General features: G+C 42.4%; 2 protein-coding genes, 1 long non-coding RNA gene and 1 pseudogene across 4 annotated transcripts; 2 read left to right on the top strand and 2 right to left on the bottom strand.

Moving 5' to 3' along the window:
• Positions 1-19260: 19260 nt before the first annotated feature.
• LOC114892772 lies at positions 19261-42371 on the bottom strand. The gene is made up of 4 exons (XR_003792776.1): positions 42194-42371; positions 25847-26075; positions 25313-25431; positions 19261-20822 (listed from the first exon to the last, which is right to left on the bottom strand). It is a non-coding gene; the product is annotated as an uncharacterized LOC114892772 (long non-coding RNA).
• A 26713-nt stretch (positions 42372-69084) lies between these two features.
• On the bottom strand, positions 69085-87089 carry MFAP3 (microfibril associated protein 3). Its single transcript, XM_029218041.1, has 3 exons — positions 87051-87089; positions 76689-77152; positions 69085-73792 (listed from the first exon to the last, which is right to left on the bottom strand). Exons 2-3 carry the CDS (start codon positions 76981-76983, stop codon positions 72999-73001), a joined length of 1089 nt encoding a protein of 362 aa, XP_029073874.1. The 5' UTR covers positions 76984-77152; positions 87051-87089; the 3' UTR covers positions 69085-72998.
• Positions 79479-80225, top strand: LOC114892771 (annotated as a pseudogene).
• A 63-nt stretch (positions 87090-87152) lies between the features above and the next one.
• On the top strand, positions 87153-125291 carry FAM114A2 (family with sequence similarity 114 member A2). Of its 2 annotated transcripts, none has more exons than XM_029218516.1 (14): positions 87153-87206; positions 90680-90924; positions 91269-91368; positions 91780-91872; positions 94484-94575; positions 95981-96115; positions 96611-96769; positions 97602-97725; positions 101259-101338; positions 108764-108886; positions 109374-109513; positions 112433-112505; positions 121607-121660; positions 123963-125291. In XM_029218516.1, the coding sequence occupies exons 2-14, from the start codon at positions 90694-90696 to the stop codon at positions 124062-124064; spliced, it is 1506 nt and encodes a 501-aa protein (XP_029074349.1). In that variant the 5' UTR covers positions 87153-87206; positions 90680-90693; the 3' UTR covers positions 124065-125291. The 2 variants fall into 2 exon arrangements, with proteins under 2 accessions (XP_029074349.1, XP_029074350.1); XM_029218517.1 differs by lacking the exon at positions 87153-87206 and adding an exon at positions 87335-87626.
• Positions 125292-144179: the final 18888 nt, after the last annotated feature.

Genomic DNA, 144179 nt, shown 5'->3' with positions numbered 1-144179 from the left:
ACCATGGATGCTCCATAAATTACTTATCAGATCCCCTCTTGGGAAGACACACAAATTCCCCGTCAAGGTCCCCAGAACTTCTCTGGACCCAGAACGCACGATCCCACACCTGGACACTGGGGCAGCCTCCTCTTTAGTATTCTGTTTCCAGGCCTTCCGGTGACAATGTGTCCCCACACAGCAGCCGGGGCTGGCTTGTAATCATGCCCAACAGATTATGTCACTCCTCCGCTTACGACCCTTGAATCTCTTCCCTTCACTCTTAGAATAAATTCCAGCCCCCTTACCATAGCCTAAGAAGAATGGTATTTCCATGATGGGGCCCTACCTCTGTCTTTCTCTGGCTTCCTCTGCTGCCAGTCCAAGATCATTCACTCTTACTTCAGAACCTCTGCACTCATAGTTCTCCCAGATCTTTGCTAACTAGCTTTTCCACCACTTCGGTTTCAGCTCAGAGATCTCCTTCCTAATCCCCGCCCCCACCCCCAATAAATGCTTATCCCTTTGCCCCTGCCAGTTGTTGTCCTAGTACTCTGCTTTTTATTTTCTTTGCAAAAGTTATCACTATGTGAAATTGTCTCACTGACTTGTTTCCATGGTTATTTGCCCACAAGGGCAGGGACCTAGACTGGGGACCCAGTGATGCTGAGTCATCCTTTGTTGAATAAACAAGCCTACCACCCAGCCTGTGCAAAACACCAACACTCTTTTTATTATTACTTTTTATTGGAGTATAGTTGCTTTACAATGTTGTGTTAGTTTCTACTGTACAGCAAAGTGAATCAGCTATACATATACATATATCCCCTCTTTTTTGGATTTCCTTTCCATTTAGGTCACCACAGAGCACTGAGTAGAGTTCCCTGTGCTATAGAGTAGGTTTTCATTAATTATCTATTTTATACATAGTGTCAATTGTGTATACAAGTCAATCCCAATCTCCCAATTCATCCCACCCCAGCCCCCAACACCAACACTCTTAAAATCCCTATGCCCCAGTTCCAGGGGTTTTCCTGCATCTCTCCCTTAAAATATCTCTGGTTTTCAAAGTGAGCTTGAGTGTGTCTCTCTGCTCCTTGGCCCCAAAAGAGCCCAACCCAGAGTTCCAGCCCCTTCCCATCTTTATCTCCCCCACGTCTCATCACAAAACTTACTCTTCAGCCAAATGTGGTTCTTGACATCTTCATACACACCTCCCTCTGCCAGGCCTCCTCCGGCTCCTGGTCTCGCTCTCCTGCTCTTGCCATCTGGCCTCTGCTGCCCAAACTTTATCCACCCTTAGTCCAGCTAAAATATATCACTACCCCCCGGGGAACGTGTCCTGTCTTTGGCCACAAGAATGATTGCTTCTCTCTTCTGTATTCACGTTGACACTTTATCTTTCCCATCCTCGAGACATTAGCACTTTATGCCTCCAATGTTGCCATTTCTATCCCTAGCTTGATCTTTCCTACTAGATTATGAATTCCTTGCCAGCAGAGACTATGGCTTGTTTACCTTTTCATAACAGTTAACATCACGAAAGTGCTTTATGTAGGTTAGCTCTTTTAAGCTTCACTCAGAGTTGGGAACTGTAAGTAACCTTGTTTAACAGATAAGGAGGTGCTGAAACTTGCTAAAGGTTACACATTGAGGGCTTCCCTGGTGGCGCAGTGGTTGAGAGTCCGCCTGCCGATGCAGGGGACACGGGTTCGTGCCCCGGTCCGGGAAGATCCCACATGCCGCGGAGCGGCTGGGCCCGTGAGCCATGGCCACTGAGCCTGCGCGTCTGGAGCCTGTGCTCCGCAACGGGAGAGGCCACAACAGTGAAAGGCCCGCGTACCGCAAAAAAAAAAGGCTTGGCCGTGGAGCCAAAGTTCACCTTGGCACCTGGGGGCAAAAACCCCTTTCAGCTGTTTTCCTTCTCTCTGTGTAGTAGCTGCCCGCCTGCACTCAGCTGCCAAACCCCCAGGTCTTTGAAGTGGAGGATCTGCAGAGATACTGTTAGCCTTGACAAAAACAAATCACAGGACTGACTGCTCAAATCGAAATCTGAGTGTCAGCCTGCAGGGCTCCACATCATTACTCGCTGATGATTCAAGAGTCAGGCTCCGGGAGCCAGGAGGGGCTGGGGTGATTTCTATTACATTGTTGCACTGAAGTGTTTCTCTAAATTATGCCCATGCCTCCATCTCTCCCTCCTTATCCAGCTGGGAACACACTGGGCAACTTCTCTGTTTGTTTCTGTGAACCCCTGCACTGCTTCCCTCCCTATTCCTTTTCTCTCCCATAAGCTCTCTCCTCTTTCCCAAAGCTTACTGATCTCTCAATGAAAAACATTCCTGATAAAATGTGTGACCCGAGCAAGCCCTTTGCCCTGCACCCTGAGTAGCTATTTCTGCAGCTTCTATAAATGAGCTTAGAACACTAGTAAGGAGGTGGTGGCCCAGAGAGGGCATGGAATCTGCCTAAAGTCACACAGCAAGTGGATGGCTGGTATTGAACCTATACAAAAGGACAGAGTATCAGTGAACCCTGAGTACCCAACACCCAGCCTCAATAAGTAGCAACTCATGGCCAATCGCATTTCATTACTCTGACCTACTTCTCCACTCCCAGATTACTTAGAAGGAATAGTTTCCTATGGTGCCCTTGCCTGGGTTTGTGGTTGAACAGAATAATGAAAGAAAAGTTGGTTTTGGTGTGTGTGTGGGGGGGGGGTGGTCTTTCACCTTCCTGGGCCTCCTTCCTTTCCTTCACCCCTCTGGCTACCTAAATCCCACATCCTATTTGGTCCTCTGCTTGTTGCTACCCTTTTCATTCTCTCCTGGTGGCCAGCTGAATCCCTGCCGAGGGACTAGGGGCTCAAAATGCTCTTTTAGATCATTGAAATTTAGGAGAGGTCTCCAGAAAAGCAACTCTTTCAAGCCCCAGAAGAAAACCAAGCCTCTTGGGGAGGATTTTCAGACCTAGATTGTGTTGAGAGAGAGACATCTGTTCCTTCTTTCCTGGGTCACAAAAAACCATGGAGTATTTAACCTTTTATCGAGAAAATTTCAAACCCATACAAACGTATAGTGAATATTAACGAACCCTCATGCGCTCATCACCCAGCCTCAACAATTAGCGACTCATAGCCAGTCTTCTTTCATTACTCTTAGCCACTTCCCCTCTCCCAGATTACTTTGAAGGAAAACTCAGAAATCATACCTTTTTTGTTTGTTTGTTTTTGCGGTACGCGGGCCTCTCACTGCTGTGGTGTCTCCCCTTGCGGAGCACAGGCTCCAGACACGCAGGCTCAGCGGCCATGGCTCACGGGCCCAGCCGCTCCGCGGCATGTGAGATCTTCCTGGACCGGGGCACGAACCCGTGTCCCCTGCATCGGCAGGCGGACTCTCAACCACTGCGCCACCAGGGAAGCCCCAGAAATCATACCTTTTTATATATTGTTATAAATGAGCCAAAGATGGCCTCTGTGTATTGATTCCTAGGTTTATTTCTTCACTGACGGTTCAGACCCATTAACTTAAAAGCCAAACCCTGGAGGGGTGGGATAGGGAGGGTGGAGGGAGGGAGACGCAAGAGGGAAGAGATATGGGAACGTATGTGTATATATAACTGATTCATTTTGTTGTAAAGCAGAAACTAACACACCATTGTAAGGCAATTATACTCCAATAAAGATGTTAAAAAATAATAAAATAAAACTGTTAAAAAAAAAAAAGCCAAACCCAAATTTTTACACATCCAATTGTTTTCAAAACATCGCAAACAAGCAGATTTTTAGGCACTTAGAGACTGCTTTGCACACCCTGGAAACCTCACCCAGCACCTCCTGACCATTGATAAGATGGGGCCTTGTAGTTATGAGACCCCAAGCTGCCCTCCAAGTTCCCTGACCCAGAGACTCCCCACCACAACGAAGAGCGACAGACATCATCTAGACACCTACACCCTCTCTCTGATCCCCGTCTCCCCTGAGTGTACCCTTGTCGCCTCCCTGCCCTAAGCTCTGGATGGTCTCATGTTATGATGGACTTCCCCTCTCATGCAACTGTCCAAGCATCATGCAGTAAAGCCTGTTGCACATTAATGCTTCATATGGTCCTATGTTTTTCCTTGATCATTACCCCAATCCCTCGAACCCCCTACAATTATTTCATCTGTAAAAATTTCAGTATGTATTTCTAAAAATAAGAACTCTGAAAAACTACAAGTGCCCATCAATACATGATTGGATTAAGAAGATGTGATATGGGAGCTATATATCTATATACACATACAAATGGAATATTACTCAGCCATAAAAAAGAATGAAATACTGCCATTTGCAGCAACGTGGATGAACATAGAGAATATTATGCTTAATAGAAATAAGTCAGACAGAGAAAGACAAATACTATATCACTTAAATGTGGAATCTAAAAAATAATACAAATGAACGTATACACAAAACAGAAACAGATTCACCTATATAGAAAACAAGCTTGTGGTTACCAAAGGGGAGAGGGAAGAGGGGAGGGACAAATTTAGGGTATGGGATTAACAGATATAAAGTACTGTATATAAAACAGATAAACAACAAAGATATACCACATAGCACAGGGAATTATACCGATTATCTTATAAAATTATAATGGAATATAGTTTGCAAAAACACTGAATCACTATGCCGTACACCTGAAACTAACACAATATTGTAAATCAACTATACTTCAATAAAAAGTAAAATAAAATTACAATATCTTACCATGTCTAAAATTTAATAACATTTCCTTAATATTATTAAATTTTCAGTCAGTGTTCCTGTTTCCAATTGCCTCATAATGGTTTTTTTTTTCTTTGTTTATTTGGATTTGGATCCAAATAAACTCTACATATTTGGTTTGGTTGAAATGTCACTTAGGCCTCTTTAATCTATTGCTACTCACTCTCTCTCTGCCTTGCAATTTGTTTGAGGAAGAAACCAAATTGTCTTGTAGAGTAGCTCACAGAGAAGTGAACTTTAAGATTGCATCCTCATTGTGTTGTTTAACATGCTCTCCTATTCTCTGTAGTTAGATCTAGAGGCTTGATCTGATTCAGTTTCAATTTTTTTCAGCAAAACTGTTTCCTAGGTGGTGCTGTGTTCTTCCACTGGGAGGTTCATAATGTCTGATTGACTTGCTTGTGATGTTAGCTGTTGCTGCCCATTGCCAGATTCATTAGCTCATTAGGGATTTCAAAGCAGTAATATTCTTCTTCATTTATTAGGTGGAACATTTCTAGAGAGAGAAATGTCTCCCCATTTATTATTAGGTTTCCAGTGATATATTTTGAAAAGAGAATGCAGAATAAATGCTTGATTCTTTCCATTTCTTCACGAATTTTCAATTTGCAAAAGTTGATTATCTTGCATTTTCTGTGCCATTCAATTAGTCTTATTTTGTTTTAATATCATAATGAATTCATGAATTTAAACATACTGAATGTTTCAATCCTTTGCAGTTATTGTCCTTACTGATGCTCAAATTATCCCATATTTGACTAGTGGGAACATCTTCTTCAAGTTGATTATGGAGTTCTTTTGACATGTCCTTGTAGTTGTCAATAGTCTCCTTGTTATCGAGAATAAGATGTTCTAGGCTCATCTTGTACATTTTCTTTTTATTACACCTGACCTGAATCAGCCACTTCTCCAAGAACCCCTAGTTCCTATTGGTGGGAAATGATATTTCAAGACAGTAATATAGTTATTAAGGGAGCTCACTGACACTGGTTATTATTTTTAGGTCTTTTTAGTAGACAGGGCTTGATAATTATTTTAAGGGTAAAGTATGTCATGTGTTCAATAGCAACTCTTTCTATTTAAGTTCAGTACTTTAGGAATTTTTTATTTAACTTTTAAAAATCTTCTATCTGTATCTCCTTTCTCCTAAGATGAGAATCCAGGTTCTCAATGACAATGACAATGATAGCATCAGAGTATCACTGAATTATTCATTTTCTTTATCACACAATACAGTCTGAAAATAACAACACCACAGTACCATCACCAATGTGATGTGATTACTGAAAAGACTTATGATCTTTTCTTGCAAATATTTTTGTCCTTAGAGTACATGCTTTTTAGGATGTACAGTCAAATTATTGTGTTTTGAAGTCACTTGGAATATTTCTGTATGTGTGATTATGCCAACAAATACATACATAATTAAGTCCATTTAATTGTTTTATTTCTGTTTTTTGAGGTATAATTTTCACAGTGACATTCTCAGATCTTAAAGTTTTTACATTATAAATGATTTTACAGTTTGATGACCTTTGACAAACGCATATACCCATGTAACTCACAGCCCAATCAGGATATAGATTGTCCACAGCCCAGAAAGCTCCTTGTGAAATAATAAATATATATATTTGTCTCTGCCTCCAAGTTCTGATTAAGAACTCCTAAATCTCTTCTGAAAAGGGATGTTAGGAACATCTTTTGTTCTAATATTTGGTCTTTGACCCCAGTTCCTGACACAAAGATTCTAAATCCCTTGGAATTTTCTGGACAATAGGAGCATTCTTTGTTCTAATGAGGTGACTCTTGGTGGGATCCTGGGTGGCGGCTGGTCACCAGAAAGAACTAGTAATGATTAGAAGCTTGGTAATTTCAGCCCCAGGCCCCATTCTCCGGAGAGGGGAGAGGGGCTGGAAATTCAGTCAGTAATTGATTACACCTACGTCATGAAGCCTCCATAAAAATTCCAAAAGTATGGGATTCAGAAAGCTTCCAGGTTGATGAACACATCCTGCGCCAGGGGGGTGGCACACCCCAGCTCCACAGGGACAGAAGCTCCTGTGCTTCTGAATCTCACACTTTGTGTCTCTTCATTTGGCTATTCATCTTGTATTACATCCTTTATAATAAACTGGTAAACATAAGTGAGTGTTTCCCTGAGTTCTGTGAGCCATTCTAACAAATTATTAAACCCAAGGAGGGGTCATGGGAACTCCATTTATAGCCATTCTGTCAGAAGTACAGGTGACAACATAGGACTTGAACTTGGCATCTGAAATGGAGGCAGCCTTGCGGGACTGAGCCCTTAACTTGTGGGATCATCTGATACTAACTCTAGGTAGGTAGTATCAGAAATGAATGGAATTGTAGGACATCCCGCTCGTGTTGGAGAATTAGTCCATGTGGGGAAAACCCCACACATCTTGTTTCAGAAGTACTGTGAGTGGGAGAATAAAAGAAAACAGTGCATTTTTCCTAGTCACTATCAGCCTTTACCCCACCTGATACCCCACCCCAAAGTAGCCACCCCTCTGATATCTTTCACCATAGATCAGTTTGCCTGTGGAATTGTATATAAATGGATTTATAGTATGAACTCTTTTGTGTTTGACTCCTTTCACTCAGCATAATGTTTTTGAGATTCATTCATGTTGTGTGTATCAGTAGTTTGTTCTGTTGTATTGCTGAATAGTATTCCATTGACAAATACTCATCATTTGTTTATCCAAGCTCCTATTGATGGACAGTTAAACTGCTTCCCATTTTGGTTATTATAAATAAAGCTGCATCCAGGACATTCTTGCACATAGTCTTTTTCTGAGCAGTCTTATGTAAATTCCCAAGAGTGGAATTGCTGGGAGGTATATATTTACCCTTATAAGAAGCTGCCAGACCATTTTCCCAAGTGGTTGACCAGTTTTACAGTGTTGTCAGCAATACACATCCTTGCCAACATTTGAAGTTGTCCATCTTTTCAATTTTACCTTTTTGAAGGATTTGTACTTGTATCTCATTATGGTTTTAATTTGCATTTCCCTAACGACTAATAACATAAAGCACTTTTTCAGTTGTTTATTTGTCATTTGTATATCTTCTTTTGGAAAGTGTCTGTCCAATTGTTTTGCCATTAAAAAAATGGAATTGTCTTGGTTATTGTTATATGAGTTCTTTATATATTCTAGATGAAAATCCTTTGTCAGACTTACGTAATTGTGAATAGTTTTTCCTAGTTGTGGCTTACATTTTCATTCTCTTAATTGATGTCTTTTGATAAGCAAAGTTTTTGATTTTGGGGAAGATAAATTTATCAATATTTTATGGTTAGTACTTTCTGTGTCCTAGCCAAGGAATCTTTGCCTATCCCAGCCTTCTTATGCTTAATAATGCATGCCATATCCTTTCACATTTATTTACTTTCAATCTTACCTGTGCTTTTATATTTAAAGAGCATTTCTTGATGACAGCCTGTACTTGGGTCTTGCCTTTTTATACAGTCTGAAAATGTCTGCCTTTGAACTGGAGTGTTCAGTCTATTTAATGTGAAGTCATATAATTATTGATATGGTGAGCTTTATGTCTACAATCTTGCTATTTGCTTTATATTTGTTCATATGTTCTTTCTTCCTTTTTGCCTTCTTTCCTGCCTTCTTTTTTGTATTCTATTTTTTGTATTCCATTTTATCTCCTCTGTTGGCTTTTTAGACTTCCCTGTTTTATATCTAATGGCTGATTTATGGAAACAGTATGCATCCTTAACCTATCATAGTCTACTTAGAGTTAATATTGTATTAACTCACATGTAGTATAAAAAATTTACAACAGTACATTTCCATTTACTCCCTACCCATCCTTTCTGTTACTATGATACATTTTACTTCCACATGTTATAAACGCCACAATACATTACTGCTTTTGCTTTAAAACACCCATTATATTTTCAAAAATTAAGAAACAAGGAGGGAAAAACCTTTTATATCTCCCTACATATTTACTATTTTCATCTCTCCATTTCTTCAGCTAGATTCATGTTTCACCTGAAGAACTTTACTATATCTTGCAGTGCAGATCTTCTGATGACAAATCCTTCCAGCTTTTGTTCTGAAAATGTCTTTATTTTGCTTTTATTTTTGAAGGTTATTTCCCTGAATATAAAATTCTAGTTTGTCAGGGTGGTTTTTCCCCCTTTATCTCAGCACTTTGAATATGTCTTTATATTTTTTCCTGCCTCACATTATTTGTAATAAAAAGTGGGTGGTTTTCCATTTTTCTCTACCATATACTTGTCTTTTGGCCTTAGCTACTTTTAAGGTGTTCTTTGGTTTAAGCAATTTGTCTATAACGTAGCTTATCTATTCCGTGTTTATCCCGCTTGAGGTTCATTGAGTTCTTTGAAGGAAACTGGAATTTTTCAACAAATTTGGGGAAAATAAATTGACCAGTATATCTTCAAATATTTTTTCTTTTCCATTCTCAATCTCCTCTACTTCTGGAATCCCAATTACACATGTGGTAGACTGCTTGATATTATGCCAGCAGTCAGTGAGGCTCTGTTCATTTTTTTAAAAACCTTTTCCTCTCTGTGCTTCATTTTGAATTGATTCTCTTGTCATATATATTCAAGTGCATTGACCTTTTCTCCTGCAGTGCTAAATCTTCTGTTTTGTCCCACTGAAATTTTCATTTCCTATATTATACTTTTCAGTTCTAGAATTTCCAGTTTTATAGTTGCCATTTGTCTACTGATATTCCTCTATAGGTTCACCCATTATATTTATATTTTCCTTGAAATCTTTAAAATGTATTCATAATAGACATTTTAAAGATATTGTCTACTAATTACAATATCTGTGTCACCTATGGATCTGTTTCTCTTGATTACTATTAATTATTTTTCCTGGTTATGGTCTCCTTTTCTTTTCTTGTTTCTTCACAGGTTTCATAATTTTTGATTGTACGATAGGTATTGTGGATGATATGTTGTTGAGTCTGGGATTTGGTGGTGTCTTCTTTAAAGAGTTTTGAATTTTTTTTCTGGCAGGCACTTAATTTACTAGTGGGCCAGCTCTATCATTTGAAGTCTTGTTTTTAAGCTTCATTAAGGTATGTCTAGAGTAGTCTTTACTCTGGAGCTATAACAGCCCTACACTGTAAGGCGTGGCTTTTCCAGTATCACGGCTGAATGTTTAGAGTGTTCAGCAGGTCCCTCTGCTCTGGATGATCAGATCTCATATGTATCCCAGAGCTGTGACTTTTGGAATCTGCATTCAGCTCACAGTTCCTCTGTAGCTGTTCTCTGCCAGGCTTTCCAGAATCTAGTCTTGTGTGCCTACTCTTTACATTTGGCTAAAGACTTAAGGTGACTTAAGGGCACCCTATGCAGATTTCACAACTCTTTCTATACACAAGTCCTTCGTATCTGGTACCCAGTCTTGCAGTTCCAACTGCCTCAGTAGCCTTGAACTCTAATATCTGACCCCTCATCTCAAGCAAAACTTCTGTGCTCTGCTTGCAATCCACCTCCCTGTGTTGCATGGTCTGGAGCAGGACCTCCAAGCAGAGAGCCAGGGAAATTTCTCTTATGGATTACAGTCCTCTACTGCCTGCTGTGAAACATCTAAAAACAGTAGTTACTGTATATGCTTTCCCATGGTGGAAGGGCTGGTCCAGTCCTAGTTACTCTGTCGTCTGAAACAGAGGTCATATATTTTTATTTTTTGGAGTTTCTTTTTATAATTTTATTTTATAATTATATAGAATATTTGCAAGATTCCAAATCGAATCTACAAAATAAGATTTATTCATAGAAGTCTAGCTCGTATTCCTATACCTTCCACCTTACTCACCCCATTTCCTTATATATAACAGTTAAAAATAATATTAAGGGTTTATTTTCTATTCTTTCTTTTGTTAACATAAGCTGTGTGTGTGTGTGTGTGTGTGTGTGTGTGTGTGTGTGTATGTGTTGTATTCACCCCTTATTTAAATAAGTAGTAGCAGTATACTCTACATATTGATACTTTCCTCCATTTTGCTTTTTTTCATGTAACTATGTATCCTGATGATCACTCCATACTAGTATAAAGAGATACTGCTCATTTCTTCATTACAGTTGCATAGTTCTCAATTGTAAGAGTGACTAACGTGTCCTGGTTTGCCTAGGACTCTCCTGGTGTTAGCACTGAAAGTTCCATGTGTCCCAAACCAGGTTGGTTGGTTGCCCTGTCATTGTATGAGTGTACTGTAATTTATGTAATCATTGTTGTTGTTTCCAATCTTTCACTGCTACAAGCAGTTCTCAGTGAATAGCCTTGTGTATATATCTTTTCATGTTTTGCCAGTGTATATTTGAGTTATATTTTTAGAAATGGGATTGCTGGTTCAAAGGTAAATGTGTAAGTTTTCCAGATATTGTCAAATTCTCCTCCATAGGGATTGTACAATATGCATTTCCACCAGCAAAGCTTGAGATCCTGTTTCTCCAGAGATGCACCCACAGAGAATGTCAAACTTTTATTTTTTCCAGTTGAATATCAGGTGAGAAATTATACCTCAGTATAGTTTTAATTTACATTTCTCTTATGAGCAAATTTGAGCATCTTTCAAAATAAGAGCCACTTGCACTTCTTTCTCTGTGGACCGTTGGTACAATCCTCTAGCCTATTTTTCTATAGGCTTATAGGTTTTTTCTTCTCTAATTTTAGAAGTTCTTTTATATAATAGATACATGAACTCTTTGCAATGTAAGTTGCAAATATTATTCCCAGTTTGTTGTTTATCTTTTCACTTTGCATATAACAACTTTTGCCGTGCCCAAAATTTTTTGGAATGTAATCAATTTAGCTATATTTTCCCTGTTAAGTCATAGGAATGATTTCCCCATTCCCAGACTACAGAAGAATTCAACAATGTTTTTTCTTCTTTAGTGCTTGTATGGTTTGCTTTATTACCTTTACATTTCTGATCTATTTGGGATTTATCCTGATGTGTGACAGGAACGGATGCAATTTTATCTTTTCCTATATGGCTCTCCAATGATCTGAATATAATTTAAAAGTCTATCATTTTTCCTCTGATTTGAGCTGTTGTCTTTATCGCATATTAAATTTGCATACGAATGGGTCTTTCTCTGACTTTCCTGTTCTGTTTCATTTTAATTATAGAGGCTTCATAGCATGTTTTAGTATTTAGTAGGGTTAAGCCCCTGCTCTTTGTTCTTCTTTTTCAGGGTTTTCTATTATTTGTTGTTCTTCCAAATGAACTTTATAATCAACTTGTTTAGCTGCAGGAATAATCTGAAGATATTTTTATTGGGACTACCAAGTTTTTATACATTAACTTTAGGGAGAATTGTCATCTTTATGACACTGAGTCTTCCTAGTCAAAAACACAGTATCAAGTGACATTTCTGATTACATTTCAGATTAAGGAGTTGATGAAATTCTCTGTATGATCACGTGGCTGGGGACCACTGGGTTTCACAAGTCTTCCTGAGCCCAGCCCATGCCACCTCTTCCAAGAAGCCTGTCTTCTTTTCTAGGGAAATGATCTCTCCATTCTCTACAGATATCTTGTGATTCACATGAACATTTTCGACTATAGCTCCTACCTTTACATATGTATACCCCATTTCCCCTTCTGGGCTAAGAGCTCTCTGGGAACTGGGTATGTATTATATATTTATTTGTTTTTTTGGCTGTCTTGGGTCTTCGTTTCTGTGCGAGGGCTTTCTCTAGTTGCCGCAAGCGGGGGCCACTCTTCATCACGGTGTGCGGGCCTCTCACTATCGCGGCCTCCCTTGTTGCAGAGCACAGGCTCCAGACGTGCAGGCTCAGTAGTTGTGGCTCATGGGCCTAGTTGCCCCGCGGCATGTGGGATCTTCCCAGACCAGGGCTTGAACCCATGTCCCCTGCATTGGCAGGCAGATTCTCAACCACTGCGCCACCAGGGAAGCCCTGGGTATGTATTATAAATCACAGGTATACTGATAAAAGCTAAGCTAAGGCAAGAGACTCTGAGCTGGGTGTATCACATCAGTTACTTCATAGCCTTTCCCGGGGGTCACCAGCTAGCATCTAGCAAGACAAATCTAGCCCATGTGTTTGACCTGCTTGGAAATTTTTAAAATTTTGAATTAGTTGCCAACATTGAAAAATTGTAAGATTTTCACATAAAAATACAGGTTTTCAGATTTTCTAAAAGTAATGGAAGTTCCTGGCAACAACCATCTGGAGCTGAGTATCTGCTGTCCCTTTAGACCAGGCAGGCACACCACAGTTTTCCCCCTACCTCTTCATTTCCATTATCTGTCTAGGCCCTGGAAGCATTTGAGTCAGTAGTTCGTCTCCTTAAAACCACTGGAAAATGGAAAGAGTGAAATCTCTGTCTGGCCCTGGCACACAGTGGGTGCTCAGCAGATATCTGTGGAATGAATGAATCCCTGTTTGCTGATCAGGTTCTGAGAGCTTCCCTGACTTAGCAAAGGTCACATGACCAGAGGGTGGCCAAGGAAGAGATTTAAAAGGAGGATCTACTTTGCTGCACGGCCCAGCGGTGTCTGACAGCCATCCAAGTGCTGGCCCACACGTTCTTTCTCACCTATTAGCTGGTTAATGGCCGCAGACTTGGTCCCAAGCCCTTAACCAACTTGGTTGTTCTCAGATGGAACATTAGTTAGTAACTGCCTCATTAACACAGACAGGAGGGAGGGAGGCCTGAAACCTTAGAGGAGAAATGGGCCCTGGTGACCTTTTAGCTTCATAGAGTTAGGTTTGAGTCTCTTTCTTTTTCTTTCTCTTTCCACATAGCTCCCCTAGGCCTCATCAAATCTGCTGACAGCGAGCACCCTGGGGGAGAGTTGCAGAAAGGCAGGGCGAGGGGGAGCCTGTCTCCTCTGCTCAGGGGTTTCCTTGCCTCTTTAAAGGGAAGAGCAGAGGGCTTCAAGTTGTCCAGGCCTTAGGCCTCCCAACCCCCCAGGACATGGGAGCTTTACCAGTAAATTGCCTTAAAAAAGAACAGCTAATTATTATTTTTTCCATTCAACAAACAGGTATTGAGCAGTTTTCTGTACCAGCCACTGTGCTAGCAGTAAAGGCCTTGGAGAACTCAGTAGACATGTTCCTCATTCTAGTAGCAGAAACTGAAAAATAAGCCTGTGAGAAAAATGCATTTTTTTTAACTTTTTATCTTATACTGGAGTATAGTTGATTAACAATGTTGTGATAGTTTCAGGTGTGCCACAAAGTATTTCAGTTACACATATACATGTGTCTATTCTTTTTCAGATTCTTTTCCCATTTAGGTTGTCACATAATATTGAGCAGAGCTCCCTGTGCTATACGGTAGGTCCTTGTTGGTTATCCATTTTAAATAGAGCAGTGTGTACATGTCAATCCCACACTCTCTAACTATCCCTTCTCCCCATCCTCGCCCCTGCGCCCCACCCCCCAACCATAAATTTGTTCTCCAAGTCTGTGAGTCTGTTTCTGTTTTGCAGATAAGTTCGTTTGTACCATTTCTTCTTAGATTCCTCATATAAGCTCTCTTTCTCTTGGAAAAATGCATTCTAACAGGACAGGATGGGTACGGGAATACCTAGTAGGAGTGCCTCATGCAGGGATGGTCAGGAAGGGCTTCCGTGAGGGTGCCACCCTCCAGCTGAGTCCTAAATGACGAGAAGGAGTGAGCTAGGGGAGGAGGGAGAGGGGATGGAATGTGGGAGGACCCAGAGGCGGGTCTGAAGAGCAGGAGGAAGCTCGGTAGACTGGGGCATGTGGACAAGGGGCCCAGCAGAAGGCAGTCAGAGGAGGGTCGAGCAGCTAACACTGGAATTGAGGTGAGCACTTGCTATCTGCTGCGGTAAACACTTCTCCGCGTAACAGGATGTTGAGGGAACTTGTCCTTTCCCCTTGAACTGACGCCTAGAGTTCAGAGTAGAGAATCCAGAAGTGCTGCTTTCTCCCTGTTCTGATGAGGGCTGCCAGCAGCAGTGTCCAGACTCCCGCCCCCCAGGGCCCGCTGGAAGGCAGCAGACTAGTCCAGCCACCCCCCACCAGCCCCGCATTCCCCTTCTGGTGTGTAATCGAAAACCAAGGAGAGGGGCAGAATTGCGGCCTCGGCCTCGTGGGGAGCAGTGCTCCCCTGAGAGCTCCCCCAGCTCCCCCTCCCTTGTACCACACACCCCAGAGGCCAGTCAAAGGGTGGAGGGTGGGGGGACTCCCAGGGAATCCCTCCTGCAGTATGGGGCGGTCCTGCAAGAAGGCGAGACTTACAGGTCACTCTGGTGGACAGAGTTTCACAGGCGGACATTTGCTGAGCGGCAGAGTCTACGCCATCGTGAACGTGGTGAGCCAGTGTGGGTGCACTCAGCCCGGGTCCCCGGATTCTGGGGGCGGTCATGAACGTGGACACTGGTGCTGAGGAAGGCAGGGAAGACAGCTGGAGCAGCCTGGCCCAACTGAGTGATGAGGGGGGTTCAGGACACCTACCCCCATAGAGAGCACCTTGGTATGCTAAACATTTTAGGCCGAAGGAGTTTGAGAAGACAGCAGAAGCAGGAAGGTCACTCTGACCCCATCCTCCCTCCCCTGAGATGGGTCACAAGGCACTCATATGAGAGCCCTTCTCCTCTCAGGGCGCCCCGAGTCCCTCACCTGCTGGCTGCAGCCCCTCGCGGAAGCGCTGCTACAGTTTACAACGGACAAGGTGCTGAGTGCTCGTGGCAATTTAGCTGTTTGCCACTGACCTGGCCTCTGCCTGCCTGCACCCTGAGGAAAGGGGCATCCTCATCTCTGAAGACAAAGGATCATGGAGAAGAATCCAAACGCACTGGCCTTGCTAAGTTTCCTCCAGTTCCCTACACTGGCTTCGTACTACTTGACCTGCCATATCCCTCCAGGATGTCCACTCTTTATCAAACCTAGCATGAAAAGATGCGGGTTTAGGTCTTCCCTGGTGGCGCAGTGGTTGAGAGTCCACCTGCCGATGCAGGGGACACGGGTTTGTGCCCCGGTCTGGGAGGATCCCACATGCCGCGGAGCGGCTGGGCCCGTGAGCCATGGCCGCTGAGCCTGCGCGTCCGGAGCCTGTGCTCCGCAACGGGACAGGCCACAACAATGAGAGGCCTGCGTACCGTAAAAAATAAATAAATATATAAAATTTTAAAAATTTTAAAAAGATGCGGGTTTAATCATTTCCTCAGGTCTTCATTTCCTTTGGAAGGCTTGCGTGTAAAACTTACTTAGATATATATGTATGCTTTTCTCCTCTTAATTTGGCTGTCAGTTTAATTTTCAGACCCAGTCGGGGACCTTAAAAGGGTTGAGGAAAAATCTTCCCTCCCCTACAGTGAGTAGGGAGCTGGTGTGTAGTAGGTGCTTAAGGACCCAAAGGCCTGGGTCCTGCAGCTCCATGTGAAGGAGCCTGGAGGCTTCCTTCGCATGGCAGGGCCTGAGGCTGGCAAGAGAGGAGAAGGGCCATCATGGCCCTGGCAGGGCTGAGGAAGAGTAGGCTGTTGCTCTCTGGGGGGTCTGCAGAGCTGCCGTTGAGTGAAGTTAAATACCACCCTAAGAAACGAAGACGCACCACCACAACAAGGACCACCACATCCGCAGAGGCCACCAGCACCTCGTGGAAAGTCGCTGACCCTCTGGGAGGCCAGGGACACTTCCCCCCACCCCCAGGAGGTCAGATGGGTGACACATCAGCTACCCACCTTGGACACTAGATGTCAGAGGAGGAAGGAAAGACCCAGACTCAGACAGGGAGGGAGGTGCAGGGAGGAGGGGGCATGAATGAGCAGGCCAAGCCCCTGCCCACTTCTGGTCCTGTTTCTTGAGCCATCGGTCCAACCCACACTAGGAGGAGGGAAGAAATGGGCTTTAAATGACCAGAATGTTTGGCATCTGCTGAAGTGATCATCATCAAGTGGGTAAGATGATGGAGCTGACTGGGTACAACTAGAGGCAGAAATAGAAGGAAAAAAAGCCATTTCATGTTAATGGCCCAATATGTCAGTTACTTGTCCGTTGTATCAAGGAATTTTCCAAACAATCATGTAAGGCAGTTACTGTTATTATTGCAGTTTTTGAGGAGAGGGAACCAAGGATCCGGGAGAGGAAGGAACTTAAAACCACACAGCTAACAGGTAGCTGGGCTGGGAGTTGAACTCTCACTGTTGGGCTCTAAAGCCAATTCTCTAAATAGCACTGTCCCCAGAGGGGAGCCCCAGCCGGCACTCCATGCCAGCGTCTCCCCTCCCAGCTGCTCTCGGAGTGAACCCAGTGAGGGGACCTCAGCAACTGCCCAGACATCTTATCGTATTTTCAGATGGCTGTTGAAATAACAACTTAGGTTTTTAAAGGTTTTTACGGTTAACACGCACTATAGTCATTCCATAAGCATTTATGAGGCTGCTACCACTCACTGTGCTGAGCACCCCTTAGCTTCTCTGAGAGGAGGGCCCAGCAGGCAATTCTTTTCAACTGTCTTCTGCATATGAGGGAAGGGGAACACAGAAAGACTATGACTTGCCTAAGGTCACAGAGACCTGGGACCACCACCACCACCCAGCATTTCCTGAGCGCTCAGTACGTGTCAGGCACTGCGCTAAGTGCTCGACATGGTCCTATGGGGCTTGAGGATTCCTCCTGTCCAGTACTCTTTTCACTGCCCCAGCTGGCTTCCCCCATTCCCACTCCTGATCCCCGCTTTCCTGCATGGAGCCAATGCTTCTCTGGCCAAAGGACTGATTTCCTGGCTTGGGGAAGGCCCTGTAACAGGGAGTCTGCGAGTCTCAGAGAAAAGCAGAGAATTTGGCTTCCTTCCCCGGTGCCAGCTAATCATACCAACTGACCTGCTGCAGGAGAAGAGAAGGCGCTGGTAGTTCAAAGCATGGGCCCTTGATTAATTTCTCATCCTCTATAAATAAGTGAATAAAGGCACATTCTGCACGCACTGCTTCGATGCCTCCTATGGGCCTTTTATTGCTCTCTACACCTTGTTACTCACTGGCCTTGGGACGTCAGACTTACTTCCAGCCAGACTGTCAAACTCCTTAGCTTGGCAGGTGTGCCCCTTATTCACCCCCTACACCCAACCTAGGCTCCTGCTCACCTGACTTCTCTCTGGACTCACCAGTTGCCTACACTGCCCTGCTTTTCTGGCAGTCCATCATGACAGAGCAGCTAAGCATGTCGGCTTGTATGGGTTCAAATCCCAGCTCTGTCACTTCTTGGCTTTGTGACCATATGGGTAAATTATTTAACTTCTGCAGTCCTCGGTTTCTTGATATATAGAATAGGGATGATGAAAATAGTGCGTATCCTGGAATTAACATCCTAGTTGGGAATCAGACACTAAATAGGCAGACAGTCACACATACAAGAATTTCAGTCAGTGATGAGTAGCGTGATGGAGAGTGAGAGAGTGAGGCCAAGGAGGGCTTCTCTGAAGAGGTGACCTTTGAGCTAAGACATTAAGGATGAGAAAGAGCTGATTCAAAGAGGATCTGAGGGCAGTTGGTTCCAGGCAGAGAAGGAACAGGGAGTGTGACTCTGGGCAGTTCTCTGAGGGCTGGGGAGGGGTTGGCTGGAGGGGTCCCTGGTGCTAGGGGATGGGTGGGAAGGTGGGCCAGGCCTCTCACAAGGCACATATTAAGGGGAGATGGGGTCTGAAAGGCTGGGTTAAGTGGCTAAAGCCCAGGGGTGAGAGAAGAGAAAAGAGACATTGGTGGGGGACTCTGATGCCATCACGAGGCCCATACTCAAGTCTCTAGAGCCTGGCTCTTTGAGCGTCTTCCAGCCTCCTGGGCCAGTGAGGAGTGGAGAGGAGGTGGCAGGTCCTGCTTTCGTCACCACAGGTCCCCCATCTTCTCTTCCCCTTTCCTAAAGTGAAACACTGTCCAGAGAGGGTCTGGTGTCAGCCATGTACACAGCACTATGTGGGCTCTCCAAACAAGGCAACACAAAAGGCACTGACTTGCCGCTTTGGCCAGTAGTGAGGGTGTAAATACTCCCACCACGGCTGATTTTTTTTGTGCTTCCAGCATAATGTGTGATTGTGGAGTTGGGAGGTGAGACACAAGATCGGCTCCCATGTGCAGGTGGGCACTGGCTCCAGCTCACCCCTGCATTCACACCCAAGGAACAATGAGCAGGGTTTAGGAAGCACTTACCATGTGTCAGGCCCAGTGGTAAGCACTTTATATATACTAACCCACAGCAACTCTATGAGGCAGGAGCTGTTAATATTCCCATTACACAGATGAGAAATGCAGTCACAGATGAGCTTGGTAACCTGCCCAAAGTCACACAGGCAATGCTGGAGCTGAGATTAAACTGCAGTATAACTTACAGGGAAGTGAGCGAATCCCAAGCACACTGCTCAGTGGAGTTTTAGGTATGTATACCATATGTAAGCAGATCATGACAGGGAACATCTCCAGTCCCAGCTGGCTCTTTTTATCACTGTTGTCTTTGATACTCTCCCTCCAGGATAACCACCATTTTTTATTTTTATCACCATAGATTTGCTTTGTCTGTGCTTGAATTTTTTTTTCTTTTTTTTTTTTCTGGCTGTGCCATGCAGCAGGTGGGATCTTAGTACCCCAACCAGGGATCGAACCCGTGTCCCCTGCAGTGGAAGAGCAGAATCCTAACCACTGGACCGCCAGGGAAGTCCCCAGTCTGTGCTTGAATTTTATGCAACTGGAATCATTCATTACATAATCTTTTTGTGTCTTGGCTTCTTTCTCTCCAATGTCATTGCTTCATCCATGTCGTTGCGTGTTTCAGAAGTTTGTTCTTTTGAACTGTCGTATGCTTTTCTGCAGTGTGTGAGTATGTACAATGTATCTATCCATTCTCCTGTGGATGGTCTTTGGGCTTGTTTCTGCAGTGTGTGCTCATAATCACTATGACATAGTGCCACTCAAGTATGGATGCACTCCCTGACTCTTCCTGTCTCTGGGGGATTTGCAGGATTAGCATGTGGGCTGAGTGGTATCACAGGATGTATTACTTTCTGATTGCAGCTATAACAAATCACCACAAACTTAGTGTCTTAATGCAACACAGAGTTATTACTTTACAGTTCTGGAGGTCAGGAGTCTAAAATAGGCTGGCAGCTATGGTTCTTCTGGAGACTGTAGGGGGACAATCCCTTGCTTTGCCTTTTCCAACCTCTGGAGGCTGCCTGGGTCCATCTCTGCTTCTGTCATCACATCTCCTCTTACTCTGACCCTCCTGCCTCCCTCTCATAAGGACCCTTGTGATTACATTGGACCTATCCAGATAACCCAGGATAATCTCCCCATCTCAAGATCCTAACTTAATCACATCTGCAAAGTCTTGCCATGTCAGGTAGCATATTCACAGGTTCTGGGGTTAGGACATGGACATATTTGGGGGGCCATTACTGTGCCTCACACATTGGACTCTCCTGATGTAACGGTAAGACCCTGGTGTGGGAATCAGGAACCCAGGGTCCTGGTCTGGCCCCTGGGTTGACTTACTGTGGGTAGTAAGTCTGACTTACTGGGCTTTTGACAGACATATTGAATAAAACAAAGGGCTAGGATTTGATCCATTTCACAGGCGCCTCCCAGCCTCCACGTTCTAGGACTCAATACATAAGCTTTAGGCTTGGGGCTCTATCTAGCCATTCCTTCCCACCCCCAGGGCAAAGGGAGCACACCTTCTGAGAAGACCTGGGAGGCCTCCAGCAGATTCCCCACTGTCCCTCCCTTCCCCTTCCTTTCTATCATGTGACCCCTGGGCCTTTTATCCAGAATGACTCTGAAAGCCTGCTATTGATTTTCCTGTCACTTCAGGTCATACACTCCCACCCGTCATCTTCCTTTAAGTGAAAGTTTGAAAACGCAATTTGGAAAAAAAAAAAAAAAAAGATCACCCACGTGATTTCAGGGGCTGGGCTGATGGAGCAGCCCTTCCAGGAGGCTGGGTGTGAAGTGCTTGGAGGAAGTAATAGAGACGCCCTTAAAGACTCCGTTCTGACATGAGCTGAGCTGTTCCTTCATTTGCAGTTGACGGCTGTTCTAGACGTGGGCTCCCAGCAGTTACTGAAAAGAGAAAGTGGGAGAGCAAATCATTTTCATGATTGCCATACAGGAAGCCTACTTTGCTGAAAGTGAACCAGCCGCCTGTTGGGTCTTCATATTTTCTACTAGCCAAGTATTTGATCTTTCCTAGCTGGCACCTTGTGGCTGATCATCTCCTCCATCTCTTCTCTCATTGATACAGTCATTAGTGAGCATCTACTTTTTCTGCTTTGCATGGTAACTAGGGCATATGCTTTAAAGTCAGATGGTCATTCCTTCAATAAATGTTTACTGGATGCCTACTTTATGCTGGGCACTTAACCAGGCACTGGGGACAAAATGACAAGCAAAACGGATATGGGGCCTGTCACCAAGGAGCTTATACTGATGGAGGAGACAGAAGGGAACTGCATAATCCCACAATATATTGAATTACAAAATGTGGCAAATGCCACGAACCAAAAGTCAGGGAAGCTATGAGAGCAAATTCCAAGAGGGCATGAACTAGTTTAAGGGTTAGGAGAGGCTGCACTGGGTGGAAAATGGGGGCATAATGGAGACAAAGGAATCTGTTCAGATGAAGCCCTGAGGCAGAAGGAAGCTGGGTAAGTTTGAGGACTTTGGAGGAGTGTAGACAGTGAAGGGTGAGGGAAGGAGAGCAACACATAATGGGGAGTTTTGAATTTATTAATGCTGTAATAAAGTCTGTAAACTGGTTGACTTTCAGTGTCCTAATCCATAAAATGAGTATAGAAATACCTTCCTTGCAGAGTGGCTTTGAGGATTCACTGGGATAAAATATGCCATTTTAAGATAAAGTGCTTAGCCCAGAACTTGGTCTATTGCAATCCTGGAATAAATGGCAGCAACTAGTTTTATGACTGGGCAAGGTGCACCGCTGCTGGGAGCTGGGGACAGAAATGAATCAGCTTTGGTCCTTGCCTTCAAGCAGCTTCTAACATCGCTGAGGGGATCAGCAATATCTAGTCTGCAAGTGTGCCATAGCTTCTCCGCCGACAGGGCTCAGAGGAGGGAAGGCTGACTCCAGTGGGGAGTAAGGGAAGGCTGCTTGAGAGGGAGGCATCTAGATGCCCAAAACATAATTCTGGTCAGGCGGGAAAGCAAAGGAAAGAGAGGACCATCTTCACCTCCCTGGGAGCATCTGGGATGTGGAGAGGGAAACAGCTGCATTTCCTTCCCTCCTGCCGAAGTGAAGGAACTCAGAGGTGCTGCTTCTCTTATTAATCCAGCTGTGAGCATTTTTTAGACCATCGTGAGCCCCTGAGGAATGAGGTGCAGAGCCTCTGAACAACATCATTAAAATGCTTCCCAAGATGAAACTCAAGCCGAGCAGGTGAGAATCTAACGGCAGAACCAGCACCAAGCGATGTAGCTCGGAATGCGAGGCAGGGAATGATTCCTGTCTAGCTCTGTGCCAACAGTCTTGGACAAGTCCCCTCACCTATGGGTCTTGGTTTTCTCACCTGTAAAATGAAATGATTGTTGTAGATGATGACATTTGTTCTTCTGACATTCTATGTCTCCAAAAGGCTACATTATTGCTTTGGTAAGATTCTGGGGACTATTTCTATCAAGAACAAAGGGGAAAATGGAGGCAGCTCCCCAGTAATTCTCACTGCCTCTCAACACATTTGTACTGGAAAATCCACACATTTGCAACCTAAGTGAGTTTGGGAGCCTAAAATATATCTGGCAAGCTAAATAATTTCCTCACTTCATTTTCCTAATCTAGTCCTAGCATTGATATTTCTAAGCAATATGTGACCACAAGCGAGTCACTTAACCTTTCCAAGTATCTGTTTCCCCTTCTTAAAATGCAGACCTCCGACTGAATCATCTCCTTGGGCCCCTTCAGCTCTCATTTTCTCTGTCTTTTTCATTCATGGCTTTGATCCTTGTGCAGGTCAGTTATCTCTAGCAACAAGTGAGATGTGGAAAAAGAAACTCAGGTGGTCTACCATCTCCCTGAACCTCAGTGTTGTGATCTGAATAAAGTTAACATGTTTAAGGGTGTCTTTTCTAGACCAGCAGGGTAGCAAAGTAGTTATAAGCATGGGCTTTCAGGCAGGCAGTCTGGAATCAAATCTGGTCTCTATCACTTACTACCTGTGTGGCCTTGAGCAAGTGCCAATCAACATGAAGCATGGATAGTTCTATTTAGGCAGAAAAGCAAGAAGTCTCAGTTTCCTTATCTGTAAAATGGGACTGAAGATAATGCCTGCTGCTTACAGTCATTGTGAGGAATAAATACACAGTGCTTTCCAAATTTCTATCATACAGTAAGATAAAACATAGTTTCTCTGATAAATGGGCAAATGACGCTTGGTCCTAAGATTAGGGACACGTGGAGCAGTGGGGATTGAGGCCAAATGGGTCAGTTTACTGCAGCTGACTGTTAACACTGTAGGTCTCAGTGTTGCCAGATCTGATTTTTTTCTTTTTCAAGAGAAACCAGAAATCTGGATTTTTATGTGAGATTGCCTAATCTTAAAATACTGGCTCACATTTATTTTTTTAAACATGCAAATAAGACATGGCTGCTGCCAGGATGTGGCCCACAGCTCTTCAGTTGGTAACCTCAGTTTGTAACCATTAAGTGCTCAATGAATGATGGGGAAAACCCCGGTCATCTTAGTTAGCACTCTCAAGCACTCTCAACCACCCAATTTTACAGATATGGAAACTGAGGCCAAGGCTAAGAAAAGTGAAATGACTTGCCCAATGTTGCATGGCTTTATTATGTTAAAGATGGGACTCTAACTCAGGTCTTTTGACACTTAGTTTGGTGCCCTTTTGCCAAGTCACAGGAATCCTTCTAGAAACTCACAGCCTGGATGGTGAGCTGCCCTGGAGCCACAATCCTTGCTTTCCCCCCATGTCTTTTCCTGCAGTGCTTACAGATAACTGTGTTTTGAGATGATACACATCATCTGTGCATAACACCCACAGTCCAACAGTGGCTCGGACCGGGGCAGGGGTGATTCCGAGTGTTCGCAGCTGTTCCCCTCACTCCATGCCTCCCGTCTCTGCTCACTTTCCCTGAGATCAGCTACAAAATGAGTTTTACTTGGAATGTATCTTTTTAAAAGGTTACAGGACAAAATAATCCTTGATGCAATATAATTATAAAATATAATCTCATTTGTGGTTAAATCCTCGAGCTTCAGGACATTTTAAGCTAAAAATGGATAGTTTTATTTTTAATAAAAACAAGATTAGCAAATGAAAATCTACTATAATTCCTATTAGAAAGCTCTAAAGCATTGCTGCCTCTGATTGAGCTTCCAGATGCCCTCCCCACCATCCACATCCCCTGATGCATCCTCCTCTCTGGGGAGCCTGATAGATGTACCCACATTGCCTTCTGAAACCTCCCTCTTGGGCCCCAGTTCTCAACCTTCATTTCCTTCACTTTAAATTCTAGTGCAAACCAGCTCAGCCCTCCATCAGCACCCCTCGGCTCTGACAGGCTCTCTGCCCATCGGGAAGTCCGCTCTGCTCCATTCTAAGAGTCTTGTTAGGGGTGCCTGGGATGTGTACCATTGGCAAATCGCTTCTGGAAACGAGTTTCTCACTTTGACGGGAGATGGAGCAGGGACAATTCCGCTGGGGGACTGGCATGGTTTATCAGCCTTCGTCCCAACTCTGTGTTCTTAACAGGGGTTTTCATAATCTCCTTTCCCTCAGTTGCTTCCTCTCAAAGGTATTTGCATTTAAACAAGAGTTTGCTCCCCTGCTGATTATTTTCCCCCTCTTTGATTCCATTGCAAAAGCAGCCAGAGTTGCCCGGGCGTGCTGGTGTCTGGATGGGCTGCATGGTAACAGCTGGGTGGAAACTTCGCCTCTTCCTTTTGCAGGTACGGTTGGCAGAGTAAGCACATTTAGGAGAAATTTCCAGGAAGTGAAAAGGGAACTATTTGTCACCTCTGAGTCTCCTGGGCCTGCTTCAAAAGCCTCTGGTAACATTTCTCAGAGAGAAATATTACCCTCTAGGTAATATTTTAAAACATTACCCTCTAGGTAACATTTTAAAGCCAAGAGCACATGATTCTACCCAGGGAGAATGGTGCAAAGAGCAGGAAAAAAGCGTTCCAGTGTCTCCTTGACACTGACCCATGGCATGACCTTGAGCAGACAGGTGATCTCTGGTTAACTTGGGTGCTCTTACACTGTGCTGGGTGGAGGAGAAGCCTCTGAGGCTGAACTCCAAGACCCTCTTCCCTGTGGGGCTTAGCTCACCTTGCATTTAGCAGAGTTCAGCATATTAAACACACAAGCTTTGGTGTCAGACATAGCTGGGTCCAAAACCCAGATGCATTCCACACACACTTGTGACTTTAGACAAATAGCTTAACTGTTTGAAGCCTCGGCTTCACCGTGGGGTAAAGTTGGGCTGTAGTAGATGGGACTGTTGTTCTTGATTCTTCACACCCTCGGTCTTCCATGTGACCTTGCAGGGCACACACGTGCACAGGAATATATTTTCTTACCTTATGGATGTTGGGCTTCGCCATATAACTTGCTTGGGCCAATGGAACGATAAGGACTTGGTGTGAGCAGAGGCCATAAATGTGCTTCCAAGGTTTGGCTTGGTTCTTGCATCTATGACCTACCATGGAAAGAACACGAACATTATAGTGTCTTGTCTAAGGAAAATGAGGACACAGGTGGAACAGACTAGAGACCATCAACAGCCTGGAGACTACCTATGGCTTGAAGCTGAGCCCCTCCCAAACTGGCCTGTAGACTCAGAGACTAGAACATGAAATGCTCTTTAATATAAACCGTTGGGTTTTGAGGGGTAGTTTGTTATGCACAAACTACCATGGTTGTGGCCATAGCTGACTGATACAGAGAAGTTACAATACTGAGGATTAACTGAGAATATGCATGTGTTACCTGGCTGCCGTATACCACTGCTTTGTTCAGTCTGCACTACTCCCAAAGAACTCAACTTCAAACACATGTGTAAGTGCATACAGACGTATAGATGATCTAAAGAGCAAGTCAATATTTTTTCTTACCGTCATAGTTTTTCCTCCTCTTAATGCAGTGCCAAGTAGACAGCGAGCTTTCAATAAATGGTGACCATGATGAAAATGATGATAACTCTGGCGAGGGCAATCTCTGTGCACTTTAGTTGGGGTGCACTTGGCATTGTACCCCAGGAATCTTCTTGGTAGACTCTTCTAGCTTGTTTCTTAAATACCCGAACTCATGGATATCTGTTTCATTTGCAGCTCTTGGTCTGACCTTAAGAGTAATAATAATCCATAACTTCTAAGGAGCATTTTAGAGCTTATGAAATGAGTTACAATTCATTCATTCAGCATTCATTTAATGAAATTTTATTTTTAAAATGCCCACTAGATGCAGGCATTGCCTAAAGTGCTGGGAAAACAGCAGTGACCAAGACTGGGGAAGCCTGTGCCCTCATGGGACTTGTGTTCCAAGCAGGAAGGACCACACAACTGAACAATTAATTAACTCAATATTCTAAACAAATATTTAAAAGTACATATTTTACGAGCAAATAATTAAATAAGAGCTTAATTAAACAGACTGTGGTAAGTACAACAGAGAAAATAGAACAGGATTGAGTGACAGGGAAGGATTGAGGGCACTTTTTAGATGGGTTATCAGGGCCAGTGACTGCAAAGAGAATAGGTACCCAGGAGTCCAGGTGTTTAGCTAGAGTATGGAGGTGACATATTTTATCTTGGAATCTTATAACAACCTTGCCAGGTACCTATTCTTATTTCTCTCACCCCTTCTCTCCTTTTTTCCAGTGAGGAACCCATGGCTCAGAGAAATCAGATACCATGCCTCACGTAGCAGAGGAAGGAACTGGGACTTAAAATCAGTTGTTTGGAGGTTACCCAGAAGGCACCGGGCAGCAGAAGACCTCAGATGAGGATGTCAGGAATCCAGGTGATTGCCTCGCCCACCCTAACCCCCAGCTCCCATGTTGGGGATATGACCATCTTTAAGGCAGTGTCATTGATGACCCCCGACCCACCTGCCCAGTGTTACCAGCCAATACACCCAGCAGGAGGAAGGCAATCCTCACCAGTCCTTCCCTAAGAGAGACAGCTGGGTGCCTGGAGCAGCGCACACTGCCTGGTCCACTGTGGCAGCCAAAGATGCCAGCTGTCACCTGGCAGCCTTTGGATGATGCAGTGATTCAGGGAAGCGCCATTGCTAACTCAATCACACCTCCCTGCCGCAGGTGGCAGCCACAGACCCACAGCATGAGCACTGAGGGAGGGCCTTCACTTCCAGATGCAGAACCAGTGATGCGCGGGGGCGCCAGGCAGTCTGGTTCCCACGTGCAGCCTAGCACACATGCTCTTCTCAGTCTTTGGCTTCTGAGCTCAGGATTCCATAGATATAATGTCTCTGAGTTTACCACCACTCGAAATTAATCAGTAGTACCTGCTGTCTAAAATTTTCCTTATGGAAAAATGGAGGCACAGACCAGGCAATGACTTACTCATAGTCATTTGCAATTCTGAGTTCTGGCTAGACTAGGGACCCTTCTAAATCTTGGTCTTCAACCAAGTGTTGAGAATCTGCTATGTGCCGGGTGCTGTACTAAATGCTGATGAGCTCACGTCTTCTGAGAAAGAAAGAAACATGAACAGTTATGGGTGTTATTTACCTTAGAAGTGATGTGATAGGAATAGGTGTGGGTGACCTCTGGGGGTCGCCAAAGTAGGGAATCTACACTTCTGCAGTGGTAGAGAGGGGAGGCCGGTGGGTGGGGTCTTGAAGGTCATGCTTGAGCTTTCTCCTGCTCTTTCCAGTAAAAGATATTCAGATTTTCCATTTGCATAAACTCATTTTATTAAAAGTAAAAAAATTCACTTATTTATTTTTAGCTTCAGTTTTGTTTAAGTTTGAATATGTAGTTATGAAGAAAGTGTTATCATCAAAGCTGTGTGAATTTTATCAGATCCTCAAGCCTCTCTGTGCCTCAGTTTCTTCAAAGGGGGCTTGGGAAGACTGAATGAGTTAAAATATACACAGTGGTTAGAACGAGGCCTTACACTATATGCTGTGATTCTTGCCTTCCTTCCCAGAGGACACCATTAGGTGGAAATTGGGTATGAATGAGCCACGGCAGCAATCCAGACGCCTGCAGTTTCCGAATCCTGCCCCTGAAAGCTGCAGGAGCCACGTCCAGCCTCAGTGAGCTGGGGTCTGTGGACGCAGCCTATGCCATGGTTAACCTGCAGCGCTGCTGTGAGGATTGCTGTGGGATATCGTTTGGGTATAGGAACGTGAGGCTTATTATTTCTCAAAAGACAACCACGTGGCCTGTGGGTTTGTTTTTGTTGGCCACAGGCCAACATTTATTTCGTTTGCTAAAACACGCAAACAAACAAAAGGTCCACACTGCAAAGCACTGAGAGGCGAGACGCATGTTTAGGCAAATCAGGAGACAGTAACAATCCATCACAGCCAGTTTCAAAGCCTGCTGCGCTTGTGACTGGGCTTGGGGAGGCTCTGCACAGAAACTCCATGCTTAATTGGGTCTCAGGTCTTTGGTATTTGCTGGCATCACATGGGAGGGACTGGCAAAGACAGGAACAAGTTAGCTGTGATTGGAAGTTTGGATTTCAGAACGGAGCAGTAGCTGGGAACTTAGAGCTGAAACCTCACTCCCAAGGAGGCTCTAGTGCACTAAAAACCCACCAAGAAACATCTGGGGTGGGAGGATCAACAGCCAGTTGATCCCAGGTATTGGGGGTGGCTGCATACAAGGTGATATGGGAAGCAACCCGTGTTTGGCACTCAGGATACAGAGCGTCTCCAAGTTCTCACAGCCTGAGGGAGGCAGGAGGAAGCTCACTATCTGGGATATGCCAAGGCGAAATGAGCTCGAAACTCAGTTGTAGTACCCACTGGAGCACAGTGGACGCTGCAGCTGCTCTGTCTCTGTGCCTTCAAGGATGTCACTGTTCCTCCCCCTTCCCCAGGATTTTGTCTGCCAGAGGAGTCCCCCACCTACAGCTACCCTTCAAAACCCTGCTTTGGACTTGCTAGATGAATCATGTCACTGCTCAAACACCTCCAACAACTGCCCCAAACATACAGAATAGAGTCCAAACCCTAAACTCAGCACCCAAGGCGGCTTACCCTGATATGGCCCATAAGCGCCACTGCTTCTTCTATTCCATGTTTTAACCACAGCATACATGCTCACTGCAAATGAACCCGTATTTACTATCTCTGGGCCTTTGCTGATGCTATTTCCTCTGCCTGAAGGCCTTCCTTGCTCTTTCCTCATCCTAATCACGTCACTTATTAGACAAGAGTTTATTTGCTTGGTGTGTCTATTATGTGGCAGAGACTATTCTGATGCTGTTTGAAATGGCCAGACTGCAAAAAAGGCCACAAATTCTTCCCCTCCTTGAATCCACGTCCCCTCACCTATAACCCTGTGTGCCCTCCCGTTCTGACTCTGGGTTCAGCCATGTGATTAGTTTTGGCCAATGGGATATTACCAAATGTGATGCAAGCAAAGGCCTGAAAAGTGCTTGTACTCTTTTTGTTTCTCTTGAAAACCTTCTGCTTCTGTGTGAATGAGCCGGGGCTAGCCCGCTGGAAGCTGAGAGACCTTGTGAATCAGAAATGATGGCTCAACCAAGGGCCCTAGACCAGTCAGCCCCAAGCAGACCATGTGTCTGTTCACAGATGCATGAGTGAGCCCAAACTGCCAACCACAAAATCCTGTACTAAATAAATAGTCGTTGTTTTAAGTAACACTTTTCAGGTGGTTTCTTAAACACAATAGATACCTAATGCAGCCATCGATGGGTCTTATCAGTCTAATCTCTTACCCTTCTGTTGGTGCTAGCAACCTGCTTTTATAGTGATAAACATCCTCCTCCATTCTAAGTTAGATGCTTCTGGTGAAGTTCGTCTACCTGCTCCTCTGACTGCAGGACTGTCGATCAGTGTATCTCTGGCCACCACGATGGGCACATGGCTCAAATGGTCTAATAAGCCTCAGATCTGGGATTTCTGTTGAAATTCCTGAAACAATAATGCTCTTTTTCCAGCAGGGTGGCTAAGCCAGGAGAAGGTCAGCCTCGAGTGCTCACACAGCTCCCACAGAAAAGAGAAGGACCAAGAGACGGAGAGCGAGTCCTGCCGACACGGGTCCCTGGATCAGCCTGTGCCTACAGTTCCATCTCTCCCTGGTTTTTTTTTTGGTTACATAAGACAGAAAAAAAAAAAAAATCCTCTACTTCTGTTTAAGCCAGTATGAGTGGGATCTCTGTCATTTATAGCCCCAAATTTCTGACTGATGCATTCCTCAAATGCTACCTTCTCCAAAAAAACTTTACTTCATCTCCTGGCAAGAACGGAGGTTCCTAAAGATTTTTGCACATAGTCAAGAACACTAACTTCAAGTCGGACAGACTTGACCTACAGTGATCACAGGGCTTGCATTAGAGACGGGCACGTGACCCATGACAGGCCAGTGGGTGTCATTTCTGGGACTTTTACTAGAACTGTTAAGGAAGAGAAGTTCTTTCTCTATTGACATTGCCAGACTAGAAGAATGAAGCCAGGAGTTTGTAGCCTCCATCTTGCAGCCAAGAGGAAAATCCTGTCTGGGGTGACGGCAACACAGGGGGAAAGGAAAAGCCAAGGCAGGAGATGGACAGTGTCATCTTTGAGCCCCTCTATCCAGCTGAACTTGAAGACCAACTTACCCCTAGACCTTTTAGTTACTTGAGCCAATATCTTCCCTTTTTTATTTAAGCTGGTCATAGTTGGGTTTCTGTCACCGAAAGAGTCCTAAAGAACCTCTCTCAGCCTCAGGTTTGTCCTCTGCTAAATAAGGTTTAACAGTACCTCTCCCACACATGTAAGATGTCTAGCACAGCACTGGCCCAGAGTGGGAGCTCCACACTGGTAATGGTCCTCCTTCCTCTGAGCTCTGGGAGTGAGGGTAGTATCCCCCTCTCTCTGCAAGCAGCAGCTTCTCCTCTGTTGGCCAGCTGATTGGAAATTGCCCAGAAGGCCAACAGCCTTCTTTCTTTGTTGCAAATGGTATCATTTCATCTGGGTGGATGCAGGAGCTCAGTGGAGTGTATATTTGTCCCTGATCTCTGGTTTTTGATTGCCACCCGGCATGTGCCCAGCAGGCAGCCTGCTGTGTTCTACGTACCACAGCCAGATGATAAATCTTAGATTTTTGCTCTTCTCTGCTTCTTGGGAATAATGGGTCCATAATGAATTGCATCCACAAGAATAGCTGTAATTGTAACAGTGCCACAGAGATGGAGCTGGCAGATCAGCCTGTCCCACGAAATGTGCCTACTTTGTTCCAATCACTTTCTTTGAAATGGCTACCAACTTTGTTTTTCCATCTCAAACTTTTAATAAGCAGTGGGTTTTCTGTGGAAAGAGGAGAATGAAAGCTATATATCTGGGAGGTTTTATTCTTGGTTTGTTTATTTTATTCCCTTGTCTGCACAATTTCCCTTAGAATTTGGTCTCGGGGGTAGGGGGGAAACCTTTGGCTCCCAAATATCTTAGCCACGCTGGCATTGTGTCAAAGAATTGACACCTCCCTGATATCTAGAGATGCGGAATCACTTGTACACTATCCGAGGTGTTGATAACTGGTATTCTTATGGAAATCTCAGAGGAGATCTCAAAGATTGCAATGTGCACAGATCTCAATCTCAAAGAGATGAGTGGTTGCGGGGTGGGGTGCAGGGCTGCAAAGATTGGTAAAGAGGGGACGCCCCTGTCTATCCTGGGCTGTTTCCTGACAGCATGTCTTCTTGGAAGTTCACAGTCATCTTGACTCTCTGAGATGCTGGGGTCCAAACGGAACCAAATGATGAGCAGTGAAGAGTCAGGATGGTAAATATGACTTTCTAACGTTCAACTGGAATTGTAGGTAAACATAAGAAGAATCAGTATTAATTATATTTAGCAGCTATTAGTACTGTATACTTGCTATATGCCAGGCCAAGTACTCAGTATCAATTTTATCATTTAATCCTTACAACAACCCAGTAAGTTAGGTACTATTATTGCCCTGATATTTTAGTCAAGAAAACTGGAAGTTGAAAAGAAAAATGGCTTGACCCAGGGCAGAGGCTGAGTTTTGACCTCATAACCCACCTTTAAGCTACTATGTTAGGCCTAGTGAACGTGCTCAAGACTGCATTCTAGGGGACTTCCCTGGCGGTCCAGCGGTTTAGACGCGGCACTTCCACTGTAGGGGGCACGGGTTCGATCCCTGGTCGGGGGGGGGGGGGAGAAAAAAAGACTGCATTCTAGAAGACCCAGGAAGGTCAGCCTCCAGCTCACTGGGTGACTTAGGGCAAGCAAAATTTCTCATCTGGGTTTTGAATTCTCCAGTTAAATTAGTGGATCGGCTCTAAATCCTCCAATGGGCCAGGTAGCCTTGGTTCAGGGGTCGGCCCCCTATCATTGGATGTAAGCTTGAGTCATAGCCAGGGAAGTCCACGGCAACAAAGTCACAGAGGGGATTCAATCACGGGACGGCGAGATGGGTCACCATGACCTTTACGGTTCTCTCTCCTATGAGAGTCTGATGCCAATATGTTTTTTCATCTATTTTTAAATCTAAGAGGCCAGCATTTGTGTTCCCTGAAGCTCGGCCATGCCGATTGCAAGGCAGTTCTATTTGCCTGCTGTATTTTGCTCTGGTGGCTCAGCAGGAGGCGGGGAGGAGGCGCCCATCCACTCAGCCCTCCTTCTGAAGCCTTTGCTTGGCTAAGCATGGGAGACTGGGTGGGAGGGCACCAAGATAATTGCTCAGAATACGTTTGCTGCTGGTGCTCCCGTTGTCTCTGCAGGCACCACATTTCCCCATCCCTAGCAGGGTTCTCACTGGGTTGAACGCTGAATGCCCATTAGGGAAGCTTGTCACTTTCTCATTTGCGGGAAATGACCGACACAGAAGGGCAGGTACCACTTAAAATGTCAAGGCAGCAGTGCAACTGGCAAGTAAATTTCTGCGTAAAAATCCTCTTTCTGCTTTAGAGCAAGGAGATTATGTAAGATTCTTTGACAGCCGTCAGACAGGAGGACTGCCTTCAGCCAGAGAGGAAGAGGTAAACAATCTCAGGAATCCAGCCAGTTCTTTCACCAGTTGAAGATTCCAGTGCGGGCTGCCTCCACACTCACACTTCCAGTCTTCGTACAAGGCACCCTGTTCCCCTCCCAAAGCCCCTTTCCATGTCCACCGTTGATCAACACCTCCACTATCACTACCTCTCTTCCACCTCCACTGCCATGTCCTTTTGGAATAATGTCCTAACTTATCTTCCTTCCTCTAACTTCTCTGTATGACAATCCATTCTGTAGGGAGCTGCCATTTGAAGACTACTGAAGGGGAATTCTGAGCAGCAGCTTCCCAGCATATGAAATTTCCAAGGCTTCTTGAGTGTTTACAGAAAACAAACAACACCTCTACTGCCCAATCTCCAAGCCTAACACTTTTTGTGTGCTTACTACATGATGCCAGGAACTATGCTAGGCACTTCATGCATTAATTTGTCTTTCACAACAGCCCTGTGAGGTGGGTATTAACAGCTTCATATTACAGCTGAGTAAACTGAGGCTGAGAATTAAACAACCTGCCTAAGATCTCCCAGTTTTTAAGTGCCTAACCCAGATCTAAACTGAAGTGGTCTGCATTTCCCCCCTCTTTTATTACTACTTTTAATAGACTTTACTTTTTCGAGTAGTTTTAGGCTTATAGAAAAATGGGAGTGCCAAGTATAGAGAGTTCCCATATGCCCCATTATCTTTGTCCCTCCCCCAACAGTTTCGCCTATTATTAGCATCTTGCATTGGTGTGGTACATTTGATGAGCTAATATTGATACATGGTTACTAACTATAGTCCATAGTTTACCTCAGGGTTCACTCTTGGTGTTGTACATTCTATGGGTTTTGACAAACACATAATGACATGTATCCACTATTACAGTATCAAAAGGATAGTTTCACTGCCCTAAGAATCCCCTGCACTCCACCCATTTATTCTCCCCCACCCAACTCTTGGCAATTACTGATATTTTTACTGTCTCCAACTGCAGACCCAGCTGCCCAGAGGCCCTCGGTAGTTTCTAGCTTCTTTCACTCCCTGGAACAATCATGCAGGGCAGGATTCAACAAAGCCAGACCCCACCATCGCCAGCATTGGTGGGAAGGGCTTCTTCCCCTGATTAGGCCTGGTTCTCATTGGGCTTGTGGGTAAAAACTCAGGATCTGTTTGCCTGTCTCCACAGACTCGGCAGGTGGCTCGGGGTGGAGAGATGGGACTGAGAGTTTCATCAGCAGAGTCAGAGAATTCAGCACATGGGGCAGGTGATGGAATGTGGCAGCAAAGGGGTGTTGGCTCATGGGCTCGCTCATGCTGTGATGGGGTAGCTAATGCTTATTGTACCTGCCTGTGGCAAACATACCTGTAGCCTGTCCTTCAGAAAAGTGCCCCCCCCAACCAATTATGTAGTGCAGCTTTTCGAATCTTTAGTATGCATGTGGATTTCCTGGGCATCTTGTTAAAATGCAGATTCTAATTCAGTAGGTCTCAGGCGAGGCCTGATAGTCTGCATTTCTAGCAAGTTCCCAGGTGATGCTGAGAGTAGCAAGGATGTAGGAAACAGAAAATGAATTTATATTGGGCTCATTGCCTGTTTTGTCATTGGGCTTTCTACCTAATTTCCTTAAGACTCTGATTATTTCTTATGCTTCAGAGAAACACTTGTACCTGGCTGAGTTCGATCCTAAGTTCCACCATTAAATAGGGACATTTACAATCTCAGTGTGCTCAGATGAAGGCACCTGGGATGGATAATGAGGCCAATTATTCAATAACCAATGTAGTCTTTCAGTAAATATCTTTCAAGCTCCTAGAATGTGCTAGACACTGTCCTCTTGGGACTTTGGGCTAGCAGCCAAAGGCACCAAAACTAAGCAAACAATCAAAGTAATTTCAAGTTGTGATAAATTCATGGAAGGACATTAACAAGGGCCTAAGCTGGAGACTAACGAAGGGGAAGGGAGTATCTTAGAATAAGTGGTTGTACAGGTTTCCTGTTGCTGATATAACAAATCAATGCAAACAGTGGCTGGAAACAACACAAATGTACTCTCTTACGGTTATGGATGTGAAGTTCTAAATCAGTCTCACAGAGCTAAGGTCAAGGTGTCTGGGGGCTGCTTTCCTTCTGGAGGTGCTAGGGGAGAATGTTTCCTTGCCTTACCAGCTTCTAGAGGTTACCCACCTTCCTTGGCTCAGGACCCTTTCCTGGAAACAGGCCAACCTCTGTGTGGGCCCACCAAAATAATCCAGGATAATCTCCCCATCTCAAGATCCTTAATCAGGGAATTCCCTAGTGCTCCAATGGTTAGGACCCTGCGCTTTCACTGTCGAGGGCCCAGGTTCAATCCCTGGTTGGGGAACTAAGACCCTGCAAGCCACTCAGCGTGGCCAAAAAAAAAAAAAGATCCTTAATCACACCTGCAAAGTCCCTTTTGTCGTGTCAGGTAACGTGTTGACGGGTTCCAGGGATTGGGATGTGGACATCTTGTGTGGGGTGGGGGGAGTAGGCATTATTCTGCCTACCACGGGGTCAAGAAAGCCTCCCTGGGGAAATAACATTCAAGCTAAAGACTGAGCACAAGTCAGAAATGAGAAGAGTAGAAGGAACAGCTTTCTGGATGGAGCCAACAGCGAGGGCAAAGACCCTGAGGAGAGAGCTTTTTAAGTCCAAGCACTGGAGAGAGCCCTGGGGTGTGGGAGCACAGGGAGTAGACAGGATGAGGGCGTAGCAGATGGCAGGGGTTGGGCCTGTGGGCCCCGCGGGCTATTATGAGGACTTTGGATTTTACTCCAAGTGTGGTCAGGAGCCACTGGAAAGTCGAAGCCTGCTGCTAACGTGATCTGATTCGTGTCCGAAGGAGTGATGGTTTCTCAGCTGCAGCCCACGCTTGCCTTGTAGAAATGTGCCACACAGCCCAGTGTGCCCAGCTCTTCTGACTTCTCAGGCAAAGTTGGAAATCTGGATACTTTTAATGTCAAACTCCCTATTTTATATTACTGACAATATACTGGAAAATTAAAAAAACACACCTACAAGTAAGGTTTGGCTGAGACCTGCCAGGCCACCATCTCTGAAGAAGTTCTGCTACCTACTCACTGCATGACCTGGAGTGAAATATGGAAACTTCGGGGCTTCAGGTTCCCAGTCTGTACAGTGGAGAGAATACTGGTGGCTATTACAGAGGGTTGAATGGATTCAAAGTCTATTAATGAGAGAATCCATATAAAATACTTAGTACCGTGCCTGGAAGCTTTCAGTATATCCGTACCCATGTATGTATGTTTTTTAATTTGAGGGGATTAGATGAAGGTTTGAAAGAGATGACCTTTAAAATTGCTTCTGGCTCTGAGATTCTAGGATGATAAAAGAGTCCTGAGTTGCCTTCCTTCACCTGGATTTAATTTCCTTACCCAGTATGCTTCACACAGAATGCATGGTTGATAAGATGACAGCAGGCTCCAAGACAACTATGCTTGACAGCAAAAACCACCGTGGTCAGGAAAAAGGCCCCTGCTGCTGACTACACACAGTACCAAGGAGTAAGAGCCCCAGCAATCAAGCCCCAGTATCTGCTCAATTTTCTCAAGAGTTTTGGAATTAACACTGCCTGAGCTTCTGAAACTCCAAATGTGGCTCCTTTTTTCTTTTTTTTTAAATTGAAGTATAGTTGATTTACACTATTGTGTTAGGTTTAGGTGTACAGCATAGTGATTCAGTATTTTTCAAATTATATTCCATTAAAATGTATTACAAGATAATGGGTATAATTCCCTGTGCTATATAGTATATCTCTGTTGCTTATCTATTTTCTATATAGTAGTTTGTACCTGTTAATCCCATACCCTTAATTTGTCCCTTCCTCCTTCTCTCTCCCCTTTGGTAACCACAAGTTTGTTTTCTATATAGTTGAGTCTGTTTTCTGTTTTGCATATACATTCATTTGTATTATTTTTTAGATTCCACATGGAAGTGATATCATACAGTATTTGTCTTTCTCTGTCTGACTTATTTCACTAAGCATAATATTCTCTAGGTCCATCCATGTGGCTGTAAATGGCAGCATTTCCTTTTCTATGGCTGAGTAACATTCTATTTTATATATATATATATATATATGCCATATCGTCTTAATCCAATTGTCTGTTGATGGGCACCTGGGAATCTGGGTGCCCTTCTTTCTACTCAGGGGAGTAAAATCTGGGGAGGGTATAGGCGAGTACAGGTCACTGTCTCTAGACAGGTGAACCTGAAGATTGAAGGCTTTTGCTCAGGAGGGCCTCCTCCCAGGACCACATCAAATATCTCCCCACCCTCAAGACTGTACCCAGAAAGGCACAGAGCAGAGTCAGGGCAAGCCTGATGCCAGGCAGAGCTCCAGGGAGGAGCGCTGGTCACCAGAGGATGTGGCAGGTTTGAATTTTATCAGTAAGATCAATGTTTGTAAATGGCAATGACAAATAAATTGCACAGCTTCTTGGAATACTATCCAAGGACACTTCAGCGTACATTTACACACTCACACAGAACTTTAATTTCTTTACCAAGTTTCACCAGCAGCTTGGAGTTGGGAAGATAAAGAGCCATGCCTGATCACCAACACATCTCTCGCTAATTGAACTTCCCCAACAGGAGGCTGCAGTCACAGTGGTAGGCTGGGAGGTCTACCTGAATCTCTGAATCACAACTTTTAGTGTCTCTAGGGTGGGTAAAATGCTCCAACTGTGCCACTTTAGGGGGACCATGTGAGGGAACTGCCCAGCACTGTACAGATGGAGGGCACAGATTCTGACACTACTCAGGTCCTGGGCTGCAGTTCTTTTGCCTCAGCCTGGTGTTCAAGCCTGTTTGTTAAGGCTCTTTGTTTGCAAGCCCAGACTGACTCAGGCTAACAGCTAACTCAGGCCCAAAGGGGGCCTAATGGAAGACTGTGGGGCTGACAGAGTAAAAAACAAAACAAAACAAAACAAAAAAGGGCTGAGACCTTGGACAGGGCCGGCAAAGGCAGCTCTGAGATCCAGGGCAGAAATGAACATGAACTCACTCCCTGGGGACACCATCTGGTGAGTTGGTGCAATGGTTTTCAGTCTCTGTGTCATTCTGCTCATGGATTGAAATCCCTGAGAGACTCTTATGGTGTAGGTCATCTCTCTCCTGCCCAGTGTGTGTCGGGACTGACAGGCCCGCCAGTCTGCATGCTATGGGGAAGCAGGTTTCCCCAAAGAAATATTGATGTACTGCTACCAGAAAAAAAAGGACGAAGGCAGGCAGAGACAGCAGCTGTCTGCACAAAGGCCCTGCATGAAGAGGTTCCAGCCACCCTACTGGCCTACTTCCCAAGACTCCCAGCACATGCTGTCCCCTCTTTTTTACCATATTCCCCATTTCTTCTGGTTTGTGTCCTGCTCACTCTGGGATGCCCTTCCTGCCTACCTCTGTATGTTCCCCAAGCCCATATCATGGAAAGGGAACCTCTTCCTGGTCTCTGCCTATTGTGCATCAGGGTTTGGGTTCAACTGGCTGTGGGTTAAGAAATAGGCTTTACTGGGGAAATGGAAAACTTACATAGCTAGTTCTTCCATACCCCACAGAGAGAAGCCACTGAGGGGCCCACAGCTAAGGTGTGATTTCCAGCAGGGAAAAATTGCCCCCTGCTCTTCTCCCATTTATAGGGCAAAAGTGAGAAAACAACCTTGGTAGAGGAACACACAGGCTACTTTGTGCCATTAGTCCAAACGTGGGGTGCCAACCACTTATAGGAATAGTCTGGGATACTAGCTACCCTGCACTTGAACTTGGGGTCCATAGAAAGTTAGAGTTCTCCTTACCAGATGAAGGAAACCATCAGTTCTGTGGGGAGCTGAGTTTGGGTGCAGCCCCTTTGGTTGTGCAAATGGGGAGTGATCCTGGTCCTAATTAGCTTGTTTCTAGGCAACACACGTACCCAACTCCAAAGCCACTCCTTTTATAGTTCTTTCACAGGTCCACACTCTTAACTTCCAAACCCCACAAACTAGACAGCTCTCATTTCTCTAAACCCTTTGATGAGGTTGCCTTGAGGATTTGTCCTCTTTTTCCTGTTTCCATCTTTACTCATCCCTGCCCAGGCTCACTCCCTTGATTTTAAATGTCCATATCCCTGTCTCCTCTACCAAACTGTCATCTCTTCAAGGGCCTCTGCCATATGTCTCTTATCTTTGCATTCCTGTCACTAATTGGAAGCTTGACCCAAAGAATCCCTCCATACAAATATAGGGTTGACAAACAAATGGTTTCAACTGCAAGATAGAAAACTACTCAGATATGAGATGAAGATGGATCATTCAGAGCAGCTCCCTAGAAACACAAGGCAGTGGCATGAATGACAACACCACCAGGAATGGACTAATGGGGAGAAAGCCCGTATGGCATTGTGGGGGGCGGGTGGTAGAGCTGGTGTTGGTAAAAATGTTGATTCCTTCGACAAATACTTTTTGAGCATCTACCACACCTCAGGCACCAGGAAAATCTGTGGAATACACCAGTGAATAAGGCATTTAGGGTCCCCACCATGATAGAGGTAAACGTACATTCTTCAACTTCCTCTAAACCCTGAGAGTGAATTTTCTTTGCTTCGCTAAATTCTTAATACTCCAAGATAAACTGGGCTCTACTTAGATCCATATTTACTGGTGCATGGCATTGAACCAGAGGGGAAACTGGACCAAAAATTCCCTGTATTTGTTAAGAATTTTAAAAAGAAAGAAAAGAAAAAAGAACTCCCTCCCCCTCTCTCCCTCTCTCTCTCTCCTTTTATCCCCATACGTTCAAATGGTCACAGGCAAGCTGAGTCAAGATTTGGCCTGCTCAGCCCTATTATTATGCCAGAGACACAGCAGGGGGTGGCATTGTTTTGACAAACTTAAATGGCTTCAAAACCCAAATGGCTTAAATGTAAAATGCTGTCTCTGTGAGCTGTCACTCAGAAATCGCTCCAAGCATTGATCTGGGGAGAGTGAGGATGAATCAATGGTTGGATAGGGAGAGGCCTGCCTTTCAAGTCCATGCTTCTCTTTCTTGCTATCTCTGGCCTTGGAGAGGGATGGGGGAGAGAAGGCATTGGGTTATTTTGAAAACCTTGCCTTAATCACAAGGAATAAACCTTAGAGATTTAAAAGTACAGGACCCTCATTCTACAGATACTATGAATGAGGAGCCTTACTACTGACTTTCCTGGTCAGTTCCCCACTCACCTCACCTTTTACGCTCACTGGGATTAAGGAGCCCAGAAGGAGAGGAAGCTCCTTTTCCTCCTGGGTCACTGACATATATAGAGGGAAAAACTGAGGGTTATACAAATGTCTGAAACAACTCAATTGGTTAGTTTAGGAATATGGTTCCTGTGTGACAGACAAATGCACATCTAAGTCACAGCTGTTTGAATGAAGACCAAGAACTGCAGTTGATTGAATGATTATACTGTTTAAAAGCCTAGACTTAGGGACTTCCCTGGCGGTCCAGTGGTTAAGACTTCGCCAGGGGGGTGTGGGTTCGATCCCGGGTTGGGGAGCTAAGGTTCCACATGGCTCGGGGCCAAAACACCAAAACATAAAACAGAAGCAATGTTGTAACAAATTCAATAAAGACTTTAAAAATGGACCACATCAAAAAATCTTAAAAAAAAAAAAAAGCCTAGACTTAGCCTTCATGTCTCAGGCTCAGGACCGGCTCCTCTAGAATAGCTTTCTGTGCCCCACTCAGCCAGAATTTGGCACTTCGTCTATACACCCACCCCACTTATGCTTCTGAAAAAGCACTTGCTGAAGCAACTGAGGTTGTTTGCAAGCACTGTCCATTGTTTGTTAGTCTATCTCCTTGTGGACAAAGAGACCATCTTATTCTTTTCTATATCCTTAGCACTTAGTAAGTATTCAGTAAATGTCTCAAGAATGAAGGAACAAACACCTGATTACATGCACCCCATATTATGGTAGTTATGAGAGAAAGAGATGGAAGGGGGTTGCCTAGTTCTGAGAGTTAGAAGGGAACAGGAAGATTGAAAACGGGAAAAAGAAAAAGGAGAAGATAATAAAAGAGAGGGACAGGGGCTTCCCTGGTGGCACAGCGGTTGAGAGTCCGCCTGCCGATGCAGGGGACACGGGTTCGTGCCCCGGTCCGGGAAGATCCCACATGCCGCGGAGCGGCTGGGCCCGTGAGCCATGGCCGCTGAGCCTGCGCGTCCGGAGCCTGTGCTCCGCAACGGGAGAGGTGAGGCCACAACAGTGAGAGGCCCGCGAACCGAAAAAAAAGAGAGGGACAGAAGGTAAGTTTCCAGGAGGGAGACACAAACTTAGAAGGCAGGAGCTCAGTGGCTTTGAGTCAGATTCCAGGAAAACATTGATCAGATCCTGCTGTTCCCTGGGGTTTATGGCTGAGAGTGGATTCCTGTTATCGCTTCTCTCTGAAGTGCTAATTAGAAGATTAGCCATTGTTCAGAGCTCTTTGGCCACTCTTTATCTTCCCCAGTTGCACTCTGAAGGGGACAGCTTCAGGAGAACTAATTTTCTGTACTGCAGCCTAAAAGCCAAAATACTATGGGAGCTGGATGAAACCAGATTTGAGCTGGCTCACGGGGGTCTTCTTTGTCTCTCTGGTTGAAAGCAATGTTTTTTGCATCTACTCTGATCATCCACAGAACTGGATTTCATAATCCCTACCCAACCACATCTGTCACAAAAACAAAAAAACAAAAAAGAACTGCAGAGAAAGGCAGAGGATGAGAAAGGGAGTTTTGGGGTCCCTATCTCGCATTTATTGAACTCTGACTGTGTGCCAGGCACCAGCCTCAGCAAGTTACATGAATCGTCTCACTTAATCCTCACCTGTGGGGTAGGGAATTTTATTATTCCCATTTACAGATGAGGGAACTGAAGCTGAGAATAAATAACTTGCCCAAGATCAGATATCTGGTCCCCATTACAGCCCAGATTTGAGACTAGGATGGTCTGACTCCAGAACCCACTCCCTTCACCATGATGTTGCTGAACTCCACCCACCAGGAGGCACACAATCACTGGTGGGTATGGCATGATGGTGGTGGTGGTGATGGTGATGACACATGGAAGCTAAGCTGTTATTACTGAGGGTTTATTTTCTGCCCATCATTGTTACTAAGTGATTGTACATACATGGTCCTATTGAAACCTCCTGACAACCCAGTGAGGTAGGTTTTATGATTTATTTGTAGATGAGAAACTTGAAGCCCATAGAGATTTAGACTCACCCACGGTTGCCCAGTGAACTGTGCAGCAGCAGAGCTCAGAATTGAGACCAGGGCTTCCCTGGTGGCGCAGTGGTTGGGAGTCCGCCTGCCGATGCAGGGGGCGCGGGTTCATGCCCCGGTCCGGGAGGATCCCGCGTGTCGCTGGGCCTGCGTGTCCGGGGCCTGTGCTCCGCGGCGGGGGAGGCCACAGCGGTGAGAGGCCCGCGTACCGCAAAAAAAAACCCACAAAAAAAACACAAAAAAGAATTGAGACCAAGTCTACCTGGCTCTAACAATGATGCTAAGGCTTGGAAGGATTAAACCAGAGGATTTCTTCACTGACTGGACTTCACTCTGACTCACAGAATCTTCCTGGAGAAAGGGATCTTTTAATTCGCCCCTCTGCCTTTGGGTAGATAAACCACTATTTTCTGCTTCTGATAGTTGCAATGGGGTCAGAGAGTTTTAAGGGGCTTGTTCAAGGTCACAGCTTGTTTGACATCATCTCAAGTCCCCCCCCCCCCACCGCCTCCACCCCACCAAGACCGTTAGGTGATTAAGGATTGTCTGCACCATCTCCCTATGTTCTCTTGGCCTCTCCATTTCATTCCCCCACCTGGTGGGGGAACAACAACAGTTTATTTCTTGCATATGCTACATGCTCATTTTGGGTTGGCAAAACCCAAAATGAGCATGTAGCATATGCAAGAAATAAACTGTTGGCTCTCTGCTATCAGAGAGCCTGTAATCTTGCAGGTACGCAGAATGATGGAGGAGCCACCATCTCAACTTGAAGCTTCAGGGTTCACCTTAGTGACAGAAGAGGGCATGGAGAACTGCACACAAGCTCTTAAATACACTGCTCACATTTCATTGACCCAATGTCCATTTGATGTTCCTGGGGTCCTGGGCACCTTACTACTCCTCTTGCCTTTGCTGCCTTTTTTGAATCCTTTTATCTCACTAGAATTTATCTTGCTGTGTCCCTCCTGACCCTGCCAGGTGGCTAAAGTCAATTTGATCAAACTCATTTGCACTAAAGCATTAATGGCTTATTATAGCAATCCTTCCGGATACGTGCTGCATTTTAAAACACCTCATTTAAATCTTGGACCAATTCTGTACACTGCAGCATAGTGGCAGGCATCTGAGAGATGTTTTGGTAAGGTTTTCTTTCTGGTTAGGCAAATCACTTGACCTGCACATGAAGGCAAGCCTCCCCAGCATTTACCACTTCAGACAGATCTTTCCTGGCAGAGCTTCAGTTGCCAAAATGGGGATGGGGATTTTTTTGCCTGCAAGGAGGCAGTTGGGCCTGTCTCAGCATGAAGATCAGCCTAATTTCAGAAATCTAATCCGGGGAGGCAGAGGCTGTCAGGCAGCCAGCAAAATTAATGAGAAAATTGGAGTAAACACGATGTGTGTCTCATCAACTTGGGTTAGGAGAAGGTGACTTGGTGCCAGTCTGCAGAGTCAGGCTCTCCGAGGTGTGTATATGTGGTCTACGTGCCTCTTTGGAAGTGCTATGCTCTCCGAGCTAATGAATTCAAAGGCACGGATAAGGGCTTAGAAGAGAATGCCTATACCTGGATAGCTTCTGGAGAACCTTTCATTTACTTGAATCACATCTTAGATCTGCCCTCTGTGATCAAATTAATGAGGAGTAGCACACACACAAAGCCTCTCAGTGTCAGATAAAAAAGGCATCATGCTCAATAGGAATGGCAAGAGGGAAAAAGCAATAAGAGATTGAAGAGCTTCTGTGATTCCCTGCCTGAGTACAAGCTTCACAAAGTGGGGTTTCTTCTTTTCTCTTCACTGGGAGATGCGAACATCAGGAATGAGAAAAAGTTGCCATTTGATTGAGTCCCTTGTAATGGGGTGATTCTTTTATAAAGGACGTACACAGGAGGAGCTGCCATTACCTGACAACCTGTTTGCTTTAATCGATCAAATATTTTTATTCCTGGCTCATTCCTTTGAGGGGAAATTTGCTTGGCAGAAAACAGGTACAAGAAGGGTAAGGGGACCTAGTCCATGGGTCTGTGCTCATGGGAGGAGAGAGTCAGGGACAAGGGGAGCTTAGGGTGAGAGTGGTTCAGATTGTCTTAATGACTCTAGGGTTTTTGGTGACCTGGAAGGTCATGTGTTATACTTTTAATATTTATTTTAGAGGAACTATAGCATAGTGCAAGGTTGCAAAAGCAATGCCCACAGGGAGAAAACAGGTAACATAAACAAATAAATTGATTCATGTAGGAAACTCAACAGGCCAAGCCCAAGACAAACAGTACTGACCCTCAATGTCTGGGATATAACAGGTACTGTGTTGAGTGGCAAAGCACTTGGACTGTCAGGGATCAACCTCTAGAGACTAGTTGAAAGTACACTCTATTGAATCAGAAAAACCTGTATTAGAATTCCAGTTTTCCCTCTTATTGGTTTTGTGACCTTGGGAAAATTATTTAGCCTCATAAATTGAAAACAGGAAGTTAAAAAGCAGCATGAGGACCTTCCCTGGTGGCACAGAGGTTAAGGATCCACCTGCCAATGCAGGGGACGCTGGTTCAATCCCTGGTCCAGGAAGATCCCACATGCCACGGAGCAACTAAGCCCGTGCACCACAGCTACTGAAGCCCGTGCTTTGCAACAAGAGAAGCCACCGCAATGAGAAGCCTGCGCACCGCAACGAAGAGTAGCCTCCGCAACTAGAGAAAGCCCGCATGCAGCAAAAAAAAAAAAAAAAAAAAAAAGCACAAGAAGGATGAGCTCTATATTGGTCAGTTTAGGCTAAGATACACTGTTGTAACAAACATCCACCGTTATGGGTTGAATTGTGTCTCCCTAAAAATCATATGTTAAAGTCCTACTCCCTAGTACTCAGAATGTAACCTTATAAGAAAGTAGGGTCATTACATATATAATTAGTTAAGATGAGGTCATTATGGTGGGCCCTAATCAAATATGACTGGTGTCCTTATTAAAAGGAAGACATTTGGACACAGATATGTACACTTGCAGGATGCCAGGTGAAGATGAAGGCAGTAATCAGGGAGATGCTTCTATAAGCCAAGGAATGCCCAAGATCAGTAGTAAACCACCAGAATCTAGCAGAGAGGCATGAAACAGATTCTCCTTCACAGGCCTCAGAAGGGACCAGGCCACATCAACAACTTGAACTTGAACCTCTAACCTCCAGAACTATGAGACAGTAAATTCTGGTGTTAAGCCACCCAGTTTGTGGTACTTTGTTACAGCAGTACTAGCAAACTAATATATCCACTGAGTTCCAATGGCTTGAAACAACCGTTTATTTCTTTCATATGCTACATGCCCATTTTGGGTTGGCAGGGGGCTCTGCTATCAGAGAGCCTGTAATCTTGCAGGTACCCAGAATGATGAAGGAGCCACCATCTCAACTTGAAGCTTCAGGGTTCACCTTAGTGATGGAAGAGGGCATGGAGAACGGCACACAAGCTCTTAAATACACTGCTCACATTTCATGGACCAAACCAAGTCATATGACCATGCCTAATATCAAGGGGGGAAGGAAGTATAATTGTCCCATGTATTTAGAAGGAGAAGAGAACCAGGTGATGGGCGTGAGTAATGTCTATCACAATTATTTAAGAATATCTGCATAGAAAAAAACAATTGGGTAGAAATTTACCAAAAAGCACTGATTGATGTTAGCATGCTTGAATTATAATATTTTTCTAAATTTAAAAAAAATTTTCACAAAGGATATATGTATATTACCTTAAGAATCAGGAGAAAAAAACCTTTTACTTTTAAAAATAAAATAAAGGTCATACCACTTACCAATGGTTAATAAATGAATGGACAAGTTAATAAGTGGATGGATCAAAAACAAAAACTCAACTCTAAATTTCTCACTTTTACACCTGAAACTAACACAACATTGTAAATCAACTATACTCCAATAAAATTTTTTTTAAAAAGAATATTCAACTTTTAAACAAAAGGTAAATTTCTCACTTTTCTTTTCTATAAAAGGAATGGGATGAGGTCACCATTATGTGTAGTGAAATTTCCTTATTGAAAAGGCTTTATATATAAGATGGACATGAACACCACCAAGTTGAGTTTATTGTTGCCTAGAAATCTGCTGATAGAGTAGATAACTTTAACAGTGACATTCCCATTTACCACGTTTACATTCATGAGACACATTTCCATAAGGAAGACTGAGGCAGATGATCATGGGGAGGGAATATTTATTCAAGGGAATATAGTCTGTGGGCCTGGAGGAAAGGAAGGTAGATGAAGGATGAAAGATGGTGTCTTAGGGCAGATGGTGTCTCAGGGCAGGTGATAGTGTGCTTGCATGTGATTTATTAAGGGAGCGCTCCAAGGAGAAACTGGTGAGGGAGTGTGGGCAGTAAAACATGATGAGGAAGAGGCCAGGCAAAGGTATGATTTCAGGCTCAATCCGAGCCTGATCCCAGGGGGATCTCTGGAATGTAATTGACACCTTAGAGTTGGCCCTGACTTGCGGCAAGAGAGCTGGGTTTTTAGGCTCCTGCCCTAGTTGGTCACTGGCTCTCAGGCACTTCTGGCTCTCTGAAAGTGAGGGCAGAGCAAATCCGACAGCCTGAGGCAGGCCTCTGCAGAAAGTAGCAGGTGTGATTCATCAGAAACAGAGCACACAGAAGCTGGCCGAGGGACCACAGAAATGGTGAAGGGGATCTGAGGACTCTGGGTGGAACACTGACATTGCCCGCTATGGATGGAGACTCCCTGCAGACAGAGGTCCTGGCACTTCAGATAACTTGGGCTTCACAGACTGTGTATGGATGGGGCTTAAGTAATAGCCCGTGGGAAAGAACTTTAGTCAAGACAGACAACATGGCTCTTAACCTGCTCCTTGCTGGCAGTTGGAGGAGGGACTCATGTGGCTTTTGGCCACAGATACCTCCGTCAGCTATCATTGGGAAGGATTGATAGATGGTTTCAAATCTGCATGAGTGGCTGGGGGGAAGTGTGCATTGTACTGACCGTGTAGGAATTTTTGACATACATGAGGAATGAAAAATGACAGTGTTGTTGGGTGGGGCCGGTGCCCTTATGAAGATGTGACGGAGGGGGAAACCCCCTTGCCCTCTCTTACTATCATCTCCACTGGAATCCAGCCTGCCTGCTTCTCCCTCTCCCTCCCTCTCTCCTGCTAAGGGCTAGAAGGCCATAATTCAAAGTTTCCCGAGGCCTGCATGAGAGGAAGCGCAGGGAAAAGACTTGAAGAGAATTGACCTGGGTTCAAAACCTGACTCTGTCACTTACCCTCAATCTCAAGTTCCTTAAATATAAAATAGGGAGTGATAACACCTATACCGATTAGGACTATACTGAAGTTAGAGGGGATTGCAACCTTTCTGAGTCTTAATTTCTCCATCTATACAAAATATACTGTAATAAAATGAATGATAAACGATGATGATGATGACGACACTGGTGATCACTCTTACCTCTCAGAACTGATGTTGCGGGAGGGAGGAGGGGTGTGTTAAAGTACTAAATATAGCAGTGTGCTGTAAATAGGTTATTGTCCCTGGCCCATCCCGGGTGCCCCTCCACCCCTAAGTCTCCTTAAAGGGAAGAAGAATGGGTCTTGCCACTCTTGCCACTACTGACCAGGATATTTTTCATATAGACTTGGAGCCCATTTGAAGTGCTGCATCTTGTATTTTCTAATAGAAATCCTACTCTTTTCCTTCCAGCCATTGTGAGCTTTGTGACCATGGCTGTCTCTGGGTAAGGAGACACAGGGCCCTCCAGAGGGTGAGAAAGCCCATCAGGCCAGGCCTGCTGGGCCCAGGTGGAATAACTATGAACGAGGTAATGTCGAGGGCTTTCTCTTTCTCCTGGTAAATGCCCTGGACGAACCTGGATCTGTTTAATTTCTAGGCCAGAAGCACAAATTGAATTCTGTACCATATGCATTTGTTGTCTCTCCCTTTTCTGCAAGAATCTAGATGGGGATTAACGGGCTCACTCTAACAGGGAGAGACGTAAGGAGTGCCATCGAGTCCTCTGTGTTTACAGCGCTTGAAAGGATGGAGCTCTAACAAGTCTAATTTAATCTTGGCTCAAGTGAAGGTATGGTGAATTCCAGGCCAGGAAGAATAAACTGGCATGCCATAGAACATTAGAGATAATTTAATTCAACTCCTTCTCTCAGAAGATAAGGAACCTGAGGCTCAGGGGGTGGAGAAGGAACACTGGTGTGTCCACAGCCACAAACCAAACTACTGCTGGCTGGGACAGGGGCCAGCGCTCTGGGCGCTGTCATTCATTTCTGTGCTGTTGTCATGATTTTTGTCATATCTACACACCATCTGTACATTTATTAACATTGTTTCTTTAATAATTGAACTGACTTTACTTTTTACTCCTAAATAAATTAATTTTGAAAGGAAACTGGTGCAAAGGGAAAGCAAGGATCGTTTGCCACAAATAAAAGGCAACCATAAAAATAAATGCTATGAAACAAAGCAATACAAATTTTAGCAAGTTACCGCTATATGTGAAGAGACCACTCATTCTTTCTTTTAAAAGGGAGAGTCACAATGTTAAAGAGAATTTAAAAGGGAATACCTTTTAAATAGGAGAGGACTCTTTTTTTTTTTTTTTGGTTGCGCCGCACCGTGGCTTGCAGGATCTTAGTTCCCTGACCAGGGATTAAACCCGGGGCCTTGGCAGTGAAAGCGCAGGGTCCTAACCACTGGACCGCCAGGGAATTCGCAGGACAGGATGTTTTTTAATGTGCTGTGGACCACTTAAAATCCTCTCTCATATGATGAGTGACTAAGTGTATCAGGAAAGAAAATGGGTGTGAAAGTTTCTAAGGAAGTCTAATACTTTACCTAGGTTAGAACTCCAATTGTCATTTGCCTTGAGCAAGTTACTTAATCTCTTTCTGCCTCAGTTTCCTCACTCATAAAACGGGAATAAAAGTATGTGTGTGCCATGGGATTGTTGCAAGTATTAAATTAGACAGTATATATAAAGCCTTAGAACACTACTTGGCACAGAGCAAGCACGTGATAGCAGCAGGTATTACTGTAATTATCATTATTAAAACTTAAGTGGTATTTACTGTCTAGCAGGATTACAAACTTTATTTGTAAAGGTTTACATAGTAAATACTTTGCCTCTACAGTCTGTGTGGTCTCTGTTGCAACCACTCATCTCTGGCACAGCAGAGAAAAAGCAGCCATAGGTAGTACATAAACAAATGGGCATGGCTGTGCTCCAATAGAACTCTATTTACAAAAATAGTCAGCAGGCTATACAGGTTCTGCTAGAGGCTCATAGGTATGGAAAACAAAAACAGGTCAACTTATTCCATGCAAATGGAAATCAAAAGAAAGCTGGAGTAGCAATTCTCACATCAGACAAAATAGACTTCAAAATAAAGACTATTATTACAAGAGACAAAGAAGGACACTACATAATGATCAAGGGATCAATCCAAGAAGAAGATATAACAATTGTAAATATTTATGCACCCAACATAGGAGCACCTCAATACATAAGGCAAATGCTAAGAGCCATAAAAGGGGAAACTGACAGTAACACAATCATAGTAGGGGACTTTAACACCCCACTTTCACCAATGGACAGATCATCCAAAATGAAAATAAATAAGGAAACACAAGCTTTAAATGATACATTAAACAAGAAGGACTTGATTGATATTTATAGGACATTCCATCCCAAAACCAACAGAATACACTTTCTTCTCAACTGCTCATGAAACATTCTCCAGGATAGATCGTATCTTGGGTCACAAATCTAGCCTTAGTAAATTTAAGAAAATTGAAATCGTATCAAGTATCTTTTCTGACCACAATGCTATGAGACTAGATATCAATTACAGGAAAAATCTGTAAAAAATACAAACACATGGAGGCTAAACAATACACTACTGAATAACCAAGAGATCACTGAAGAAATCAAGAGGAAATCAAAAAATACCTAGAAGTAAATGACAATGAAAACACGACAACCCAAATCTTATGGGATGCAGCAAAAGCAGTTCTAAGAGGGAAGTTTATAGAAATACAATCCTACCTCAAGAAACAAGAAACATCTTAAAAAATAAACAACCTAACCTTACACCTAAAGCAATTAGAGAAAGAAGAACACAAAACCCCCAAAGTTAGCAGAAGGAAAGAAATCATAAAGATCAGATGAGAAATAAATGAAAAATAAATGAAGGAAACAATAGCAAAGATCAATAAAACTAAAAGCTGGTTCTTTGAGAAGATAAACAAAATTGATAAACCATTAGCCAGATTCATCAAGAAAAAAGGGAGAGGACTCATATCAATAGAATTAGAAACGAAAACGGAGAAGTAACAACTGACACTGCAGAAATACAAAGGATCATGAGAGATTACTACAAGCAACTCTATGCCAATAAAATGGACAACCTGGAAGAAATGGACAAATTCTTACAAATGCACAACCTTCCGAGACTGAACCAGGAAGAAATAGAAAATATGAACAGTCCTATCACAAGCACTGAAATTGAAACTGTGATTAAAAATCTTTCAACAAACAAAAGCCCAGGACCAGATGGATTCACAGGTGAATTCTATCAAACATTCAGAGAAGAGCTAACACCTATCCTTCTCAAACTCTCCCAAAATATAGCAGAGGGAGGAATGCTCCCAAACTCCTTCTACAAGGCCACCATCACCCTGATACCAAAACCAGACAAAGATGTCACAAAGAAAACCACAGGCCAATATCATTGATGAACATAGATGCAAAAATCCTCAACAAAATACTAGCAAACAGAATCCAACAGCACATTAAAAGGATCATACACCATGATCAAGTGGGGTTTATCCCAGGAGCAAGGATTCTTCAATATACACAAATCAATCAATGTGATAAACCATATTAACAAATCGAAGTAGAAAATCTATAGGATCATCTCAATAGATGCAGAATAACATTCGACAAAATTCAACACCCATTTATGATAAAAAACCCTCCAGAAAGAAGGCATAGAGGGAACTTACCTCAACATAATAAAGGCCATATATGACAAACCCAGAGCCAACATCACTCTCAATGGTGAAAAACTGAAAGCATTTCCTCTAAGATCAGGAACAAGACAAGGTTGTCCACTCTCACCACTGTTATTCAACACAGTTTTGGAATTTTTAACCACAGCAATCAGAGAAGAAAAAGAAATAAAAGGAATCCAAATTAGAAAAGAAGAAGTGAAGTTGTCACTGTTTGCAGGTGACATGATACTGTACATAGAGAATCCTAAAGATGCTACCAGAAAACTACTAGATCTAATCAATGAATTTGGTAAAGTAGCAGGATACAAAATTAATGCACAGAAATCTCTTGCATTCCTATACACTAAAGATGAAAAATCTGAAAGAGAAATCAAGGAAACACTCCCTTTTACCAATGCAACAAAAAGAATAAAATACCTAGGAATGAACCTACCTAAGGAGACAAAAAGACCTGTATGCAGAAAACTATAAGACAATGATGAAAGAAATTAAAGATGATACAAACAGATGGAGTGATATACCATGTTCTTGGATTGGAAGAATCAACACTGTGAAAATGACTATACTACCCAAAGCAATCTACAGATGCAATGCAATCCCTATCAAACTATCACTGGCATTTTTCACAGAACTAGAACAAAAAATTTCACAATTCGTATGCAAACACAAAAGACCCCGAAGAGCCAAAGCAATCTTGAGAAAGAAAAACAGAGCTGGAGGAATCAGGCTCCTCGACTTCAGACTATACTACAAAGCTACAGTAATCAAGACAGTATGGTACTGGCACAAAAACAGAAATATAGATCAACGGAACAGGATAGAAAGCCCAAAGATAAACCCATACACATATGGTCACCTTATTTTTGATAAAGGAGGCAAGAATATACAATAGAGAAAAGACAGCCTCTTCAATAAGTGGTGCTGGGAAAACTGGAGAGCTACATGTAAAAGAATGAAATTAGAACATTCCCTAACACCATACACAAAAATAAACTCAAAATGGATTAAAGACCTAAATGTAAGGCCAGAAACTATAATACTCTTAGAGGAAAACATAGGCAGAATGCTGTATGACATAAATCACAGCAATATCCTTTTTGACCCACCTCCTAGAGAAATGGAAATAAAAGCAAAAATAAACAAATGGGACCTAATGAAACTTAAAATCTTTTGCACAGCAAAGGAAAACATAAACAAGACGAAAAGACAACCCTCAGAATGGGAGAAAGTATTTGCAAACGAAGCAACTGACAAAGGATTAATCTCCAAAACATACAAGCAGCTCATGCAGCTCAATATTAATAAAACAAACAACGCAATCCAAAAATGGGCAGAAGACCTAAACAGACATTTCTCCAAAGAAGATATACAGATTGCCAACAAACACATGAAAGGATGCTCAACATCACTAATCATTAGAGAAATGCAAATCAAAACTACAATGACGTATCACCTCACACCAGTCAGAATGGCCATCATCAAAACATCCACAAACAAAAAATGCTGGAGAGGGTGTGGCGAAAAGGGAACCCTCTTGCACTGCTGGTGGGAATGTAAATTGATACAGCCGCTATGGAGAACAGTATGGAGGTTCCTTACAAAACTAAAAATAGAACTACCATACGACCCAGCAATCCCACTACTGGGCATATACCTGGAGAAAAGCATAATTCAAAGAGTCATGTACCACAATGTTCATTGCAGCACTATTTACAATAGCCAGGACAATGGAAGCAACCTAAGTGTCCATCGACAGATGAATGGGTAAAGAAGATGTGGCACATATATACAATGGAATATTACTCAGCTGTAAAAAACAGAATTGAGTTATTTATAGTGAGGTGGATGGACCTAGAGTCTGTCATACAGAGTGAAGTAAGTCAGAAAGAGAAAAACAAATACCGTATGCTAACACATATATATGGAATCTAAAAAAAAAATGGTTCTGAAGAATCTAGGGGCAGGACAGGAATAAAGACGCAGACATAGAGAATGGACTTGAGGACACGGGGTGGGAGAAGGGTAAGCTGGGACGAAGTGAGAGAGTGGCAAGGACACATATACACTACCAAATGTAAAATATATAGCTAGTGGGAAGCAGCCGCATAGCACAGGGAGATCAGCTCGGTGCTTTGTGACTACCTAGAGGGGTGGGATAGGGAGGGTGGAAGGGAGACACAAGAGGGAGGAGATATGGGGATATATGTATATGTATAGCTGATTCACTTTGTTATAAAGCAGAAACTAACACAGCATTGTAAAGCAATTATACTCCAATAAAGATGTTAAAAACAAAAACCAAAAAACAGGCCAACTGCTTTTGGACGATTTTGAATAAAATATCTATCCACACAAGGTAGCATTCTATCTCATATCATAGCCCAAATCTCAATTTTTGAAGTCATCCTCATACACCTGAAATGTAGGTTTTTTCTTACTACCTGCCATCATCTTAACTGCTCCCCAAACGGCCAGGGGACTGGACAGCCACTGAACTTGAGCTAGGATCAAAGTTAAAAGCAGAGGTTTAGGGCTTTCCTGGTGGTGCAGTGGTTGAGAGTCCGCCTGCCGATGCGGGTTCGTGCCCCGGTCTGGGAGGATCCCACATGCCGCGGAGCGGCTAGGCCCGTGAGCCATGGCCGCTGAGCCTGCGCGTCTGGAGCCTGTGCTCCACAATGGGAGAGGCCACAGCAGTGAGAGGCCCGCGTACCGCAAAAAAAAAAAAAAAAGCAGAGATTTGGGAGTCAGAATGACTTTAGTTTGTCGCCTACCCTGCAAGGGGTGTCATTTTTTTTTACACAGGAGGAAATTGCAGCTCAGCGTGGTATAGTTATTTGCCCAATGTCACACAGCCAGCAGACTGACATCTATTCCACAAACATGAAATTTGGTTCTAATTCAGAAATCCCAGGGCCAGCTGCATGTCATCATGAGGCTTCCATTTCCTGTTTCGAACCTCCATGATAAGGGAGGGGAGAGCTTGTGAAGGATTAATACAGCATTGGAAATGATGCTGATGGCTTAGGGCATGATTGTAACCTGGGGAGGAGGGAGAATATAGTCCTCAGAGACCATAAGATAGAGTGGAAAGTGCACAGAGCCGGACACGCCCCCTCTCTCACAACCCTAGTTGTGTACGTGGGCAGTTCTTCCTACCTCTCTGTGCCTCATTTCCCCCAAATGTAATAATAAGCAGCAGCATTTACTAGTACACAGGGCACAGTGCTTTCCAATACCTTTATCTCATTTTCTCCTTTCAACAACCCTGAGATTTTTATCCCCATTGCACAGATGGGTAAGGTGAGGCTCAAAAAGTTTGTTTCAATTGCCCAGGGTCACAGAACTAGAAATAGTGCAGCTGGGATTTGAATGCTAGTCTGTCTGGTTGCAAGTTTTTCCAGTGCAAAATATTCCTCACTGGAGTCTACGTCCTCTCTGCGGTGAGTCTGCAAATGAGGAGGATGTACATGGATGCTCTATAATTCTAGAATCAGAGCTAACTCAGGTTGCACTCTTAGCATGTGCTCGGCACAGCGCAAAGCCAGTCCTGCCAAATGACCTTACCAACGGGGGGTGTGGTGGTGGGGGGTGGGGGCTAATAACATCCTCTTTCTGCAGATTTGGAAACTGAGGTTCATAGACTTTACGAAACTTGTCCAAGGTCACTCATCTACTAAGAGGCAAGGGTAGGCTTTGAATTCAGGTCAAACTCACTCCCAAGCCCATGATCTTAATAGAGTTTATCGTTCAACCCAGGACACTTTGGCCCTATTAATAATTACGCCAGGATAGCAGGCAGAAACAGGGATGTGTGGTCATCCCAGCTCCTGGCCACTGTGCTCTCTGCATCCCTCAGGACCACCATGAATCATGATGACATGGAGAGGAAATCTACTACAGCTGGCAGCACCACCATTCTAACCATTACAATGAGCACTTACATTGATCTTAGGAAGCATTTTGGGAAAGAGGTCGAGTCCTGTGGAAATAAGGCATTTGGGGTTTGGTGCTTGAGATTTTTGGAAAGGGGGGCCTCTAGAGCTGCTACAAGAAGTAGTCAAAGACCAGCTGGCACCCTCCCCTGACAGACCCCCGTTTCCCTTAACTCTCTGACTGCAGGCACTGGGTGAAAAAGAGAGGTTAAAAGAGTGCTCCAAGGAAATGGAGATGATAAACGACTTTAGATTTGCTATGATAAGAAGACCAAGGAATTTCTTAGATTCAGAAAAGAGACCAGACCATCATCAGGCTAATGCTTGAAACCACACATACCTCTAACTCAAGGCTAGTATCACATGGGGTCAGTGCTTGGAGCTGTCTCCACTGGACACTTGGAGGCATGCTGGGGAGAATTTTCTGCATCAGAATTCCCAGAATTCTACCCTAAAGGCCTTACCTCTTTGGGTAAACATTTCATTCCTCTAGGAGTCCAGTTTTAAAAATAAACAACCTTAGAACCATTTGAGTTCATTATCAGTCGTAAACATGGTGGAACTTATTACATACCAGATTTCCTTTTGAATTTGACTGTTGGCTGGGACGTAAGAAAGGTAAGTTGTGATAGAGAAATGGGCACAGGGGAAGCTTTAGGACATGGGATTTTGCCAAAGGAGTTTACCTTAGTGTGGGGTCCTGGGCAGCCAGGAGGCAGCAAAAAAGGTTTTGACTAAGTGGTGCTCAGCAAAGCAAGAGTGTTGGGGGAGAAGATGGCACTAGAGGGGTAAAGTCTATCACTGCAGCCTTGACCACGCAAAGCTCCAGGGCAATGAATCCACAGAGAATGGCGAGGTCATGGGAGTCAAAGTGGTAAAAGGCAAAGAGGCCAGGGAACTCGGACCCTGGGTGGCTGGGGAGACTGCTAATGTGGGACGCCAGGAAAGTTAGTCACCCTGTGATGGCTCATCTACCAGGCATGAAGCTTGGCTGAAAATGAAATAATCTCTGCGGTCTTTCAGCTTTAATACTAAATGCGATTCTAGATGGCGTGACTAAGTGAATCTTGCTGTGCCTAAGTGGGTGGCTTAGAGCTAAGAGGCTCTTGACTGGAGTGCGGGCATGACCCAAACCACGAATCTCTCCCCTCCACGTTATCCCTTCTCCTCACCTTAATTCTCTTGATGACCAAGGGAGCTTTTAACTTCTCCTTGTCCTAGTCTTCTTTTCAAGCTATGGGGAGAGGGCAGAAAAGAAGGGCCAGTAAGAGGGAAGGGTGGCTGGGCAAAGGCTTCTGATGGGCCCTATCTGCCAGGGTCCCACCTTGGCTAAGAGGGAACTGAGAAAAGTCAAGATCCTTGACTACTAACTGCAGCAAAGAGAAAACCTTACCTGGAGATGGCCCAGGGACTGACCACAAAGTCTGGGAAAACACACTGGAAAATGTCAGCTAAGCCATTTAGCTTCTCAGTGCTTTGCTTTTTCATCTTTAATGAGGAGTCAGGGGCGGAGTAATGTTTAATGGACATCTACTCTCACAGGGACTGGCTGGGTGCTTTACGTGTTATCCCATTTAATCCTCACAACGACCCTTCAAGGAAAATATTATCTTCATTTTACAGAGGAAGAAACAGCAGCTTAGGGCAGATAAATCATTTGCCCAAGTTTATACAGCTGAGAAGTAGCAGAGCTGGGATGCACACCAGGTCTAAGGTCCAAGGCTGGTCCACCAGGATGATTTCACTGTCCCTTCAGGTCACCGAACAGGCTCTGGTGTAGGAGGGGGAGGGGGCAGACAGCCTGAGCCCAAATCTCATTTACAAGCCTGTCATTTAGGGCAAGTTACTTAACCTCTCTGAGCCTTAGTTTCCTCATCTATATACTGGAGGATTAGGATAGTTCATACCTCTTAGATTTGTTGTAAGGATTAAATGAGATGAAGTGTGTAATGGGTTTACTGGCCTGAGGCAAATGCTACATAATTTTTAGCTATTATTATTATTAATATTGTCCTTAAATTGTATGCAAACCAACACATAAATAAATCTGTGGTTCACTCGGATTCTACGCTGGGTGGGATCTTCTGATAAATCCCTGCTGGATTCAAGTGCCATATGTGAAAGCAGCCCCATCCACACGCAAAAAAAACACAAACATTTTGATGTTTAGATGGTTCACAAGGAGCTTTCACAATATTTCAACTAACATTTCAGCACAACTAATCCATGAGGTAGGGAACACAGATAAGGTAAGACTTGAGTCACACAGCTGGAGGTGAAACTAAAGCTTTTTTTTTTTTAACTCCTAAGCCCAGAGCTTTTATATGCTATGTCATGGTGAATGCAAACGAATTCTCTTAGAGCCTTCAGGTATATGCATGCATGTACATCTGGACAGATAGATGGCTATATTGATGAGGAAGGAGGAAAGAGTGAGCCCTGGAACATCCCAGATCCAGGGAGGGATACATTCAAGCTAGGCTCACCTCTCCCCTCTGAGAATTTGGCTTCTGGATTTAAACTTGGAGTGACTACCCCACTCTGTGTAATTCTGCCTCTCAGCTGTGTCTACCTGGACCAGGCCAGGTTCACTCCTTCCCCTCAGCCTTTCCCCAGGACCTGGTATCCATCAAACCCCACTGGGGACTTGTTCAAATGTTTTCACCCTGATATGCCGCCTTCCAAAAGCTTACTGGATATGGGCTGCGGCGGATCTACAGGAGCAGCTTGGCTTGGTGTTGGGCACGAGGCTTTAGGAGGCAATAACAAACATGTTTCCATGTCCCAGCTGGGCCTGCTTGGCCACCCAGGTATTTCCCTCCCAGGGTCTGTGTTAAGCCCTTGGCTGTGGGAGGCAGAGCAGCAGCGAGCCTTCCTGTCCGTTCTGCAGCGCCACAGCGGCCCCTCGTGGCTATCAACAGAACTAAGGCACTCCTGTCTGGTCGGGTTTTCTGCCTTTTTTTCCGTTTAGATGTATTGAGACCTACTGCGTGTCAGCCACGGTTCTAGACACCCTGGACATATCAGTGAACAAAACAAAGTCCTCTCCCTCATAAGGTTTAAGCTTTCTTGTGTGAGTTGGGGGTGGGAGACAGAAAATATACGTGCATATATGTGTAAATGTATGTTGGATGTTCAGAAGAACTATACGAAAAATAAAGCAGGGAGGAGGGTTAGGGAGGGGGAGGAGGATAGCCCTTTTCAATAAGGTACAAAGCCTCAGTGATATGGTGACATCTAAGAGGGACTTGAGAGAGATGAGGGAGGGAATCCAGGTACATGCAACATCAAGGATTAAAGGCCTTGAAGTGAGAAAGCACCTGGCCGTTTTAGGAATAACAAGGTGGCCAGTTTGGCTGGAACAGACTGAGTGGGGGAAGAGCAGCAGGAGATGCTGTCTGAGAGGTGTGGGACCAGATCCCACAAGGTACTGGGCCTCCAAGTGTGGCCCCTCCCCATCCCCCCTCCCCCGCCCAGCAGCATCAGCGTCACCTGGGAACTTGCGAGAAATGCAAATCATAGGGCCCCGCCCCAGACCTACTGAGTCAGAAACTCTGCGCACGGGTTCCAGCAGTCTGTGTTTGAACAAGCCTTCCGGCTGAGCCAGATGCTGTCGCAGTGAGAGAACCACTGATGCGAGGCCAACTGGGCCATCTCAGGAACTCTTTTACTCTGAGATGAGAAGCCATTAGAAGTTTTGGGGCAGAGGAGTGACATGATCTGACATAAAAGAACAAAACCACACTTGTGCCCTCTGGTCCTGCCCCCAGAGGTTCTAATTTGATTAGAGTGATATGGGCTGGGCATTGACATTTCTGAAACTTTTCCAGGTGATTCTAATGTGCAGCCAAGACTGAGGTCCCTCTGGCTTCTGGGTCGAGAATAGGCTGCAGGGGGTCAAGGGAAGATGCAGGAAGCTAAGCTGGGAGGCTACTGATGTAATACGGCTGAGTTGGGAGGGTATTGCTGTAATACAGGCGAGGAATGAAGGGGGCTTAGACCAGAGCAGCAGCAGTGGAGGAAATAGATCCAGATTCTGGATCTATTCTGAAGGTAGAACTATCAAGACTTTCTCATAGATTTGATACAGGGTGTAAGAGAAAGTGAAAAGTCAGGATGACTCTCAGGTTTTTACCCTGAGCAACTGGAAGGACGCGGTTTCCATGTGCTGGAAGGACACGGTTTCCATTTGCTAAGGTGGGGCAGACGAAGTGAGGAAGAGGTTTCCCCGTGGAGGGGGATCAGGAATCTGATTTTGAACATGCTGACTTGGAAATGTCTATGTGAGATTCAAATGGAGATGCTGACTCGGTTCAGGGGAGATGTCCGGGCTGGACATCTAAGTGTGTGAGCTGTCGGTGATGGTGTTTAAGGTACAAAGGCTGGCTGAGATTACTTAGGGAGGGAGCGTAGATGGAAAAGAGAAGTTCAGAGGAGACCTAGGGGCGCTCCAATGTCAGAAGGAAGTAGGAAGAGAACCAAGAGCCAGTGGTGTCCCAAGAACCCAAGTGGTAAAGTGTTTCAAGAGAAAGGTGCTGCTCAACTGTCACAAACGGCTGACCAGGCAAGTAATGTGAGGATTGAGAATGACCTCCGGGTTTAGCAGCACTGAGGTCACGGGGGACCACACCGACTGAGAACAGTGTCAGTGGAGGGGTTGGGAGAAGGGCAGAGGCCTGTTTGTGGAATGGGAGGAGAGGAACTGGAGACACAGGACCAACAATTCCTTTATGAAATTTTGCTGTAAAGGGAAGGTGTTGGAGGAAGATACAGTATAGAAAGGTCTTTTTTTTTTTAATATGAGAGAAGTAACAACATGTTTCTATCTTTGTTGGGAAAGCTCCTCCAGCTCAGGGAAAGATTAGTAGATATTTTAATAGCAACAACATACATTAAGCACATTTTTATGCTCCTGGCACTGTTTAATGTTGCACATGAATTATTCTCCTCACAACATAACATTTTCTCCTCACCACAATCCTATGAGACGTTTCTATTATTATCCCCAATTTACAGCCAAGGAGTCTGAGCTCTGAGAAACGAACTAATGTTCCCAAAGACACACAGCCAGTAAGAGGGAAGAGCAGAGGTTCCATCCTGGAATTGCCTCCAGAGCTAGAGCCCTTGACCCCTGCTCTGCAAGGCCCAGCTGTTGACCTTCCTGCATGTGGGCCACCCTTTAAAATCCCTGCATTTTGGGTGCTCAACTAGAAGGGAAGAAATGACTCAAAACGGTACCAAAGAAACCAACAATTAATTAGAAGTAATCATGCCTACAGCTCTGTTATAAAGTCTCCCAGGTATAACTGGGAGGAAAGCTTTCAGTTATCGTTCCCTTTACACTGTCACGCCCAACACGATGTTGCTGTTTACTGCCTGGAACGTCCTGGGCGCACAAGCTGGCTTTGCTCGTCCTGTTGTACCTGTCTGCAAGGCACAGTCTCACAGGTTCCATTAAACACGTTTCCGTTCTTTGTGCCAGCCTTGATGCTCAGATGTACTGCCTACCTCTTCCTCATAGAGCACCCCTCTGCACTAGGCTGGGTGACCTCCCCAGCTCAGTGTCCACTGGTGGACACTGCTGTAACAGTCCATACCCTTGGTAGAAGCAAAAGGAAATAGTATCTGTACTGGGTTGAACAGTGTCCCCCCCACCAAAGTTTATGTCTACTTGGAACCTTAGGAACGTGAGTTTATTTGGAAATAGTTTTTGAAGGTGTAACTAGTTGAGTTCATGCTAGATTAGGCTGAGCCCTACTCCACTGACTGTTGAACTTATAAGAAGAGAAAACAGAGACACAGACCCTCAGGGAGAAGGCCATGTGATGACTGAGGCAGAGATTGCAGTGATGCAGCTACAAGCCCAGGAACACTGAGGATTGCTGGCAACACCAGAAGCTGGGGAGAAGCAAGGAAGGATTCTTCCATAGATCCTTCAGAGACAGCATGGCCCTGATGACCTTGATTTCAGACTTGAGTTTCCAGAACTGTGAGAGAATAAATTCCTGTTGTCTTAAGCCACCACATTTGTGGTAATTTGTCGTGGCAGCTTGAGGAAACTAATACAGTACCCATTGGTCAAAACTTGGCAGTACTCCTGTGAAGGATTATGTGGTGTCCCCACGTGCTATGCAATTAGTGCAGCACTGCATTGAGATCACCATTAAGAATGCATTAAGGAGAGGCACAGAATGATACATCTGGGAGGATCCTTGGAGACAATGTAGTTCAGCCAGCTTCTTTGAAAGGTGTGGAAGATAAAGTCCAAGAAGGGCAAGAGGATTGTCCAAGGTCACATGGCTATTTAATTGCTGGGCTCATATCTGTTTGGTTTACATTGCATCCCCTGTAACCTAGAACCCTGCCTTGTACCTAGCAGGTGCTCAATAAACATTTGTTGAATGAAGGAATGAATGAATGGAACCCAAATGCCTGATCATGTTCTCATGTTCTCAAGATCAAAATCAACACTACTTTGTTTAAATTGGCAATTCTTTTTCCCAAAATGCTAAGATTAATACCTACCAGCTATGAATTGATTTTTATTGTTGAAAATGTCAAGGCTTCTTGGAGATCCAGCCAGAGAAAATTTCTAAAACTGAAGCATAATGCCTCATAGGTTTTCCTTTACTACCTAAGAAGGACTTTCCTGTTCCATTGGACATTCATCTTCAGTAAATGGCTGTTTCATAAAAATAGTGCCACCTAAATTTGCTAATATCATACCAACCCATTGACTCTAGTTATGTTTAGCTTCGGGCCTTGGAGATAAATTCCTCACCGGTTGTTCACAAGCATAAAGGCAATATGACTAAGAGCCACCATTTACAGGTAACTACAGTATGTCAGATATTCGGATATTTGTTAGGCACTCTGCTACATTATCACCTGTCTTCACAGTAAAGATTGATAACATCTTTCAAAGTATTGATTGTACCTGTGTTGTCCAATAAGGCAGCCACCAGCCTGGGAAGGAGCTCTTTTTGGAGGTCTGACGTTAGCAGAGACAGGCTGATGGCTTGGTGAACTCACAGGAGGATGCTCTTCTGGGTTTTAAAACTTATAAGAACTTATCTTACAGATAAAGTTTATCAAGTGTGCAAAGAAGTATGTCCAGAGATATTTTTTAGGAAACTGTTCGTGAGAGAAAAAGATTGGAAACATCTAAAAAGTCCAACAACAGGGGTTGGTTAAAGGGTACATTCCATTAATAGGATGCCAGAAAGCCACTCAAAGGAAGGAGGCAGATCTATAGGTATTCCTATGGACAAACGTCTAAGACATAAGGTCTGAACAGTACAGTCCCATTTGTGTAAAATAAATACAATGATATAAAATACATAGAGACAGGAAGGTGGGATGTTATTGTCTTATTTGTGTAAGATAAAGACAATTATGTAGAGTATATATAGAAAGAGAGGAAGGGAGGGAAAAGATTTCTGGAAGAATGTATAAAATACTGTTCATATATGGGGAGTATAACTAGGGATCGGGGGCGGGAAGCAAAGGAAAGATTTTTGAACCTAAAACCTTTCTATACTGTTCATATTTTTAAACAATGTGCATATATTAAACTTATTTAAAACCCAGTTGTTTAAAAATAAGAAAAATGGAGGGTGTATGACTTGCTATTAATACCCTTGGGGTCTACAAAGAGACCACAAAGAAACCATGCAAGCTTATTTCCGCATGGATGCTCAGGAAGTAAGGAAATGTTGGCTCTTAGCAGAATTTATACTGATACATGCAAGCTCAGGTTAATAACATGCTCAGAATAGATAGGCTAGGGACAGTGTCACTGGACACATTCAAAACAGAGTCTGGCCAAGCTGTTAGAGGAAAGATATTCCAGAGCACAAATGTTGGACAGATGGATGGTGGAAGATGTTTCCCAAAATGTTGCTAAGTCTCAAAAGGATACAGAAAAATGAAATATGTGGAATGAGTTCTTAATTCATAAGGGGCCACTTTTTTCCTGAAGGAAACATTCATTTCCAAATTCTTTTGCCTGCTTTAGTGGGCTAATATGTGAGCCAGCAGATATTAAGCTGTAAAATTACAGAGTGATCCTAATATTTCCTGACTGCGTTGTCTGTGCCAGGCGTTTTAGCTCTCACAATCATCTGTGAGGTGGGCATTCACAAATAGGTAAACCAATATTCAAAGAAGTTAAGTAACCTGTCCAAGGTCACTTGGTGAGTAGGTGATGGAGCCCCCCTTTGAGCTTCCTGCCTGCTAAGCTATGTGCATCTCAGCCTTCCAGGCGGAGTGGCTTGCACAGGCATCACCTTATTCTGCAGGAGAGGAAGCTAAGGTCCATGGGGGAAGAGACTTGCTGAAGGCCAGGGTCCATCCTGGTAGTGGCCAAGGCAGGCCTGGAACTCAGGCATCTGCTCCCAGTGCATGTTCATCCACTTAAACTTTTCCTTTAGCTCTTGGGTATATGGCGGGTATTTCAGATAATGTCAAACCAAATTAAATCAGGCTCTTATATACACCATATTGTAAGAGGCCTCCAAGAATGAGGCTCCTTTCTGAAACCCACACTTTCCCAAACTTGAACATCCTCTTCTCGATTTTTGCACTGTCCCTATGGCCCTGAGCGTCACCTGTCAATTCCATACTTTGTGGAAGGTTGATAACTGTGGCATCACTTATCTTAACTTCATTTAAACCAAAAATATGTGTGAAAGCATAGGTTTAGTGGTTTTCTTCTAACACATATTTTGAAGGGTAATGCTGATCGTGTTACTCCCCTCTTTAAAAGAAGCATTTAATTTGTTTTTAGAATGAAGTCTCAGATTCCTAGCCTGGGCTTATGGGAGGAGGGGTCTGCAGTCTGGTTCCCTGACACTACAGCATCATCAGGAGACTTGCTGGTCTTAATTTTTCTGCTCAAATGCACCTTTGTCTCACCATTCACACCCTCTGAACATGCTTTTCCATCTGCCTGGAACATTCTTCCCCTGAGCAATTTGTAGGAATCAGCTTAAAGGCCATTTCCTTGGGGAGGTGCTTCCCAAGCCCCAGGGTAGGCCTTTGAGATTCTTGTCGCACTTGTACTTCCTTGGTCACTGTAATCTTTCCCAGCAGACTGTGGGCTCCAAGAGGGCAGGAATCACATTTCTCTTGTTTATCACTCTGGGCAGAGTTCTTAGTGGCCAGCCTGCAGGTACTGTGTGTCTTACTTGTTGATTAAATAAATGAAAGAAGAGAAAAAAAAAAAAAAACCTATGCAATATACATAAAAGATCTCAGGAAGTATAAAAGTTCTACACATCTGTGATTTCAGAGTTTATCACTATTTTATACCCAAGTATGTAATGTAAGCTTGTAATGATATTCCAAGTTATTGACAAAAGGCTCTGCTCAGTGTGCTGCCAGAGAAAGTGGCACTGAAATTCATTTGAAAACTATTTCCATTAAAACAGTCAAATTGAAAAAAATCTTCTTACAACGGGAACATTAACTATCTGAAAAAAACAAAACACTTAGCAAAATACCTATTGATGCCAGAAAAACAAAGCATTACTCTACTTTGAATTAACAAAAGCTGTATTTATGAATTTTTATATTACACATGGGTACATTTCATTTTCCTCCATCTTACTCAGTATCCAGGAGGTTCACGGGTAATAAAACAAATGAATTTCTTCTCCATTAGCCTGTCACCACCACTTTCAAATGGCTCCTTGCCCATACACTCCAATATTTTTCTCATAATAAGTGGTAAAGCCTTCAGCCTTCTCATTTATCTTAACCACATCCTTTGTGTTCCAGAAAAGATAAGTAGTATATTACCTTCCGTCTACATCAAGGAAGGAGGTAAATTGAGGCAAAGATTCTAAATTATTTCTTTAAGTTTACATAATTAACCAGTATTCACCCATCCATCTATATCAGTGATGCAACAAATATTTAGTGATTGTCAATTTAGAGGTGCCAAGCTCTGTTTAGTTGCTGATAATATAATAGGAAATAAAGTAATGTCCCTATTTTCATGTAGCTGATATTGTAGGTGGGGGAAATAATATAATAAACAAGTAAATAAATAATAAATAACCAATATCTAATAGAGTGATAGACTGAATTTGTGTTCCCCCAAATTCATATGCTGAAATCTAATCCCCAGTGTTACAGTATTAGGGGGTGGGGGTCTTTGGGAGGTGATTAGGTCATGGGGGTGGGCCCTCATGAATGAGATTAGTGCCCTTATAAAAGAGACCCTGGAGAGCTCTCTCACCCTTTTCCACCACGTGAGGACACAGCAAGAAGACAGCCATCTGCAAGCCAGGATGCTGGTTCTCACCATACACCAAATCTGCTGGCACCTTGATCTTGGACTTCCCAGCCTCTTGAACTGTGAGAGAGAAATTTCCGTTTTTTAATCCACCCAGTCGATGGTATTCTGTTACAGTAGCCCCAGTGGACTAAGACAAATAGTGACAAGTACTATGGTAAAATTAACAGTTATTATTAGAGTTATTTAGCCCTGACTCTAACCCCAACCCTGGGGGCACCTACTGTTGCATGGTCAGGGGGGCCCCTCTGAAATGGTGACAGCTTAGCTGAGATCTGAATGCCAAGAAGAAACCAGTGAAGGGAACATCTGGGGGAAGATATTCTAGGCAGAGGGAAGAACAAGACCAAAGGTTTTGAGGTGGGAGCAAGCTTGGTGTGTTTGGGGAACAGCAAGGAGGTCAGGGTGGCTGGGAGGTATAGTGAGGTGGGTGGTAGGTGATGAGTGTGGACACAGGAAGGAGCAGCTCATAGGGAGTCTTATAGGCTATGGTGGGGAGTATGGATTTTCTTCTAGAATTTTCTTCTAGTGACAGGAGACACTATAGAACATAAGCAGGAGATGACATGCTTTTGAAAGTTCACTCTGGTTGCACTGCTGAGAATGGATCACCTGGGGACAATAGTGGGGAACATCAAATAGTACAAGCAAGAGATGATGGTGTCTTGAAACAGGATGACATCAATGGAGGAAGAGAGTAGTGGATGGATTAGATATATGGTTTTTGAAGCAAAACAAGAGAACTTGCTGATCTATTGGACACTGAGAGTAAGGTAAATTGAGTCCAGGATGAAACTGATTTTTGTCTTGAGCAAATGACTAGATGGTGGTGCCATTTACTGAGAGAAGATGGTGGAGGTAGAAACTGATGTATGCTTTTGTTATCAGGTTAGGGAATCAAAAATTCTGTTTCAGATATATTAATTTTGAGATGCCTTTTAGAGGTGCCTGGCCAAATGGTGATGGCAAGTAGGGAGGTGTTAGATCCACAGGTCTGGAAGAGAGCATTTAGAGCTGGAAATATCAATTTGGAGTCACCAGTGTGAAGATGGTATTTAAAACTTTTTAAAAGTTTTAAATTTAAAAGTCAGTGATGTCTCCAAGGAAGAGAGTGCTGTTGGAAAAGGGGCAGCCACACCTCCTGAGCCCTCACCCCCAAGTCCCACATTAACCAATGTGGTCATATACTACAACACAACAGTTTTGTCCCCCCTCCCATCCCATTAAACAAACATTTACTGTCTCTTCTATACAAAAGGTGTTACCCTAAGGAATAAGGGGCTACAAATACAGGTGACTAGTACATGATGCCATCTCTCAAGTTGCTCATAAACTTGTAAGGAAGGAGTAACTATAATATAAAAGGTAGAATGTTACTGTATTTCCAAGAGAGTGGAGGGGTCTTAAAAGGTAAACTTGGGAAGATAGGCTGGGAGCAGATCATGGAGGGTCAAGAAATTGGATTTTTTTTTTTTTTTTTTACTGCTAAGACAGCAGGGCACCATTGAAGATTTCTGAGTTCCATGACCAGATTAACACCTTTCCTTCACTGTCCAAGGCTTATTCATCCTCCTGGCCTGGCTCAAATCTCACCCCATCCACAAGGTATTGCCCACCCTCTGCTACCACTCACTTTTCATCTTTAACTCCTTAAGCTTTTATTATCTAGTGCTAATCCATTTAGCACTTGATGCCACACTGTCTCTTTCAGATGGTTTATTTGTAGGAACATCTTACTTTTTCAACAGGTCTATAAATTCCTTCTAAGCAGCATTCGATTATGTTTCTGTCTCTGGCTCAGGACAGAAACATAATAAGCCCTCAAGCAATGCCTGCTGCTGCTAGTGTCACTTCTTCAGGGGATTCTTCTCTGACCTCTGATGAGATCGGATTCCTTTGTTCCAAGCTCTCAGAGAATCATTTTCTAGCACACTCCTCAGTTTTTAATTATCTACCCTGTGTGTGACTTTTTGAATAGGATCTGTCTTCCCATAGGCTGTCAGTTCCCAAAGAGCAGGGACCACCTCTGATTTTACTCATGATAGTGTCCCTAGTTTATGTGCAACGAACATCTGTTGAAAAATTGAATAGGCATAGCCTTAGGTGTTCAAAGGGTCAAGGGACTTGAGCAGAGTAGACTCAGGCATGGTCCAACTGCCTGTAGTTTCTGAAAGAGCAATGAAATTCACATGGCAAAACTACCCCTCAGTGGGAGTTCCTCCTGATAAACTTCCCTTCTGCTTAGGGACAAACTCTTTCCCAGGGCGTGGCTCTTCTATTGTAAGGAGGCCCCCTTGAAGGCTGTTTTATCATCACTCAGGACACTTGAGTCCTCCTTCTCACACGGCTAAGCAGGAGGCAAAGCGGAGTGTTTCCAGCTGTCAGGAAGAAGCAGCATGCTGGCAGCAGCCTCGATCATCCAGGCAGATGGAGCAACGTATGTATATTTACATATACATTTCCTAATCAACAGGTTCCAGTGAAAACATGAAAACTCAAGGACATGACTGGAATTTAAGGGGCTCTGAAGGAGTTTGATTCCTTAAAGAAAATTAGGACAATCGAGTTGTGTTTTGTTTTTTTTGGCTGCAGGTGATTTCAGGACAAAATGAATAGTACTACTGAATGATCAAACTTCCCTCCCTAAATTGGTAAATCTCTTCCAAATTAGGCACTGCTAGCATTTCTTCTAAGAAACACATTCCTGGGGACAGCCAAAAAGAGCTTTGAAATCTTTTAACCTTATTCCCGGCCCCTGCCTGCTTCTCTGACATTCTCCCCTCACAGCCACACAGGCTTATTTCTTCTCTTTCTCCAATAGGCCAACCTTGTTGTCCCCTAGGAACTTTGTTATTGCTTGCTCATAGCAGGTGGCCAGTACGTATCTGATAATGAATAAATAGGTTAAGATAAGCCAATTATGCCCCAGCAGAATCCCATAACTTGTCTGTCTGCTGTTTGAGCCACGTGTATTGGAGACTACATAAGTGATGGCTTGAAGATTTAACCTAAGATTTAATGCTTCTGATTCTTGCTTTGTTCATGCATGTGTGGACTGAAAAAAATGCACAACCTAAAAGCTGAGAATTATGTTTTATTCGGCAGACATACTGAGGACTTAAGCCTGGGAAGCGGCCTTTCAGATAGTTCTGAGGGACTCTTCTGAAGAGGTAAGGGAGTAGCCAGGATATACATGAATTTTTGCAACAAAAAACAGGTAGTCAGAACAGCAAAAGATTAGTTAATTAAAGAAAAACCAGACATCTCAAGTTAATGAACTTAATACTTCTCTATGTATGGGAAGATGTAAGAGCCTGGGCTCATCGAAACCATTCCTTTGATGTACACCTTAACTATCTAGGCCGGTATCCTGTTTTTCTCCATCCTGAATCCCCTCAGGGTGCACAGTCAGGGTGGCTGTAGTGGCTGATGGCTTGATGGCTGCAACATCCTTTGTTTACTGATATGGTACACAACATTCTTCATCCATACATGTGAGTATCTTCAAGGAACATGGTTTGCAACTATATCCACCACACAACCACATTTTGCTCCTGTAATTCAAGTGAAGTTGACCTTGTTGCACATTACCAGTTGCCTACAACTTCCATTCTTCACTTTCTTAATAATAAAACACTTTGCTACAATATGTCCAGTGAAAAAATATACAATTTCATCTTCCCAAGCTTTCTTACAGTTACTGCAGGTAGTCATGTAACCTAGTTCTGGAAGCTGTATAGTGGAAGTCAGGTGAGGCTTCTGGAAAGTTATTGCCTTCCTGATAAAAAGGTACAGACTTTGTCTACTGCAAAAAAAAAAAAAAAAAAGACTGTATCTCTATAGAAGACTTCAGACAAATGAAATACACTCCATTGAACATTTAATACATTACATTCAAGTACAACTTTTTTTAAAAAAAGGACAAAATTTTAATGTAAGTATTCATTAACATGGTAACCATTTAAACATCATCTGAACCATATTAAACAACTCATTTACTCTTATGAAATGTGTTGAGAATCTAGGAGTTTATGCATAAGGCTTAGCACTTTTTTTTGTGTGTGTGTGTGTGTGTGGTACGCGGGCCTCTCACTGTTGTGGCCTCTCCCGTTGCGGAGCACAGGCTCCGGACGCACAGGCTCAGCAGCCAGGGCTCACGGGTCCAGCCGCTCCGCGGCATGTGGGATCTTCCCGGACCGGGGCACGAACCCGTGTCCCCTGCATTGGCAGGCGGACTCTCAACCGCTGCGCACCAGGGAAGCCCAAGGCTTAGCACTTTTAACATTGCTGGCGTAGGGGACAAAAGACTGTGTTCTCTTAATAGTGATTCAGGAAATCTGGTATACTTGTGTTACCGTAGCTGATGTGAGGAGGCAAGGCTAGCACCCATGACTGGCCGGGCCCTGGAAAACAAGCATTCACGCTCCCATGCTGCTCTGTGACACAGAATACAAACTCTGATTTAGGTTGAAACTACATGCAGGGCGTGGAGAGGACTGTGCCAAGGGGTTCACTGTGGCTGGAGGACAAAAGGGAAGCTGGGTATTTCGACTTTAAAATACGTGGTAAGTGAGGTGAAGAAGCCGGGAGCCTCCTCACAACCATTCCAGGTCAGCGACTCCCAAGATATTTATATCAAGGTAGTTGGTAGGAAATATAAACACTCACTGGGCCAGACTCAAGAACTAAACTATCAGAACAGATGCGACTTTGAGGACAGGCTTATCAAACTGCCTATAAACTAATCGCGGTATCAGCTCAAAAGGTGCCTGTCTGTCTGATTTCAGCTGGTAAGGAATCTCTAAAAATGTTCACATGTCTATTTTTGGTAAATTTATTTCACAAAGCCACCATTTCATTTCATAAGGACAGTAAGGTTCATTAAATCACAATACAAGACAGAATTTGTAAATGAGATGACATAACTATTTCAAACACAGTTTGTTGAGTAAAGGCATTTTCACTAACCATAAAATCTAGCAAGACAGAAGGATAATTACACTACCACTATTGTCAAAAGACTGTTACTGGAGTTTAAGTTCAAAAGGTTAAGGATTTTACAAAAAGACAGCATGGGTATTAATAATATATGAAGAGTATTTGATTAGCTACAGAAAATGTTAGTGAGTGTGGTTTTCTTCCTCTGAACAACTAGATTTAGAAAGTAATACCAGCTCCACTTAAATTTTGACCTACTTTAATTCCTTATCAGTGGCACCTTAACCTGGAATACTCAAAGTAATCCAGTTACTTTGACCACCAAATTAAGTCACCGTTACATTTCTAAAGTGATTTATCTAGGATACACTGGAGTAGCCTATACTTGTTATATAGTATTGTGCAAACTTATTTTTTTCCCAATATTTCTTGTATTTTTCCAAAGCCCTGTTTCTCAGGACTTTGATCATTAAATATGTCTACATTAAGGTCCCAAATGCCCATGTCTGTTATGAGAACATGTGGGGTAAATCCATTCTCTTTAATGTGACAAGCTATATTCTAAAAATGACCCAAAACCTGCTATATTGGGACAGGTTGCAAGGTGCTATCTAAAGATCTGAGGGACATTCAGGGGACAGACCTCAGACAAGGGATTTAAAAATTTTTTACATTTTCAAGAGAAACATTCTGGGAAGGGAAAAAGTGTTCTATAATCTAGGGCATGTTCAAGAGCCCTTGCTCTCATAGCCAAATGTATGAAAACAGTGTTCTTTAAAGAAATACAGGTCTATGAGCCAAGACAAGCTTTGGCTAAATGACGGGTAGCTTTTGTTTGGCTCTGGAGGTTTCCATGGAAACAGCCTGAGAGACAGAAAAGGCAGCATTATCATTATCTGTAATGCCATCTGATAAAACTGCACATCGATTCATTCATGCTATCCAGAGCAGATATATTACTTCTGATAAGCCTTCACAAAGGAGAAAGGAGTTCTATCTGGTCACACTTCGAATTTCCTGCCTTCCTCCATTTGAAATTAAAATCCTGATAAAAACCTCCCCCAAACATTTCTCTCAGGAACCTCTGTTCAAGTAATGCTTCAGTAATCAGAAGCCAAATGAAGAAACGTGAAGCACACGGAGCTCCACTGCCAAGTTCTTAAAATTATATGACGCCAAGCTTACTGTAGCTGAAGAAATTATTTTGAAGAGTATGTACAATTCCATTATATCAGATCTCAGCCAGGCAAGAAATACTGTCCTAAGTGTTCATTATACACAGTTGAATCAGGTGGCATCCCTCGTAATTTTTCTCCCTCTTTATGTCTAGATCATCTGTATGTGTGTATATATATATCCATCTGTATTAGTATCTATATATTTAGTATAGTAACATACACCACACACCATTATCTAATCTTATTTCAGGTTAGTGCTTCTCAGAAAGGCCACAAAAGCAGCCCTAGCTCAAAATTCTACACCTGAAGTACACAAAAATAAAAACCTCAACAATAAAATATAAACAAGACAAACAAGATAAGGAGGCATGCAACCTTTAGCACCACATTAAAGACCACGGAGGGCAAGAGTGTTGACAGAGGTCTAAAGAGGAATTCAGCTGTGGGTTTTCTCCTGGAATGGGATCCCAAACACAGAACTATCTCATAGAGTCCAGTACTTTTAAACAGGGAAAGCCTGAGAAATTCTATGAACAGAAATGCCAAAATCCATTAATTTACCAGACACAGATGATTTGACATTGTTTCTTATTCTAAAAACAATGAAGACATTATTCTTTAGGAACGAACTGTTCACTTTTGGAGAACAGTTGGGAAATCACTGCCGGCTCAATGAGCTAAATGATGCCTCAGTAAGTTAAAAAGACATGATACACCCCCACAAGTTCCAATTTACTCATGGAAAGTAGCTTACTAATGAGCAGTTAGCTCCCCGGTATCTGTATAACGATACAGACATGGGCTACACTGGAGACATTCAACCTAGCATATACAACTGTATGCTCCACCAGCAAGACATCTGAAAAACACCCACACCTCTATGCATAGCATTGGTGTGGGAATCCAAATCACAAAGTTTCAGCTTGGTCCTTTCCATAAAAAGGGACTCAAAGTCTAGGGAAGCATTTATTCAGAAATGGGCTGAAGATTCTTTTGGTTTAAAGGTGGCAGGTAAGAAGTTAGAGGGCCAGAAATGTCTTTAGATATCATCCAGTGCAAATCCCTCATCTTGTTAGTGGGAAAACTGAGGCCTAAAGTGTCAGCCCTAACAATGGAAGAACCATGACCAGAAGAGAAGCCATGTAATTCTGCGTGTGGTACTTTCCCCATTAGGCTGATGTCTCAGGTCCCTTTAAATCTCAACATGTGTCATTTAATCAAGCTCACGGTAAATGACTGAGAAAAATCAGATAGGGAAAACACTGAATTTTTAGAAAGATTTTGGTAACAATTCATGTCCTGATGTGCTTAATATGAGCAAGGGGTTTAGTCCTACTTATCTTTTGGTAAAAATGTTATTTCCTGCATGAAACAGGTTCCTTTTCTGAGAGCCATTTTTGTAGGTACTGGGGTAGCTCACAGCTGGCAGCTTTCAAATGCCCCATCTTTGTAGTTAGAGTTCAATTCAGCAGATCCTGTATCATCAGGCGGGCTGAAATGATTGCTGTCTTGAGAATCTGTATCAATACTTTTGGTCTCTGACTGAAGGTGGACAGAAACCTGAACTGCTATCTCCTGACCTTGTTCACTCAGGGAACCATCATCCGAATCTCCTCCTGGTGAATTACTCCGGCCCATCTCTGGGTTAATGACAAAGATGCCATCCTGAGCATTCAAGGCAGGTCTCTCTTTAATTCTTTCTCCCATGTCATCAGGGTCATCCACTCGCACAGCCTCAAACATCTCCTCTACAAAGGCCCGACAGTTTAGAATAAGAGGTGGCAGAGGGACGCTTCTTGCCAGTTCTTCAATATAACGAGCAAACTCCATGGTTTTAAACTGTGTGACTTTGGCGAGCTCCAGAGTCTTGGCTGAGGTGATGATGGGGATGCGTTTTGCGATCTCAAAGGCCTTCTGAAGTTTCTCTGCCCCTTCAGTTCGGAAGAATTCATTGATGGCTTTCTCAGTTTTACGAAGATGGCTGCTCATCATGCACAGCCGTGTGACATTCAAGATGAGAGTGATTGTAAAGGCAATCAAGCAAACAACCATGTAGTAGACACTCATGTCTCCCGAGGTGAAGATAACACGCAGGGTGACCGAGTAGGAGGCACGGATCGGAGAGGTGATAAAACATGTATAGAGCCCACGGTCAGCAAAGGCTATGTTGGTGATATTCAGGAAGTTATCAGAAACCAACCATTTTCCACCTGATAACCCAACAGAAATAAAAAATTACAGTATAAAGAATACTATTACTAAATATACCAACTGCCTTATCAATATTCCACCTCTTCATGAGTACTTTAAATCAACTCTTCTATTAGGCTCTGCTATTTCCTTAAAAGATGTAAGAAAGGGCAGACTTTTTATGTTCAGAGTCAGAATTTAAACAGCCTGGAACTTAATAAAGGGAATCAAGATCTTCCTGACACTAATGATTATCATAACTACCTTTTCACCGCTAGATGTAAGAAGCCTTTCAGGGAGACAGGTGTGTCGACATAATGCTAAATGACTAAACTTAAAAAGAAATATTTACGTGTGTGTGTGTGTCTATATCACAGTCTCTACCTAGACTTTCTCATAAATAGAAGGATGTGCCTCAGAAATATAAAACAATGGTTATTTATAATGGGTTATGAGTAATTTTTACTTCCTTTTAAACTGTTTACTTTCAATAATAAACTTATTTAAGATAAAAACTATTTTTAAAAAACCCTACCAATTTAATGAATTTCTTCAATTACTAAGTGGCTAATCTGGCATGCCTTGCACATGTTAATTTGTCTTGTTAGAAAAGGTTGGTTGATGATAGTATCTTGTTTTTCTGGCAGGAGTAAATGAAGCACAAGCCAAAAGATATGTTTCACAAGCAAGGCTAAATGACCAGCTTGGGAGAGAGAAAAAAGTTGCCCTTAAGATGCCTACGCTTGTTTTAAACCTAAAACATGCTGCCTCTCTTCCATACATGAAGGTATCTTCATTCAGGGAACGCGTATACAAAAGCACATGAGTATGAAAAACAAAGCACACTGACCACCCACCGTGATTCGACATCCTTTAATAACTTGGAAAAAAAAAAAACAACTTGGCTCTGCCTGCACAATTCTCACCGTTGTGGTAAGTTCTCAGTGTACTCTGTGCTTTAACTATGAAAGCCATTCAAAGATGGGATAGATGTGCGGTGTAGGTATGAGTTCCAATGCCTAGAGGTGGTGTCCCAGAGGAGGATGGGTGACTGCTTGTTAAGCACCATTTCAATGTCTAATCTTCCAGATCTCTTTCATCCCTGAGATTCTATGGTTCAGGATTATTTGGGTGGCACATCAATTAGTAAGTACTGTGGATTGTGCCCATTCTTATCATCATCAAAATTTATCTAAATTCTAGTTATATTTTTACTAAAGTAAAAAGAGGAAAACATGTAGTTATGAATATAGTCATTATTTTATAAACTTCTGTTCTGTAAACTTGGAGCTATGAAAAGGATACCCTGTGAATCCACGGTATGATGAACTACATAGACTCCATTCATCAACCACTATAACCACAATCTAAACTCTCTAGCTTACTTGCTGATAATAGCTCAAGATTTATGAACCTTAGACTAGACTAATATGCTCTTTAAACTCTCCTCACTTGAGATTCATAAAATTTAATATAATTGTCCAGAGCTGCTGCTGAAAGCATCAATGACAGATGTTAGTGGTTTTCAAAGTAAGGGCAAAATAGGAAAATAAAACTGTCATTCCACTTGGCTGGTCTCATCCTGACCTAAGCTTTGTCTATACAGTCGGTCCGTAATAATCACATTGATTAACTCACATCTTAAATGGGTTTGTTAGGACCCTAGAGCCAAACGAGATAAGAGTCTAGTTCAGTGGATCCAAACAGGGAACCCCAAATCATGTTCAAAATACCACTCTAGAGATTCTGCTTTCTGGGTACCACTGTAGAGATTCTGATTTAATAGGTCTATATTCTTAAGAAGCTCTGTTCTTTCTAACATTCAAACTCTTCAATCCCTTGGTGGCCAGTTACTCAGTTTGCATAAGGTTAAAATGTTTAGCGTATACTTTAGAAGGAAGCACCATCTGTCTCCTTTTCTGTTTTCCACTCTAATATGAATAGCCAAATATCCTTATATTCCAAGAGATTAGACTATCTTTCTAGCAAAAAATATAAAGCGGCCTTTTCCGAAAAGTGTAGCTTGTGAGGATCCCAGAATTTAATCTTTATCCCATTGATATTTCATGGAGATTTCTTCCTAAGGTGTTTTAACACAAGTAGTCTTCAAAAAAAAAATCTTTCTAACAGAACACTAATTAAAGGAAATAGTATTCTGATTAAGATGTGTTTACGGGTTCATAAACAGCATAATCAAATAAAAACCTGTCAAAAAGTAGACCTTGGTCACATTATTATGATGTTTGTGTGATTTTTTAAGACTGACAGACAAAAAAAAAAATACAAGGGAAACTCTCCTGTTTTCAAGTAAATTAAGGTATAGAATAGAAAGGGCTTATAGAGTTCCTCCTCAGTGCCCTTCTGATTCTGAGGGACTTAAAGTTTTATGCACAGATCTTTATAACTATTTTTAAAAACATCCTGGATTTCCTCCAACATTTTTAGTAACTCATTTCTGGACAAAACACTTTTATTTATGACTCTAAGTCTAACCCAAATCCTTCTTGCTGTATTCACACAGGGCCAGCACTCTGTACTACTCACATTACAGTCTAGGTGAATGGTGCCCCTGGAGTTGGGCAGTGCGTAGCCTGCACAGCTGTATGCAGCAACCCTGATGGAGTCTACCTTGAATGAAGAAGGAAACCAGCTCACCAAGAGGAGAGAAAATAGCTCACCATCATTATGTGAACACCTTTTAAATTTATAACTATTCTCTATTTATTTTCTTCTGGTTAAGTAATTACCATTATTTTGCTTTTTCTGATAGGTATAATACTCCAGGCCTTCCAAAGTTTTAACTATTTACTGTAGTACCTCATCTTAGAGATTTCTTGTTGAATATGCCTTAAAACCAAGAGGAAAGAAGTAATAGGAAATGAGTAACCTTGATTAATTATACTCTGGCATAGTTACCTCTGCCTCTGTTATCCAGCTGCTGTCCTTTTGAGTTGCACCAATAGACACCTTCATAGTGGTCGACTGTGAGAAGACACTCAATTGAAACACTAGTTCCCTCTCTGGCTATGATGACATCATCACCTGAGTGGGAATCTGCTGAGAGTTCAAAACTTGGGAGAAATGATGCATTGGAAGAACTATGATTTGCTCCCAGCGGGGTCATTTGGTTGAAGCCTACATCTTCCAAAGCAAAAGCAGCTGGCACAGTAACACTCACCACTAAAGTGAATAAACAACAATGTGGCTTCATGGGAAAATGGGAGAAAATCTTGTTTAGAGTTGGAGAACTGAAAAGCTTCTATATTATAACAAGAGCACGGTGGGTCACTGATTGCTTGGTATTGGAGTTTTCAAAAAAAATGGTAGATCCAGGTATATTTTGAAGTCTTCAAGATTAAAAGAGATGAGTGGAGACCAACCTAAAAGAAAGCCAGATATAAAGTTTAACCAGGAAAGACTCAGAGTAGGGTGAAACTCTATGTACTAAAAATAAACAGATGTGAAACTGATTAGAATAATTGGCATCAACATTAGGGAGTGAAACAGAGAGACCACCACCTAAAAATCCCAACGGAATCGGCTGAAAGAGCACTGAATTGGGAAACGGCAGACCTAGATTCTGGTATTAGCTTTGCTACTAACTAGCTGTAGGTCCTTGGCAAGTAGCTGGGCTTGTTCTCTCATGTGTCAAATGAGGGACTGGATGAGACAATCTCTAAGGGCCCTTCTAGTTCTGAAATGCTGTGATTCTATTTCACTCTGACAAACTCCAAGCAACAGGGAGCCAATGAAGGTTAAAATATTTAGCTTAATGATCTTTTATTCCAACCTGCACCATTACCAAATGCTGTTATATCAATAATTTAAATCAACTGGTACATTATAATCATAACCATGGAGCTCAAAATTTGAGTAATTCAAGTACACAGACATATAAGATATAAATAATACAGGGCTACCTGAAGTAGTTTTTTTGTTTTAACATTAGAAAGAAAACTGCACTACTACATGTACATAAATAGTTACTGACTTCTGAGGCTATAGAACCTCCCTCTTGGGCAAGAATGTTAGACAAAAGAATTTTCCTTTAATAATTTCTTCAATATCAAGAAACAAAATTCAGTATATTTAAGTTTGTAAGAATACCAGATTTCTAGCTCAAAGTCTATAAAATTAGCTAAGGGAGGAACTGACACCTTAAATGTCTAGATGGTAGAAATACAGATGTAAACTACAGCGAAAGATTGTCAGACACATTTAAAAGAAGAGTAAAATATCATAAATAAAAGCAAAATGACATCCCAGTCTAAGAATCTATGTGATTATGATGAACTTCCTGGTAATTTGATTCCTCTTTTAAAATCAGACTCTTTTAAAAAAAATTTAGTTATTTATTTATTTTTGGCTGCGTTGGGTCTTCGTTGCTGCACGCGGGCTTTCTCTAGTTGCGGTGAGTGGGGGCTACTCTTCGTTGCGGTGCGCGGGCTTCAGTAGTTGTGGCACGTGGGCTCAGTAGTTGTGTCTCATGGGCTCCAGAGCGCAGGCTCAGTAGTTGTGGCCCACGGGCTTAGTTGCTCTGCGGCATGTGGGATCTTCCCAGACCAGGGCTCGAACCTGTGTCCCCTGCGTTGGCAGGAGGATTCTTAACCACTGTGCCACCAGGGAAGCCCCTAAAATCACTGACTCTTAAAGAAATATTTCAAATTCTATAAAATATGGGATGAAACACCTAGCTTTATTTCTTATGAGGGTCCAAAATAATTAGTTTTGGAAATGACATTTACTCCCCTGTATACTCACGTGAAAGCTGCTTGATCATACAACATAAAAATCAATTGATCATTGTATTCTGCCATTAAACTACTCAAAGTCTAAATTACATTAAGTTGTAAATATCATTTAATCTTCATTAGACCTTGAAAGGATGGTTGGATGATGACAATAATTTTCTCTTTCAAATTTAAGTATGGACTATTTAGAGTAAAACAAAGAACTTCAGAGTTTGCTATACATAAATAGTAAACACATGCGCTTGTTTCCATTTCTTTCCAAAACCCCACTAAAATGACACTAAAGGAAACAAAGCACTTAGGCACTGCAGGGGATTATAGAAGTGATCTGGTCTAACCTCTTCACTGTGTCTTGCTCTTTAAGAGCATACTATAAGTTAGCAGGAGAATCCTGGTCTCTATTAGGAAGGAGTGGAGGGTGGAAACAATAGAAATAACATTTATTAAATGACTGAAGTAAGCCAGGCACTGTGCTAGGGCTTGATATATGTAAGCTCCCAACTTTTTCACTACAATTGGCAGATGTGATTTTTGTCCTTTATTCTAGACTCGTGGTTCTCAACAGTGACAGGAAATGAGTATGCTGAAAAAGCGCTCCAAGTTTTCCCCAGGACTTCCATAACAAGTACCGGTGGCTTCATCCAAGGTGGCATTTCCCAAATTTCATTCATTTCTTCTACCGTTATGATTTTTTTTTGCTATATCCATGAACCATATTATTATTAGTTATGCTTTTCTTTAAAAAACTCATTTTTCTTTCATATATTTATGTTAAAAGGAAAGTCTGTATCACATCTGTAGATAAAAGTAACTGTACACATAAGCACAATGCAAACAAAGTCATGTTATTAACTTCTAGAGATACTGCCATCTGTTGAAGGCTCTGAGCTAGAGGCCTGCTCTCTTTGTGGAGAAAACAAAAACAAAACAAAACAGCTCTTTCCTGGCTGGAACCATGGAGAGTGCAGAAGAGAAGAAAAAGAAGGTTCCTGCTGTGCCAGAAACCCTTAAGAAAAAGTGAATTTCACAGAGCTTAAGATCAAGTGCCTGAGGAAGAAATTTGCCCAAAAGATGCTTCGAAAGGCACGGAGGAAGTTGATCTATGAAAAAGCTAAGCACTATCACAGGGAATACCGGCAGATATACAGAACTGAAATTCGAACGGCTGGGATGGCAAGAAAAGCTGGCAACTTCCACGTACCCGCAGAACCCAAATTGGCATTTGTCATCAGGATCAGAGGTATCAATGGTGTGAGCCCAAAGGTTCGAAAGGTGTTGCAGCTTCCTCGCCTCCGTCAGATTTTCAATGGCACCTTTGTGAAGCACGAGGAGGCTTCAATTAACATGCTGAGAATCGTGGAACCATACATTGATCGCATGGGGGTACCCAAACCTGAAGTCAGTAAATGAACTGATCTACAAGCGTGGTTATGGCAAAAGCAACAAGAAGCGAATTGCCCTGACGGATAACGTGTTGATTGCTCGATCTCTTGGCAGATACGGTATTATCTGCATGGAGGATCTGATTCATGAGATCTATACTGTTGGAAAATGTTTCAAAGAAGCGAACAACTTCCTGTGGCCCTTCAAATTGTCTTCTCCACGAGGTGGAATGAAGAAAAAGACCACCCATTTTGTAGAAGGTGGAGATGCTGGCAACAGGGAAGACCAGATTGACAGGCTTATTAGAAGGATGAACTAAGGTATCTACCACGATTATTTTTGTAATCTGGTCAGTTAATAAACAGTGACTGCTTTCAAACTGAAAAAAAACAAAACAAACCTCCCAGAACTCCACTTTATTCGAATACCACCTCATTTCTTATTCTGCCACTCCTTTGCTCCCCACCGCTTCTTACTACAGAGTTTAGAACCTACTATTTTAGACCAGAGGTATACATTTTAATCTATTCAACTGTGTCTACTGAGCACCTACTTTGTGCCAACCTACTCTACCACAGACACCATCTCTGCCTTCACGGAGCTCAGTCAGGTAGAGGACATAGACACTAAGTACATACAAAATACACTAAATGCTACCCAAGGGAAAGTACAGGATACTACAGGAGCACCCAACATGGAGAGCTAACCATGTCGCAGAAAGCCTCCCTGAGAAAGTAAGGTGTGCAATAGGACCTGAGGATAAATGGGAATCGAGAATGCAAGAGGGCCATCTAGGTAAAGGGATGGGGGCAGGGAAAAAGCAGAGGGGTCACTGGTTAGAAGGTGTTCAGGAAAAAGAGCTACAAGTTGTGGCCAGAGAGTAATGGGTCTGATTCCTGATTCTGGAGGGGAGCAGTTTCGACCAACAGCAAAACTGGAGGTAGACTTTGGGAACTGGAGTGGCAGGTTGAAGTGAGTGAAAGAGATAATTGTCGAAGGTGAAGCAGTCAAAGAACCGAGAGGCTCAAAAGTGGGGTACCTCATGTAAGGGGGTGTTAATGTCCCCCCAGGATCAAGGCAGCTAAGGTAGAAGACACTGGAAATAGAAGAAATGGACTCACTCTCCCTGCTCTGAGATCAGGAGCTTCAGGGGAATGAACAGCTTCCATGTGACAGCCTCCACGTGACAGGGCTGTAGGGCAATAGTGTCCTGGCAGTGTTACTGCTGTATGGAATCCCTTCTTCATGCAGCTTCCCTGAGCCTCCTCTCAAGGCCTGGCTCTTCCTCCCATATGGATCCAGAGTATACCTGGATGCAGGATGGCTATTCCCTGACCCCTGTAGCCCTCCCCATTACACTATTCACCTGGCTCTAGTATATGCTGCTCTGTACTACCAGGCAGTCTACACCATCTCACCTATGAGCCCTTTAAGCACAGGGACTGTATTTTTTTGATGCTATGTTTCGTAACTCGCACATGTTCAATAAATACTTACTGATAGAGAATAGTTTGAATATAATCAAGTATGTTATGGATCTTTGTAAACTGAAGAATGGTATACAACAGGGATCATAATTATTCAGGCCCACATGCATTTACTAGCACTTGTTATATTCTCTGAGACAAAAAGAACCAATGTTGTAATCTCGAAAGATCCTAAAGGCATAATGCCTAAATGCATTCCTTGAACCAACCACTAACCCTCAAAGTCTTCATTTACCATCTAGTCCTAGGAGATAATGGTGGCAATAAAAGATTACCAAGTCCAGAGTTTCCAAGCCAGGCTGAATATCACAATCACCTAGAGAACTTGTTAAAAATATAGATTACTGGGTTCCACCCCAGACCTACTGACCTGGTGAATAAGAACCTCTGCATTTGGACCTTGGAATTCATGGTTTTTAATTAGCTCCCTGGGTGATTCTGAGGCAGAGGGTCCATGGACTAGCAACCACTAATATACTTCCTCATTTCCTCTACAACAGCCCTGCTCCAGACTGTCTGAACACTTCCAATACGAGAGAACTATTACTCAGATTACATTCTGGATTGTTTACCCTGGAACATCATACTTGCTGGCCTCTGATAAAGCCAGCGTAGTAGAGAAGTTCAGAGTACAGACTCTGGAACCAGGTTTCCTGGGCTCGAATCCTGGCTCTGACTCTAACCAGCCTTACGACTTTTGTTAATGATTTAATCTCTCTGTGCCTCAGTCCCCCCATCTTTAAAACAGGGAAAATAATAGCATCTATTTTCACAGGACTATTGCAAGGTCTGAATGAGACAGTATATAAAAAACACAGAGTCTGGTAATAGTAATCACTGAATAAGCTCTAGATATTATTATTGTTGATGGTCCTTTCAGGTGCTAAAATCTACACCTTATAGCAAAGCCATTATTTAAGATAAATAAAACACTTTTACTTGGAATACCATGCAACCATTTAAAAATCATGGAGGAGGGAGGGGAAACACCACTAGGTAGTTTCAGTCTTTAAATTTCACACTCTTTTTCTCATTGCAAATAAATATTTTACAATGATAATGGATCAAACAGGAACTGTAAACTGACCTTGGAGCCCAACCATTATATTACATTGTTTTTAATGTGTCCTGAGCTTGTGGTAGAGAGCTTTTGTTGTGATCTACCTAGCCCGTGTTTCCCTTTTTGGAGCCCTGCCTTCTTAGGCCCAGGAGGAAGTCAACCCACTGGCTAAGAAGAATCTTGTTCTTGGAATTTGGATTGAGACACTGTGGGTTAGGGTCATCTGAGGAAGAGAAGCCTTATAGGGAGCTGAGGTAATCGAGAAAGGACAACAGGGGTGGAGAAGGGAAAGAGAGAGGAGACAGGAGATAGGGGCTGCTGGTGGTGGAAAGAGCTGCAGAGGGGAAGAGAAAGAGGGACTCACACATGCTGCTCCGGCTCCTGATAGAATTCTACTTCCTGGCTTCAATATGACTTTTTTTTTTTTTTGGCAGTACGCGGGCCTCTCACTGCTGTGGCCTCTCCCATTGCGGAGCACAGGCTCCGGACGCGCAGGCCCAGCAGCCATGGTTCATGGGCCCAGTCGCTCCGCGGCATGTGGGATCCTCCCGGACCCGGACACGAACCCGTGTCCCCTGCATCAGCAGGCAGACTCTGAACCACTGCGCCACCAGGGAAGCCCTTATTTTTTTTTTGAGAAATAAACATCTTGGAGATATGGGGATATATGTATAGTTGATTCACTTTGTTATACAGCAGAGACTAACACACTATTGTAAAGCAATTATACTCCAATAAAGATGTTAAAAAAAGAAATAAACATCTTTATCTAATTTTATTCAAAATTAAAACCACAAAAATGAAGGCTGACTGTGCAAACAATGAAGGAAATGGAGAAACGGTCAGGTGGGAGAAAAAAGACTGAGTTCAGCAAAACCTGGAAGGCAGAGGCAGAGACAGCTAACTATATACAAGAGAAGTACTGAAGAGAACTGTAATTGTGCTGTGAAAACAAAAGAGAAAGGAGGACTTCATGAATTTTAGAAATGCAACTCACTTAAAAGTTTGGGACTTTGCATAATATCATGCCCGCTATTCTCAATGGAGCAGCTGACATTTGGAGGCTAAGAAGAAAGAGTTCAAAAAGGAAAATCAAAGTGCCACCTTCCTGTAAACAGTTAAAAAGGGCTATGCTATGCTTGTGATTGAAGTTACTTGGTAGAATGTTTTATTACCTTTCTTCAGCATGAATAGGATAACTGAAAAGTGTGATATTTAAGTTTAATCTAACTCCTTTTTCATCTTTCAGGTACACTAAAATGTTAGCTTTTCTAGGATCATGAATAATCAGAAATGTAGATGATTTTACCCTCCAGAATCATTCTGGATATTGGCTATATCATTAAAAAAGAAAAAGAAAGAAAAGCGCCTAAGCTATCATCCCTAACAGATTGCCTTGTTGCTGTTCCTGCCAAATTCTGAGAGAAGAAATATTTCCATTCTCTTCCAATTTTCAACAGAAGTAAATAAGGAAGTAATGTGGCTAACTTCCATTCTTGTGGCTCAATATTAAGTTGGCTGAGGAAACAGCTGTTTGCAGAAATAGTTCTGGGATAATTCAAAGGAAGGAAAAACACTGATGCCCAGATGGTATTGGTTTTTGCTCCAAGTATACTGGGATATTAACGGTTCATTCTCCATAGTTAACTGCGTTCAAGGCTGTATTTACAGCTTATCCACTCTCCTCAGCCTGCACTGTTACACTTGAAAAATGGAGAAGATCCCTACACGAGGCACACAAATGGTCAGAGTGGCATTCTGAATTGGCAAAGGGGAGAAAAAAAATGAAGAACAGGCTGTTAGCACTCCTCTATCCTTTCAGAGAATAAATGTAAAGCTGTTGTGCTTATACTCGACCACTGCTATAGATAACATAAAAAGGTTAGTAATACGCAAACAGAAATCATCATTTTGAGGGCCATTTTCCAAAAAGTTTCTGAATAGCCCTTATGCTCCCAACAGCATCTTAGAGCCATCACACACCTCATCACTGGCCTTTGGGCACTTGGCTCAAATGTCAGCATATTTTCTGGTACACTGAGGAACACCTTCTGTATTTGCTGAAGTTGTGCTTCAAACCATGGTTAGTTGTTATGCCCTTGACTTTGATCATTTTTGCCATAAGCATTTGCTTATGAAGCTACACAAAGACATAGATACGACAAGCTTAGACTTATGATCTCCTTGCCCATTTTTTTCTCTATAGTCTGAAACTCCCCCTGCCCCCGCACCCTCCCAGTATCTCAAACTCAGTCTAACTAAAAAAGAACTCCTCACTCTCATGCTCAGATCTACCTGTCCAGTATATACATAGTTCAAACGATAGCCACACAATACAATTCTTCCAGTTTTGCAAGATCAAATTTACAGTGTCATCATGGCTATGTGGTCAGGAACATGGATTCTGGCGTTAGAGTGCCTGATGTGGGACTTCCCTGGTGGTGCAGTGGTTAAGAATCCGCTTGCCAATGCAGGGGACACCGGTTCGAGCCCAGGTCCGGGAGGATATCACGTGCCTCGGAGCAACTAAGCCCGTGCACCGCAACTACTGAGCCTGCACTCCAGAGCCTGCGAGCCACAACTACTGAAGCCTGCGTGCCTAGAGCCCGTGCTCCGCAACAAGAGAAGCCACCGCAATGAGAAGCCCGTGCACTGCAACGAAGAGTAGCCCCGCTCACTGCAACTACAGAAAGCCCGCGCGCAGCAACAAAGACCCAACACAGCCAAAAATAAATAAATAAAATAAATTTATTAAAAAAATAAAGATGCAGATTTCTTGGGCATCTGCATCTTTGCCGTGCATGTAGTTTTAATGACTTACAAATCAAGCCCATGTATCTTTTGATTTTCAAAACCTTACTGTAATTCAGCGATTCTCAAAGTGTGGTGCAGGGGCCTCTGGGGGTCCCTGAGACTTTTTCAAAATGAGTTTCGTATTAATACTAGAAAATTATTTGCTCTTTTCTCTCTCATTCTCACACAATATGGTGCAGTTTTCCAGAGGCTACATAATGAATGCTATCACAAGAGACTGAATGCAGAAGGAGATATGAGAATCTAGTTGTCTTCTATTAAGCCAGATACTAAAAAAAAACTTGTAACAATGTAAAACAATGCCATTCTTTCCAATAATTTTCTTTTGGAAAATATTCTTCATAGAAATGCTATTTATGTTAACATGTAATGAATGTATCATTTTAAATAAATTAACAATTTTTGAAAAGCTGTTTTGATATATAAAATGGCATACTGAGGAACTCTGGGAGAGGGAGGGTGTCAGGGAGTGCTGGGTGAGGGTGGGTGTGAGGGAACTCTGGGCGAGGTAAGGGGTGAGGGGGAAAAAAGGCATATTGATAGTTATAAGCACACAAACAAAAACTCTCTGACGTTCTCAATAAGTTTTAAAAGTGTCAAGGGATACTAAGACCAAAAAGTTTGAACACTTTCTATTATAATTATTATCAGCAGTATTTTAAGGATAAGACAGTTAAGTGGCTTGCCAAGATTCTATTCTTAAACCTCCAATTTTATGCATTTCCATTACAACAAAAAATCAGAGGAAAACACCTATTTTATACTTAAAGTGTTCTTGTTTTTTTTGGGAATAGGCATTTTTAACATGCTCCCAGGTGATACTGATGCCCCTAAATTTAGAGAAGCACCATCAAAGCAAAGGAAACCATCTGAAGAGTTTTAGCAAGTGACAATTATGTATAGACATTAAAATGGTCATTCTGAAAGCATTAAATGGAGTTGGAAGACGTTGGTTCTTAAAAGGCCAGGTGCCTTCACCTCTCTGGGACTTAGTTTTTCACATCTCTACAGGGAGGGTGTCTCTAATGCTTTTCTGGCCGTCATTTTGGGTTTCATGCATTCCACTGTCCAAGGGCAAGTGAAGAGGTGCATCTTTCTGATGAAGGGTCAGGAGTAACCTAAAGTCATAAATCACAGCATGTCACTCTTGGGCACAGAAACCTTCAGTGCTTTTCCACTGCTTTCCAAATAAAAGTCAAAATCCTTCTCCTGGCTCACAGCCCCTACAAGGGTTGGCCAGTTTAAGTCTCTGGTCTCATCTTCCTCTTTTTGCTCCACGCACAGTAGCCTTTTTCCTCTTCCTTGGCCTGGCTCGGTTTGTTCCCACAAGAAGGCGTTTGCACTTGCTATTCCTTCTGCTTCTAATACTCTTCACCAGATCTTCAAAAGGTTTACTCCCTCGCTTCGTTCCGTCACTTTATTCTGCTTAATTTTCTTTAAAGCACTCACTACCGTCTTAGATAATCGTGTTTGTTTGTTGACCTGTTTATAGTCGGTCTCCTCCGCTAGGCTGTCAACTACTTGTGAGCAAAGCCACAGTCGCTCGTAAACCAGTATGTCCCAAACGCCCAGAGAAGTGCCTGGCAGGTATGTGGAGCTCCGTAAATATACGACGGCCGAACTCCTGCAGCCCAGGCCAGGCTTGCAAAAGGGTAGCGGATACCCCACCCTCCTTCACGTTGTACCCCAACCCACCGCTCAAACCCACGACCCGGCACCGCTGGTAACCCACCCCCACCCCGCCCCAGCCCTAGACCACGACCGCGAACTAGCCCTCACTCACCAGACCCTCGCCAAGCTCCTTCCGGTTGGACCGGCTGCTTGACCCGGAAGTTCTCTCAGGTAGGCAAGGCCTTCTCCGTCCTGAAGGAGGACTTCCGGGGCAGTAGGGAGTGGCTTCTCTGCGGCTGTGGTGGCGGTGCGGATGGCGGCGGGCTGGGTACGGGGCTTCCTGGGAGGAGGCAGGCCGGGTGCGGGGTCTCGGGGTCGCCGCGGAAGGGGAGGAAGCGGCCTGGGGCTGGGGGGCGGGCGCCTCGCGGTGGACGCTGAGGCTACGGAAGTGCTCTGGTTATTGAAGCGCTCTGCTTGCGTGAGGGATTCTCGTCAGCGTCGGAGAACTTAGGAGCACAGGTTTACACCAGAACACCGGTTTGGCACCTGTTCTTGTAATTAGGAAGAAGGGAGAACGGATTTTGTACATCTCGAGACAAATCGTTATATTAGTGAAAATAGTAATGCTCCCTCCAGACAACCACCAGGTACTAACAGCAGCTTTTACTCGTGAGGGGTTACGTGCCAGGCTCCGTTCCGAACCCCTCACATCCACCGGGTCGTTTCGTCTTTCCAGGAATCCTGGCAAGTAGGTAGTACTCTCCTCCTTTTACAGATGAAGAAACGGAGACGCAGATAGGTGAACTGACTTCTCACAGTCACTCAAGTACAGAGTTGGAAGAGTGTCAGCCTAACTACATATTATATATAGTATATAATGTGTATGTTACATGCATATTACCGTGTGTTGTAACTTGGAGGCAGCATAAGGAGAGCAAAAAAATATTCCATCAATGTTTCAGCTACACGAAACATTGATGGAACTTTGTGCAAGAACTGTGTAGCCTTTCCTATTTGGCCTCTGGAGTAAGTAGGGCAGAAATAGTGTCTTAAATTAGTTCTCAGTCTCCAGAGCTTGGCATGCAACAGGTAGTCAAAAAAAATGTTTGCAAGTAAATGAATGAGTGTTTCACAGTTGGTTTTTATGTTTATGGATGGTTGTATCTAGATTGTTTTTTTCTATGTGTTTCGGAAACGTATGTATATCATATACCATATGGTCTAGGATCCAGGATGTTATATAAATGTACCTTTCTAGCCTTACACCTCCCCATCATTCTCTTTGCCATATTAACTACTCCTGGTATCTGTCTGTATTCCACGCTGTCATACCTCAGACCTTTGAGATTTCCCCTGTGTTGTTTACACACCCTTGAATTCTCTCATTGGCATCTTCATCTGTCAGAATCCTAAGTGCCCTTTAAGGCAGGTATTACAAGTTCAGATGCCTAGAGGGGCTAATCAGGTAACATAAACAAGTCAAGTGAATTTCGGTGGAGATTATGGGGAACTAGAGAGCACTACCCTACCCTGTCTAAAAGATCCCCAGCAAATATTTGGCATGAGCTAGTTATTAACAAGTCGAATGTGGGCCCAGTGTCGCCAGATCTTTCAGTTTTACAAGGGAAGTTGGAAATTTCTATTTGTAAACAAACTCTGATTTTTAAATGTTACCAATTAGTATAGAAAAAAGTTTAAGCACTGTGCAGGCCAAACAAAAAAATCTGTAGGCTGGATTTGGGACTCAAAATCCCAGTTTGTGATCACTATTTTATGCTTTTTTCAAGTATTTAAAGTTCATGAGTGTTATTTCCTGATCCTAGGATACTTTTCCTTGCTCTCTGTTCTTTTAACATTTTGTGTGTACCTCAGTTATAGTGCTACTTCCAGGCTGCCTTAGTTGTTAGTATGTCTCTTTTTTAGTATGTTAGAAATGTTTTGGTGGCATTGATGGATTGGGTCTAATTTTGTGGTTAGTATATATTGGTAAAAACATGTGCTTATACATACCGAGGTCTGGGTGTATGTGTGTGTCTATGTATGTGTGGGATACGTTTATTTCTCCCCTGGTAATACTTGGTTATCCTGGAAACCAGCATCTCCTCCTTGTAAAAACACCAATAATATCTTGACTTTAATTGTCAAAGAGCCGTACTTCTGGAAGGAATTGAATTTGTTAACATTGCTGTTCAAAAGCTGGTCTGATGTAAATCTTATTCTGGTAGCTTAAATTTCATAATCTTCTCTCTGAAAAATTGAGGTAGGAATGATTAATGAGTAATAAGATTTTTTTAAAATGTCAAAAAAGGAAAAGTTGATAAATTGAAATTAAAAACTTTTGCTCTGTGAAAAGCTCTATGAAGAGGATGAAAAGATAAGCTACAAACTGGGATAAAATGTTTACAAACCACATATCTGACAAAGGACTTGAATCTAGAATATAAAAAGAGCTCTCAAAACTTAACAGTAGGGCTTCCTTGGTGGCGCAGTGGTTGAGAGCCCGCCTGCCGATGCAGGGGACACGGGTTCATGCCCCGGTCCGGGAGGATCCCACATGCCGCGGAGTGGCTGGCCCAGTGAGCCATGGCCGCTGAGCCTGCGCATCCGGAGCCTGTGCTCTGCAACGGGAGAGGCCACAACAGTGAGAGGCCCGCGTACCGCAAACAAAACAAAACAAAACAAAACTTAACAGTAAAAAAAAAAATCCAATTAGAAAATGAGCAAAAGATAAAAAAAGCTGTTTCACTGAAGAGGATATACAGATGGCAAATAAACACATGAAAAGATGTTCAATATCATTAGCCATTCGAGAAATGCAGCTTAAAGCTTAAAGCCATATTAAGCTGTCATAGTGCACCTATATCAGAATGGTTCACATAAAAAATAACACTGCCAAATGCTGGTGAGAATGAAGAGAAACTTGATTACTCATACATTGCTGGTGGGAATGTAAAGTGGTACGGCTACTTTGGAAAAGAGTATGGCAGCTTCTTATAAAATTAAGCAAGTACTATCGATTGCACTCTGGTCATTTATTCCAGGGAAATGAAAGCTTATATTCCCATAAAAACCTGTATATAAATGTTCATAGCCATTTTATTCGTAATAGCCCTAAACTGGAAACAGCCCAGACATCCTTCAACAGGTAAATGGTGAAACAGCTGAGATACATCCATACCAAAGAACACTGCTCAGCAATAAAAAGGGAGAAACTAGTGGTACAACAACTTGGATGAATCTTGAGGGACTTATGCTGAGTGAAAAAAGTAAATCTCAATAGGTTACATACTGTGTGATTGCATTTATATAACATGTTGAAATGACAAAATTATAGAGATGGAGAATATCAGTGGTTGCTGTGGGTTAGGAGGAGGGTGGGACATGGCTAAAAATAGATAACACAAGGGATCCTTGTAACTGAATTATTCTGTATCCTGACTTTGGTAATTGAATTATTCTGTATCCTGACTGTGGTAATCCTATTCTGTATCACATGAATTTGTGCATGTGATAAAATTTCATAGAACTAATTAAATGCACACAAATGAATGCATATAAAACTGGTGAAATCTGAGTAATGTTGGGGGATTGTATCTTATCAGCATCCTGGTTGTGATATGCTATAGTTACACAAATTGTTCCCTTGGGGGAAACTAGATGAAGGGTATATTAGATCTCTCTGTACTATTTCTTACACCTGCATGTGACTCGATAATCTCCAAAAGTTTATTCAAGTAACTTTTACCAAAAACAAGCTTATATAATTAATTTTTGGGGGTTGGGGGGCTTTTATTTTACCAGGCAATGATCTAATCATGTCGGATAAAGGTGATATTGAGACTGAAGTGATAACTGAAGCAACTTCCATCCTTGAAGATGAGAACTGTGAGCCAACCAAGAATTTTGAGTCAGTTGACCAAAGTGCCAAGTCAGAGAGTAAATCAGAACCTGTAGCTTCTACTCGGAAAAGACCAGAGTCCAAACCTTCCAGTGACCTTGAGACTTCAGACCTTCTCCCTGTTCAAACATCACAGGCTGCAGGCAAAGTAAAGTATCTATTAAAACATTGAGATTAAAAAGTATTAGGGTTAAAAGGAATACGGAATCAATACCAAATTGGGATTGCACCTATTTCTTTCTTTTTATAACCATAAAACAATTCTCTCAGTTCTATAAATGCTTTTATGAGTGGTTGCCTTTGCTATGTGGTGCTTACATTGCAGGTAACATACATCTGTCAGTCAAGCAATACACTTTTTGAGCCAACTAATATGTATCTGTTCACCCATACTTTTGGCCAATAATTAGCTACCTTGTATATACACTCTTATTTTCCTCTAATTTTTCCATTTTTCTTTGCCTTTGTTTTTCTGGCTACTGGGAAAAATAGGAGACTGTTTCCAAAGATGTACCCCACACCGGATGGGGCTATTGGGGAAGTTGGGGAAAGTCCTTGCTCTCCTCAGCCTCAGCTACAGTAGCCACAGTAGGTAAGGTCATCAGTCATTTTATTCATTTTTGTGTGCATTTTGCTACAGATCTGTGTTCAAAACGACTTTGTTAATCATTCTTCTTCCATGATTACTCAAAGGCTTTATAGTTTGAAGATACATTAGTAATGATGGGCTGATTTATACTGCCACTAGAATTGGTAACGTATTTCATTAGAAGGTTGACATTTAGGAATTAATATAAAACTATTCATTGGTGATAATAAATCAATTTTTTTTTCCTTTAGTAAGGATACACTCCCAAAGATGAGTTATATATGGTCAAAATAACATGTCTTCTGGTTGTAATGAATTTTAAAATCTGTGGTTTTAATTTTCAGCTTGTTTCTTCAGTTTTGGTGACTAGTAGCAAATAAATTCAAATATAAAAATGTTATTTTTTCTCATTAGGACAAGGTATTTCAAATGTCATTGAGAAGGCAGAGACTTCCCTTGGAATCCCTAGTCCCAGTGAAATTTCATCTGAAGTCCAGTATGCAACAGGTCAGTATATGGAAACATTAAGGCCTAGAATTATAAACTGAAATGGAATAGTTAAGCTCATTTTTTTCAGTAGATGTTTTTTGACTGTCTGATATTCAGGGCATCATGGGGCTGATGAGAAATGGGATTTGGAATCTTTGGCTTTAACCACTCAGGTGTCTCTTTACTTTCCTCATCTATGAAATTGGGTGATATTTTATATTGCAGAGGACTGTTACAAACATTAAATAAGTAAAGCCATGAATGTAGATTGTAAAAATTGCCTCGCTTTGTGCTTGGCACAATTGAGTAAGAGCCCAGTAAGAGTTAGCTGAATTTGAATCTACTGTGGCATGAAAAAATGTTTTAATGTGTTAGTTTTGGTGCTGTTCCATGGTTCATTTTTTTAAGCCTTTTTTCTCTGTGCTTCGGTTTGGATAGTTTTTGTTGTGGCTTCAGGTTTACTGATCTTTTCTTCTGCTGTGTCTAATGCTGTTAAGTCCATTCAGTGACTTTTAAATTTTAGATATATTTTTCAACTCTAAAAATTCCATTTGTTTCTTTTTTTGTCTTCCATTTCTCACCTCCTTATGTATATATTTTAGTGTCCCTGACTGTCATCTCTGTCATTTGAATCTGTTTCTAGTGACCTTTTTTTTTTTCTTGCTTAGAGATAACATTTTCATTTCATTGATTGGATGCTGCACATTAGAAATGTTACCTTGCTGAGTGGATTTTGTAGTCCTTTAAAGGGTGTGAGTTTTGTTTGGAAGGCAGTTAAGATATTTGTAGCTTAGATTGATCTTTTGGTCTCGATTTTAAACTTCTTGAGCGTGATTTCTAGAGTAGCCGTTATTGTTAAGTGCTAGTTTAGATCAACTACCAAGTCTCTGACCCTTCTGAGGTCGCTACCTAATTTCCAGGTGTTTAACTAGGTCTCTCTACTTGATTGGTTGGAAGTCAAATGTCTCTCAGCCTAGCATGAGCTTTGGGCATTGTTTAGTTTACAGCTCCATGGCAGTTCTTTGCCCAGTATCGTGGAGTTTTCCAGTGCAGGAACAGCTTAGTATTCAGCCAAAGACTCAAGGGCACTCCTGTGTAGATAGTTGGAACTCTTTACCTCTGTATCTCCCTCCTCTCCAGTACAGGCATACCTTGGAGATATTGTGGATTCAGTTTCAGACCACTGCAATAAAGTGAATATCACAAAAAACGAGTCTCACAAATTCTTTTTTGGGTTTTCCAGTGCATATAAAAATTTATACTATATTGTAGGCTATTAAATGTACAGTAGCATTATGTCAAAAAGAATAATGTATATACCTTAATTAAAAAATACCTCATTGCTGAAAAATACTGACCATTATCTGACAGCGGAGGATTGCACAAACCTTCAGTTTGTAAAAAAAGAAAGCAATATCTGCAGAGCACAATAAAGTGCTTGTGCTTCATGCACAAGGTATGAGGTATGCTTGTACTCTGACCTGCAAATTCCAGGTGCTTCAGCTTTCCTAGATTCCAGTCTCTGTCTCTTCTACTTAATAAGACTGCCATGCTCTGCTTGGGTTTCCCCTCCCTGTGCTGTGGTCTGGAAAGCAAGCCAATCATAGAGTTCTCATCATTTGTTTCTCTTCTCTCCTGAACCATAGTACAGTATGGTCTGTAGTCCAATGTCTGGAGATAATTGTTTCTTATATTTGTCCAGTTTTCTAGATGCTATGGTAGAAGGGCAAGTCTGACACCAGATAATCCATCATAGTTGGAAGCAGAAGTCCTCCCTACAATAGATTATTTGTTGATCTCCTGTAAGAGATTTTAGTGTTAATAAAATAGAACAGATTTTAAACAAATCTTTGTAATGCATGTCTGAATCCTGTGAAGAAGCATAATTTTCCAGGATAAAGTTTAAAGTAGACTGGATTTTTAAAAAGTCACATTTATTGAGTTATAATTTACGTAAAGTTCACTCTTTTTAGATACAATGATCCCTTGATATCCATGGGGGGATTGGTTCCCGGAGCCCCCCCCCATGGATTCCAAAATCCTCAGATGCTCAAGTTCTTTATACAAAATGAGTATTCACGGGTTCAGCATCCATAGAACAGAGGGCCAACTGTATATAGTTTTACATATTTTAACAAACATACTGTCCTGTTTATGCTATGTAATCACAGTCCATTGTGATTATACAGATATAGAATATTTCTTATTTTTGTATAGACAAGACTTGAGAATATTTTCATTCCTCCCCCCCCAAAAAAAAATCCCCTCATGCCCCTTTGTAGTCATTCCCCTCCACCTATTCTTAGCTCTTGGCAACCACTGATCTGTTTTCTGACCCTGTGGTTTTACCTGTGCAGAAGATCATATGAATGGAATCACACAGTATATAGTCTGTTATATATGTCATAGGTTGTTCAAAAGACTGGATTTTGTTTTTGAAATGAAAATGAAAAACTGCCTTAACTTTTATTTTAAAATAGGCAAATGGTTTAAAATAATAAAACAAAAAGTACTAAGGCCTTGTGTGTTGGAAATAAAGTGTAATTTTTAAAAATTCATATAGATGCTAATAAAGCAAAACTATTTACGGACTGTCTCTTCATATTTACACATCCCTTCCCCACTATAGGAGAGACAAGTGCCAAAGAGAATGAAAACTCCTCTCCAATGAGTGGACCATTTGGGGTATTCTCTACCATCTCTACTGCTGTTCAGAGCACAGTGAGTAAAAATTGCAAGGTGGCCTGCTTCCTTCCATGATTATAATGGGTTTTTGTCTCTTTCTCTTTCTTTTCCTTGAAAAGTCATGGGGACTGATTCCTCTTATGGGAGTTCAAATTGCTGAAGATCATTCACTTTGATCTTAGGGTAAAGTGAGAGCTAACTTGAAAACTTAAAAGAAGTAAAAGAGGGAGCAGGAAATGCAGAGTAATAGAGAGGCAATGTACCTAATATTTTATGGACTAAGAATTCTTAGTTTGGTGGCCCTAGAAAAACATCTCTACTTTACAAAAATATTTTTGTCATAATTATATCTTTTAGGCAAAGGGAAGATGAGATGTTTATGATAAATACTTATAAAACTATAGATGATTAGAAACATTTTTGAAAGGATTAAATAGGAAGCTTAATATCTTTCCTACATGAGGATAGATAGCTAGTACTTTTTTATTTTAACTTTTGTGTGGTTTTTTTTGTGTTTTTTTTTTTTTGCGGTACACGGGCCTCTCACTGCCGTGGCCTCTCCCATTGCGGAGCACAGCTCCGGATGCGCAGGCCCAGTGGCCATGGCTCACGGGCCCAGCCGCTCTGCGGCATGTGGGATCCTCCCGGACCGGGGCACGAACCTGCGTCCCCTGCATCGGCAGGCGGACTCCCAACCACTGCACCACCAGGGAAGCCCTTAATTTTAACTTTTTATTGAAGTATAATCTGTATACAGACGAGTGAAATCATAAGTGTTCAGTTTTAATTTTCACGACATGAGCACATGCAGACTAAGAAACAGAAGGGTGGTATATCAGATGTCTCCCCTGTGCTGTCTCCCAGTCTTCTGTGCCTCCCCCTCTTGCCGTCTAAGATAACCACAATCCAGTCTTCTGCCATCATAGATTAATTTTCCCTGCTATATGAACAAAATCATACAGAATGTACTCTAGTGTATCTAGTTTTTTTCACTCATTATGTTTATATAATTTATCCACAGTATAGTTTGTGTGGTGTATTCCATTTTCTTTGTTGTATTCCATCGAGTGACTATGTAACATTTACTCATTCCAGGGTTGGTAAGTATTGGAGTAATTTCCAGCTTTTAGGTTTTATAATAGTACTGCTATGGGTGTTCTTGTATGTCTTTTGATGAACCTCTACACATTTTTTTTTAATATTTAACCATGCGTGGAGTTGCTGGGTCATAGGATATTCACATGTTTAGCTATAGTAGATACTGACAAATAATATTCCAAAGTGGGTATACTGCTTTACATTCCCACAAGCACTGTATGATTGTTTTAGTTGCTCCTTGTTCTAGCCAGTGGTTGCTATTGTTAGCCACTATTTTATGAAATGAAAACATGCAGGTGTCTTTTTTCAGTATTATTGTAATGAGGTTGCATGTGTTTCCTAGGGAAAGAGTGTTATCAGTGGGGGTTTGGATGCCTTAGAATTCATTGGGAAAAAGACAATGGATGTAATAGCAGAAGGGGATCCTGGATTTAAAAGAACCAAGGGTCTGATGAACCGGACTTCCACACTGTCTCAGGTACTGTTTGCATTCCTGTCTGTATTTTGATCTGTATTTTTGCCTTTGGTAATTTGGGACCTTCTTATTATTTCCTTTTGAGGACTTTTCAGTGTTTTTTGTTTTTTGTTTTTTGTTTTGTTTTGTTTTTGGTAAGGGGATGCATAGCTCTAATGCTTAGAAAAATGCCCAGTTCTTTTTTTTTCCTCCTGTTTCCTTTCTACAGGAGCCTCTTGTCAGTGCAATATAAGATGCCAAGTCCTTTCAGGGTTGTTATTAGATTAATGGTAAAACCACTGTCAGAGAAACACCTGGTTCCTGGGGTGTTATTTACCCTGTCTAGGAGCAAATTATGTGATCATATTTTCCCTGCAGCTCCTGAGCCTATCCGATTTGAATCACAATTCCAAGAATGAAAGGGCAGTGTTACCCGTCTCAGTTTGCTTCCCTTGACTTTCAGAACTCACCCTTAAGCTCTTGTTACTTGTTGCAGTGTAATGCCTTGATCTCTTTCAGGTTTTAAGAGAGGCGAAGAAGAAAGAAGAGCAATGGACCACCAATGAGGTTACCATGGAAACGGACAAGAAAACTCATTATGGGCTACTCTTTGATGAATTTCAAGGCCTTTCACATCTAGAAGCTCTGGAGATGCTCTCCCGAGAAAGTGAAATAAAGGTAATTCCAAACCAAAAATTTCAACTGGAGTAGTCTTTAAGCAGAAGCACACTGCATAGTTTCTTTTCCTTTTGTGCAGTTGGAGGATGAAATGTATGTCAGGTAGAGGCTTGAGACTCTCTGAAAATACTATACCAAAATAAACAAAAAAACTAATTTTTGAACTAATTGCTAGAAATAGAATGAGTCAAGTGTTGTTTCTCTAAATTTAAACAAAAATGGACAGATTGGGCTTCCCTGGTGGCGCAGTGGTTGGGAGTCTGCCTGCTGATGCAGGGGACACAGGTTCGTGCCCCGGTCCAGGAAGATCCCACATGCTGCAGAGTGGCTGGGCCTGTGAGCCATGGCCGTTGAGCTTGTGTGTCCAGAGCCTGTGCTCCGCAATGGGAGAGGCCACAGCAGTGAGAGGCCCGCGTACCGCAAAAAAAAAAAAAAAAAAAAAAAGGACAGGTTAACAAAGAGGTCTTAATAGCATATCTATTATTTTTCCTTCATCTTGTTCTTTTTTTTTCTTTTTATAAGTTTCTTCGGCTTAAGCTGCCAGTTTGGATACAGTTACCTGTTAGCATTTAATTAATTCAAGACTATTCCATTTCCTCCTAATTTCTAAGCTGTTGTTAAGCACTAATAATTTCCAGACATTTCTGCTTATATTATTTTTGGAAGCACAATTCTCCGTACCTTTCTTTGATGACCTGCCTCTTGTATTAAGGTTCTTGAGGAAGAGCCTGTGAACTCATACTTTTAATTTTAATATGATCCATAGCCTCTTCATTTGAGAATGTTTTTCTTTTTCTCTCATACTCCCACTTACTATTTTATATCAATTCAGGTGAAATCTATTCTTAATTCTCTAAGTGGAGAAGAATTGGAGACTCTAAAATGTGAGTTGGAGCAACTCAAAGAAGCATTTTCCCTAGCAGAGTTCTGTGAGGAAGAGGAGGAAGAGAAGAAAGGTAACATGGAAATCCAGCATCTGAGTGGGAGGGATGTAGTGTGTTTATATGCAGTGATTGTCCTTGAAATAAATCTCTCCAATTAAATTAACTCTTTTTTTAAAATTGAAGTGTAGTTGATTCACAGTATTGTGTTAGTTTCAGGTGTATAGCAAAGTAATTCAATTATATACATATATTTTTCAGATTGTTTTCCATTATAGGTTATTACAAGATATTGAATATAATTCCCTGTGCTATACAGTAAATCCTTGTTGCTTATCTGTTTTACGTATAGTAGTTTGTATCTGTTAATCCCATATTCCTAATTTATCCCCCCTTCCCCTTTCCCCTTTGGTAACCATAAGTTTGTTTTCTGTGTCTGTGAGTCTGTTTCTGTTTTGTATATAGATTCATGTGTACTATTTTTTTTAAGATTCCACATAAAAGTGCTATCATACAGTATTTGTGTTTGCCTCTCTGACTTCACTTAGTATGATAATCTCTAGGTCCATCCATGTTGGTGCAAATGGCAATATTTCATTCTTTTTATGGCTGAGTAGTAGTCCCTTCTGTGTATATATACCACATCTTCTGAAACCAATTGTCTGGTTATGTAATATCTTGCTAAATGGTATCTTACTCTATGTAAAAGAGTCCTGATATGAAATGGTCTTTGAATATGAGTTTTTAAAGCTGTCTTGAGGTATTGAGAAGGCAATAAGCATGGTGGATAAAAGGACGGGTTTTGGAGTTAGACCTGGGTTCTAAATCAAGATCTGCCATTTATTAAGCCATGCAACTTTGTGAAATTACTTAACCCTGAGTGTCTGCTTCATCAGCTGGTGAGTAGAGGTAGCTAATTCCTCTCAGTTTGTTATAAGGACTAAATTAAATATTATGTTTAATGTGTGGCTCATAGTAAACACTAAACAAATGGTGGCTATTATTTTCATTATTAGGATGGCGTAAGTAAATAAATAAAGATCTGCATTTTCAAAGTCTCACTTAGCAGGAAACCTATAAATTAATTTTGATTTGCTTAAGTTGCTCCATTGTTCTTAACTAAGCCCTGGTGTGACAATCCCTGGTTATTTATGAACTTAATTAAGGTTATTTGTACATAGTGCCTAACAGGATTTGTTTAATTTAGTTGACATCTGGCTTCACATAGTGATCAGAAATCCTGATCTTTAAATACCATTCAGAGGACTCTAAGGGAATTTCTAAACAGATGGATTTGTGTCTATAATATTTTTATTCCCTGTTTGCCTGAGATCAGGATTCTGCAAAGATAGCAGTGGAGTGCTGCATGCCACCCTTCCCAATGGCCCTCTGCAGTGATTTTGGTTGAGAATGCAACACTGACCTTGGTATTTAATTATATCTCAATGAAGTTTTTTTTAAAAAAGTGGTAGCAGAGGGGAGAGAAAACCACAGAACCTAGTTCTGGTGATGTTGATCATCTTCAGTTTCTATCAGCATCCTTAGCCCTTGTCCCTCTATCTTATATACTCAATGCCTTCACTTTTTTAGGAGACTTCCAGCTTGAGGTGCCAGCCTCTCTCCTGAGTCCCTCCAAAGCACTAAACCTGTCTCCCTTCCATCCTTACATGCTTTATTCTAATGCAACAACTGCTTTTTATGCTCAAGTCTCTGGGGAGTACACGACAAGGATCTCCATTTTTTCCCCCTGTATTTTATTTTACCTTATTATTTTTTTAAATATTAATTTGTTTTATTTTTTAGATTCCACACATAAGTGATAACACAGTTTTTGTCTTTCTCTATCTGACTTATTTCTCTAAGCATAATACCCTCCAGATCTATACATGTTGCAAATGCAAACATTTTTTGATCAACGCTTAGCAGTAAAAGGTTTTTGAGCACTTAGACCCAATATGTGTATATTTGAATGTGTATAAATTATACACATATACTACCATAGTAATATATTATTTACATTCTAAAGTACATCCTAAAAAAGTACTTCTTGAAGAATGAGATAAATGACTACAAGTAAAAGTTGCATTTTTTTCCTCCTGCACTCAATTTTTTGTGAACCCTTTGAGGTGATTGCATCCCACTTGGATTCAGATCCATCCCTTGTCTCACATAATTTAGAGCTTAACTGGGAAAGCAAAATGCCTTCCTGAGAGTCAGGTTTTTAGTAGAATATGATTTAGGAGTTGTTTACATGAGTTATATAGGTCACAGTTGTATCATTTAGTGAGATCGGCTTTTCCCAAACTATGTTATACCTGGGATCACTAAACCTTTTGAATTCTCTGCCTTGAATGCCAAGAGAGGACAGAAGAGCAGATGGAGAGAGAAGAACCAAGACAGATTTTTTTCCTAAGGATTCTGGGGAGAAAGCATGTATGAAGCAGTAGTAATTTGCCTTGGTAACCATGAACTGGTGTCTAAGAAATACATAGATTGTAAGTGCTAAGAGATTTCTGTGTACAGGATTTCTGTCCGTAGTCTTTGGTGGAGAGAAAACTTGGGCTGGGCTTCAAAGAGGAGATTGGATAGGATTTAGATGAATAGAGAGGAAAAGAGCCATTTCCTGTCATTTGTTTGGATGTGTTGATTGTTTTTGATCTTGACTCACCTGTTTGTTTGCATGTTTCTCAGGTATTAAGTATTCCATGTTCCACATCATCGCTCATCAAGCTTATTCCAAAGCTTCCTTACTATCCTTCCAACATTCTGGAATCCTCTTCCTTTCTTATTACCTACCCTTATTCTTATCTGGATCCTGGAATATTGCCTCAGGCTTCCTGCCTCCCTTCATGTTTCTCTTTTTATTTCATTCCCACCAGGAGCTAAAGTGATCTTTCTAAAATTTTAATTGGACTTACCTGTCTCTGTATAAAACTATTCAGCAGCTCCTCATTCTCTTAATAAAAGTTTGAATTCTTCACCATGGTTTATGTTGGCCTTTATTATCTGGATCCTGCTTACTTTCCTAGCTTCATTCTACCCCTCTTCTCTTTCTTCCATTAGGACACTCCCAACCATGTTAAACTTCTTGCCATGCTTTCTTTCACCTCTGGATCTTTGTACTTGTTTTCTCTGCCTGAAGCTCTTCCATTCTCCTGGCTAACTTGTACTTGTTTTTTATGTCCCAGCTTAAATCCATTTCTTTGGAAGCACATGCCTCTTACCCACTTAGTACTCTGCTTTCATCACTTTTCCATTCATACTTCTAGGATGTAATCCAAAGAGCATAGGCTGTGGACTGGGGGTGGGAAGCCCAAGGTTTGACTCCTTATTTGTTATGAGATTTGGGGATATAAATTAACCTCTTCAAGCCCTAGTTTCTTCATCTCGAAAATGGGATAATGATGCATTTTTTTTAGAAGCCTATTGGAAGAATTCATCAGTAAAATATACATAAAAGGATTCTGTAAGCACTAAAGCACCTTGCTCATATAATTTACTTCTGCTGTTTTTACTGCTACAGCTGCTACTATCATTCTTCTTCTCTCTCCCTGCAATGATCCTCACCAGTCTTTCTGCAGTGTTTTATGTGGGACTTGTTTTTCTAGGGGATGAAGACTTTACCAAAGAGATAACAGAGGTATTTTCCCAGCTGCATGTCTCCTCCAAACCGGAGAAACTTACTAGGGTAAGTTTTCCTTCTTGCTGATTTTCAATTTTTTACATATATATTTAGTGGATAAAGAATGTAAGGTTGTAAATTCCTGGCAAGGATGTCACCAAAACCGAGGGTATATTCTGAGTTCCATACCTCCTGTCTCCCTCTTGGCCTTGCAGGTTAGTGTGCTAAACTCACACTGCACCCCCTTACCCCCAGCCCCCCAACACATCTGCCATCCTCACCTGTTTCCATTTGGAATGCTTTGCTTGTCTGAAAGCTTAAGTTAGGCCATAGCATTGGTCAGTTAAAGTTGGCAGCACTCATCAGCCATCATGATACCAATGGGCTAGTTCTCTATTGAGGGCTCACTGTTCTCAGGGCTCTGAGTGATTCCGAGATGATGGGATGTGGCCCCTGCCTTTAGGTAGCTGGAGTTTGCCATTTCCCAGAGCCCAGTAACTCACATAATGACCACTTAGCTTGTGGAAATGAGAGAGTCCATGGCCTGAGCCCTGGTCTTTGGTAGTGATGCCTGAGCTGTCTTCAGTCAAAGCTCAGAGTGGGTCGGGAGATACTGTTTCCAGGGTAGTACCCACCTAGCATATACACCAGTGCCAGCTCTTGGGACAGTATTCTCTGGGTCTTGGGCTGCTTGCTGCCTCTTCACCCTCTTCTCGAGAAATATCTTAGAATCGGTTAGCAGCAGCACACATTGCTTCCTGGCCAGGGAGAGCTGATAGCCATTGTATAGTCATCAGAGTCACCTCTTGCGTACCCCCTGGTAAGGAATAGGATGCTTCAGGGAAGTTACCCTGCTCTCCCATGCCCACTAAAAACACTGCATTCTCCAAGAAAGCTTTTCAGAACCTTGCGTCAGCAGCTCCTCTCCCTCATCTTGTCTGTAGCACTTTATGGCACTTTCTAGCTTGTGTTACAGTGTTTTTTGTTTTGGAAGTAATAGCAAACTTAGAAAAAAGTTGCAAGAAAAGTACAAACAACATTCATATAGCTTTTATGCAGATACACCTATTAACATTTCACTGCATTTGCTTCATCATTTGTGCTTGCAAATATGTTCTCTTTCCCTCTTCCTATCCCTTCCTCTCCACCTCCCCCATAGACACACACACACACGTTATTACTATTATTGGGACTTTTTTTTTTTTTTGGCCATACTGTGTGGCATGCGGGATCTTTAGTTCCCCAACCACGGATAGAACCCATGCCCTCCTGCACTGGATGTGTGGTGTCTTAACCACTGGACCACCAGGGAAGTCCCTGGGACTATTTTTTGAGAGTAAGATGTAAGCATTATAGCCCTGTACTCCTAAATATTTCAATATGTATCTCCTAAGAATATGGATATTCCCTTCTATAACCATACGAATTATCAACTGCAATAAATTTAACATTGATACCATACTTTATTTAATCTGTTGTCCACATTCTAGTTTTGTCAATTGACCTGATAATGTCCTTCATATCCAACTTTTTCCTCTAATGTTGGAGCCAGTACATGATTGCGAATTGTATTCAGTTGTCACGTACTTTGTCTCTTTTAATCTATATTTGCTTTGTTTTGTTTTTTTGTTTGTTTTAGCCTCTTTTAATCTGGAAGAGTTCTTTAGCTTTTCTTTGTCTTTTATGATTTTGACATTTTTGAGAAATACAAGCCCCTTCCCCCTTTATAAAGGTAGAGTATTCCTCATTTGAGTGTTGTCTGGTGTTTTCTCATGATTAAAATCAGGTTATGCATTCTTGTAAGTGATGTTGTATCCTGCACAGGGTACCATATCTAGAGGCACACGATGTCCAATTGTCCCTTATTGGTGATGTGTCGTCTGATTTCTCACTGTATAGTTATGATTTTGTTCCTTTGCTGCTAATGAGCTTTCTGTGGGGAGACATTTTAAGACTATACAAATATCCTGCTCCTCATAATTTAGCATCCTAGATTTAGCAACTATTCATATTCTTGCTGCACCAGTCTTTACTGTGATGGTTGCTGAATGATGATTTGTTTCAATCCCAGTACATGCTCCACATTTACCAGTGAGCTCTCGGCATTCTACTTAGAATTAAGAGCTCTCCCTTCTCACCTTATCTCTTTATTATCTGTTTGTTATTGATATGGTCTCATGGGTTTCTATTTTTTCCCCCATTGGTTTGTAATTCATTACTGTCCTTAATTATTTTGCTGTTCAAATTGTCCTTCAAGCTGACTCCTGTGTGACATGCCCCCGTTATTTGAATATTTCCTTATTTTCTGGCATAACGAGATCTTGTACCTTCCATATTTCTCTCCAGAATGAACCTTTTCTTCAAGGAGCCATGGTTCCTTTTTGATATTACAGGACAAAACCTGGATGCTAGGTGTGCTCATCGCTTGGGGTATCTTTGCTTCTAGGCCCTGTTGGCCTAGGAAATGTATTCAAGTACACATACGTGCACCTGTGTGTGTGTGTGTGTGTGTGTGTGTGTGTGTGTGTGTGTGTGTCCATGTATATGCTCACATACATATTTTAGAGATCATGAGTCCACACTGATAACTCCAGTTTCAGTCCATTCTTACAGGTTCTTCCTTGCCTCTCCCCATTATACATTTGTATCTCTTTTTCATAGTAAGAACTCTGTCTCCCAACAACATTACTGCATTTCCTAATTTCCCTAGTCCTGTAATGCATCTGAAATGTTTCCCTTGCTTTGCCCATACTACTATAAAACCAAACTATAAAAAAAATTACGTTATATTTATTGTCTCCCCATGTTAATTTAATTTCATCTTTGAATATATAGAATATTAATATGTTTTCAAAAGTCAAAACTGTACAAAAAATATATTCAGAAGTGTCACTTCCTCTCAATTCCCACCCACTTCACTCTTCCCTCTCCTTTTAGATACTAAACTTTCTTGTTTTCCAGCATATCCTTCCTGTGTTTCTTTTTTAGATAAGCAGATATATATTTAAAGACAAGCAGATATATTTTCTTATCTCCTTCTTATATAAAAGTTAACATACTATTGATATATGTATTCTTCAGCACTTTATTCACTTAACTGTGTGCAAACGTATTTTCATAAAATTATCATTGGTTTTTGTTTGTTTGTTTTGTTTTGTTTTGCGGTACGCAGGCCTCTCACTGTTGTGGCGTCTCCCGTTGCAGAGCACAGGCTCTGGATGCGCAGGCTCAGCGGCCATGGCTCACGGGCCCAGCTGCTCTGCAGCATGTGGGACCTTCCCAGACCGGGGCACGAACCCGCGTCCCGTGCATTGGCAGGCGGACTGTCAACCACTGTGCCACCAGGGAAGCCCCTGTTTGTTTTTAAATGTGTGTATCTTACCTCCCATTCTAAAACTTAAATTTCTTCAAGACTGGCTCTGTGCTTTATCAGTTCTTAAAATCCCAGCTTTGCCATCTTTTACTTTCTGTGTGGTCTTAAGCAAGTTGCTTAACCTCTCTGTGCCTCAGCTTCTCTGTCTGTGAGGTAGGGATAATGTAGGGTTCCTGTGAGGATTTAATGTGTTAATACACACAGAGCTCTTAAAAGTGCCTGGCCCGTAGTAAATACTCACTGTTTATGGTCCTAAAGAAGCTAGGTCAGTATGTTATACATTTAGATGTTTGATAAACATATATACAATAAACCTTTATTTTCCTAGGTGCTAGGGAAACAGTAATGAAAGAGACATAGTTTCTCTGCTCAAATAGATCATCATAATAAATAAATTGTTTTTAAAAAGTAACCCCTTACCTATCTGGTAGTCCTAATCATTCTCTAAAAGTAGTCTTTGTATTGTTTATATTTTGGGTGTTGAGACTTAAGATGTAGAATGATTAAGGATCAGGGCCTGATTATTTCCCAGAATTTATATGAGAGTCTGTATGATGCAGGGGAAAAGCAGTGAAGCAAAAGTCTGAGAACACAGTTCTGATTCTTATTGTGACTCTCACATGTGATGTAGGCAAATCTCATTTGTTCTCCAGGCCTCATTTTTTTTGAGCTGGAAAAAAAAATAAGTTGTTGGAGAAGCTAAGCTCAAAGGTGCCTTTTAATTCCAAAGTCTCTAGATCTCGTCAGTGGGACGTTCCAGACTGAATTCTGGGTGTGGAGGGCGGCTAGCATTGGTTTTGTTTTGTTTTGTTTGTTTTTTTGTTTTTGCTGTACACGGGCCTCTCACTGTTGTGGCCTCTCCCGTTGTGGAGCACAGGCTCCAGACGCTCAGGCTCAGCTGCCATGGCTCACGGGCCCAGCTGCTCCGTGGCACGTGGGATCCTCCCGGACCGGGGCACGAACCCGCCTCCCCTGAATCAGCAGGCAGACTCTCAACCACTGTGCCACCAGGGAAGCCCTTGGTTTGGTTATTTTTTAATTTATTTAATTTATTTTTGGCTGCGTTGGGTCTTTGTCGCTGTGTGTAGGCTTTCTCTAGTTGCGGCGAGCAGGGGCTCATCTTCGTTGCAGTGTGTGGGCTTCTCATTGCAGTGGCTTCTCTTATATGGAGCACAGGCTCTAGGTGCGTGGGCTTCAGTAGTTGTGGCACGCAGGCTCAGTAGTTGTGGCTCGTGGGCTGTAGAGCGCAGGCTCAGTAGTTGGGGCGCACGGGCTTAGTTGCTCTGCGTCGTGTGTGATCTTCCCAGACCAGGGATCGAACCTGTGTCCCCTGCATTGGCAGGCAAATTCTTAACCATTGCGCCACCAGGGAAGTCCCAAGCATTGATATTTTTTGAAAGGGATGATAAATTACATTGAGTTGGCACAATAGATTATAATAACTTAATGTATTTATTAGGTTATTTTGAGTATGTATTATGCCTACTAAAATATCTCCAAGTAAGTTAAATTTATAGTATCAGATTTCTTTTTGTTTTATGTGGCCTTATATCTCTCTATTTTTCTTCTTTTTTCCATCTCACATAAATCAATGTCTGTTTTTTGTCTGGGTTCATAGATTGTGCTCTAGCTCATTCATGTTGTACCCTTGGGTGTAGCCCCACTTATTGATCCTTAAAGGCTCAGCCCCAATACTATGTCTGTAATAAAGCCTGTGATTCTCTCAGTTTTCAGTTGGAATGACTCTCAACGTCTTCTCTGGATTCCTATTGCCTGGTTACAGCTCTGAACACATTCTGTGTATATAAAGTTACTCAAGTGGGAGACTTAATTTAATGACAGTAAACATTTCATTAGAAACCAGGACTCTTCTCAGTTGCAAATGACAGAAACTCAAGTCAGACTGGCTTAAGAAAAAGGCACATTTATTAGCTCATGGAACTAGAAAACTAAGGGGCAACACTGGCTTCAGGCATGGCTCTCCACCCAGAAACTTGTCCATTCTCCATCTCTTGACTCTGCTTTCTTCTGTTCATTCTTAGGGATGCTTTTCCACATGATGGTAAGATGATTACTGGCAGCTTCAGGAGACTTTTTCCAGTTGAGTAACTCCAACAGAAAGAGGACTTCCCTTTCCCAGTAATTTTATGAGATGTCCTGAGGCTGATGCCCATTGACCTAGCTTGGGTCACTTTTCCATCCATGAACTAATTACTGTATAGACAGGGGGATTAATTTCTTGGTAGCTAAACCTGAATCATTTGCCAACCCTTGGAGTCAGAGGATGAAAGTAACCCCATCCAAACCACATGAACTGAGAAAAATCTAGAACTTACTACCAAAAGAAAGGAGATATATATGCCAACTAGGTAAAAACAGTAGATATCTCTCAACGCTATAGGGAACATCTGGGTGCACTAATCCAAATAAGATACTACCACTGTTCTGTAATAATGTAGTTTATTTAGGAGATAACACATAGTTAACTCCAGTGTATTTTGGTAAGTACTAAGTTGAAGGTGTACTTAGGGGACTGTGGACGTACAGAAAAGGGTTGTTGAGGTGCCCAATCTCCTGGGATGCCTTTGAAAGTTACTTGGAGCAGACAGTGTTTGGGTGGAGGATTGAAAAAAAATTGAGTTGCCTTGATTTAGGGAAAAAAAAATGGAAATGACACTTTGGACTAAGGGAATACCATGAACAAAGAACAGGCATATTACAGGTCATTATTACCAGATCATAAAGTGGGAAGTGGTAAGAGATGAAGCTAGAGAAGTAGGTAGAGTAGGTCATGGGCATTTTTTAGATCATGTCAAAGAGCATGATCTAGTGGATGGAGAGCCATTGAAGAAAAGCAGAGTGATCAGCTATGGGCTTAGATAGATCACTGGTACCATTATGGAAGATGGATTTAAGAGGAGCCATATCAGAAGCAGGGAGACCAATCAGAGTGCTCTTGCCATAGAGTAGATTTGAACTTAAGTGGTGGTAATAGAGAGGAAGAGCAAGGTGGAGAAATACATACGGTAAAATCAGACTATCTTGGTGATTGGAAAGGAAGAATCTAGGATGGCTCGTGTATTTTGGCTTGGATGACTGGTATATGGTGGTTCTTCTAAAGCTCAAGGGAATAAGAGAGGATGAAAAATTTAGGGATAGGGAGAGAAAGATGATGAATTTAAATTTTGCACATGTTATATGTGAGACAGATGCCTATAGGATATCCTGATGTGTATGTCCAGAAGGGAGTTGGAATATGTTGTTTTCAGAAGTTAGTGCTGGAAATAAGGATTCAGGAGTCAGCAGCAGGTAGGGAATAGTTAAAATTACTGAAATAGGATCGATGGAGAGGGGAGGGAGTAGGGTGAGATAAGTAGAGAGCCAAGGCTGGTATTTGGGACTAAGAAGGGGTATGGGGGACTTCCTAGAGTGATGGGAAAGTTCTGTATCCTGATCTGGGTCACAGTTACACAGGCATATACACATGTAACCTGTCATGCTCTGAAGATTTGCGCACTTTACTGTGTGTAAGGTACACCTCAGTTTAAAAAAAGCCAAAGGATTAGAGGGAATGTGTGGTCACAAATGTTAAGTGTTGTAAGGAGATCTAGTAAGTTAAGTTCTGAAAAGCTAGATGGTATGTTTATTTGGGTGAGAACAAGAACACTGACTTCCATGATGCTAAAATGTTCCTGGTGGGTGCACAGTAATCTTGGTGAGCTGAATCGAATTGCTGATGGACTGTACAGTCATCCCTTGATATCCTCAGAGGTATCCTGGTTCCAGGGCCCCCTGTTGATACCAAAATTGAGGGATGCTCAAGTCCCTGATATAAAATGGTGTGGTATTTGCATATAACCTACATACATCCTCTGGTATATGTTAAATCACCTCTTGATTGCTTATAATACCTAATACAGTGTAAATGCTGTGCAAATAGTTGTACATACAATGTAAATGCTATTTAAGTTGCCAGCACTTGGCAAATTTAGGTTTTGCTTTTGGGAACTTTTTGGATTTTTTTTTTTTTCCGAATATTTTCAAACTGTGGTTGGTTGAATCTGAAGATGTGGAAGCTGTGTAGATGGAGGGCCAACTATAATCTTTTTCTTATTTAGGCAAGAAATACAGCCTGTGAATGGATCAGGACATCTCTGGCCAAACCATTAGAAGAGAAGGAAGAAGGAAAAAAACAGTTGGAAGCAGAAAAAATTGAGCAAATCAATAACAATTCAATAGAGGTAATGAAAACAACTAAGGCTTTTTTTTTTTTCAATGTGGTATCGCAATTAGGGACGTAAGCACCTATTTTGTTGTACTGCTATCCATAATTTCTACCTTGTGATCCAAGATCGCAACATCTTAGTTCTAGACTATAGGATGCAAGGAGTGAAGAAAAAGAGACATAGGGTGCATGTATGTGGCGTCATGAGAAGGTTCCCAGAAGCTGCACATGACACTTTTTATTCAAATCTTTTGGCTAAAACTTAGTCACATGGTCACACCTGACTTCAGGGGAGCCTCTGTTTTTATAGCTATGAGCCCAGTTATAAAATTATATAGCTACTATGGAAGAAGAGGAGGTTTATTGAAGGGCAGCTGTTAGTCTCTGTTGCTTTCAAGATATCGTATACTTCAGTATGGGAGAAGCAGGGTGGTGTCATTTCCTCTTGTATTTAAAAAAACAATGCTCTGTGTTGTTATGCTTTGTTTTGTTTTTCCGTCCAGGATATCCATGCATTTGCAATCAGGAGCCTAGCAGAACTGACTGCCTGCTCAATTGAACTGTTTCACAAAACAGCGGCTCTGGTTCTGCATGGCAGGAAGCAGGAAGTAACAGCCATAGAAAGGAGCAGAGCCCTTTCCCAGTAAGTGTAATGAGTATCCCTCTAAATGATACAGTTTGCTGAAAGAGTTTTCTTAGTTTCTTTCCAAAGTTTTAGAAACTTTCCTCTCAGTAAGATGCTGTTCACATTGCACCATTCACATCTTAGAGGTTTGTTCATTTTGGGTTTTAGTTAATAAGTAGCCAAGGGTGTTGTTTATTTTCATTGAGCCATAAATCTATATTATAAATCTGCCCTTTTTTATTAACCAACTCATACTCGGAAAACTAGTTTTTTTTTTTTCAGATCACTGACCTTAATTGAAGTAGAATTTTGCATAAGTGAAAACAGAAAATAGTTCTAATAACCTCAGTTCTTAATAACAGTTGTTGGTTATTGAGTGCTAATTATACGCCAGGTGCCATGCTAAGGGATTTATGTGTATCATTTCTAATCTTTAAAAACAACCCTCAAGATAAATAATCAGTCCAGCTTTAAAAATGAGGAAACACAAACATAAGAGAAGTTAAGTAAATTATGCCCAGGTTGTGCAGACTGGGATTTAAACCCAGGTCTATCTAAGTTTCAAACCGTATTTTTCCAGTATATTGCTGGTTTTGAACAAAAATTTGAAAAATGATAGAATGTAGGTAGTCACAGGAGGAAAAAAAACCCTACTGTTTTCTAAATAAATCTCCTAATTAAATAATGAGAATTTTCATTGGAGGAAAAAACATGAGTGAGAGTGTCTAGTGTGTTAGGATTGGAAGGGACCCTTGATGTTCTCTCAGCCATTTCTTCACCTACGGTTTCACTGCCCCTCTACAACATCCCGTAAGGAGGGGCCTAGTTTTGTCTTAAACATCCTTAGGATGAGGGATTCACAATCCCAAAGCAGACTATTCTTTGGAAAACTAGCTATTTCTACTGCATGGAATGTTCTTCCAGTCATGGCTCTTTCCTTCACTGAATTTCCTTTACTTCTTAGAGGATCCTTTTTCACCACCCTATCTAATACTATCTTCTACCATTTTCTCATTCTTTTTTTCTTTTCTCTAACTCTAATTCACTATTACATTGATCAGTTTAACCTCCTCAAGGGTAGGATTTTTATTTTGTTTTATTTTTTAATTTATTTTTTAATAAAAAAAGTCTTATAAAATTTTTGAAGGTTACCTTCCATTCACAGTTATTACAAAATATTGGTTATATTCCCCATGTTGTTATTACAAAATATTGGCTATATTCCCCATCCTTGAGCTTGTCTTACACCCAGTAGTTTGTACCTCCCACTTCCCCACCCCTATATTGCCCCTCCCTCCATCTCCCCACTGGTAACCACTAGTTTGTTCTCCATATCTGTGAGTCTGCTTCTTTTTTGGTATACTCACTAGTTTGTTGTATTTTTTAGATTCCTCATATAAGTGATTTCATACAGTATTTGTCTTTCTCTGTCTGACTTATTTCACTTAGCATAAATGCCCTCCAAGTCCGTCCATGTTGCTGCAGATGGCAAAATTTCGTTCTCTTTTATGGCTGAGTAGTATTCCATTGTGTATATATACCACATCTTCTTTATCCATTCATCTGTTGATGGACACTTAGGTTACTTCCATATCTTGGCGATTGTGAATAATGCTGCTGTGAACATTGGAGCGCATGTATCTTTTCGAATTAGTGTTTTTGTTTTTTTGATATATACCCAGGAGTGGAATTCCTGGGTCATATGGTAGTTCTATTTTTAGTTTTTTGAGAAACCTCCATACTACTTTTCACAATGGCTGCACCAATTTACATTCCCACCAACAGTGTACAAGGGTTCCCTTTTTTCCATATCCTCACCAACATTTGTTATTTGTGTTCTTTTTGTTGATAGCCATTCTGACAGGTGTGAGATGATATCTCGTGTGTTTTTTTGTTTGTTTTTTAAATTTTTATTGGTGTATAGTTGATTTACAATGTTGTGCTAGTTTCAGCTGTACAGCAAAGTAAATCAGTTATACATATACATACATCCATTCTTTTTTTTGGAGATTATTTTCCCATGTAGGCTATTGCAGAGTATTGAGTAGAGTTCCCTGTGCTGTACAGCAGGTTATTATTAGTTATCTATTTTATATATAGTAGTGTGTATTCACCAGTCCCAACCTCCCAGTTTATCGCTCCACCCCCACCACCCCCCCGCTCCACATCCCCTGGTAACCATAAGTTTGTTTTCTACATCCATGACTCTACTTCTGTTTTGTAAATAAGTTCATTTTTACTCTTTTTTTTTTAAGATTCCACATATAAGCGATATTATATAATATTTGTCATTCTGTGTCTGACTTACTTCACTCAGTATGACGATCTGTAGGTCCATCCATGTTGCTGCCTCATGTGGCTTTGATTTGCATTTCCCTGTTACATTTTAGAATTCTTTACTTGCTTTCATATCACCATCTAGTACATATTATATATATAAATATATGTATACTTTTGTGTGTGTATAAATGTATACATATATAACTATAAACATATACAAACATCCATCTCTTTCTATATTTATAGTATCCCTGTCAATCAGCAAGTAAGTTAGTATTCATGAAAACTGGTGCTTTGCTTGTTTACTAATATATCCCCAGTGCTCAGAAGTACCTGGTACATAGAAGCCTTTCAGTAAGTATTTGTTGAATGAGTGAATAAATATTTAATTTAACTATATTTCTAAATGGAATGTAGGATCTTTTAAGTACGACCTTGTCTCCTTAAAATGTATCTTAGTTATTTCCTTTGATTTAATTTGAAAGCATAGTATTTTCTAGAGAATTTTGTAGAAAAGTATTTCTCTAAGGACTGAACCTTCTCTTCCTATAACATGGGTCCCCATATATGTAGTTGAACATATATGGGGACCTAGGACCTGTTGGAACATATATGGGGACCTAGGACCTGTTTCTTCTTTTTTCCCTTCTTTCCTAGGATGACAGTTGTGTTGTGTAAAGAGTTGTCCTCTCTGTCTAAAGAGTTCACCACCTGCCTAACAACTGCTGGGGTAAGAATTCATGATTTTTATTGAGCTAATGTCTGTTTTGTTTTGTTTTTAGAACAGCTTTATTAAGATATAGTTTACATATCATAAAATTTTTCCCATTTAAGTGTACGTTTCAATGGTTTTTAATATATTTACAGAGCCATGCAACAGTCACCAAAATCTAATTTTAGATCGTTTTCATCATCTCCCAGAAAACCTCATACCATTGGCAGTCACTTACCATTCCCTTCCCCTCCACATTCTTCTAGCCTTAAGCAACACTAATCTACTTTCTGTCTATAAATTTGCCTATTCTGGGCATCTAATATAAATGGGATCATACAATATTATGGTATTTTGTGTCTGTTTTCTTTCACTTAGCATAATGTTTTTGACGTTCATCCACATTGTATCAGTATTTCCTTTTATTACCTAATAACATTCTATCATATGGATATATACCACATTTATCTATTCATCAGTTGATAGACATTTGGATTGTTTACTCTTCTTGGTTGTAATGAATAATGTTACTATGAGCATGCATGTATGTTTTTATTTCTCTTGGGTGGATAGCTAGGAGTGGAATTTCTGGGTCATATGGGTAATATGGACCATTAAGGAACTGTCAGACTGTTTTCCAAAGTAGTTGCACCATTTTACACCCCTGCCAGCAATGTATGAGAGTTCCAGTTTCTCCACATCCTTGTTGACACTTGCTGTTGTCTGGTTTTGTGTTTTTGTTTTTGTTTTTTAAACTTTTACCAGACCTAGTAGGTATGAAGTGTTATCTCATTATGGGTTTTATTTGCATTTCCCTGATGGCTGATGATGTTGAGCATCTTTTCACATGCTTGTTAGCCATTTGTATGTCTTCTATAGAGAAGTGTCTTTTCCAGTCCTTTGCCTATTTTTAAATTGGGTTGTCTTTTTATTATTATTTTATAAATTGGGTTTTTTATTTTATAATTTATTCTGATTTTAATTATTTGTGTTTTTATTATTTACTATTTATTATTGAGTTATAGAAGTTCTTTATTTTCTCTGGATACAAGTTCCTTACCAGATATATGATATGCACATATTTTCTCCCAGTCCATGGGCGGTCCTTTCACTTTCTTGATAGTGAATAGTGATAGAGTCCAACTTGTCAATATTCTCTTTTATCACTTGTTCTTTTGGTATTGTATCTAAAGAATCATTGCCTCACCCAAGATCATGAGGATTTACTCATGTTTTTTTCTAAGAGTCTTATGTTGCAGCTCTTATGTTTACGTTTATTATATATTTTGAGTTAATTTTTGTGTAGGGGCCCAACATTTTTTTTTTCATGTGGATATCCAGTTGTCCCAGCACCATTTGTTGAAAAGTTTCTCCTTGTTGAATTGTCTTGGCCCTTTTTGTCTAAAATCAATTGACCATAGTCATAGGGATTTGTTTTTGGGCTCTTATTTCAGTTCCATTGATCTGTGGTATCCTATGCCAGTGCCATACTGTCTTGATTTCTGTAGCTTTGTAGTAAGTTTTGAAATCAAGAAGTGTAAGTCTTCCAACTTTCTTCTTCTTTTTCAAGATTTTTTTGTCTATTGGGGGCCCTATGCATTTCCATATGAATTTTAGGATCAGTTTGTCTATGTCTAACTGAATTTTGCAACTCGTTGTTCTTTTTTATACAGTCTTCAGTATATTTTGTGCTGCTCGCTCTCGAGACCTGTACTGAGAATGTAGACCTTGATAAGATAAAAATCCCAAAGTTGGATTCTAGTTTAAAGGGGCAGCGCCTTACTTAGACTATGGCAACTCTCATAGTTTGCAGTTGCCAGCCAGTAGGAGAGTTGTAATTAAAGCTAAAGTTTTTTTGTTTTGTTTTAAGGAATTGTAAAAATTTACTGAGGGTGTGTGAACTATGGAAGATGATTCAGACATCAGTAATCATGAATTGGCATAAAATCAAGGGCATTTTAAATGGACAGATAAAAATCACTTTGTAGTACACCAAACTCATACATACAGAAAACAGATAGGTGGTTGCCAGAGGCAAAGGTGGGGGCTGGGTGAAATGGGTGAAGGGGATCAAAAGGTACAAACTTCCAGTTATAAAATAAATAATGTACAGCATGTACAGCATTGGGGATGTCATGTACGTCATGATACCTATAGTTAATAATACTGTATTGCATATTTGAAAGTTGCTAAGACAGTAGGTCTTAAAAGTTGTCATCACGAGAAAAAAAATTACTTCACTGTGTATAGTGATGGATGTTGACTGGTCTTATTATCATCATTTTGCCATGTATGCAGATAGTAAATCATTAGTTTGTACATATGCAATTAGTATAGTGTTGTATGTCAGTTATACCTCAATTAAAAAAAATCAGCTCGTAGTTAAGGGTATAAGGGTCAGTGTGGCAGCAAAGTTATTCTGGGCCCTTAAATTTATTTTAGTTAAGAGCATGGCCCAAATTAATTCTTCTCACTTTGAGTTTAGATTTTTCCTATAAGGGATAATTCTGTGATATAGTTTCTCTTTTCCTCATAGTATTTTCTTTAAAAGAGCTTCTGGGTTTCCTGAAGTTAATCTTATGAGGCTAAAGTTTTCCATGTGTTTCATAAAGATACTTTAACCCAGCAAGTCAACTCTAAGGTGCTAACACATGCAAGTATTAAATTTGCATTATTTGTCTCCACATTTTCCAAACAGCCCATCTTAAAAACGAGTTGAGTATTTTGAGCGCATGTTTCATATCTGTATATTTTGTTTTAAAATTTTTCTAAAGTTTTTGTGGTCAGATATACCATTTCTATCTCCCTTCCAAAATGAATATACTTTTTAAAGTTAGTAAAAACTACAAAGGCAGGGCTTCCCTGGTGGCACAGTGGTTGAGAGTCTGCCTGCCAATGCAGGGGACACGGGTTCGTGCCCCGGTCCGGGAAGATCCCACATGCCGCGGAGCGGCTGGGCCCGTGAGCCATGGCTGCTGAGCCTGCGCGTCCGGAGCCTGTGCTCCGCAACGGGAGAGGCCACAACAGTGAGAGGCCCGCGTACCGAAAAACAAAAACAAACAAAAAAAAAACTACAAAGGCACACACTCTCAATTTGGATAGAAGGAAATTTAAAGCCCTTCTTGAGTCTGATCCAGCCTTTGTCTATGCTATTTATATTTGGGTATGTGTGGGTGTGTTTCAAAGTGGAATCATATTTTATTTATTTTTGAATTTTTGAATTCTATTTAATGTATTTTTTTCTACAGCAGGTTCTTATTATTTATCCATTTTATACATATTAGTGTATACATGTCAATCCCAATCTCCCAGTTCATCACACCACCACCGCCCACGCCTTTCCCCCCTTGGTGTCCATACATTTGTTGTCTACATCTGTGTCTCAATTTCTGCCCTACAAACCGGTTCATCTGTACCATTTTTCTAGGTTCCACATATATTCATTAATATACGATATTTGTTTTTCTCTTCCGGACTTACTTCACTCTGTATGACAGTCTCTAGATTCATCCACGTCTCTACAAATGACCCAATTTAGTTCCTTTTTATGGCTGAGTATTATTCCATTGTATATATATATATATACCACATCTTCTTTATCCATTCGTCTGTCGATGGGCACTTAGGTTGCTTCCATGACCTGGCTATTGTAAATAGTGCTGCAATGAACATTGGGGTGCATGACTCTTTTTGAATTATGGTTTTCCTGGGTATATGCCCAGTAGCAGGATTGCTAGGTCATATGGTAATTCTATTTTTAGTTTTTTAACGAACCTCCATCCTGTTCTGCATAGTGGCTGTATCAATTTACATTCCCACCAACAGTGCAAGAGGGTTCCCTTTTCTCCACACCCTCTAGCATTTGTTGTTTGTAGATTTTCTGATGATGCCCATTCTGACTAGTGTGAGGTGATAAGTCATTGTAGTTTTGATTTGCATTTCTCTAATAATCAGTGATATTGAGCAGCTTTTCATGTGCTTCTTTGCTATCTATATGTCTTCTTTGGAGAAACGTCTATTTAGGTCTTCTGCCCATTTTTGGATTGGGTTTTTTTTTTTTTTTAATATTGACCTACATGAGCTGTTTATATATTTGGGAGATTAATCCTTTGTCCATTGATTCATTTGCAAATATTTTCTCCCATTCTGAGGGCTGTCTTTTCGTCTTGTTTGTAGTTTTCTTTGCAAAAGCTTTTAAGTTTCATTAGGTCCCATTTGTTTATTTTTGTTTTTATTTCCATTACTCTAGGAGGTGGATCAAAACAGATCTTGCTGTGATTTATGTCAAAGAGTGTTCTTCCTATGTTTTCCTCTAAGAGTTTTATAGTGTCTGGTCTTACATTTAGGTCTCTAATCCATTTTGAGTTTATTTTTGTGTGTGGTGTTAGGGAGTGTTCTACTTTCATTCTTTTACATGTAGCTGTCCAGTTTTCCCAGCACCACTTATAGAGGAGGCTGTCTTTTCTCCATTGTATATTCTTGCCTCCTTTATCAAAGATAAGGTGGCCATATGTGTGTGTGGGTTTATCTCTGGGCTTTCTATCCTGTTCCATTGATCTATATTTCTGTTTTTGTGTCAGTACCATATAGTCTTGATTACTGTAGCTTTGTAGTATAGTCTGAAGTCAGGGAGTGTGATTCCCCCAGCTCTGATTTTTTTCCCTCAAGAGTGCTTTGGCTATTCGGGGTCTTTTGTGTCTCCATACAAATTTTAAGATTTTTTGTTCTACTTCTGTAAAAAATGCCATTGCTAATTTGATATGGATTGCATTGAATCAGTAAATTGTTTTGGGTAGTATAAGCATTTTCACAATATTGATTCTTCTAGTCCAAGAACATGGTATACATCTCCATCTGTTTGTATCATCTTTAATTTCTTACATCAGTGTCTTATAGTTTTCTGCATACAGGTCTTTTGTCTCCCTAGGTAGGTTTATTCCTAGGTATTTTATTCTTTCTGTTGCAGTGGTAAATGGGAGTGTTTCCTTAATTTTCTTTCAGATTTTTCATCATTAGTGTATAGAAATGCAAGAGATTTCTGTGCATTAATTTTGTATCCTGCAACTTTACCAAATTGATTGATTAGCTCTAATAGTTTTCTGGTGGCATCTTTAGGATTCTCTGTGTATAGTATCACGTCATCTGCAAAGAGTGACAGTTTTACTTCTTCTTTTCCAATTTATATTCCTTTTATTTCTTTTTCTTCTCTGATTGCCGTGGCTAGGACTTCCAAAGCTATGTTGAATAATAGTGGTGAGTGTGGACATTCTTGTCTTGTTCCTGATCTTAGAGGAAATGCTTTCAGTTTTCCACCATTGAGGATGATGTTTGCTGTTGGTTTGTCATATATGGCCTTTATTATGTTGAGGTAGATTCTCTCTATGCCCGCTTTCTGGAGAGCTTTTGTCATAAATGGGTGTTGAATTTTGTGAAAAGCTTTTTTTACATCTATTGAGATGATCATATGGTTTTTATTCTTCAGTTTGTTAATATAGTGTATTGCATTGATCTGTTTGCATATATTGAAGAATCCTTGCATCCCTGGGATAAATCCCACTTGATCATGGTGTATGATATTTTTAATATGTTGTTGGTTTCTGTTTACTAGTATTTTGTTGAGGATTTTTGCATCTATATTTATCAGTGATATTGGTCTGTAATTTTCTTGTTTTGTAGTATCTTTGTCTGGTTTTGGTATCAGGGTGATGGTGGCCTCATAGAATGAGTTCCTTCCTCTGCAATTTTTTGGAATAGGTTGAGAAGGATGGGTGTTAGCTCTTCTCTAAATGTTTGATAGAGTTCACCTGTGAAGCCATCTGGTCCTGGATTTTTGTTTGTTGGAAGATTTTTAATCACACTTTCAATTTCATTACTTGTGATTGGTCTGTTCATATTTTCTATTTCCTCCTGGTTCAGTCTTGGAAGGTTATACCTTTCTAAGAATTTGTCCATTTCTTCCAGGTTGTCCATTTTATTGGCATAGAGTTGCTTGTAGTAGTCTCTTAGGGTGCTTTGTATTTCTGCGGTGTCTGTTGTAACTTCTTTTTCATTTCTAAGTTTATTGATTTGAGTCCTCTCCCTCTCTTTCTTGATGAGTCTGGCTCATGTTTATCAATTTTGTTTATCTTCTCAAAGAACCAGCTTTTAGTTTTATTGATCTTTGCTATTGTTTTCTTTGTTTCTATTTCATTTATTTCTACTCTGATCTTTATGATTTCTTTCCTTCTGTTAACTTTGGGTTTTGTTTGTTCTTCTTTCTCTAGTTCCTTTAGGTGTAAGGTTAGATTATTTACTTGAGATTTTTCTTGTTTCTTGAGGCTTGTATTGCTGTAAACTTCCCTCTTAGAACTACTTTTGCTGCATGCTATATAGGTTTTGGATTGTCATGTTTTCATTGTCACTTGTCTCTAGGTATTTTTTGATTTCGTCTTTGATTTCTCCAGTGATCTCTTGGTTATTTAGTAATGTATTGTTCAGCCTCCATGTGTTTGTGTTTTTTACGTTTTTTTCCGTGTAATTGATTTCTAATCTCATAGCATTGTGGTCAGAAAAGATGCTTGATATGATTTAAATTTTCTTAAATTTACTGAGGCTTGATTTCTGACCCAAGATGTGATCTATCCTGGAGAATGTTCTGTGCGCACTTGAGAAGAAAGTGTAATCTGCTGTTTTAGGAATGAATGTCCTATAAATATCAATTAAATCTATTTGGTTTCTTGTATCATTTAAAGCTTGTGTATCCTTATTAATTTTCTGTTTGGATGATCTGTCCATTGGTGTAAGTGAGGTGTTATAAGTCCCCCACTATTACTGTGTTACTGTTGATTTCCTCTTTTATAGCTGTTAGAAGTTGCCTTATGTATTGAGGTGCTCCTATGTTGGGTGCATATATATTTATAATTGTTATATCTTCTTCTTGAATTGATCCCTTGATCATTATGTAGTGTCCTTCCTTGTCTCTTGTAACATTCTTTATTTTAAAGTCTATTTTATCTGATATGAATATCGCTACTCCAGCTTTCTTTTGATTTCCATTTGCATGGAATATTTTTTTCCATCCCCTCACTTTCAGTCTGTATGTGTCCCTAGGTCTGAAGTGGGTCTCTTGTAGACAGCATATACATGGGTTTTGTTTTTGTATCCATTCAGCCAGCCTGTGTCTTTTGGTTGGAGCATTTGATCCATTCACACATTTAAGGTAATTATCGATATGTATGTTCCTATTACCATTTTCTTAATTGTTTTGGGTTTGTTTTTGTAGGTCCTTTTCTTCTCTTGTGTTTCCCACTTAGAGAAGTTCCTTTAGCATTTGTTGCAGAGCTGGTTTGATGGTGCTGAATTCTCTTAGCTTTTGCTTGTCTGTTCAGCTTTTGATTTCTCCATCGAATCTGAATGAGATCTTTGCCGGGTAGAGTAATCTTGGTTGTACGTTCTTCCCTTTCATCACTTTCAATATCTCATGCCACTCCCTTTTGGCTTGTAGAGTTTCTGCTGAGAAATCAGCTGTTAACCTTATGGGAGTTCCCTTGTATGTTATTTGTCATTTTTCCCTTGCTGCTTTCAATAATTTTTCTTTGTCTTAATTTTTGCCCATTTGATTACTATGTGTCTCGGCATGTTTCTTCTTGGATTTATCCTGTATGGGACTCTCTGCACTTCCTGGACTTGGGTGGCTATTTCCTTTCCCATGTTAGGGAAGTTTTCAACTATAATCTCTTAAAATATTTTCTTGGGTCCTTTCTCTCTCTCTTCTCCTTCTGGGACCCCTATAATGTGAGTGTTGTTGCTCTTAATGTTGTCCCAGAGGTCTCTTAGGCTGTCTTCATTCCTTTTCATTTTTTTTTCTTTATTCTGTTCCGCAGCAGTGAATTCCACCATTCTGTCTTCCTGGTCACTTATTCGTTCTTCTGCCTCAGTTATTCTGCTATTGATTCCTTCTAGTGTATTTTTCATTTGTTATTATATTGTTCACCTCTGTTTGTTTGTTCTTTAATTCTTCTAGGTCTTTGTTAAACATTTCTTGCATCTTCTGTATCTTTGCCTCCATTCTTTTTCCGAGGTCCTGGATCATCTTCACTATCATATTCTGAATGTTTTTTCTGGAAGGTTGCCTATCTCCACTTCATTTAGTTGTTCTTCTGGGGTTTTTTCTTGTTCCTTCATCTGGTACATAGCCCTCTGACTTTTCATCTTTTCTATCTTTCTGTGAATGTGGTTTTTGCTCCACAGGATGGTAGTTCTTCTTGCTTCTGCTGTCTGCCCTCTGGTGGATGAGGCTATCTAAGAGGGCTGTGCATGTTTCCTGATGGGAGGGACTGGTGGTGAGCAGAGCTCAGTAAAACTTTCATCCGCTTGTCTGCTGATGGGTGGGGCTGGGTTCCCTCCCTGTTGGTTGTTTGGCCTGAGGCAACCCAACACTGGAGCCTACCCGGGCTCTTTGGGGGGGTTAATGGCGGGTTCTGGGAGGGCTCACGCCAAGGAGTACTTCCCAGAACTTCTGCTGCCAGTGTCTTTGTCCTCACAGTGAGACACAGCCACCCCCGTTTCTGCAGGAGACCCTCCAACACTAGGAGGTAGGTCTGGTTCAGTCTCCCCTGGGGTCACTGCTCCTTCCGCTGGGTCCTGATGCACACACTACTTTGTGTCTGCCCTCCAGGAGTGGAGTCTCTGTTTCCCCCAGTTCTGTCCTGCAGTCACATCCTGCTAGCCTTCAATGTGTGATTCTCTAGGAATTCCTCTTCCCGTTGCCAGACTCCCAGGTTGGGAAGCCTGCCGTGGGGCTCAGAACCTTCACTCCAGTGGGTGGACTTCTGTGGTTACATGTTCTCTGGTTTGTGAGTCACCCACCCAGCAGTTATGGGATTTGATTTTATTGTGATGCGCCCCTCCTACCATCTCATTGTGGCTTCTCCTTTGTCTTTGGATGTAGGGTATCTTTTTTGGTGAGTTCCAGTGTCTTCCTGTCGGATGATTGTTCAGCAGTTAGTTGTGATTCCGGTGCTCTCGCAGGAGGGAGTGAGAGCATGTCCTTCTACTCCGCCATCTTGAACCAATCATCATATTTTACCTATTGTTTTTTAATGTGCTATGCTCGCTTAACACATTATCCTTTGTTCTAGGTCAAGGAAAAGGCAGACGTCCTTAATCCGTTAATCACTGCAGTATTTCTAGAGGTTAGTAGTACTAATTGTTTTTTAAGTCTGTAACTTCTAGGGCATTATGTATTAATAACTCTTTAAGTTTTCATTTTTTGTTTTTTTCACTAGTTTAGTGTGTTGATGCAGATATGACCAAAATGGTGTATATTTTATCATATTTCCTGTTCATTAATTATAAACCATAAAGATGAAGGTGCCAGGTAAAGTGCAGTGGAAGAAGCGGTAGGCTGTCATTACTTAGTACTACCCCTTTGTAATTAATGGACAATTCTCATTAATGAAACATCTTCTGGAGACTAGCTAGTAAACATGATGCGCTGGGAATTACAAATAGGCTAGCACTGCTCCTTAAAGGAGTAAGGTTTATGCAGAGGAGATTAGTTACAAAACAAAACAAAAGAAAACAAAACATTTTGTCATTTTCTTGCGCAGAAATTTGCTTTATTATGTCAAAAAGCTACCTGTGTTTACATAATCCGCGTCAGTTCATTAGATTTAAGAAGGTAGGTAGTTAAAGTCCATGGATGGATTATATTGCTGCCATGTATGATGCTTTCTGGATTCCATGATTTAAGAACTCTATCTTAGGACTTCCTTGGTGGCGCAGTGGTTAAGAATCCACCTGCCAATGCAGGGGACACAGGCCTGAGCCCTGGTCCAATGCAGGGAACGTGGGTTCGAGCCGTGGTCCGGGAAGCAGAGCAACTAATAAGCCTGTGCACCACAATTACTGAGCTGCGCTCTAGAGCCCGCGAGCCACAACTACTGAGCCTGTGTGCCGCAACTACTGAAGCCTGCATGCCTAGAACCCATGTTACACAACAAGAAAAGCCACCGCAATGAGAAGCCCGCACACCGCAATGAAGAGTAGCCCCTGCTCGCCGCAACTAGAGAAAGCCCACGTGCAGCAATGAAGACCCAACGCAGCCAAAAATAAATAAATAAATAAATTTATATTGATAAAAAGAGAAAACCACAGAAGGCAGAAAAAGTGAAAGATAAAAAAAAAACGAACTATCTTGTAAATTAGTTGTGCAAAAATTTAGATGTTTGATGATTTGTTTAAAACATATTTATCTAAGTCTGAGGGGAGAAAATATATTTGATAATCAGTTAGGTTTTAAATATGAATTGAAAAAAATTTTTTGCCACCAGAGTGTTACTTCTTTAGTTTTAGATTCTTTTAAAATTACCGATGAAGAAATGCCTTTCATTCCTTAACTGCATAGTTTTCCTTTAATAGTCAGGGAAATTATTCTGATCACTTAAGCAATTTAAAAAAATAAGTGTATGATTTAGTAGATGGCAGAGTGGTAGAGATGAAAGAAGTTTGCAAACCAGGAGCCCAGTCCTGTCCTAGGTCTCCCCTGATTTGCACTATGACCATGGACCAGGGGTTTACCTTCTTGGCAATCTTGTTATCTTTATATACAAAATAAGAGATTTAACTAGATGTGCTGTGAGGTCTCTTTTGGCTGCAAAACTTGGTATCAAACGTCACACTGAAGTTTAAACAGGGGTTCTTGCCATTGATAAATCAAAACAAGGTAAGCTCACTTGATATGGTTACCCTTTTGTTATTCTGAGTTGGTTGTTCTTGCTTACAGATTTGAAACACTCTTGTCCTTGAAATTATACATTTTTATTTTAAGGTAATGAACTCTTATGCTTCTGGAAAGTCAGAACTTGTCAGATATAAATGAAGTCTGGCAAACTCTGAGCATAATGATTCCAAGTTTTTCATATGTCTCTTGTAGTAGACAGAAACATATCTGTACTTTATCATCTTTAAAAGCAGTATTCCTTCTTTATCTTTAGTGAGCACCTGTCGCATGTTCACTGATTACATTGAGTCCATGGAAGAAGAACAATCAGAATGGACTAGAAATCCTATTGATGTAGGATTCATAGCCTTCTGAAATCCTCTTTGAGTAATTGACTAAAATGCTGTGACAGGATCTACCCATTCAATCAAGGAATAAATAAGCTTTGAATGCCATATTTGAGCAAGATGCCAAAGAATGGCTATCATTCTAATGGGCAAGTTGGACAAAAATGGTGACATTCTTTTTTGGTGCTGTCATATCATTTTAAGAGCTAGATCAAAAAAACAAGCAAACAAACAAAAAAAAGAGCTAGATCATTCTTTCCCCTATAAGTTTAGTGAAATGGTTAAGTATGTATTCTTATTTGCCAGGCTACAGATATAGTTAGATTGTAAAAATTAATTTGTTTTTTTGTTGTCTTATAATATATTTTCTCTTTTAAGTGACTGCAGTATTTTCTTTTTCTTATTTTTCAATCCTTATCCTTATAGGCATCAAACAGTGCTTCCTACATTCAGGATGCCTTTCAGCTACTTTTACCTGTGCTGGAGATCTCTCTTATTGAGAACAAGACTGAATTACCAGACGCATGAGCTACAGGTCCAGAGGCCTTTGTCAGGACACTGAAGAACAGAGAAGATTCTACATGAGACTTGTGATGGCCAAGAAATGCCACTCTTTTCTGGGTACCCCTGGAGAAGTGAGGGAGAAAGGTTATTTTAATATATAAAAATCCAGGCAGGAGAGCATATTTAAGGAAGTTTGTGGCCTTCAGTGCTTGGTTGAAGTATTCAGGTCCTCACACTGCTCTTCCCAGTTGTTATAATTAATAAATTATTTGAAAAGAAGTTTTATAGAAAGTTAAAAAATAATAGCTCATAAGGTTAAGGGGACACTCAGGCAAAAATATTGGTCTTTCTTTGACAAGATGCAAAACACTAAAAATTTTGCAGTGGCTGTAATTTTGCAGTCCATGGATGTAATTGGTTGTTAAGCAAGAGGAAAAGGAATTCAGTATTCTGGAATTCATGTGCTTGATCTATTAATGCCATTTTCTTTCTCCTCTCTATAATAAAATCTATGACTTTAAGGAAACCGAGTATATATAAACTCTGTAATGATTACCCTTTGTTACATGAATTCTTGGAATTGGTTAGAAAGTTTCATCTCCTCTTTAATTCTCAGTAGATATTTGGCATTGAAGAGAAGCTTATAGAATATACTTAGAGCCACATGAATGAACTATATAGCAAGGTGCCCTTTGTCTTCAAATTGCTTTCCCACCGCAAGATGACAAGCTTCAAGTTGTAGTTGACCCCCCTTTACGGGATTCATGACCAATAAATGCAATTTAGAGAAACAGTTTCATGTTTGCAGATATTCTGAGTCTCCAGGATGTTTTTCATGCATACCCGATATGCAGGATAAATTCTGTAATTGCCAGCTCCAAAGGAGTGTTGAAGCTCTTTCAATGATGGGGATTTTGTTGTTTGAATATTGTTGAAGTGGACTGTAGAGTCCCATAGAAACGATGTTTATGTATAACAGGATTAAGACAGTTTATTTTTCCTCATTCTTTTTTGTTTCTTTTAATGTATTCTTTAGCATGTTTATAAATATAACTTTTATCTTTCATATCTTAAGCCTTCTTTTGCTTTGTTCAACAATCTAAAAGACTTATAGGTTATCTTCTTCCTGAAAGCTATTTTGGTATCCACTCTTTTAAAAAAAAATTCTCCAACTTTGTGGTTTTGAATGATTCAGGTAACTTTTGTGAGCTCTGCCCCTTATCTTTTAAAACCTTTAAATAAAATATAATAATCGTGTCAGTTGATCCTTTTATTTACTTTTGCAAATGTGAGCCCTGATATCTTCTCAGACCACAGAAATAGCAAAGCGAACCTATAACAGGTTGATATCAAGACTATTTCTATGTGATCACCTTATTTGGGGTAGGGGGCAGTTTGTTAGCAAGGAGGAAAATAGGTAGATTTGGACTAAAAAGATACACCAACATCACTAAAATGTTACTCTGCTTATATTCTGTTCTAACATGATGAGAAAAGGTTTTGAATATTTCTTTTTATAGAAACATTTAACCCTTCCCAAAGTGAGTAATTCTGTAATTTCAGAAAAACAGTTGTGTTGTGGTAAGTAAAGCTGGTGTCCCCAGCCCTAATTTGTGCCTCAGACCCAGTTTCTGTGTCTGAACCTGGATCCCTGAGGGTGGTATTTCTTGAGTAAGGTTTAGAAACTGGCCACACTACCTACTACCTGTTCAGATTCTCATATAAGGGCAGTTTGCAGTTTTTACTCTTTGATCTGGAAACACATCTAAGGTTTTTCTTTTAGGAAGAGGGGTATAGATGTGGGGGATAGAACAGTGACTTTTTCTGCCTTTCCAGATTGCAGCCCTCAGTTTCACCTGTTTTAGATTAGATCTTACAAAAGGCCATTGTGAGTCACTGCCTCTTCTTTCTCTTTCATCCCTCTCATCAGGTTTGCCCACCCACTCACATGTGTTTTAGTGGATTTAGGAGACCACCAATGAAATGATGAAAGGACCAATGAATTCTGAGTAACAGTTACCTACCTTTCACCTAGAATATGATGAAAAAGAATGAAAGTTCTTTGATTCAGTAGAGTAAGGGAAGTAAGAGCATAAACATTCATTGATAGGTGGAATAGGTAGATTCAGGGGACTCATTGGAACCTGTTGGATTATGGTGATGGTTTTTGGATGATGCATGCTTCATTATTCCATTTGGGGTGAGTACATGATGTAGTTTCTTGATGATACCTACTCTTCTGGTGCTACTTCCTTTAAATTTTTTGGTACCTAAAATTTACTGCTGTGTCATAGTATGTGCTACCTCCCCTTCCCAATTCACTTAACACCTTGATAGGTTAAATGTTCAGTTTTTACTGGATTAAATGTTTCTCTTCCTACTGTTGGGATCTTTAAAGGCTGTGATTAAAAGAAACTTTATTAATTTGATCTAAAAGAAATAGAAATTTCCATGAACTAATTCTTGTTCCTTTTTCCTTTATACAGTACCTTGGAAACATGTTAAGGACAAGCTATTTTTTCCTTACTTGATTTTGATAGGTGGTTTTTTTTTGTTTTTTTTTTTAAGGTTAGACGCCTAGATTGACAGGTCTCTGAAATGTGAATTTGTAATTCATATCAGTGGCATTACCACAAATCTGAAATCAGGGCTGATGTGCAAATGTAAATTTTCCAGACCTACAATCAGGAAACAAGATTTTGTGGGTTCCTCTGCTTGAATGAGGACCCTCTTTTTTGAATTTGTTTTTATACAAAGACTTATTTCAGGGAGAGATGTTTTATAAGTAGTTGCTATTGATGCCATCAGTTGAGAAATAGACATTTTTCTACACTTTTAGATGTTTTCCGAATTTAAAGGCGAGTATACTCTTCAGGATGGAAAAACCCAGATAAAATTGTACCCACAGTGGGCTCTCAGTAAGCATGATATTTCTTCATAAATGTCAAAGGTTGAAATCGCTTATTATGTCTTTGCAATGTGAAGCTCATTTTCATAAATGATTTAGAATGAAGCATTTGAGAAATGAGGAAGTTCTAAAAATAACAAACCTCTTAATTAATGTGTCATCGAGTTCTCTGGCTAATACATGAGGAGAATTTGGAAAACTCGCCCATTAGTGTCACTTTTCAACCGCAACCTGTTCCTCACGTACCAACCAGTCACTCGTTCCTCCCTGTTTTACTTGTGACCCTTGTTATTACATCCTTTCTTGTCATTACATCATCTGCCCAAATCCCAAAGTCCCTTCATGTCTATCACTTCCCCAATCAACTCTTCAGGGAAATTGTTTTATAAATCAGAATATTGTCTGAACTAGCATGTCCTTTAGGCTAAAGGTAAAGGAAGGCTGCAGTGACTGATCACCCTCACACATGAATGTTGAATTTTCTAGACGTCTAAGTTTCTGACTGGCTTACTCTTGTAAGGGGCAGATACAGAGACTACAAATAGAATTGAATCATCATCTGTGTCTTCTTGTCAGCCCCACATTTTTTTCCTTCTGTGCGCACGGGCCATTGCTACGCTCTTAAGCTAGTTCTAAAGAGGAAGTCATTTTCCCCATCACAACTGTACATGCACCAGTATGCTTAATATTTTAAAACATGTTTTTAAAGTTGGAATGGGAGTATTTTTCCACAGTGTCTACCAGCCAGTCTCAGTTGGGCAACTGGTGCACTGACTCGGCAATTTCAGCCAAACCTGTTTAAGCCTGAATTGTCTACATAGTAATTGTAGCTGTTTATGTCAGAACTGAAGGCCTTCTCTTAAGTGTTTAGTACAACCTGATCTTCCTTTACTTCTTCCAGGCATATCATTGAGAGTAATGAGAACTGCATGTTTAGCATGTATGTCGAAGCAAAAGTTTCAAAGTAAGAATTGAATATTCTTAGGCATTTAGTGCATTCAGTAAATCAGCAAATATTAAGTACCTTTTTTCTGTATTTGTCTTGCTCACTATTGAGTTCCCAGCTTTTGGCACTGGGTCTGGCACATGGCAGGAAATATTTGTTGTCTGGCTGAAAGAAAGAAGGAAGAAAAACGAGGGGAGTGGGAGGGAAAAAGAAAAGTAAAAGAGGAAAGTTTGCTTAGTGCTTTGCTGCTAGTAGAGGATATGGAGCTGGAAGGGATTTCGAGCATGTAAGGTGAAAACCCCTCATTTCACAGCTGGGGACATTGAGGCCTCATAGGAAAAAGTGACCCCCAAAGTCACATGGCTGGCTGATAGCAAGCTCAGGGTAGACCTGAATCTGGGTCTTTGAATCCCGGCCTAGTCTCTCCATTGCACCAGAGCCTCCCTGGGGTTGTGCACACATTTACTGAGAGGTTATGCCAGACACTGGGTTAAGGGCTGGGGGAACAGACTGCAGAATGTGTGGCCTCTGTCCTGTAGGAGCTCACGTGGGTGCCACTGTCTGAGCAATCTCTGCATGGTAGCTGTGAAGCCCTCCGAGAAAGGGAGTGAGGCAGCTGCTCTCCTGTAATGGATTGTGGCTGAGCTGGATGGACTCGTCCCAAATCTGATTGTGATTGTTGGGCAGGTCACATTGCAAATGTTTGCAGATGCATCCTCAAAACCCTCAAATTGCTACTTCTGTTTTGGTGCTTTGTGTCTTGAGAGGCCAATTTCTGCTGTGTATAGAACTATAGAATGATCTGTTGTTCATCAGCTACCAATAGTTACAAGAGGACACTAACACATGTGGAGCCCACTGACTACCAGGCACCACGGAAGACACATAACTTTGTAAATCCTCATAACTGCTCTGCCAGGCAGGGCACTGCCTCCCTCAGTTCATGGGCCTGCAGGATGGTGTAGAAGTGAGAAGCAAAGACAGACTCAAAATTGAATCTGACTTCCCTCATTTTCCAGACCTGTGATCATGAGCAAGTGTCTTAATCCCTTAAATTGTAGTTTGGTAATCTGTAAAATTGATCTCATAATAGCACTCGTATATTATAAAGTCATTGATAGGATTAAGTAAAATAATCTGTGTAAAGTGCTTAGAATAGTGCCTGCCACATAGCAGTGGGAACTAATGCTTAGTAAATACTATGTGCCAGGTGCTGTTCTGAACATTTTGTGTGTATTCACTTAATCCTCATGAGATAGGAACTATTAGTATGCCTATCTACAGATGGAAAAACTGAGGCACAGGAAGGTCACAAATAACTTGCCCGAGGTCACATACCCAACAAGTGGTAGAGTCAGGATTCAAACCCAGGCAGCTTGGTACCAGACTTACTGTTTTTAACCATTACATTACACGGCCACCACAGGTGGTTGATAAAGAAACCTTAACTATCAGCTGTTTTATTATGATTATGAAACAGATTCAGAGTTAAGTAACTCGCATGAGACTTCACTGTAAAAGGCAGAGCCCCTGCAGTGTGAGCTCACGTTGTCTGGCTCCCAAACTCACTTTTGTTCTATTTTATTTCTTTTAGGAGAAAGGCTTGAAGGCACCTGTCTAGTGATAAGTGTCTGTAGGGGAACATCTGGGCAGATTATCCAAAGCTACTGGGAGTTGGCATAGAAAGGATGGTGTAGTGACAAGTCATGTTTGCAGCAGGAGGAACAAAGATCTTGGTGAATCTGCATCAATTAGGGATCAAAGAGGAAAGAGGAGTATATGAATGTTCACAGCAGCTTTATTTGTAACATCCCCAAACTGGAAACTACGAAGATGTCCTTCAGTGGGTGAATGCACCCACACCATGGGTTACTACTCCGCAATTAAAAGGAACAAACTGTAAAAAAAAAAAAAAAGGAACAAACTGTTGATACATGTAAGAACTTGGATGAATCCAAAGGAATTATGCTGAGTGAAAAAATCCAATCCCCCAAAACTGCATAAGGTATATAATTCCATTTATATAACATGGAAGTGACAAAATTACAGAAATGGAGAACAGATGAATAGTTGCCAGGGGTTAGGAATGGGGATGGGGAGGAGGTAGCTAGGCAGGTGTGGGGTTTTTTTTAAGCTTTTATTATTATTATTTTAAAATTATTTTTGGCTGCATTGGGTCTTCTTTGCTGCATGCGGGCTTTCTCTCGTTGTGGCGAGCTGGGGCTACTCTTCATTGCAGTGTGCAGGCTTCTCATTGCAGTGGCTTCTCTTGTTGTGGAGCACAGACTCTAGGCATGTGGGTTGTGGCACATGGACTCAGTAGTTGTGGCACATGGGCTCAGTAGTTGCAGCGTGCAGGCTCTAGGGTGCATGGGCTTTCAGTAGTTGTGGTGCGTGGGCTCAGCAGTTGTGGCTCGAGGGCTCTAGGGCACAGGTTCAGTAGTGTGGCACATGGGCTTAGTTGCTCCGCTGCATGTGGGATCTTCCTGGAACCGGGATCCAACCCATGTCCCCTGCATTGGCAGGCGTATTCTTAACCACTGCACCACCAGGGAAGTCTGGTAGGTGTGGTTTTAAAAGAACAACACATCATCCTTGTGGTGATGGAGTAACTTGGCTGCGCTGGTGGCCACAAAGACCTACTCATGTGATAAAGTGTATAGAACTAAATGCACACATACACACACACACACACACACACACACACACAATGAGTACAAGGAAAACTGAGGACTCTGAATGACAGGTGGATTGTATCAATGTCAATATCCTTGTGAAATTTTATTTTAGTTTTGTAAGATGTTACCATTGGGGGAAACGGGTAAAGGGAACACGGAATCTCTGTTTCTTATAATTGCATGTGAATCTATAATTATCTCAATACCTATTTAAGTTAAAAAAAAGCAAGGAGGAGGGCTTTGGGCCAAGGGAGCCAAAGAGTCAAGAAATGTTGCCCACTTCCTGGGTTTAACAAAGGCCTAAGGGGCCTCTCTTTCAGGTGACCGTCCCTATCACAGGTGTTCGGAAGCAGGAATGGTGGCAAGTGCAGCTCCGTCTGGCTCCTCTTCATAAACAGGTACTTGGGGAGCAGGTTCCAAAGTGGAAGGGGTTTGAGAAATTTTCTTGGGTGATTCTAATCCATTGTTGTTCACTGAAATCCACCAACTCAATGGAAAAGATGTTTATGGAATTCTTTTTCCAGCATCATTAAAGCCAAATTCTGCATCAAACAGGTGAAAGAAGCATTATAAATTAAATAAAAGCCATTTATAAATAAAGGTTTTGACAGGACCTACCCAGGACAACTGGGTTCTAATGCTGGTTTAGTCTCTAACTCACAGGATTTATACGGAGACACTTTCAATGCATTAATCTTGCTAATGATAATAGCTACTGTTAACTGAGTGGTTTCTATGTGCCAGGCCAGTGTGCCGAAGGTTTTAAGTACATCATCCTATTTATTTTCACAACAGCCTAACAAAGCTGGAACTGTTCTGATGGCCTGCAGAGGTTAAGACATTAGCCTGAGGTCACACGGTGTGTGGTGGGAGAGCAGACTCACCACCACCCTCGGCCTGCCTTCATAGCCACTGCACTGACTGCTGCTTGGTTCTCGGCTGTGGAAAGAGGAGATTGGACCATTGGGTCTGGATTCTCCATGCCTCCAGTGGATGCTGAGCCAATTAGCTAATTCTGACCTGAACTTATCAGGGGGCAGTAAAGACATAATTTAAGAAGTGCCAATCTTGCCTTACAGGGAAGAAGATAAGCCTGGGCAGGTTGAGGGACAGAGAGGGTAACAGGATTTTTCATCCTTCAAAGGGATGAGACTTACTTAGGACTTCCTGTTATATCCCAATTGAATGTGAAAAATAAGCCCTTTCTCTCCAATAGACTTAGGGTCTCTAAAGAGTCCTGATGGTTGAATGCATATTATAGCCTGTCTCCTTTGATTACCTAAAAGACAGGCAATGGGAAGATAAAATATCTGTGTGCTGGCTCATTCAAGTTCACATTACGCCCTCCCAGAAAAGCAACTGCTGCTGTTAATACACTGTAGGAAGGGAATCAGGACAGGATGGCTGTCGGCCAAGGTGAAAGAGAGATACCAAGATCCAATGGGAGAGAAGAGACAATACACAATAGCGCAAACAAGCTGAGGGGTTTTCTTCTGCATCTTGAAGTTCCTTGGGGTTTAAGGAGACCACCTTTGGGTGGTTTTTGGTTCTTCTATATCTTCAGGGTTGGCATGGCTTAAAAAGGGGGCTGCTCAAATGAAATTGGGGTGAGAGAACACTGCTACCTAGAGTGGGCGGACCCATCAGCTGTCAGCGGCCATTTAAAATCCACTTCGGCTTGCAATCCTTACCCCGCTCACTTCCCCTGCGGAGGCAGAACAGCAAGATGTTTAAGAGCCAGGGTGAGCTCTGGAACCAGACAGCCAGAAAATGTGCTCCCTGTGGGTTTTTTCTGGGGCCCACTCAGCTTCCCCAGGAGAGAGAAGAATCTCATACAGCCAGATGAGATCAGGCCAGACTATCTCAGCTGATGAAGATTATTTTGAGGTGTGAAGGCTTTCCTAATCCTCTCACAACCCCCAGGTGGGCTCTGCCTTCTCCGTCCACGTGAAGACGTTGCCCCTGGTGTGAATCGTGACAGCCTTGATTGTGGTTGGAGGGCATCAGGGGCTACTGCTCTGGAGGGGCTCCCCACCAGTGCAGTCACCTGACTGCCTGCAGCGCAGTGGTTAGACTACAGGCTCTGGGCTCAAATTGACCTGGGTTCAAATTCTGTCTAAGCTACTTCCAGCTATGTTTCCTTAGGCATCATAAACTAACCACAACTTCCTTGCCTGTGAAATGAAATAAAATGAGCACATTCCTTATGTTTAGATTTGCCCAGGGTAACTTAATTTGTGGGCTCCAGTGCAAAATGAAAATGCAGGGTTCCCTGTTCAAAAAGCAAGAATGAGCTTTTCACCTTCTTCCGTGGTTCCTCTGTCCACCTGCCATGGAGTTTTTTATTTGCTATTGAATGTTGTGCTCTCTCAGGCACCAGGATATTTGGCGGGCTAGCGCAGACCCTCACAGGAGCCTGGGGCCCCACCCTGACAAAAAGCGAGCTGGGCCATGCGTTGGCCGAGGCTCCAAGCCCCCAGCACATGTTCCACTGTCTATCTAACTTTGCTAACAAGAGCTAAATTCAAATATAAAATTATTAAGCATTTCACGATGGTAACCCCAGAGCATTAAACCCCCAAGCATCGGCCCTTGTGAGTGTAGGCCTTGTGTGATTGTACTGGTTACACACCCGTGAAGCTGGCCCTGTATGTGCTTTAGCCTGGTCTCTGGTCTTTAGTAAGGCCTCAGTAAGTGGTCAGGAGAGAGAGCCCAGCTTTGTCCACAGCTTACCTTAGGAATCCCTGAACTTAAGCCCTCACTTGAGCTTTGCATTTCCTGGTTCATGGGAGAGTCAGGGAAGGTGTTATTACCACCTTTGTACAAATGGGGAAACTGAGGCCCAGAGAAAGGATAGGACTTGGCCATGTTCACCATGCAGGTGGTAACAGAATCAGAAGTGAATGGTGATCTCCAAATTGTCAGTCAATGTTGAGCCTCTCAGTTTCAGCTCCCCCTCTGGCCTCTTACCTGGGATTGTGAGTGGCAACAGCTCATACAGCTTCCATCAGGAGCACGACCCCTGCCCCAGCTCCTACTAGCTTTCTGCACAAACCCTAGCTCAATGCCAGCCCACTCCAGAAAGATTTCCCTGCCAAGGACCTAACCATGGTATGTTTTTTTTTTCCTATGCACATTCACCCCAAATTTAGTTATATGTAGTTTTATTTCCTGTGCTTTTTATATTACCAAATGAGCATATTTGTGGCTTATTAAATATTTTTAACCTTATGTATAATAGCTTCATAATATTCTATTTTAGGGAAACTCCATAATTTATTTGACAAATCCTCTATTGTTAGACACTCAGATTGTTTCAAATTATTTTTCAATTACTGAGGGGATGTACAAGTTCTAAACTGGGGACAATCACAGTACTGGTTCGTGGTTCATTGTGCTGATTAAATAAATTAATATAGGAATAGCATTTAGGAAATGAAACAAATAAGTATTGTATATGTGTTAGCTAAGGTTATTCTGTTAGGTCTATTATTTTGATAATACTGTAGTTGCTACCATTTTATACATATCTTTAAACACATAAGTGGCTATTTCCTGGGTCAGAGGGGAGAGAATTGTGAAGGCTGGCATAAAATATGTCCACAATTTATGGAGGGTGTGCCTTGCCACTGACAAGGGAGATCAAGGGGGGCAAGAGGTGGGGTGGGATTGAGCCCCAGGCTTTGGCTGGAAACATCTGTCATGATCTGACTGTGATGCCTTAGGATGTTTGGACGAGTTTGTTCACCTCAGGGCTGAAAAGAGGAAGCGTAGAAAGTGTGAAGACTTTTGAGAGGCTCCAGGAAGTATCTGTTATCCCTGCCCAGAGACCAGTTTGCCCTCCAGCTCCAGATTGGTAAGTGGATATTTCCTCTGTTCTCTTGGCTCCCGCTATGACTAGTGAATTTGGGCCTTGGATACAAAGGCGTTGAGATAAAATTGGGTGGGACCATTGAGTCTTAGATAGCCAAAGATCTGCAATATTAGACTGTCACTTCAGGTCAGCACTGGGTAGAGGAGCAGGGAATTAACAGCTGTCTTTGTGGTTGGCCTGCCCCCATGCACCTCCTCTGCCTGCTGTCTTCCATCATGGAGCTGTGACTTTGTAACTTAAAGATAATTTGTCTTTAGGATGTCCCTTATACAACACAAATAACCAGGGGAGTTATGTATTTCATAGAAGGATAGAATCATAGAATTTCAGAGGTGAAAGGGAGCAAATTCCATCTGGTATTCTTCTAGAGCAGGAATTCTCAAACATTCAGTTGTCAGAATCCTACCTCAGAATTACCTGGGAGCTTGTTAAAAAGGTAGATTCCTGGGCCCACACTCAAGAGTCTGATTCAGTGGGTGTTGAGTGGGTCCCAGGAATTTCCCCCTTTAAGAATAACCCCAGATAGTTCATGCTGATACAGGTGGGCTACACTCTGAGGAACTCTATTCTATAATATCCCTAGCAGGTTGGTTGCCTCTAGTGTTGGGGAGCTCACCACCTCAGAAGACAGGCTATTCCATTTTAGAACAGTTCTGACCATAGAAAGTTCTGTCTTATGTGGAGCTGGAATCTGCCTCTGTGTAAATTCCACACACTGGTCCTAATTCTATCCATTAGGGCCATGCAGAGAAACTCCAATTCCTCCAGCCTTCTATGGGCAGGGGGACTTGAGAAATATGCACCCATAAGAGTTTGTGAGTCAAAGGTGCATTGTAAGGGAGCCCCTAGGTCTCTAAGCTGTCTGGGCTTTGAGAAACTCATTTCCCCTTCTCACTGGGGTGGATGTCTCCTCCCAAACCCAGGTGGAGGTGTCCCCAAATCAGAGGGCAGACTCCCTGGGGAGGAGGAAAGGTGACCTTGGGCAGCTCAAGGGGCTGCGAAAATCAGTTCCTGTGATCTCAGGGGATGGTGGAGGTGGGGCGCATGCCTGGCCAGGTGTGCTCGAGGGGAGTTCCACGACTTGGGTTCCAGCCCAGCTCTGCCTCTAAGCCCCCAACAGATTCTCAGCAAGTCCCTGCCCCCTTGGGCCTCAGTTTTCACATCTACACAACCATCCTTTCCAGTCCTCTGCAGTCTGAAATCCCATCTTTAAAGCCTGGCGCTCTCTGATCTGGCCTTGTCTTTGCTACTCTGGCAGGTTGTCTGGTGAGGGTGGCAGGAGGGGAGGTGTCAGTGTTCTCAGGAGAGAATCTCGAGACCAAGTCTGAGAAGGGGCACAGTCGCCGTGGCTCTCGTGGGTGCAGGGTGGGGATGAGTCATGAAAAACGGAGGGGTGGACCTTAGTGGCCATTGTCTCTGGAGGCTGTGCTCCCAGGGCTGGAGGCCCCCTCCCTGTGGGGCTCTGTCTGAGGAGGGGAGCCCTCCAGCTGGAGGCTGGCTCGGGGAGACAGAGAATAGGAAAACAAGGAGGGTCAAAGGGTCCTTATTCTACACCCCACCCTACCTCTCCGCCTGACCCACCTCCTTCTTTTGTTGGGAGATAATCTGAGGTTTTAGGCAAAGAGAACTCTGTGGGAGCACTGACTCTCCGTGGGCTCTTGGGACGTTCCTCTCACCTCCCTGGGCCTCTGTTTCCTCATCTGTCCAATGGGCTAGCAGTGCTGACCTCATAGGGCTGCCCATCATAGAAGACAACATCCATAAACCCCCCCTGTAAACTGGTACATGCCAGGAAGATGCCAGCTGCTGTCAGTCTATTTGTTCTCAGCTTGGTGTGCACAAAAGCAAGAAATCTCACTTAAGATGGATTTTGTCCTGCTCACCTGGGATTTTTTTCTCTGTATCCTGGGCATGACCTTCCGGGGACCTGGTGGGAGAAGGGGCCATCTTAACAGGAAAACTCTCCCCAGAGTTGCCGAGGTCTGACTAGGATTTAGAGAAAAACAATGGCTACCAAGAAATCTGGAGCCCCAGACCAACAACTCTGGGGTGAGAGGCCATGGCAGCCATGAGCAGAAACGGCCGCTGGGGAACATGCATGTGTAGGTTGTTAAAGTGTGAATGGCTGAGCTCGGGCGTGCTACGTGCACACATATCATCCGTGGACACTCACTTGTCATTACATACACCAGGTGCCTAGTATCCCTTCCCACAGCCCACACAGACCCAAAGGCTGACCCCAAAGTGTCCCCCAAAGGCAGAGGCTGCAGGTCACTCCTGGGGAGGCACTTGACTAGGGCCACCAGTCAACGCTGATGGGGGGAGCTGGGCTGTTTCCCTCAACTGTCATGTTCTACTTGGTCGGGGAAGAACCCCTGGACCGGGAGGGAGAAATCCGAGATTCTAGTTCACCCATGGCACCAATTTCCTTACATGTTTTTAGAGATGCCACTTACCTTCTCTGGATCTCAGTTAACTTCTCTGTGAAATGGGTCCACAATCCCTTCTGAAAATGGCAGTAGGGCTCAAATGGAATATTCAATATGAAAGTGCTTTGAGAAAGCTGAAAAACCTGCACACATGCAAGGAGGAGGGGAAGGGGAGAGATGGGCAAGGGAGGAACAGACCCTGATGATTTTAGGTCACACCGTCAAGCCAGCCTCTCACCTGAGCATGTTTTCTCTTCACCACCCTCTCCAGGGTTTGGCAGAGATGATGACAAAGAGAAGGAGCAGGGCTTCCCTGGTGGCACAGCAGTTGAGAGTCCGCCTGCCGATGCAGGGGACACGGGTTCGTGTCCCGGTCCGGGAAGATCCCACATGCTGCAGAACGGCTGGGCCCGTGAGCCATGGCCGCTGAGCCTGCGTGTCTGGAGCCTGTGCTCCGCAACGGGAGAGGCCACAACAGTGAGAGGACCGCGCACCGCAAAAAAAGAGAGAAGGAGCTGCAGAAAGAGAAGGGGAAGCTGAAGCGTACACCCTGTGAGGAGCAGCAGAAGAAGGCTGAGCAGGTGGTGAGGCTCCTGTGCCCTCTCTGTGTCAGAACAGTTAGGAAATGAGACTTGCCAGGGTCACAGCTCATGTGGAGACTCCCTGGGGTGACTGTGCTGTCCTGGTTTGAGCTGCTCCTGGCAGGCAGATATCCTGGGATGAGGGAGGCTGGTTCTGCTCAGGCATAGAGGACCCAGGAAGGAAGCTGTTGGCCAACTGGAAAGTGACTTCAGCACTTGGTGAATGGACCAATCAATGTCACATGGCTGTAAACATGGATTCAAAGACCTCATACAAATTACTGAGTAGGGCTGAGAGGCTGGGGAAAAGGGGCTGTGGGCTTCATAGGGCATGCTTAGAGGATGCTGGCGCTGTGCCTAGACTGAGGAACTCTGCTCCTGATTCCTCTCCAGCCTCACCTTGGCTGGTCAGGGGAATGGTCCCAGCTGCATCTAAGGGTCATTTGTCTAAGTCCCGTGTCCAAGGAACAGCGTTCCCAAATAACATTCTCCTTCTCCTCTGGTAATTTACCTTCCGAACAAACTTCTCTTTGAAGCCTGTGTAGAAGCAGATTAATGGATGCAGCTGCCTTCTGCCTTGGGCAGCTCCTGGAAAAGTTTTAAAGTAGGAACAGTTTGATGCTGCCCCATCATTTTTCTCTGGTTGCTTCTTCCTCCTCTTTCCTCCCCGTGAAGCCTCTCAGTGCTGGGGTGGTAGTGGTGGTAGGGGTGGGAGTGGAGGTTCTCCTTCCTTACACCTTTACCATACTCTCTGGAAAGAATCTGATAGCAGCCATTCATAGTTTAAGGTCAGAGACTTTGAGAAGCTAGTGTCAGAATTTGGACTAAAATCTGTATCTCTCTGTTGTGTGTACCCTCCCCTGGTCTTTACTGTCCCAGGATGTCTTTTTTCCCCCTACTATGCCACGGGCATAGTGCTTAGAGCTGTTCTCAATTATTTAATGTCACCCTCCAAACAACGCAGTAGGTCTGTAGTATCATTCTAAATTACAGATGAGAAAACAGGGTTAAGGAGCTCAAGAGACTTGCCCAAAGTTAATACAGCTGTGGGGTGGGTGGGTGTCGGGAGGAGAGCTTCACATATAACTGTGTTTGACCATATTGCCTATCCACACATGAAACGTGAAAGCCCGACCCCATCCACTTAAAGGTTCACTGTCTCTCCCTCAGGATCTCCCCAGTCCCATCAACCTAACACGAATGAGCTACAATTAGGTCAGGGCATCTTGGAATGAACTTGGCTGGACCAGAATCCTGTGGCATAAGCAGAGAGGAGGGTAGGGTAGAAGGATCCTTGCTGGCCCCAGGGGCAGGAGAGAGGGGCTTTGTTTCCAGCCCTGCCACTGAGCAGGTGGGGTACCTTGAGTACATCTCTTACTGTGTTCATGGTTTAGTTTCTGCAACTGTAGCTCTAGAAATAAAAACTCACCAGGAAGTAAAACTTAGGTTTCCAGGATATTTGGCTCCATCTTCTGGACAGTACCAATCACTGCAACTTTTGCAGTGTGGTCATCCACTGTGGACATCAGGTAATGTTGAGTCTTCTAGGAAACTTCTGGTCACTGTGGGGATTAGGGGTGCCTGGGGCAGAACCAGAGCTGACCTGAAAGTCCAGGGAATTTCTGTGGCCTCTGGGTCACACTGGCCCTCTGCTGCTAGGGGCTGGGCAGAAATTCAGGGAGGGAGAAGCCCCAGTGCCAGAGTAGGAGGGACACTGGAGGCCACGGAGTCTAGCCCCACCAAAGGACAGGCAGGGACACTGAGGCCTGGGGAGAAGTAGGGCCTCACTCCAGGCTACACACATAGGTCTCCTGATACCCAAATCCACTAGCCTGCTGTCTGCCTAGCTGCCTAGCAGCCCCCTTCTCCAAGGATTCCATCCCAGCTGGTCACTTCTTCTCATCCTCCTGAGACAGGACCATCTGCTTAATAAGCACGCTGCTCCATCCACTTGCTCCCATGACAGCCCACCCTCTCCTGGTCCCAGCTCCAGCCCTGACTGGGTGGGGCGTCCTTCCACCTCTCCAAGCCAGGGCTTTCCTGGAGGAGTTGGGGGCATGGAAGGAAGAGGGAGGCAGAGACCTGCTTCTCCTCCAGCTCTGCCTCTCCTCCACTTCCAGCCCAGCCTCTCAACCTCAGTTTCCCCATCTGACACACAACCAACCACTACACCAGATTCCTGAGAAGATTAAGTGGATAGTTGGTGTGAAGGTGCTTTGTGAATTCTTGAGCCCTCTAAGAAAGTATTAAATTTCCAGATCTATGAGTCCTCCCTAAGCCACACAGGACCCCAGGTGCTAATTGGAACCCAATTAGCCCACAGGCTATGGGACCCTCCTCAGAGGAGGGAGATGAACCGTTCTTCTAATCTCATGGCTTCAGGATCTGGGGCTTCCTTGCAGAGTCTAGGGTTGAACTCCCCCCTCCCACCCAGATTCTGCTTATTTCTGGAAGATGAGTGAGTCCCAGTCTAAGAGAGTTTCTTAGAGGCACTCCCACTGACCCAGAAGCTAGCCTTTGAAAGCCCAGGAGCTGTAACGGGAGAGGCAGAGGAGGATCAGTTTGCCTGGTGTCTTCCCTTCCCTTGTCTGGACATAAGGTCCATGGCCTCTAGTTTAGATGAGTGAGGGCCAGAGAAGCAGCTGAGGAAGAGGGGAAACCTTTCCCCGCTTGAGTCTTGAGCTCCCACTGCAGTCTTGATTTTGTTTGAACTTCAGAGTAATGGAGAAACTGGAGGCAAGAAGGGATGGTTGAGGTCATCCAGAGCAGCCCTGCCTTTCTTGCATACTCCCAAAGGTGGGGGGATCACTACCTTTCCTAGGAAGCCCAGTTCCTCCTAAGGCAGCTCTAACCCTTTGAAAAGTCCCGCTCAATAATGCTAGAGGGAAGTTCTGAGACCACTTGTACCACAGTCCCCTGGAGTGACTTGCTGAATTAAACCATCTGGGACAGGCCTGGAATCTGCATCTGTGAGCTCCAGGAGCCATTGGTCCACCTCTGTTGCCCCGGGAATGACAGCCCCCCACTCTCAGTGCCTGCCCTGGACACAATTCTGCCAACCCTTTCTGACAGGACATGGTTTTCTCTTTTCTCAGCATTCTGCTCTGTCACTTCTTAGGTTATTCTCTCTTTTTCCTGGTCTCCATGCCTGTTTTGTAAATAGAACATCATAGAATTTTGGGGCTACAAGTGTCTTAACAGAACACCTTATCCAATTCCTTATTTTATAGATGGGGTATTTGAGACCCAGAGAGGGCAGAGTCTTGCCCCAGGTCACACAGCTGTTCCATGGGAGCTAATAGGAGACACAATCCCATGACTCCTAGTGAGTGCCCTTACTACTGTGCAGTTCTGTCCTGCTGTAAAAGCTGCATTGTAGGGCGATGCCCATCCCAGACTCCTTCTTAGATGAAGCCATCGTGGTGTCATCACAGGACTTTCCCTGGCCAAAACTGACTGGACTGGGAGTGGTCATCTAAACTCTGAGCTGGGTCAGTCAGATTTTCTCTTGAAAGAGAGTTGTTGCTGAGGGTCACAGATGCTATTGAGCCCTGGGGCTCAGAGGCCAAGCAGAGTCCAGTGTTGGGGGCTGGGGTGGCAATTTGTGTGCCATGCATGCTGAGGAGCAGGTCGAGAAAGAGGGCCTGCGGAGAGAGACCGACCAGAGATGGGAGACAGTGAGATGCAAGAGAGAGGGAGAGGGAGAGGGAGAGGGAGGCCCTTAGAGGGTGAAAGAGATTGCAATAAACATCAGAGAGAGACAGAGACACACATACAGATGGAGAGAGACAGAGATAAATACAGAGAGACACAGAGGGAGAGACTGGAATAGAGATGTGTGCGTGTGCGTGTGTATGTGTGTGTGTGTGTGTATGTGTGTGTATGTGTGTGAGAGAGAGAGAGGGAGAGAGAGGCCCTTAGAGGGTGAAAGAGATTGCAGTAAACATCAGAGAGAGACTGAGACAAACATACAGATGGAGAGAGACAGAGAGATAAACACAGAGAGACGTAGAGGGAGAGAAACTGGAATAGAGATGTGTGCGTGTGTGTGTGTGTATGTGTGTGAGAGAGAGAGAGGGAGAGAGAGGCCCTTAGAGGGTGAAAGAGATTGCAATAAACATCAGAGAGAGACAGAGACACACATACAGATGGAGAGAGACAGAGAGATAAACACAGAGAGACATAGAGGGAGAGACTGGAATAGAGATGTGTGCGTGTCTGTGTGTGTGTGTGTGTGTGTGTGTGTGTGTGTGTGAGAGAGAGAGAGAGAGAGGGAGGGAGGGAGGGAGGGAGGGAGAGAGATATTGACTTAGAGAGACAGAGACAATGAAAGAGAAAAAGTCAAAGAGACAAAGACAGAGCCCCTGGCACTCGGTATTTTTGGTTTTTTCCCAAGGTCCAGCTGCCCCCCTGCCCTTGCTTGCCTTCTGTGAGATGCCCTGGAATCTCTCTCCAACCACCTTTACACTTGAGCGAGCTTCAGTGGGTTTCTGCCTCTGGCCATGATGCGATTCCCAACCAACCGGGCCCTGGAGGGGTTTCTGGGGAGGGGTGGGGCTCATGGGAAGCAAAGGCTACATTCTGCTCCTCAGACCAGCTGTCATTTCTCCTTACCTCCAGGACCTGGGCATGGCTCTACTCCTCAGCAGGTGCAGCAGAGCCACCGGCTCCCATGGTGGGCTGGTCTCCCGTCAGCAGCAGTCTTCCTGGGAGCAGACTCCCTGCCTGTCCACAGCCGAGTTAACGAGGCCCACGCTGTGCTCATTGTCACCTCCAGGCCCATGTTCACTTGGCGTCCTTCCCTTCCCAGGACTGTCCTCTCAGCCCAGGCCACGCCCCACTCACCTTTCCACTTCTCCAGGAAGCCTTCCTAACAGCCCATCTTGTGGCACACACGAATCCTTCCCTTTCTAAATGTTCACTGTACCTCTTCTCTCTCTTTTGTTCTTTAGTGCGTATCGCTCCAAAATTATGTCACATAAAGGGCTATTACGCTAAGTTATAAGCCCATCAAACTTACCACGTGAGTGGAAAAGGAAATCATTGAATTTGTATGTTTGGGACAATAAGAGCTATTCATAATATAGAAGGTTATTTGGATGCTGTGAATCTTCTAGCACTTGTTACTGAGTAACTCATTTGATCCTCACGACTGTTTACAAAACAGGAACTGGGGGCACAGAAAAGTCACTTGTTAAAAGGTCATGTCTATAGTCAAGGACAGAGGGCAAAGGAGATTTCATGACAGATTCCTTCCCCATCCCACTTGGCTGGCCGCCACCTAACAGTCCACCACTGGGATTTTGTCCTTTTGTTTTAAAGCTGTAATGCCTGTCAAATACAGATTTTTTTTTTTTAAACAGAGGAAGAAAACATTTCCAGACCATCAAAAATTGCCTCCTTGAGAGACAGACATCTGAATAACCAGCACCCTCCTGTTTTCTGAGTGTGTCCTATGCAATGCTAGTTCCTTGGGATGTTAAGTAGGTTTTACTAAAAAAAATTTTAAAAAGACAAAGGCAATTCAGTGTGGGAAGCACCAGATTAAACTGCTGTCTTTGCAGCACGACTGCTCAGTGCCTTAGTGTGCTGCGGGGGGGGGGGGGGGGCACTGCAGGTCTGTAAGAAGGGGAGAAATGTGCTGTATTCACTAAACAAATTTCACCGTGACCTCTGTTCTTACAGATCACCTCTCAATTAAGCTTCCATGGACCCTTTTTGTAGAAATGCTGCCTGAACTCACTGGATAACCCAGTCACCACTGACCACAGTTTCTAGGTTTTTAATGCTTCCTGTGGACACATACCTGTCTGCCCTTCGTTTGCATTTGGTGGTGCTCCCTGCCAGGTGGCTTCTCAGGTAGACAAGGTTAACCCAAACTACTCACATTCTTCTGCCTGAATTCCCTGTCATCAATCAGCTTCCTTCACAGGGTCAGGACTGTGGAACAGCTGGCCCCTTCTATTCTTGCCTGACTGCATGCACTCACTCACTCTTTTAGAAAATGGTTTTAGCACCTCCAAGACCCTGGAGAGGTCCCTGAGGGGATCAGAGCCTGCTCCTGGCCTGGGCTCTGTTTGGGTGGATCAGATGGACACACAGGGAAGGGGGAGGGACACAGGATGGAGGGAGAGCTCACTTCCAGCTGGGGGGTGGGGTGGGGAAGCTGGGATTCTGGGAAGTTACCCAGGGAAGGTCCCCTCAGAGCTGGGCCTGGAAGGGCGACAAGAGGTAGAGTTTGTGGCCAAGAGCGGGCAGAACTCTTGGGGTATCTTGACAGGTACCTTGACCCCTCCCCCTCTCTGGCTGTGGAGAGTGGTAGAGCCCACAGTAGCTGCTAAGAAGGGGCTCCAGGAGGGTGGGACCACCAGGGTCCCCGGGTAGGAGGTGCCCTCCTGTACTCTCCTCTTCCATGGCTAACTTGAGAAGGAGGAAGCTTCTGTGTCTGGGACTCCGGGGCCCATGGCCAGGTTTGTCTTGTTCTCACTGTACCCCCAACACCAGCAGAGGGACCCTCAGACCTTGCTGGGTGAATGGATGCCCACCCTTCCTCCAGTCCTTTTCTCCCTGTGGTGCTTTCTGTTTGTCCAGGGACTTGTTCTGGCACCAGGCCATGAATCTACTGAGGAGCGAGGCCCTCCAGAAACTCTCTCATTTTCGTGAAGACCTGAAGGTTCACAAGCGCGTTTACACAGGATCAAGTGTGCTGGAGCGTCAGAGTTC

Source organism: Monodon monoceros, unplaced genomic scaffold, assembly GCF_005190385.1.
Source record: "Monodon monoceros isolate NGI ecotype Baffin Bay Population unplaced genomic scaffold, NGI_Narwhal_1 Super_Scaffold_12, whole genome shotgun sequence".
NCBI classification, from domain to species: Eukaryota; Metazoa; Chordata; class Mammalia; order Artiodactyla; family Monodontidae; genus Monodon; species Monodon monoceros.
The sequence above is the reverse complement of the archived record's forward strand: the minus strand, read 5'-3'. Positions and strand labels throughout refer to the sequence as shown.

Excerpts from the sequence above, each read along its gene's own strand:
- FAM114A2 (XM_029218516.1), top strand. The coding sequence starts at position 90,694 with ATGTCGGATAAAGGTGATATTGAGACTGAAGTGATAACTGAAGCAACT. Across the intron at positions 90,925-91,268 it reads CATCACAGGCTGCAGGCAAA|GAGACTGTTTCCAAAGATGT; the intron begins GTAAAGTATCTA and ends TGGGAAAAATAG. Across the intron at positions 91,369-91,779 it reads AGCTACAGTAGCCACAGTAG|GACAAGGTATTTCAAATGTC; the intron begins GTAAGGTCATCA and ends TTTTCTCATTAG.
- MFAP3 (XM_029218041.1), bottom strand. The coding sequence starts at position 76,983 with ATGAAGCCACATTGTTGTTTATTCACTTTAGTGGTGAGTGTTACTGTG. Across the intron at positions 73,793-76,688 it reads GCTGGATAACAGAGGCAGAG|GTGGAAAATGGTTGGTTTCT; the intron begins GTAACTATGCCA and ends TTGGGTTATCAG.